This window comes from Vidua macroura, chromosome 1 (genome assembly GCF_024509145.1).
Source record: "Vidua macroura isolate BioBank_ID:100142 chromosome 1, ASM2450914v1, whole genome shotgun sequence".
In the NCBI taxonomy this organism is placed as follows: Eukaryota; Metazoa; Chordata; class Aves; order Passeriformes; family Viduidae; genus Vidua; species Vidua macroura.
Genome location: NC_071571.1, coordinates 14,972,703 through 15,081,832, shown reverse-complemented (window position 1 = coordinate 15,081,832; position 109,130 = coordinate 14,972,703). Strand labels below are relative to the sequence as shown.

Sequence of the window (109,130 nt, the reverse complement as noted above, 5' to 3'; positions counted from 1 at the left end):
GGCTCGCGGCAGGGGCGCGAACAGGGAATGCCGGCTGCCACTGCCTTCCCAAGGGGCCCTTCTCCCGTACCAGGTCACGGCTGCGTGCCCTGGGCTCCGTGCCTGGCTCGACCCCAGGCCGGCGGGGTGGCAGAGCAGTGCCAGCCCGACTTTGGCCGCCGTGTGACCCTGGCACTGCACTACGAAATGGCTGCACGGGCCCCTCATCAAAAGTCTTTAGCAGCTGCATTTGCCCCTCTGACATTCCACCGGGGTGTCTGACATACCCTGACCAAACCTTCTTCCCATGAAGGCATATCCCAGCCTGGGGGGGAGAGCTGTGGTTGGCATGAACCACATTCCTTCATGCAGAAGCACATGAAAAAGGCAAAACTGTATTTTGGCTGTGAGAACTGTAGTGGCCCTTTGGGGACCATGGCACAGGGCACAAAGGAGAGGGAAGAGAACTGAATCCAGGCTGACACCAGCGCTTCAGCGGGGGCAGTTTTAGGGACGAGCATTTTTCCTGGCAGCTGATTAAGCAAGCCGGTGCTGAGGTCCTGTTTCATGTGGCAGCTCCAGGAACAACTTCCTGACACACCCAAGGTGTTGTGGTATTCCTTGCTCTGGAGTAATTGTGAAGAGTATAGCTGCTCTTTCCTTCTCCCGGAGGACCCAGTTGTTTGGGCCAGCCAGGCCGTGGCTGGGCACAGAGGCACATCCCAAATGCCAAATGCCAGGTGCTAGGGAATTTGTGATTGCTATGTGTCAGTAAGGAAGATCCACATCGCTCCTCCTCCAGCTCCACCAGCCACAAACCCACACACTTCTTGTGGTTCTTCCCTACTCCAGCAAAATAGTTGGCACACTGACTAGAAAAGCAGCAGCTTGCAGCTGGCACAGATCAGCCATGACTTCCTGGCCTCAGTGGCTTCACTTTGAACTTGCTCACTTGTTGCCTCTTCCTTCCCCCCCCTTTCTCACAGAGCCTCACAAAGAGAGCTGGCAAGGCTGCCCACCACCCCAGCGGGCACCACTCACCTTGCCAAGCAGGCCCCCCTCCATGTCCCCTTCCTGCCACCCCCCAGCTGCTTTGCCCCCATCACCATTGTATTCCCTTGCCTTTGAAACTGGCAGGAGACATCAGCTATGCTCAGACAGGGAGAAGCACCTGCTCATGTTTGAGGCTTGGGTTTAGAGCTGTGCTTGTGCTGAATACATACACCCTTATTTGGGTGCCTACATGCAGAAGAGCTGGAGGGGGGCTTTTCTTCAGCTGCTGAAATATTCAGCTAGATCACAGTGCAGCAGTTTGCAGAGAGACCACCTCTCCCATCTCCACACCGCCACTGTCCCAAAAAAACCCTATTATTTTTAAGCAGTTTATGTGCTGAATGCTCAAGTGTTTTTTTACCTTACAATGGGAATACTGTTAGGGCTAAACAGGCTAACCAACATCAGACTTCTTTACGCACTGCGCAGTGACAGCATGTGTTAGTTACCTGCATACATCGTGTCTCTTGAAAGCATTTTGGGACCACAAAATTTCAACCTGTAAGACACATTTGGATACCTAGGAGGAGTCAGGCAGTCTTTAACATGAAGTGGGAAGGAAAGGAGATTTTTCCAAGGCATGGGAACTAATGGTGAACTACTTATGGTTGTTGGCAATTTCCTTGCTCACTTCCAAAGCATAGATCCAAATGAGTGACCAAAACAAGCTTGAACTTTCCTCCCTCTCACTTTTATGACTTTTTTTGTGGGGAGGGAGGTGGGTCCAGCACATTTGGCCTGAAGCAAGGTACTGTTTATAAGCCCTGCACACCCCAAGCCAGGCAGCAGCCAAGGGCTGCCCATGTGCAGAGAGTTGGTAACAACACAAGGTGCAGCCTGGTGTCACACAGGCTTAGCAGTGGGTCTGATGGCAGTACTGACAGATTTCCCTGGCATTGCACATGAATTAATAAGCCTTGGGTTTGTTAGCTTGGGCACAGCACTGCACTGACATCAGGGGACCTGCACTGGTTCCCAGCCCACCAGCTGGGATGCCTCTGGGCTGTTTTTCCTGATTCTGGTGCTGGGTAAGCACAGACAATTTAAGGGCCAAGACTCTTACATCATTCAAAGTCCCCCTTCCTTACTTTTTGTAATACTTACTAAGGCTGAAGGCCCAGTAGTTCCTCAGCTTTTGCTCCTGTCTCCATCTCAAGAGGAGATGGACAAGAATGAGCAAGCTAAGGGAGGGCATGGGAGCAGCTATAAATGGCTTTGTCACTGTGCCCACTAGAGTGCCCTGCCTGCCCACTCTTCCTTTTATCCATTTTCAGCCATCAGACGTGCAGAGCATCTTGCACCTGAATCCATCCCATGACTCCACACAGTGGATAAGGGAAGGTCTGGGAAATCAATCACCTCTGCTCGGATCTATAGTCAGCAGAACTAACTCTGTTTCAGCTGCTGGATTCCAGGACTGGAGACACCTGATCCAAAAGGCAGCAGGCGTATCGTCAGGTGAATTGTATCCAAAAGGTTTTTCCCTTACACCACTAAATAAGAGCCCATGGCTCCACTAGAGAGTGAGCAGAGGAGAATCCCACCATTGGAATCCACAGGTGTTTTAAGTTTTCTCAGTAACCCAGGGCACTGCACTGGATGTCTACCCTAAGCCCTTGCTATTGCAGCAGGAGTCCTCAGATTCCTGCCTAGAGCTGTGCAGGATGTCCTCCTGCCCTCCCTGAGGGGACCCCAAGGCACAGGGGTCTCCACTAATGTCCTCTGCACAAGTAACATCAGATCTGGCTGTGATTAGGCTGGTAGAGGCAGCACTGCCTTGCCTTTGCCCCTTAACACCGTTATTGTAGCTGAGGAGAGATTTGGGGGTGATGTCTGAACTGACAGGCTACAGAGTTGTTACCTTCCAGGTCATCTTCCTGACCATCTGATGTCAGTCTGCTGGTGCAGGGGGAGAGTAGAGGGAGCCAGGCTCATGCAGGGGAAGTTAGGCAGGTGACTCCCGTGTCACTTACCAGGCACTTCAGTGCTGGGTATTAAGGGTCTGTGGGCGACATCCCATCAGCCACTCCATGGAGCTGACCCTGCTTGCCTAGTGTCAGGCAGCTGGATACCGGGAATGCTGCATGGATGGAGTCTGACTTAGTAAATACTAGTTTTCAGAGTCATCTGTGATCTAGTGAAATGTAAGCAGTTTCCTGCTAAAGAGCCCCTTTTTTAAAAGCTGGGGTGGTGAAGTTAGGAACACTCACTTTGCCCCAGCAGACACAATGCCTCAGTCATTAAGTGCGATCAAGTCCCAAGGAATTTGAGCAGTGCAATGATAAAAGACCATGAACAGCTGCTGAAAGTGTTCATGAACCAGGAGTAACTTTACATAAAGAACTAAAACAGAAATAAAGCCCAGTTTGATTAAATGGTCAGATTCAGGAAAGCAGGTCACCTCCTGGAAAGCAGCTTATGTAGGTGTCAGATGATTCAAGCTATTTCTGAAGAGGGAAAATATGCAACAGCTTCCTGGCTAAAGCACAGGCTACCCCACTCCCAAGTAAGGCCACAGATTTGAGTGACTTGTCATTGCTCCTTCAGGCCCTGTGCTCTCCGGGAATGCTAATGCTCCTCTACGTGATCTCTGCTTCCAAAGCTAAAATACACAACACACATGCACTCACACATGCAAACAATTCCCAAATTGCTAAGATTCATTCACCAGCACAAAAGCAATTTCAAAGGTGAAATTCAAAGGTGGTGAACCTTTCCACTCTTGGTCACATCATGCCCAGAACTTCATTCCTTAGCACAGTGTCAAAAACCCCTAATTGAAACTATAAACACTTGGTATCTGAAAATCAGGACACGTCCATTTTTGTGTCTAACCTCAAATAATTGCTCGGAAATAATACCTGATGATCCCCCCTGAGGACCTAAGGGCACTGTGATGATCTCCCCATAGCAGATGGAAACCTTTGAGCCCCTGTGACTGCATGGGTCAGCTGGCAACTGCTGCTGATCCTGCCCATGTAACCAGGTGAGCTGGAAGAAATGAAGTTATTTGCTAACTCATGGTTTGTCACTATGACTCGTGAGAGGTGAGATCTTGTAGCCTGGGTGATTTCTTTGCAAAATAGCTGGCAGAGAGCCTGGAACACATCCTGGTTCATATCTGCTTTCACTGTAATTTGGCCCAAGCAGTGAAAAGCAAATGAGGGAGGATGTAGCAATAATATGGGGGAAGCTGGAGATGTTAGAAATATGTGCAGGAAATAATCAAGTTAGACTGTGCCTGGGAAAACCAAATTGATATATTTGGGAAAATAGTCTGAAACACTACTGCTCAATAGGACAGAGAAATCTGGAAAGCAGGAACATCAATAGGCAGACACTGCTGCACTATGGCCCAGGACAGGTCCATGTGATTTTGGGCTGCCCACTGAGGTATCTTAGTGCAGAGTGGGGTGTGCTGGGGCTGCAGTAGGGCTGCTGCCATCGTAACTGTACACCCCACGCCAGGGGTGATGCAGACAGGCTGAAGGCTTTCAGAGAGCACCACATCAGATGAAAGGTGGGAGGGAACAGCTGCATGAGGAAAGCCTGAAAGAATTCAGCATAAACAACTTTTCCAAATTGTGACTAAAGGAGGAGGATCTAATAACCCTCTGCAAGTATTTGAAGGCTATAAACACCAAGTGAGGCTCATGTGGGATAAGATTAGATGTAATGGGATAAATGTATGAGCAAGGTAAAATGTGTTTTATGCAAGGACAGAGGTACAAATTAATAGAAGGTGGTTTCCCAAAGGAGGAGTAGAAGTCTGATTGGTGTACACGAAACTGCTCCAGGTAGAAAAAGAAAACAAGGCCATGTGCTGTTGAGACAGTTCAGCAAATAAGAAGTGGATAAGGTAGCCTTTACCATCAGGTCTTTTGCTGTGAGGCTTGTTGTTCTGTAGAAAAGAAAAACTTACATTCATCACATTGCTTAAAATCCCTACCAGAACCAAGCTGAGTACAAAAAATAGGTATCAAGACTCTTTTTATGCAGTGGTGAAGATCATTGCTCATCACAGTCTGGAACTTTCCTTGCTTGCACAACGAAGGAGGTGTTACATCCTGCTTTGTGTGGGTTTTGTGGATGATGGCCCTAAGGACATAAAAAGGGATAGTTAACTGCAGTCAGCTATCACCTATCTCACTGGCAGCATGCTGGCAGTGCTGAGGTGACTTCATCCCACACTGCATTCTTTGTGGAAATTAACATACAACATACTGGGAGTGTTTGTTGGCCAGGTACCAGGTGACCAAGCTGTAATTGCTTCCTGGGGTTGCAATGAAAATCAAACCAGGGAAGGGTCGCTCCTGTTCTACAGTTAATTTTTCTTCACCATAGAAGTGAGGCATAGTTTTTCACCTCATGTTTATTCAGAACCTTTGGAGGCTCTCTCTTGTACAGGCATTTTAAAGGAAAAAATCAGGACTTGGATGCAATCCTATCACCTGCCAGTGCTCTCTCCATTCCAGCCAGGAGAAAGCTAGGCAGAAAAGGGCCTTTTTTCCCACTCTGTCTCTCTCTTCCTCTCCCATTCCTCTAAATCTTTGTAATCTATAGAGGCCAGGGTATTCAGTGTTGTTCAGACCCTGTATTTTGGCTCATTCAAATGTCAACTTACCACTGCACACCCAGGATGCTCATTCCTATTGACATTGATGGACAATGAAATCGGTGGGAGTTGGGGAAGTAGAAAAAGCCCACAACTTTCTTTATGGTGAGATTAGTGATCAAAGTAGCTTTAAATTATGTTAAACTCCTCTAGTGTCATTAAGCAGAGTTGTCAGGCTGTCCAGTCTAACACAAGCACAAAACATTTCAGGAAGTTTTCTTGTGTGACTTGGGAAGAAAACGTGTCTGACACTCACCTGTGCTCTGCTGATGAGCTGTGCCAAGCTTTTATGTTGCTGATGATGGGTAAAACATGAGGAAAATGGATTTTGCTGCTGTGTTTCCAGGTTTTATAATGCATCACACAAACCATTTAATAAATACACAGTAAAGTGGAAAATAAATTGTTCTGAGAGAAGCCTGAGGTAATCTGAAAGCCAAGCACAACAAAGCTGTCACTCAGCTTCTCTGGGATAAAACCCTTCCTTCCCTTATTTTCAGACTGCAGAATTGAGTAAGCAGCTACTACAAACTCAGTTGTCTTTTACCTAGTTGCTTCCAAACCTTATCTAAGGTATTTCTTATATGTAAGACTGGTTACAGAAATAATGCACAGCCTGAAAATAAGGTTTGATAAGAGCTAAATTACAGTTTGGAAAATTGTGCTCTGTCACCTGTCTGTTGTGGTCTGTCACCTTCCTCACATTTAAAAGGATTTTTGTACTTTCACATTTGGAACAATACATAACCTGCCCATAGATGAGACTTCTATGGCCTCAAATATGTCTAATAATGTTTCTAGTTTAATTCTAGAAATTATTTTAATGAGGATTGTCTTTCTTCTAATAAACCAATATAAAAGAAGCTCATGAAATACAATCAAAAGGTTCCTCATGTAATAAATCATTATAATATTTTATTGTGTGTGAAAGAGCAGCTCAGCATTTCTGTGTATCCCAAACATGAACTACTTTTCCAAAATACTAACGAGAAGCTGTGTTTTCCCAGAAGAAAAGCAAAGTGGAAATGTTTCTGCTTCATTTCTCATTTTCTGTTGCATCAGGCATATCTGAGGTTGGGGCTGGTATGGGCAGCAGTGCTGTTCCAGTGCAGGCATGGACACGGGGTCCTTAGAGAGTTCTCAAATAAGTGGTAAAAGGGGCAGTGCACGTGTGACACAAGACATTTAATTAGCATGTTCAATAATTACATGTGTGTTTCAAAGCACTGCCAGCTGAGCAGGAAAGCAGCCTAACACACAGTTTGAAGGAAACACTCATATTTGCAAACTTTTTTTTTCCCCTAAGTTGACTGTTGCTTTTTGGACAGTAGAGGGAAATCTGTTTTTTTCAGAAGCAGGACATACATTAAAGTCCTTTATTAAATCAGCTGGCTGAACTGCAACTGCTGAAGGCTATAGTAAGAACTCGCCAGTTCTCTTTTGAAAAGCACTGTCTTGTTCTGGGCATGGTTTAGGCTATACAAGTTTATTGCAGATACTGAACTCTGTCTGTAGGGTAGGGGCACACACTAGCATTCATCATTGCAGATTCCTGGGACACTGAAAGGCTGCCAGAACAAGTTACCTTGCTCCACCTGGGCTCAAGTGAAATGGAGATTTCTCTCTTTAATTTGTCAGCATCTCAGCTAGATGAACTTGGAAACTCAACTTGCCAAATTCACACAGTTTGAGAAGGTTCACATTAAATCTATGGGACCTGACTGTGCTTTCCAGAGCTTCTCCTGGCATTATTCTTGTAACAATCCCTTCCAGTTCCATTGGCCCAAAAGCCTGACAAAATAAATTCTAAGGAAAGTGCCTCCCTAGTCAGATAAGTTCCAGCCCCTTAGCTGTCACCTGGTGTGAAGCTGGCCCAACACACACCCACTCATTTCTCTCTTTTGGGCCACCTTCACTTGCAGGCCAAGCAGCAGTGTCCTGTGCAGGCAGCAGAGGGCAAGCAGGTATCTACCTCACCTGATATGAGCCAGACACAGGCGTGGTGCCACTGCAGCTTCTGCTGCCCTGCAGACATTTGTATCTGGGACATAAAGGACTCACACTTAAAAAAAAAAAAAAAAAAAAAAAACCATAAGGAAACAAAAAAAAATCCAAACAAACCCATCACCCTACCAAGTCTGGTTTTAGAGACACCAGGAGTTAAGTGTAACCATGGGTGTAGGAATTGTAAAGACCTTCTCCCCCAGCACTCTGTCAGAGCATCACTGATTGGGGGAGCCGGAGTGCATCCTCGTGGGAAGGTCCCAGGGAAGGGAATTAATGCTCCTTTGGACATTTTGTTCCTCCATGATTCTCCTATTGTGGAGTGGCAGCCAAAAACAAAGAGGGACCTGTAGTGACTGCACAAGGGGCAGCAGATTTAAACAGTAAGAGGGAGTGTTTAGGCTGGGCACCAGGATGGAAATTTTTATTATGAGGGTGGAACAGGTTGTCTAGAGAAGTTGTAGATGCCCTGTCCCTGGGAGTGTACAAGGTCTGGTTGGATGAGGCTTTGAGCAACCTGATCTAGAGAAAGATGACCCTGTCCATGGCAGGAGGGTTGGACTAGCTGATCTCCAAAGGTCCTTCCAACCCAAACTGTGCTGTGATTCTTACAGCCACTGCAGCAGAGTGCCAGTGAGAGGGGAGCTGAGGGTGCTGGACACATTGCAGGATTGGACCAGGCATAAAGACCAGACCCCACAAGGCAGTCTTGATCAGGCATGTTTTGGTCATTGAGTGCTGGTCATTTGGATGCAATGCACTCTAGAAACATATTAATGTCAAGGTCCTGGTGGCTGAAAGCTGATGAATATGAGAAGACACCTGGGGAAATCTGAGAGCAGCAGGAAAACAGGAGGCTGGAGACAAAACTGCAATTTTTAAATCCCTTTCTTCTCTAGAGTTTCACAGTCTGCTGGGTTTGGCCTAAGTTGACATGAAAGATCTGCTGTGTTTCCTGTTACACATGAAAAATGACATGCACTCCAGTAACATCAATATTATTATAATTTTTTTAATCTGACTTCACATGTAATTTTTACTAAAAATATGTATTTTGAGATTTATAGTTCATCTTAGCCTGGTTTTTCTCATTGAGCGTGACCAGAGTTTTGGGAAGAGTGATGAGATACTGCACCTCCAGGCAATGCCCATCACTGCCCAAAGTTAGGTCAGTAGTGCCAATGGGCCACCTGCATCTTTAATAATGTCAAGCAGCTTCAAAACACTGACATCTGTTTGTGAAGTTTGAAGTTTTAAGTGGTTTCTCAGATACGCAAGTGAACACTCTCTACCTGGAACCTTGCTTGGAAAATATTTGACATTTCTATAGCAGGCATTTTCTCACTTAGGAAAAAATTATCCAGAGAAAATAAGAGCTTTGCTGCTTAGCCAATTCTTACACACACCACAAGTGAGCTCCCCTACCCTCTCTTTTCTCTACATTGTCACGTTACTGTGAGAGAGGGATACACCACCACCATCAGTCTGCTTGTGGGCTTTTCCCTCCTGCAGGAACTCTGCTCCACTGCTCACACAATGACATATTTTGTTTTATTTTTGCTTGACAACTCACTATCAAAACAGCAAAACTGGGGGATTTTTGGTTATTTAACTAAGGATACTTTTAATTTCTCAATTATGTAACAAATCTTGTAATGGGATCTGAATTTTTGCTCAAATACCAAAATCCCTGGCATAAGTTCAATATTTCTTACATTTTAAGCAGGCCTTTATACAGTGTTTTTACAATATTTTAAAGGGTCTCATCTTTTTTTAATAGCTTTGTGGGGATTGGGCTGTATAATAACATGAAGACTTGGGTAAAATCCAATCCAGATCAGCTGCTATTACAGAAACAAATTAAACAGGGTTGATTTTTAATCTGTTCTCTTTACTCAAAACAAGAAACAGGACTGGAGCTGCATCAGCTGCCAGTGAGTCAGAGGTTAACCCAAACATATCAAATCTGCAACTGGGTTCATCCTTCCCCCCAAGGCCAAGAAGGGCATGCATGTTGCAGTCTTGGAGACTCACCCATGCATGGAGAGAACATGATTGCTGTGTATGGCTATATAACAAAAAAACCAAACCTGCCTTATGTACCAGATCAGGGTGTTTGGTGGTGAGCTGGTTATAAAGCCAGGAATCAGTACTCTGCTCTCTCAGCAGCTCCAGCATTCAGCAGCTTGACAAATCAGACCCTCATGCTTAACTAAATCACAACAGCAGCACCAGCAACCCCAGCACAGGTCTGGCGGGAGCTCCTGTTCCTGCTCTCTCCAGCATGGCTTTCCCAGCTGCAGCCCTGCTTCAGGCCCCCTGCATCAGCACTGGGGAGCAGAGCCTCATACACAGCATGGTTCAAACACATATTTCTTCCTTATAAAAACATAGAACAAGATACTTGGCTTCTGTTACCACAAGCTTGGGGTATAATTAATCCACCCTATCTTGCATTTTTAATTATGTCTGCACTTAAATATCAAAGTCTTTCACAACCCCAATAGTTTTAAGATGCAGGGAAAATATTACAGCCATTTTCACAGGGAGAGAGGCTGTGGCATAGAGCCTCTGAGTAAGTAGGCCAAACTTCAGAGAAAACCTGGAGCATGACTGAGAACAGAACCCAGATGTACCCAGACTCATGCTTCATTTTAATACAGCATTAGGATCCCTCTCACTCATGATGCCAGTATAATGGTATTTCCTCTCCTGGAATGGTGTGTTCAACTTTGGCCAGCACCTCTCTCTCTGAGAAGCTCAGATAGAGAGAAGGAGAAAAAGACCAGAGAAGCGCAGCCAAGGCAGGTTCCCTTGTGCAGAGGATCTCCATACAAGGCAAGGAAGAGGCACAGGAGGCTGTAGAGGACTGTGAGGTGCTCTGTGCCTGGTGGAACAGCAGGCAGAGCAACAGGCTGGCAGCACAGGGCTGGGCTTCACCCAGCCACAGAATAAGAGAGCTTGGTGATAGAATTTGGGGTCAGCTTGGGTCTGCTTCTACTTTCTCTCTGTTCTGCGGTAAGCCATTTAACACTTAAGGGTTTGTCTACCAGACTGGGGGGAACTTTGGCAGGGTGTTTTACAATGCAAGTTTAACATGTGCCAGCTGCCTTGAGCTAACTCCCCAGGTCAGTCCAAACGCAAGGCAGAGCACTCATGAGTGGCTATTCCAAAGGTATATATATATATATATATATTATATATATAATTTTTATATATATATATATATATATATATATATAAAAAATTGTTTGGGTTGTAAGGGACTTTAAAAATCATCTAGTTCCAAACCCCCTGCCATGGGTAGGGATTCTGCTCACTAGATCAGGTTGCTCAGAGCATCAGCCAACCTCGCCTGGAACACTTTCAGGGATGGAGGGATGGGGCATCCATGACCTCTTTGGGATCCTGTTCCAGTGCTTCACCACCCTCTCTGAGTAAGGAATTTCTTCCTTACATCTAATCTAAACATGCCCTCTTTCATTTAAAATTGAATTTTGTCTGTCCCTTGTCCTGGCATTATCTGCCCATATAAAAAGTCCCTCTCCCTCCCTTTTAGAAACCCTCTTTAGGTACTACAAGTTGCATTAGGTCTTCCTGAAGCTTTCCCTTCTTCAGCCTGAAAAGTTCCAACTTTCTTGGCCTACTCTTTGTAGGAGAGATGCTTTGTCATGGTTTAAGCCCAGATGAAATCTAAGCACCACTCAGCCACTCATTCACCCCTCCCTACCCTCTGCATCCTCCCACAGTGGAACAAAGAGGACTGAAGTAAAACTCGTATGTTGAGATAAGAACAGTTCAAGAATTGAAAATTAAATAAAATACAATAATAATGGTAAATAATGGTAATAAAATGGAAATAACAAGTGATGCTCAGTGCAACTGCTTACCACTTGCTGACCAATACCAGATCCCCTTCCTGAACCCAGATTAACCCCACTTCCAGGTAACTCCCAGCAGTTTATGTACTGAGCATGACATTCTGTGGTGTGGAATACCCCTTAGGTCAGTTTGGGTCACCTATCCCAGCTATGCTGCTTCCCAGTTTCTTTTGCACACCTCCTCACTGGCAGAGCATGAGACAAGGAGGAAAAAATAGTCTTTGACTTAGCAAAAACCATCAGTGTGTGATCAACACCATCCTCATTCCGAATCCAAAACACACTGCAAACAGCACTGTAAAAGCTACTGAGAAGAAGTTAATTGTACCCTACCTGTAAACAGCATAGTGCTCCAGCCCTCTGACCATCTTTATGACCCTCCTCTGGACCTGCTCCAATAGGTCCACATCTTTCTTCTGCAGAGGACCTGGATCCATCCCCAAACCTGGGTTCAGTGCTCCGTGTGCATATCCAGGTACAAAAGGGCAAAGTAGAGGGGGAGAACACTTCCCTTGATCTGCTGGCCACTCTTCTTTTAATGCAACTAAGGTTTGGCTTTCTGGCCTGCAAGTGCACACTGTTGTCTCATGTCCAGCTTTCCATCCATATGTGTCATGATGAATATGCTGTGAAGTCCCACCTTAGTACTGCATACAATGGTCCTTACAGACATAAGCACTTAGGCAAGAAGAGCAAAGTTCAGCTTTATCAAACCTGAAGACCCTCACATGCACCGTGGTGGTAGAAGTGTGAAGTATTCTTTTTTCAAGCCTTTGTAATTCCAGAATTACCTATATTAAGTACTCTGGCCCTTATGGCAATGGCAAAATGACATTTACTCATAAAAAGATTTTTAAAACTTCGAAGACTTGAAAAATAGATCCCATTCAGTGTGTTAGAGACAAACCACCTGGGAAGATTTGAAAAAAATTAGAAGAGTTTTTGACCCTGTATAATTACTTCACAGAGCTCTTCTAGTTCATGCTTGCAACCAATGGCCAAATGTTAGAGCTGGGAAGAGGCACAGTTTTACTGAGGTCACTGGTTTTTGACTCCAGGCCTGTGTAAGAAGCACTAAAATGCAAGTACGCCGTGCACTGTGCTGTAAGGTAGCTGAGCAGAGCTCACACCCCAGGCTTGGAAAATGACTGTCTCCACAGTGCAGGGAAGGACCTGAGGAGCCCCCTCACCCCAAACAGCTGCAGGGCTGCATCCTCTAGGAGCAGTGAGCCTGTGCAGGAGCAGGCAGCATACCTGATTCAGGAACAGTGGATGTCACACCCTGCTCTTCTTCCTGCCTGCCTTGCAAAGTGTTGTGACTGCCGCCTTCAGCCACACGTGAGGAATTAAATGAAGCCATGCCTGATGTCCCAATGGAAGCCATGGCATGCTCTGTGCAGAGCTGTCAGACGGACCATGGTGTGATGGTGGCATTGTGAAAAGCTGCCTTCATCTGGCAGACACAGACAGGCACCACTGAAGATGTCAACAAGGCAAAGCTCCCCAGGACCATACTCAGCATCCCCAGGTAGCTGCAGGCAGAGGTGACAAACCAGATGCTGTCAATCCATCAGCATTTTTACTCACTTTTATGCCTGGCAGTCCTATCGGGCTCTCAAGCTGTTGGATCACGCCGGACAAAAATTAAGCTCTCCAAGGAATTTGGCCCCCAGATAAGTGTCTTTTCAGGGCATTCTTCATTCCTCCCAAACACAGACTGTGAAATGTAATCTCTCAGCTCCCAGATACTTTTATTAAGCAGCTCTTCATTGTACCTGTGCCACTGCATGAGGGTGTCATGAATTTGGCAATGGGCACAATCACTAGACAGACAGGATGAGTGCCTATCAGACAGAGATGGTTCAGCCCTCCAGCAGCAGAGTAGCCCAGGACTGTCAGCATTTGTCTCTGTTTTAGGAGGTGGGGGAGGCCAGGAGACCTCAGAATTGCATCAGAGCCCAGGTCTGCTTCATCTTTTTGATCCCAAACACCACAAATTCCAAAGACACCCTCTCCTCCACCATAACCAGATTCTTTATTGCCTCTGGAGACTGAGGTGACCTTCCCTGACACCATGTCCTTTGACTTGTATCTTCATCTCCAAGAAGTCCTGCTTTCCATCAGGGCATGCACAGTGGTCTTGGCAATTTTTTCTCTCCTTAAAGCCATAGGCTATCTGTGAGAAAGCATATCTTCCCACATCTGCATGTTTGGTACTCACTTTGAGATATACCTATGGTTCTGCTTCTCTGCTTTGTGCACATATTAATGTGAATGTGGGAATTCCATGCAACTTGAGACAGAGATTTCCTTTGGTAACCACAGCCATGATCTGCCTTAACCCTGTAGCTCAATGATCTCCTGGCAGCCTGTATCACTCATTGTTAGTTTGTACAGATCTTTCCTCTACCACTCACCATCTCGTCCTCCCATAAACATTTGTCTGGTGTGTCTAAAAATCTCTTCTGCCATGTTGCCAAGGAAAAGCCTTCTAAAGACTACTGTTTGCTGTTTATAATGCTAATTCTCTATCAGTTCCCTCAGACCCAGGCCTGCCTGTGCTGTAAACTGCCTGGGCAAGACAAACACTTGTTCTTTCTTTGGCACAAGAAGATGATGGTCCAGAATGAGTGATGTTCTATGAGACAATAATAAAAGAGATAAACAAATAAACAGACTAATGCAGGGGTAAGTCCTTGCTAGAACACTGGTAAGAAAGACCAAGTAATTCCTCTAAAAAGCAAGTTATTCCAAATATCATCATCTTTTACCCAAATCAAGTGATCAGGTCTTGCACTGGTTTGACTGACCACACTTTCTGTCATCACTACCTCTTCAGCTTCTGATTATCTTCACTTTCAGAGCCCACGAACATAATTCAGTTAGAAATAAAATTTAATTTACAACATCAAAAACAGTCACATTTGGAAACAGTCTAATTTCCTAATGCTCAAAAGCACATCACGTTATAATTTATCAACCATCACATTTTTAACTATGTCACATTTTTAACATTTGTCATAAAATCACCATTAAATGGATATCTAATGACTTCTAATAAATGTCAAAATGAACTTGCAGATGCCTATTCAAAATATATTAGGAGCCATTAAACAGCAATTAAAAGGAAGTTTCACAAATAATATTTTATATTAGATATGTTGTAGAGCCAAGCAAGGAAGGGACAGTGACATTTTGAGGACCTTCTGGAAATGCTCCCTTGTGCCACGTATTTCTGCAATAATGGACTGCATTCCTCCCTGGAGAGCATCCCATGCTTCCTGGACATCCCTGCCTGATGAGGCCCTGGGCACTTATGATGTGGATGCTGTAATTCACTGCTTTAAGGTGCAGCATGAACAGTATGTGAGGTAATGGCATCATTCCCACTCTCCCTCATGCCCTTCTGCTCCAGGGGCAGAAAGCTGTCCCAGACCCTCCCCAGCATTGCCCTCCAGGGTGCTGGAAAGTGCTGCAGCAGGCAGGGGTGTGGGGCAGGAGGGGATAGCTGCCAGTGTGTGGAGAGAGAAACAGACACTGACATTTTCTGGAGTTTGGAGGGGATGGGTAGAGGCAGATCTCCAGAGGGGTACAGAAGGTTTGGGGGACAATGAGCAGAGAAGGGGATATGAACAGCCATTCTCCCTCTGGAAGTGTGAGGTGCATGAGAAAGAGGGCTACTAAACTGGGGAGATGGACAGCTTGAGGCCACTTAGCATTGAGGTGTGCATATGCACTAAACCCTAAAGTGTGCACAGCTTCAAGGAGAGAGCTCACACCACTGGACTTCCTGCTCTGACATCTCTCTCTAGTCCACATAGTAACAAAACTCACCTTGTGTGGCTGGTACAATTTGGTATGAGCACATGCTGGGCCCTCTCAGGAGGGCACTGAAGGTCACCTTTGCCTTCTGGCTCAAGGCTCTCCAGAAGCAGCTGTGCACTGTGAGGCACTGTTGGTCCCTGTTTTTCCTGTGCGTCCATGCTGCTTCTGTTCTGGAGCTGTGGTTTAAAAGGTGCATCTTACAGGCATATTGAGTACACATGCACATGTAAATACAATTTATATAAAATATACAGTTCATTACAGGTATGATGGCCTTAGTTTCTCTTGTAACACAAAGATTAATTTCTATAGAATCATTTAGGTTGAAAAAAACCTCTATGATCACTGAGTCCAACTATTAATTCAACACTGCCAAGTAGACCACTAAACCAGGTCCCTATACCTTGAAAATTACTGATGGACATGTAACCTTTAGGAGTAAACATTTAATATTCACATAAATGTTAAACATGAACACTAACAATAGCAATTCGTAACAAGAATTTGTTAGTATTCTAACAAGAAATTGTTAGTATTCACATTCCTATATCACTCCAGCTACAGTTTAGAAACAGTTAAAAAGATGAACTTCATCCCAGCTTGTTCCATTCCAATGCCAGGTTCTCTTTAAAAGAGCAGTTTGCTTTCTCCCTCATTTTTTTTCCCACATTTGCCCTCACAAACAGGAGGGAGTGAAGGATGGGACTATACGTGACCATTAATCCTGCTGGGGTTCAGGCCAGTGCAGTGAGAATTAGGTAGGCAGGAGGCTGTGGAGCCCAGAGGGGACAGCGCGTTCTGGCGGGGTCAGGAGCATGAGCAACAAAGCAGCATCTTACACAAGGAGGTCTCAGGAGCCACTAATAGAGCCATTGTGTCAGTACACAAATATGTTGTTATGCTCCACCTTCTGTCCTGTTTGTTTCTTACAGTACTATGGCTACTTTCCTCTCCCACTGACGTATCTGAGAACTGCTCCTGACACAGAAAAAAAAGAAAAAAATCTCATTCCCCCCCACCCTCCCCATTAGTCACACTATAAAGGACCTGTTTACACAACTGTGGAAGAGGGTGTGTATTTGCATATTAAATGGGTTCAAGAAAATATATAACATATGTTGCAAACAAAACTAATGTCTAAACACACATGCAAACCTGGGCTAACGGGTCCTGCCAAAATATTTTAACCATCTGTTTTTACTTAGCTGTTTTTGAACAAATTATGTTTATTATGTTAATTTATTTTACTGTCAACAACAGCAAATGACAGAGTTGCTGCTAAACAGCATCATTATATATCACATTCTGGCATAATACCAGCAGGCTCTTCTAATGCGACAGGAATAAATGCATATTAAAATGTCAATTTGTTTAAAATCTAGTTCAGGATTGTAAATACATCTGCACAAATTTCTCATGTTCCAACAGACACTGTTTGCATGCAGACTATTTTAAGATAAGGTGCTCTGAAAGGATCTGAAGAGGCTAGAGCACAGAGGTCCTGCCTGTACTCCTGGCTCCAGCTTTCAGGTTGATCCCAAGAGGGGAGGAAGAGAGGACCAAAGTGGGAGCTAATTCATGTTTTAGAATATATTTATTTGCAGCATCCAGGAAATCTCCCTTAGATGAAGAAAAACTGAAATTGAGATAGCCACAAAATAATACTGATCTCCATCCTAGGTCCACGTCCTATTCCGCAGGATGCTGTTCGTGCAGGAGCCTCTGTCCCCAGGCTCTTCACTGGGCTGTTGCAGGCAAGGAATACCCAGTGCTACAGGCAGCTGCTGCTGCAAGCACATGTCCAACAGAAAAGTTCAGTGAGGGGTGCTCTGGAGGCCCCAGCATCTCAAAAATCCCCCAACAGTTAAGTTACATGGTATTTTCTGGGTCAGCTTTTCTCTTTCTTGATCAAATAATTTTCTGCTTGTTGCCCAAAAGCAAATCTTTATTTCAGCAGGATTTTTCTTGCTGACCTCCCTAAGAGGAAAGATCTCTTCTTTGGAAGGGGAAGGTGGGTCTGTCAGTGGCTTCCTTGCCTTCCTGGCTGCCTGCCTTCACCAGTTCAAAATCATTCCTCTCCTGATTACCAAAGTCAGCACCTCTTCTCCTAAATCAGCCTGCTTCCCAAGTCCTGCTCCCATGTAGACAGTTGCTCATAGTTTCTGTGACAAAAACAACCCTTTCTCCAAATAATTGATGCTGAATCCCATCTTCTCCTACATAGGCAGTGTGAGCTCCCCTCTGGCCACATTTCCCTTCCAGTACAATTCATGGGATAGTGTAGACTGCATTTTGCCTCATCTTCCCTCAGGACCACATTTGCTGGGCTGACCTTCCTTCACACAGTGAGAGAATCCTGCTTGTCCCAGTTCTGGGCTGTGCATGCTTTTACACCACTTCACAGGCAGGTCAGGAAAGTGATCAGAAAACTCCAACCTGCTTCACTTCATCCTTTGCAGTCATGGGAAAATAGCTTATGGCTCCATACAGCTGGAAGCTGTATTTTTATTTGCTCCAGAAGACAACTAGAAAAATTGGAGCACTGGGGAGTCCTCTGGGTTTTCAACCAACAACCATAAAGAAGACAGGCTGACTTTCCTGCCTAAATATTCTTTCTTTCTTTCTCTCTTCTGCCCACATCTGAAGCACTGAATCATGGAATCAGTAAGGTTGGAAAAGAACTTATAAGACCATCACATCCAACCATCAACCTGGCACCACCACCAGGCTCACCATTGAACCACATCCTTAAGTGCCACATCCGCATGTTGTTTGAACACTGCCTTGGATGTGTTCCACCACTTCTCTAAGCAGTCTGTTCCAATGTGTTACAACACTTCCTGTGAAAAAAAAATTCCTAATATTTAATATAAACCTTCTCTGGGACAACTTGGGGACATTTCTTCTCATTCTGTCACTTCTTACCTGGGAGAAGAGACTGACCCCACCTCACTAGGACCTCCCACACACTGCCCTGGCCTCCATGTTGTGCAGACCTCTAGGGCTGTCTGATGATGGCAGCTGTAAACACAGCAACTGGGACAATGTACAACAGGCTATGGAATTCTCCCTGGTGCTTTTATACAGATCTCGAAAAGGAGAGCAAAATGAGCCTGAAGCCTTCAGAAATACTGAAAAATCAGAATACAGCAAGATTAAAGAGGAATGAGTAGAAAAGTTCAAAATTAGACCATGAGCACAAGTAATGCTTTCTGGCCATCACAAACCATCCTGTTCGCTCCAGGAGCTGAAGAAAAGTGTGACATGCAAGCCAGTGACAATGTAATACGTTACAGGATATGTCACAACATAAAATACAATCAGACCACAGTCCTGCAAAGACCAATGCATATACAAAACTATGCACGCGGATGGTCCTGCTGAGGCCTGAGGAATTACTCTGGTGCAGATGGCTGAACACATGCACAAAACCTTGCAAAGCCAGAGCCCAGGAGAGGTATGGTCAAGGAGGAGCTTTCCTGCCCTGAGCAGTCCTAACACAGTGTAACAACGCCTCTGATGTTGAATTGGCTGAGAAGCCATCAGTAAAGAAATACAATATTCCTTTCTGGGGATTAAGGAGCAGACATCTTGGCATAAGATATGGCTTAAGACAAGGAACAGGTTCCTTTTGATTAACCTCAGCCTTTTGAGAAGTGTAGCAAAGAAATACTGTCCACATGAATATTTTGATATCTCACTAACAAATATTGTAAGCCATTTCACCTTTGTTTAAATGCCTTTCTTTGTCATGACAAGGGCTGTTCATGCAAGATGGTAAAGGAATCCTTGTTTATAGCATCCACAATAGCACTAGACTTTGTCAAGTGCAACGACATGTAAGAGGCAGTGCCATGCAGTGCACAGCTTAGGGGAATTCCCCCTCCCCTCTCTAAATTCTGGTTTTATGAAGAGAAAGGTTACGTAGTGTATAATTCAGGAGTTGAAGTCCTGAGAAAATAAACTTCAGTCCAAGTACTTGTCCAGCATACAACAGATATTCCATAAAATGTATGGGCTGATTTCACGCATATGGCTGCTCGTTTTACAAGGGGATGATTAAGATGGTCATGGTTATGTTGGCTTTTAGTCCACAAATGCCTCAGCTGTTCTGGATTCATTTAAAATCATAATGTACCTCTGTGTGCTAAAAGCAAGCAGCCAGCACTGCTCTGCTCTCGCTGTCCTGCAAATCCAGCCCTTTGCTTGTGACGGTGTTTCCAACATGGTTCATTAGTCACTACTGACTTATATGGTCCATCTCTTTCTTCTCACAGACTGCCCTCTCCCTGTGCTCTGGCACCAAAGGGACCCATGGAGCAGACAGGGCTGCCTTTGGGAAGAGATGAATTTTTTATTGCAGTTTGCTGGCTTCCACCCCCCTTCCTGACGCCTTTCTTATGCTTTGATATCTCCCAGTTGGCATTTTGCAGCCTGCCTCCTGAGGGATGTCAGCCCACCCTGTCCTGGCCTTCTAGCCAGAGCACATCAAGCTGCTCTGTTGGCACTTTCAGAGGAGTAGTTTGTTGAGAAGAAGTGTTACCAGTGGAAATGCAGTTCAAAAGGGATTTTTCCCTTCCTACACTGAAAATTCAGCATTTGCACCTCAGTCCAAAAGAGAAGCATGTCCAGCACCATTGGGAGAACCAGTTTTTCACACCCAGGAGTGGAGAAGGCTTTTGTGGCATGGTCTGGGTGGTGCAGCTTCATGCAGTGTTATTCCACATGCCCTCCTCAGGAGTCACACAGACAGTGATTGAATGGGCAGGCTGTGACTCACGAAACAGAACCACCTTTTCCCATTTTAATCTGTGTGGGTCATCTTGGGCTTTTCAAGCACATTCTATTTGATACTTCCTGCTTCAAAGGTTTCTCTTGCTGCAGCTGCCTAGCATCCTTTTCACTCACCCTCCTCCATATCTTGTCCTGCATTTGGTTTATCTCTTCACTCTATAAAGGAAAGGCATTTATTGCTCCATTCACATTAAGTGATCATCATGTAACAGAAATAAACTGCTTGTTCCTATATAATCATAGATTGCTTTGCAGAACACAGGCTTCAAACAGCAGAGGTAGAAGTCCACAATGTTTTCTTCTGAAGCAATCTTCGTTCCTTAGAAAGACCAACAAAACAAACCCTAAAACCCCTAAGTCAGTATCTTCCCACAACTGCAGCTGATTTCCTGTGTAAACTAAAACCATGTGATATTCCATAAATGCTTCCAGCTCTAAATTACAGGAAATTAAAACCATCATGGAAAAGGAAAGCTTTGGACGAAATTCCCAGATCAGATATCGTTGTAACTCTATTTCAGTCTGATTACAGTTTGGATGCTTTCTAAAATACCTGTTAGTAATTAAAGGAGCTGATAACAGCTGTTGGAGTGCAACATCCCCCAGGGCCTTGTGGTGGGACAGAGACATCTTCCACACCCAGGGCAGTGCCCCAGAGGTGCCACAGATGAAATCATGAGCTGAATTTGATCAAGGGAAGCATTTTAATGTGGCCATTCTGAAGGTCAGGCTCTGAACTTCCAACTGTGTTACATTGCATGTGCTGCACACAGTAATACTTTGCAGTCAGCTGGCCACACACCCATACCCACATGTAGGTGCTGTTTCACCCTCAAGGGCTTCATGGCTGTGCAGCTCTTCATTGCTTAGAAACACTTTTTGCAATAAGAATGAGCTGTGCAAGGGAATATGAGCCAGTGCTGATACAGACCTTATACATGGCAAGAACATAAGAAAAGAGAGGAACTGTTCTCACCCCATCCCACCTGAATTTGGAATATGTGCATGGTCCTTTGGGAGTGGTGCTGTCTACTGCTCCTCAAAGCTTTCTCAGAGCTGCTCTAATCCTATGGAAAGCTGACAGTCCACGTCATCCATTGTGACATGCACCATGCAGTGTGAATGTGCAGATGTGCATTTTTCCCCAGACAGGGCACCCACAGCCCCTCAGAGCTGCAATGAATGCACTGCAGAGTTAACAGACTGAGGCCTTCAGGTGGCTCTCTGTAGCTCTCACTTGCTGATAAGTCAAGTGGCCAAGCTGAGATTTATGGACACTTGTCTCAGTGTTCTCATCTCATAAATGACTGCAGAAAGGGGATTTCCATTCCAGTGACCAGCACATTCTCCTCATTTCTGAGGAGTGTCTGTGTCCTTCAAGGCACTAAATCAGCCTGCCACTGCTAAGAAATAGGGGCTTCAATTAAACAAATTAATTGCAATGTTCTACAATCTCTTAATTGATTCACCAGGAGATTTTTTTAGTTTGTTCAGCCAAGATCATGATAATTTTCCTATTGAACTGATGCAGTGAAAATAATTATCAGACTGAAAAGAAGTTGAGGCAAAGTACTAATTTTAAGGAGAGTTTTGGGTACACTGTCATTCATTTCTTATTTCAAATGTCACAGGAGCAAAGCTTTACTTTTACTGGGGAAGGGAGTCTTGCTGGGTGCCAGACCAATGCCTGTACACCACAGTCACCCTTTTAGATATTTTAACCATTGCTATCACTTCTTCACACATAAAACATTTGGGGTAGTCCCTAGCACCTCTGGGTGTAAATTATAGCTGTCCTGTTCCTGGTACTATGAAAGCATTTCTATAAACCAGAGTATCTCAGCAGCCATCAATATATCATTCACATTTAGGCTTGCATTGATTTCTATCTTGTTACCAAAATGAGACAGATGCTTCAGCAGGGCAGAGGGTCACATATCCAATGCCAAAGGCACCAGGACAATTTGCACAAATTGAGGACTTCAGCCAATACTTTTCATAAGCTGTTCCTGCTGAATGTCCCAAATTAGGGGTTTCAGTGCCAGAAAAATCATTTAAGTGAACAGGTTTGCCTTGTTCCCTACCCAGCAGACAGTACCTTAGGGTAGGTCATTAGTTATTCCTGAGGTCATTAGGTTATCGCATTGAATCTTAATCCATCTAATTCATCCCAGTGCACTCCCATTTGTTTCTAGTGCTTGCCTTTTAAAATACCATTAAATCATGTCACAGGCCACCTCTGCACCTGCCAAGAAAGCTGCATGCCTTCTCCGATTTTCTTTTGCCGATTTTCTATTTAGTATATTCCTGGAGAAGACAGCTCATTGCAAATCCTCTTTCTCCTGTTTCTCCTTCCCAAATACACTTGCTCACTCACTCTGGGGATTTTAACTTTTACATACCCAGCTTAGCCCTGGCTCAAGTCAATCAGTGTTGTCCTGAGCAGATGCCAGTGGGTTTCCATTGCCTCAAGCTAGTCTGGGTGTCCCACTTTCTCTTGCTGAGGTAAGTTATTAGGGCAAAGAAAGAAGAAACTGTTTGCCTTTGATAGTGTAATGCAAAAATAAAGAGATCCCAGTAAAACCTTCCCTTCTTGTTCATAAAACTCTTTGGTAAAAAATTCTTAGAAGGATACTATAAATAGAGAAAATCCAGTGAGATTGGTGAACAGCTTTAAACCAAACATAAATTAGTAAAGAAATAGCATTGTCAGTTGTAGATAGCTTGTAGTGAATTAGACCAGGGCTTTTACAGAACAAAGGAACCTAAAAAAACCCCTAATCTCACTTTGACGGGAAAAAAGTCTCTGATCACTCCACCTGCCACTTCTTTCTGTGCCAAGAAAAACTCAAGTATACACCAAAAACACTGAAGGAGAGTTGAGTGTTGCACTAAATTTATGGACCACTAGAGACTAGGGTTGAATGTGCTGACTGAACTTATTCTAATAACTTAGATGGGAAAAATCCATACTGCAAATCACCTTACTTAGGTTGACTTAACCAGAACTATTTACCCAAGAAAGAAAAAAAATCATGAGTGCTGATTGCTTTCTCTGTCACCCAAGAAATACACACAGCCAGACCCTGATCATTTTTTCTAGCTGCAAAATAACACAGAGTGGGAAGGGGAGTAGTTTGTTAGACGAGGTAAAGGATTTTTCACAGAAAACAAGGAGGATTTGCAGAGAGCTGTGTTTGTGCATGTGACAAATGTTTACCATTGGTACAAGGTTTGAAGGCACACAGGGAATCAGGACATCCTGGGGGTGTGCTAATGTTGTCTAAGTCATCTGGTTAACTTTAGGGAGTGCACTGGCCCTTGTGTTTCTGAGCCTACACCACTTGGCCAGACCTCTGTGCTCTTGGGCCATTCCGTGTGTCCTATTTTGGACCATAACCTTAATGTTATTCAATGCCAACTCACATCCTTACCAGGGCCAAGGGAAAGGAACTCTGGCTTCCCAAAAAGAAGGTGGCTTCTGGTCATAAAAACATGGCAGCATTGTCCACCATTGTTGGTTTTCTTATCTCATTGCTGTTTACAGTAAATTGTTCTCAACCTGTGATCACTGCCTTTTAGACTTCCCATTGGGGTGGGGGGCAAAGGGAGTGGCTCATGGTCTTTTTAGTGAGAGGACTAAATTGGGGAATACCATTCCTAAGGCATGATACCATGCCTATGGCAAACACTTGTTTGCAGTTGCTCACCTCATGTACACATGCTGTGGATCTTGGTTTGGGACAGTGGGCAAGGGGCACGGTCTGGAGGTGGATCAGCTACACAAAGGCAGGGGGTGGATGGGTTCATTGCCAATGACTCTAGGGCAAAAGTCACCTACGCCCTAAATTATATTAGCTGAAGAGAGCAGACCCTAATTTAACAGGGCCAGGCCTTGTCCTCAGACTTAGTCCAGTAAGACACACACATGTAAGTCTGGTCTTCCCTATGGTGAGGGAATGAGGAGTTAGGAAGTACCCTTGGGAGGACCTGGGGAATGTTAGGAAGGAAAGGGGTGAAGGGGCTAAAGCTAGAGCAGGTCCTGGGAAGACTCTACACAAAAGATGGGCAAAGCTACTTTAATTAAAAGTTCAGGTATTCAATGTCTTGCTGGTGAAGTCAGAGTGTCTAAGGGTAGCCTCTGCTGCAGCCATGGTCTGTAGCAGCTTGTTCAGTGCCTTAAGCCCACAGGAAGGGAAGTCCCTGCTGAAATTGCAAGGGAGGTTTCCAATTAGCACCAATTGAGGCAAGTTATTGGGGGGTTTTCTTTGTGCAGACACACCTCCCCTGGGGCACAGCATGAGACCACCCACTCGCATTGCATAAACCACCAAAACACCATTAAACTCATAGGAACCATTCTCAATCACTACCAACCCATACTAGATTTGAACCATCCACCGAAAGGTGAAATGTTAATGCGAGCTAATTTTTCAAATCATTGCTGTAACATTAGGAAGAAGCTCTGGTAACCTTTTGGGGGCTGCTGACTTACTGCCTAGTGTTCATTTGGCTGATCCTACGGGCTACAGTCATGATAGGATAGTGTCCCAAGAGAGCAAATAAAATCCAAGAGGTACATTTTTCTTCTCAGCACTTGCCTGCTATAACACTGAACCCTTCATTAAAAATGTGATAAGCCATGCAATATATTTTCCTGTAAATTATAGCCTTTAATCTTTAATGTTAATGACAGAAATTTTACCATTAGCAGGACTGTATTTTGCTCCACACTTTAAACATTCTTTAGTAACCATGTTTTCCTGCCCTCTTTCAGACAGATGGTAACTATTTCAGCTTGAATTCCTTTTTATATTAGCATAAAGAGAATTTGAAAAAACAAACTAAGGTATAATATAACTAAAATAGAAGAACTTACAGCACTGAAATGTGAAACGCTTTTTTCCTAGCTGTGACCACCCTTTGACTTTGCTGTTACTAGGTGTGTGCCTTGAAACCAAAGTCAGTTTTGTAAATACTGCTGACAAGGAGGAATCAATCCACTTCAATCCCCAAGTCACACTCCTAAACTTGGGCTCATGTCTTAGAGGACAAATTATTGGCTTATCAGTTGAAAAATTTGTGTATTTAAGAAGAATGTGTGAAAGCCATTTTGGAGAGTAGTGCTTGATCCAACAATTAATATTAAGGCTGGTAAAGAAGGAATTCCTGAAGTTTAATCCCAGCTACATGTTTCTCCATGCCCTTCACACGTGCCCTTCCAGCTTCCCTTGCAGCTTTGACCCCTGTAGCTGTTAAATGCAGATTATAGCACTGACACCTACATGTTGCACCAGTTTTGCAAGGAGTCATTACCTGTGGCGCATCTACTTACAAAGATAGCATCACATTTCACACAGAGCTACAGCCAACATCCAGAAAATGCTGTAGGATTGGCCACAACCCTTTCAAAGGTAGGAGAGGAATCTTGAAGAAATACTTCAAATCTGAGATGGGGACCAGGAACTGAGGTAACATATTTATTTTTATGTGCCAAGCATAACGGGGTCCAGTCTGCTGGCACATGATTGCTGTGCCCATAATGAATGGGAGGAATGGTGAAAGATTTCAGTCCTTGATCCAGATACACTTTCCTTTAAAAACAATATTTGAAGCACAAGGCTTGGGGGTTTGTGTCCTAGTGTCCTCCTACTGTTGCCCACCCTTCCTATAGGCTGTTCCTTGGTCCTTGGCAGTGGCGAGAGTACCTGAGGTGCCAGGGTGTGAGCTGGCCAGAAGCCACCTGTGGATTCAAACAGCCAGTATGGGAGATGGCCAGGGAAAAGTGACCTGCATGGCTGGCAGTGGTCTTCACGGCTCATGAGCTTTCTGGAGGTGGACAGTTTTTAAGGAAGGAAAAGGACATTTGTGTACCTTGGCCTCTGGTGACTTTTGTTCCTTCGTTAAGGGTATGAAGGGGGATAGAGCTCCATGCAATGACAGACATCAGTGATACTATGTGATCTGGCAAAAACACGTAAAGGCATCTGCACTGTTAGATTAATTTTTCCCCCAGTTTTTTCACGCTAAATTTAGTCCTAAACACCACACATTTTAGACATGAATGGACCTTCTATGCCTCTTATCTGTAATTTTTACTAATAATTTTAAGACCACAAAACTAATATTTGAAGATCAGCAGTGTCATATCATTTTTGGAGGAAAACTAAACTTTTCAAAATTCCATTTAAAAATCTAGCAGTGGCAATATGCAAGGGCTGTAACTACTGAAGGTCCTGCAGTACTGGAACAGTATTGTTCCAAGTAGCCATTCAACGAGGAAGATGCTCTCATTAAAGCCTTCATGAGCCTTCCCCAATAAATCACTATTGTTTCAATCTTTGATTTTCAGTAACAGGTCTATATTATAAGGTTGACATCATAAATTTTAACTGCCACTGAGTCTGTGTTGTGATTGATAGCATCAATGTTTTTCTGTTACTCAAATTTGCAGCTATTGTCAGTGTAATTTGCTACTGCTACTGCTACAACCAGAGAATGTTGTATATTACACCTAATATTGGCATCTTTTTCTCAGTTTAAGGAGATTATTTTTTGCAGCTGTAATGCAGTAGCATTAAAATGTAGCTGATGATCCATATCTAGCAGAGCAAACACTAAATCACCAATAGGCTTAATTAGCACAAGATAAGAAAATTTTGCCCTCCATGAAGTTGCAAGGCTTGTGCTTGGGAAGTGAGGTAGACATGTGGACCCTCCTTGTCATCATCAGCTTTGTCACAATTAATTTTGTTACATAAGTTTCCTGTCTGGAGAGTTCTATCTGTGTATTTTCCTGTAAATCAGTATGCACTTTAGCATGGTCAGTAAATAATAATAAGTATTAATTTTAGGCAGTTCTGATTTTATCACACTGTACCTGTCAAAAGCCAAAACCTTACCTCATCCTTTATTATAATATTATAAAATAATGATTCATATTTCCAATCTTTTACCGGACATCTGAATATAAATAATCTCCCATTTTTTGTCTCTTGGACTCTCAACAGCTTTATCTCTGCTACTAATGGCTTCTTATGTCTCCAGAAAGAACAAAGCATAAAAAAAAGAAGATAATGATTTAATCAAAGACAACTCAAATGGCAGTTTTGCTGTGCGGACATAAACAGAGTTAATGGTTCTCTCAGGACTCCTTTTTGAGAACCATAAAATCCCAACACTTAAGAAATAAGAGTTAATACACACTTTAAGAAGTGTTTTTCCAGTTGAGGAAAAGACTGAAGTCTAATACATTATTGGCTGAATCTTAAAACATTTATGATGGTGGGAAGACAGGGTTTTATTATACATTTCATCTTCACTTCTTCATTTATTCTTACAATAAAATCAAATCATCAGTAACAGGCTGATATTTTGGTGTCAAATGGAACCTAAACCACACACGAAAATGGAAAATCATTCAAGCAATATGTGAACCTTTAGTGATTGAACCTTAACTAAGTAATGGTCTACAGGAGGTGCCACTTGGGTATTTTATCTTACTCCAAGGACTCCTTCTCTCATTTTAATAAGTGCTAGCTACTGGCATTAACAATTATGCCAGTATATAAACAATTATGGGGAAGTCTTCATGCCATTGGCATTGCTGGACAGTAGCATTTTCAAAATGAGCTTCTCACAGTTCTTCCTTTCTACCTGGGAGAAAACAGTACAATTAAAGCTATCATACAAAGGAGATGCTCAGGTGTCTGCTTACTATCCAGCTGCAAAAACATGTGCATTGCTGAGACAATTTACTTCAAGACTCCTTTCTCACTTTTTAATGGTGTTAACTGGAAATGATTAGGAAATTTGCAAGTGCAAATTCGGTCTGGATTTCTTGAGACTAACCAAATGAAAGGTGAATTTAGACTAAAAATAGTATAAGCAGCTTACAGGCTTATAACTATAGATGAAAGATTATATTTTGTGTGGGAGTTTTGCAGGGAACTCAGGCAAAAGTGTTCAATGTCACTAACCAGTTTGTCTCTTTCTATTACAAAAATATTTTAGGACACAAAACCTCAGCAAAGAAAGCTGGAAATTCTAACATCTACTGGAGTACCTAATTTTCTTTTAACCCTGTACTGTTTTGCAAGCACTTTCCTAGTTTCTATTCCAAAAAATAAATAAATGCTACTTAATAGCATTAAGAGCATCAGTCTGCTCCACTGGCTGGATCTGGATCAAACAGTAGAGATCAAAAAGAATATAAATGTACTTGATGTTCCATCATATCCAGAAATAAACTGCATGCAATAGAAGGACTAAAGTGAGGAAGCATATATGTTGAGTATTTTTATTTCCAGTGTTCCTTCACAGTTACTGGATTAACTCACCCTTCATTCCCTCTTTACTCATTCAGATCTTGACTCTTTTATCCTCTGCTGGCAAATTGAAGGTCTGCCTTGTGGTCAGAGGTCACTGAATTAATCACTTTAAACAAGAGATTTGCTGAGGTTTCAGAATTTCTAGTGTGACCTATTTCTCCTTTCTGTTTTCCACAGCTTTCCCCCTGTTGTTTGTAAAGGAAAAATCTGTGGAACAAGATCAAGAGTCAGAAAGTGCCAGGAAATTAGTGGTCTTGTGGCCCAGCTTACAGGAAAGTGAGTGGCTCATATTCCCAAGCTGGGATAGCTGCTTTGGTTGCTGACATCTTTCTAGTGCAGGATCTGGCTGCTGCAGTAGAAGGAGGTAGAGATGTGGGCTCTGTGGCAAAGCACTGGATGAAAAGTTTCCTCCTAATGTTAAAATTGACATCCACCCCTCAGTCCCATAGGTGCAGAGAGAAGAGTTCTACCCAGTTACATGGTTCAACCAACTGGAAATGCAACCTTCTTAATCTTACACCCAATATAGGTTCCAAATTATCATTGTACAAGCATTGGAGTCCTTAGGATATGGTGTTTTTTTCTGTTTGGTACCAATAATCAACTCTGCAGGGAGCAAATCACCAAAATAAAATAAACTCTTGACCCAAACTATTTTGGAGACTTTTGGAAACTTTTTGGAACTGTGACCAGACAAGATGAATCAAGAGGAATTTGTGCCTGGTCTGCTACAGAAATTAAGCCATGACACCTCACTAGTACAGCAGTGCTGTTGGGAGAGGGGTCTGGTCCCTTCGGTGGGGACACTGCAGCAGCAGTGTCTGGGCACAGGGATATGTGTGAGCTAAACTTTCACCAGGCTCTTCTGGACAGTGTGATGGGCCCTCTTTTGTGCACTGGATGTGTCATTTCCTTAGCTAAGTAGCAACTCTGGGGACAAAACTGCCTTCCTGCATGCGTAAACAGCATGCTGAATATTTAAGTCTGCACCTTATCTAGAGAACAGGCAAAAAGAAAAGTATAGTATATTTTGGCAGCAATTTATGCCTCATGGGCAAGAATATGCCAGTTGTAGGAAAGCCATCCTATTGTTTTTTTCCACTTTCCACTCCATCTGAATCCAGGTCACCGGTGCAACTGCCAATAGATGTATGCTTGGGCAATGTGGAAGGAGAGTGTTAGCAAGGGTCCTGGGGTGTTGTGGGCAAGAACTGTCCTTGGATGTCAGACAGCTCCTAGTACCTCATTTTTTGACTTGTTCAGTCCAGAGGCTTCCCCTTTTGCAGCCATCTTCTCTCTTCTAACATAGAGAGGGCCAATTTCCATATGCATTAACATTCCTGGGGCATCACAGGAGCAGCAAATCCTTTGAAGGGTAGAGAAGTTCTTTCTAGCTATTTCCCCTTGGAGTCGATTCCAATGCAAATCTGCATCTGAACAACTGTTCAGTGACTAATGCAAGAATTGTACCTTGACCAGTTGCAATATTGCACACAAGATTTTTTTATATTCTGTTTCCACTGAACCAAATAGGATTTAAAGAAGTGCTGTAAGATTTAGTGAAATGAGGGTTGTGTTTGGAGCCAGGGTTCAAGCGTTTTCCTTTCTTTTATGGTCTAGTCAGATATAGGGAACACACTTTAAAAAATAGAATTTCTCACTCCCATGCACAGGGGAGCCAGTGTAGGTGGGAAGAAAAGGTCACTGCCTGCTCAGCCTTGCCCCATTGCACCATTTCACCTGCTGGCATTGCTCTCAGCCTTTCCACAAGCATTAACAGCCTTTTACTGGATTACTCTACTTTCTATCCTGCTACACCTTTGATCTCAACTACACCTTGAAATATTGCATTTAAAATGTAAAATAAAAAAAAAGAACTAATTCCATTAACTCAAAATAGGTCTCTAATTGACCTCTTAATATGGTGTATTTAACATGACACCGTACCATTTTCATATGTAAATGGGATGATTCTTAATAATTCAGTGCTTCCATTTTCATTCTATAGAATACATCTTCAAGGGAGTTGGGAGAACATTGTGAATTTCTGTCATTTATCACTCTGCCACAAAATTAAACTGTGGCTGCCAACATGAAACAGTACATTTTACATCTGCCTTCCTATGCTTTGTTCTTGCGGTGCACAACTCCAAAACCTATGTACTTTTCTTATAATAAACATATTGGAAACTTGAATGTGAACATACTTTTTCCTAATCTTTTCAGTAGTAGGAGGAAGGTGCTGACAAACAGCATTTCCCATCGCAGGATTCAGCTCAGACTCACAGCTATTCTGAGGAATAAAATGTACACAGAGCACAATTTGTTAATTTGATTCCATGTTGGGCTCGTATGCAGCATCCCTCTGTGCCACCTCCCTCTCCCCAGCCAGCCCATCCTCTCCACCCCCCAGATGACACTTCACATTTAATCTAAACCTTCTCAGATTATGCAAACGTGTAATTTGCTCCCCCACTGAGGTCCATTGCAGTTGCTTGGACCTCAAATGAGAGTTTGTTTAAACAAAGTTAAGCCTGCAAACCTACATGAAAAAACCTGGCCTAGGCTGTCAGCAAAGCCTTTAATGTGCATTCAGTCTTGCATTCATCTGGGATCTGTGTATGGTATTGATTGATGTTTTATTACTGTTTGGTAGATAAAAATATTTAACTTAAGAACAACTCAATTGCGGGAAGAGCTTTATATAGTCATCACAACATGCTTTTTCTGCTGCTGTGAGTGTAGGAGGCAGGGTAGTTTTCTACCACTTAACATGTAAAGTCTAACATATTTTAAGTACGTGATCAAACTGCAGCTTTAGAAATCACTTTAAACATAAAAAACCAAAGAAATAAATCCATAGTCTTTTGACAATTTCCCTCAGCTAAACTATTCCAATATGCTACTTTTACTTTTATTATTTCTTTCTGCCTTTGGCAGCACAGGTCTTTTCAACCAGATAGGGTATAATGGACCATGAAAGCAGGATACATCCTCAGAACCCAAATGTCAGCAGCAGTTAAGGTGAACTGCTTCATTCTAAGGTGCAGCGAGTTACCTTGTGCTTCACTGGAAACCTCAGCACAAGTGTGAGAGAGGAGCTGGGAAAGGAGGTGGTTCTTCACCGAGATGGATTGTGACAGCCCTCAGGCCACTGGTGCCTCCTCGTTCTATGAAACAACAGCTTTGTTAGAGAAACACAAGGGAAGGTATCATTGCAAGATTTGCACTATTTCCCCCTCTCACAGACTGTGTATTTTACACAGCTGACAGTGCATTTGAGTTCAGATGTGTGCCAGCAGGACATACTGGAAATTGTGCATCCAGACCAGAGGATTTCTTAACCATAGGCCTCTGACATCTGCTGCACACTTGTTACACGGCTGGAACATGAACAGAGCTTTTAATTTTGCTCTTTGCTATTTGCATTCCTGTTTTTAAATGCTGTTTGTGTAATTTATGCCTTGCAAGCCTACAGAAGTTTGGTGGAAAGGAACTTCTTTATTTGAACTCTCTGAAGTGCAATATTTCTCTTGGCTTAATTTTTCCCTCCTTCTAAGCTTATGAATTATCATCTGACAAATTGGATCTGTTCTTTTCCAGCAAGTTATTTGAACACATACTTGTAGCTTTTTTTAAGAACAGTACAGCTTTCAGATAACTTCATTGTTATTTTATGTGCCAGATGTGGTTTGTTTTCCACAGTTGGAGAATTAGAAAAATGTTGCATAACCACAAACATCCATCTATTCTTTTACAAATAGAAATTAAAATCTACAGATAAAAGGTAAGTGGATCATGCAGAACCCAACACTGCCTTATTTCACTTGTCTCTTTATGCTGAAATGAGTTCAGGCTTGCAGTCACCTTCCTGCCAAAATACAAGCTCGTTGCTCATCTTCCCTCTGCCTGGGCTTCCCCAGCCACCCTGCTTCTCTGCACTCCAGTGACCGCATTTGACTTAGCATGCCCATTGACCAGAAGCATCGAAAGAAATCCTTCTTTATTCAAACCTTCAAAGCAAGTTCAGTAAGCCTTTTGGTTACTCTCCACTGACTACGTCACCCACATTAGCAGATTTACTTTTGATATTTAGAGTTTCAGTAAAAGCTAGGATGTGCCCTGAATTTTATCCATATTCTGTGCAGCCTCTTTTTATTTCTTTCTTTTGGGAGTTGTCACACAGAGGAATAGCTGGTGTCTCTAACTGTTTATTAAGTGCCCTGAATACCACTTCTGGGGGCTGAGGGATGAACCCATGCAAGGGTTCCCCTGGCTCCACAGTGAGACTGTACACTGTGAGACTTTCTCTCTCTTCAAAGTAGGTTAAATGCAAACAAACACATTTAACTCAGCAGGGATCCAACAGGGCAGCCAACATGTGCATCCAGCTGCGAGCTCTGTGAGGTCTGGGTGACACTGACTTTCTTCAAAGGAAAAGACAGAAACAAAATGATTTTACAAATTCCATGAAAGCTGCCTTTGCAAATGATGACTGGAGAAACAGAGGTACCAGTTTGGCAGAAAGCGCCACCAAATTTACTCCCAAGCTCCACGATAACAGCAACTCATCTTTCTTTGGGAATTACTTGTCTGTGTGTATCTCTGTGTGCAGCACTTGCCACTGTGTGTTCCCTTTGCAGAGCGTCCTGTCTCACCAGGGTAGGAAAAGCTGTCATGGTCCATGCTTCAGCTGAGGACAAGGGGAGGTAGCCCAGTGCAACATGCAAAGCCAGACAGTGCATAAATTACAATTACTGATGAGCCAAATCTGCAGAAACCTTCAAAGCAGCATGCTCAAAACGTTGCTCATATTTTAACATTTTAATTAAGTAGATGTTTTATGTGTTCATGCTGTAAGTACTTTATGACCACTGACTCTGCAGTCTTCTGGATTTCAAACCTCAAGGAGGTAGAAAAGAGAACACCCCACATACAGGAGAAGAAGAGTCTTCTTCAGATGACAGGACTCAATATTTTTCTGGTTTATTTTTAATTTTATAAATAGAATTGATCAGGCATTGACAGACCAAGTCATTATGGCTTCAAAAAGTTTAAATGTAAGCCATTTTGGCATTAGAAAAATACTTAGGTACACATGCAGCATTTTCTGTTTTCAAGGTGTCACAAATGTTAATTAACAAATGAATTTTGCTTGCCTTAGCTAGAAATGTCCCCTGTCAGTCTTGGACTTTCCCCCAAAGCCAACAGCAAAGGCCTTTATCATAACTGCTGCAGCAGCACTGGGCACAGATCATGTCTTGACTAAGGGGATATGATGCAATAAAAAGCTTTATAGATAATGAAACCGTCTCCCTAAAGCAGTACATTGAGAGGAGACTGACACTGTTACAGGAAGTTATGCATTACCCAGCCCATGTTTCCAGCAGGCAGGACCTTGCAGGCAGCTCTCTGCCCACCCCAGCACAAACCCAAGCAGCTTCCATGCTGCCCACTGAAAAAATCCCAAAGGGATTTCACCACGTGGGCACCTGCCCCTCAGAGGGTCCCTAGCATGGGCCTGCAGGGTGGGAGTGGAAAGCCTTGCATGCTGCTGATTTCCATACCCTGAATCTGCTTGCCCAGGGATATAAAGGCTTGAAGTGCTTCACAGCCAAGTGCCATAGGTGGTCTTTCCTTGGGGAATATAGAGCCTGGAAAATTCATAGGATGGAGCTGCTGTAAAGATGGGTTCTCAAACAAACATGTATTTTAGCTTGTCTGTGCAATGTTTGAATGTAACAGCTCCCAGTTCCTTGGTTTCTAAACTATGTTTCATCAGTAATTCTGAGGTATCCTCTGGGGACAGCAAAGTACAGGAATCGTGTCTTGAAAAGGAACGAGAGCTTCAAATCCCTTTATTTATCAAAGATATTCTTGGTGACAATGCAATGAAAGACTAGAAGGAATCAAAATCACAGAATAAGCTGAGCTGGAAGATACCCAGAAGGCTCATCAAAGTGCAACTCCTGGCCTTGCACAGAACAGCCCCAAGAATGACACAATGCGCCTGAGAGCATTGTCCAAAAGCTTCTTGAGAACTTCTTGAGCTCTCAGAGGCTTGGTGCTGTGACAACTTCCCTGGGGAGCTGTTCCAATGCCTGACCACCATCTGGGTAAAGGACTTTTTTTATAATATCCAAACTAAACCTCCTGTGAAATCTTCAGGCCATTCCCTTGGATCCTGTCGCTGATCACCAGAGAGGAGAGAACAGTGTCTGTTCCTTCTCTTCTCCTCACGAGGAAGTTGTAAATGCAATGAGGTCTTCCCTCAGTCTCCTCTCCCCCAGGCTGAACAGACCAAGTGATTTCAGCTGCTCCTCACACAGCTTCCCCTCAAGGCCCTTCACCATCTTTGTTGCCTTCCTTTGGATGCTTTCTCACAGCTTTATATCCTTCTTACACTGGGCACCCAGAGCTGCCCCCAGCACTCGAGGTGAGGCTGCCCCAGTGCAGAGCAGAGCAGGACAATCCCCTCCCTTGCCCAGCTGGCCATGCTGTGCCTGATGCCCCCCAGGACAGGGTTGGCCCTCCTGGCTGCCAGGGCACTGCTGGCTCAGGTTCAACTTTCTGCCAACTAGGACCCCCAGGTCCCTTTCCATGGCACAGCTGCTTTCCATCCTCTCATTGCCCAGTCTCTATATCCAGGGTTGCCCCATCTCAGGTGCAGAATCCAGCACTTTGCCTTGTTGAGCTTCATGTGGTTCGTGAGTGCCCAGACCTCTGATCTGTGGAGCTCTCTCTGCAGGGCCTCCCTGCCTTAAAGGGAGTCAACAGCTCCTCCCAGTTTTGTGCCAACTGCAAACTTCCAGTCCCGTGTCCAAGTCATTTATGAAGATCTTGAAGAGCACTACAAGGATGGAGACCTGTGGAGCTCCACTAGTGACAGGTCACTGGTCTGATGTCACCCCATCCACTGTAATCCCTTCTGCCCCACCCATGAGCCAGTTGCTCACCCACTGCATGATGTGGGGAGCACAAGGACATGCACATCATATACAAACAAGAGAGGTCTGCCAAGATCGAGGGAAGGCAGAGTCCGTGGCTGTACAAAACTCAAGAGTGAGGCTGGGAGCCACAGAGGTGCATCCATAGGAAGGTGCATGACAGTCAGAGTAGAGGAGAAGTATTTCAGTGGAATCAGTTTTCGTAAGAGGATTGTCAGACTCAAGGTAAGGCAGAGAAGAAAGAAGATGGAGAAACAGGTTGTACTAAACTGAATCACAAGGTATCATTCTACAAGAAATTATTCTGCTTGTGCATTTCTTTATGTCTCTTTTGTAATTCTATGCCAGCATACCATATAGGTAAATCTTATTTTCCCAATTATTCCTATTGGCTCTGCATCACTGTAATTGAAGGATTCTGCTCTTCTCTCAGCATGAGCTCACTGAGAACAAATTGCTCTTACAGAGGAACCGATGTGTGAGCACATGCTGGGAGAACCTGACAGTGCAAGGGGCAGCTCAGCCACTGGCACAGAACCAGCTCTCAGCGAGCAGGGAGCATGCATGCCACTTCTAATTACATGACTTCTTAATGTCAATATCTCTGGAGAAAAAAAAAAAAAAGTGCTTTCAACAGGACATTTCTTCCCCTGGTCTCAAAACGCTCTCCAGAGGTGGTGGTATCTAGTCACAGTTAGAACTGGATACTGAGAAATTCAGCAATGTCTGTCCATCCAGATCTGAATCACTGCAATCTTTTCAGGAATGTTAGATGGGAAGAGGAGGGAATCATAAGATTGTTGCCCATAGCATCTGCCAACAAACCTGCTTCTTATTTTTACCATCTCACATTTGGAAAAAACATTAACACATCACAATATCTCATTGTGGAAGGCATTTCTAAGATTCAATTTCATTGTTCTGATTCATATCACTACTGCAATCATGCTGGTCAATGAGTTCTTTGATTCTGATGTTAACTTCCAGTGTCCCACTAATTGACTCAATAGAGAGAATTACAGTTACTGGTAAGTGTAGTGGAACACTGAATAACCACAACTGTTTCAATCTTAAAAAAAAAAAAAAAAAAGGCTTTAAGGAGCTGAGATAAAGCACAGGATTAAAGGAACATGCTAATAAAATTATTATAGACATGATCTGCATTTTCATTCTGACCAGCACTTTGAAGTCAAACACAACACCTTGTGTGTGGTATATGACAACACTTAATTTTAAAGAAAAGTTCCACTGGGCAGGTAAGCACTACATTGAATTAAAAGGTACCTCTCATTTCCTATAAGATTTAAAATTAATAACCTCAGGAAAATAATTGCCTGACTGCTGAGAAATTATACATAAAGCAAAGTCATAAAGGCATTATATACTCTGTGTATGTATTTAAATGTTCCCTTGTTACCCTTGATTACAGCTTGCCACATCAACAAAACACCCGGTCTGATATTTTCCTTACATTGAAACCTCTTGGCCAGTTGGAATTTTTATCTCAAAAGCAGCTGAAACCTTTGTTTACCATCTCACAGGACATGTTGTTACAGTCTCGTGCTGAAGATCTTTCTTAATGACATGCTTGGCGGGACTGAACGGTGCATGTTCACCAGCTTTCACCTTCACTATTAATAACAGCGCAGCTCCTACCTGAAATGTCTTCTATAATTGTGTAATTACACAGCTCATTTATCCAATTGTTAAGCCAGAAGTCTGATTAAATATTAACAACAGCTTGGTTCTCCTAGTGTCATTAGTTGGAAAGCAACCCTGTAATCTCAGGTAACCCATATGGTAATTATCCTTCACAGTTCCCCTCAGCTGAAAATCCAGCACAATCAGAGCAGATGAGATTGCCCAGCAGAAAACACATCACCCCTCTGTTCCTCCTCACCTCAACACTACCTGAGCCCTGTGCTGTGTTTGTGGACTTCCCATGATTGAAAAACTGGTACAGAGCACTCCAGAGGGTGGCACTGGCTGGATTTGCTTCTTTAATCCCATGCTGCATGTTGAGAAATTGCAGCCTGACTTTCAATGTCATTTGTTACTTTAAATCAAAGAAGGGGAAGTTTGGTTTGGCCCAAACATTCCTTCCCATGGAAAACAAAGGGAAAAGCATAGCATCCCAGCTTGTGACAAGCTGTGAGTGATGCTCTTGCATGTGGCCTTGCATCAGAGGGGCACATGCCCAGGGAATGTCCCAAATTATAGATGACCTAAGATGAAATGCATAAACCAGGAGCAAGCTGCACTTTCAATGCACTCTGCATGGGAGTATCACAAGGCCCTTTAAAATAAAATGTTGCAGAAGAGAGCATCAAAATGCTATAAACAACCCAAAGCAATGGCAAACAGATGTTTAGCTGAGCCCTCTGAGGAGGAGCCCTACGTGCTGCTGCCCACAGCCCTCACCAAACACCTGGGGACCCACCTGAGCTGGGTGGGAGGACACGAGCTCTGCCTCTGGGAGGGGGACCACATCGTGGGGACATCTGAAAGGCCCTAAGCAATGGGCATGGGGGATGCATGGGTGTGGGCATTGCTGAATCCAGAAGATCCAGATTTTCCCAGCTGCTGCGGCAGCGTTAACAGACGACTGCCTGGAGCAGCAGGGCTTTCCCCCATTAACATCTTATTACGATGAAAGGCGCAGTTTATACCTCCCAGAGTTATTGTTTCCAGGCTGTCTGCAGACTCAGGTGAAGCCGTGCATCTGGTTCAGGTTTTCAGCCTTTCCGTTGCAGCGGGGAGGATGGGATCATAATTTGTGTGTGAGGAGAGCAGGGCTGGAGGTGGGCTGGGACGGGGGGGGGGGGGCTTGCCACCTATCAAGCTGGCCCACCAACACACTGCCTGGCTTGTGCTGTGCGCAGCCCCTCGTGGCTCCCCTTCCCCGGGCACTGAGGCACAGCACGGCCAGTCCGGCACCCCGGGCTGTGAGGCACAGCCACAGGAGGGGAAGGGCCGGGGTTTGCTCTCGGGTTGCTCTGGGACCTCTCCGAGCATAGGGCGGGGCTGCTCGGAGCGGGGCACGCAGAGGCGCCTTGCAGCAGCTGGCACTGGAAAACTCCCTGATCCATAAGGCGCTGCTGCTCCGCTCAGGCTCCCAGCACGGCTCTGGCAGGGGATGAATTTGAAATAAGATTTGCAGGATCATAGTCAGAAATCAATAAACTCCATCAGCTAGGATCTAGCAGCTGTCTGAAACAACAGGTTACAGTAGCTGATAAATACTTTAAGGCGGAGGAAATGAATTAAAAATAAGACCAAAATATGATCATAAATCATGCTCTCCAGCTGCTAACACTATATGGGGAACAAAACCCAAGAAATAACCACGATCTGGTATATCCCTTAAAACACAGGTAGCACAATCTCTCCAAGGATGGATACCTTTTTAGGGAGGGCAGGTTATGCTACAAGTGACCAAATAGCTCCTTGTTTAAGTTTTAGCTGCCAAGTTTTTGTGATTCAGAAAGCTGAATTATCAATTCCTATATTCTTTCTGAAATCTACTGCTGAAAATCCTCATCCACCTCTCTGCAGTAATCTTTCCCTTATACTTGCACCAATTGTGTACATAAAGGATTCAGTGAAATACTATAGATCCTCATGACTCTCAGCCTCAGCAGGGATTTTTTGGATGCACAGAAAATGTTTGGGCTCACCTCACCAGCAGGCATCTTGCAGGTGGGACACGCATTAGGAAATGCTCTTGTCTGAGAAGCATTGGGGAGCCCTCCATGACCTGTAGCATATCAGCTGAGGTTTCCCTCCCATCATTTTGTTTTACAGCCAAAGCTATTAAAAATGTGTTTTAAGGTAACACATATTAAATATAGACAAGACAGAAGACCAACGTGTCTGAGAGGCAGGGGTGGCCAATGAGGCAAGCCTGGAGATACCAGAGCAACCTCCATCCTCTAGGGCCAGAGTGGAATTTCCCACCTTCTCCAGCCTGGGCTGGGACAAAGCACTGGGACCTGGTGCTGCCAAGGCAGGCTGAGGGAGACACCAGGAGCTTCAGTCTCCCTGGAAGTGTTGCCTCCAATCCTGTGAGAGGGAGACCCAGCAGTCTGTGAGAAGAACTGAATCGTCATTAATTTGTTACAGCAGCCAGGTACCTGCGTGGCTGCATTTTCTCCTGTGTGGCACAGGTCACACACAGGGGGAAACTCTGCAGTCAACTGTGGACAGCAAATGTGGAGCTGCAGGCTCACGTGCTGGTTTCCCTCTGGAATCACAGGGAGAGTCAGGGCAGATGGGCAAATGTAGCCTTTGTGGGCAATGGACGAAAAGCACACAAAATATTGGCAAGGTCACTTGTTTGCAGCTGTGCTCAATAGCTTTAGCAAGCTCCTAAGGACTGCAAAGGTCATCTCAGGAAAGGAGGCTCTGACATGGACACCATTCCTGCAGATGTTTCTGGCTTATTACAATCTTTGTGCCTTATGCTAAATAAACCACTTAAAAATATGTTGTTGGTATTTAAACATTTGTAACTACTGATCATCAGAAAACATCCAATAGGCCTCTGATGAAGAGCCAAAGAGATCACAAATGAAACTTGATTTTTGCAGCACATCACTCACTGCCTTCTGTAGTGCTGCAAGTAGCTCTACTGAAAAATAAAACCACCTGGAGGAATAAATTTGTTCAGTTAAAGCTGAGCAGAATAAAAGGGGGTTTTTTTTCCCTTCCGGCCTTGTACAGACATTTTACAAACAGTTGTTTTCCAAAACAGTCTATCGATCTTCAGCAATACTGGTTCTGTGTGCCAGGGGCCTGCCTGTCCTCTGGTGATGCAGAGGATCACAGAACATGGTTGCTGCTCTGCAGCAGAATTGCCCAATTCCCCAGAAAGATGTGAATTGCCATTCAGAGACCCAAAGCAGCACCTGTTCAGCAGCACGTTAGTTCCAGCCAACAGAGGCTGTGTGATCTCGAGGAGCCACCTGCAAAAGCCCACACAAAAGTGCTCCCCAGAAACCTTCCAGCCTCATAAACCTCTCACAGGCCCCTGAAGGCCATAAATTCTGCAGGGTCTCTCACAACTGTTTCAAAACTTCTAATGTTTTCCTTCTGCTCTGTGGTTTCACTGCCCACAGTGGGATCTCTGCACCCACCTGATATTGAGCCTGGAAGAGTTTTGCTCCATATGCCAAAAACCGCTTTGGAATGGAGCTAAATTGTCTTAACTGATGCCTGTCTAGATAAGACATTGAACCCACTTCCTCATAATATGATTTATTTTAAATTAGACAGGGAAAAAAAGCAATTGAGGTAAGTATTTGAATCAGATTTTCAGTTTCTAATGCCAGGCTTTAAGATATCGGTGGAACAGTTTAATGGCATCGGCTCTGAACTGAAGAACTTGAATGTGGGACAAGTATAATATTTCTCTCCATAAACATAAAAATGCTGTTTAAAAACCAGCACCCCAAACAAGGAGAAGCAGCTTGTAAGGAAAATGTTTCACCCTATCACCTTAGCAGGAGTAAACACTGAATGAGTTACTGAAAAGAAAACTGATTGAAAATGCAAAGTTCACCTGTACGGGAAATAAAGTGTAGGAATGTGAACAAACCCAGCTGGACCATGAAAAGAAAACTGAGAAATGGGAATGGCAATGCAAAACTGAAAGTGCCTGAAAAACCACCAGAAAAAGATTTTGTTGCACAGAAACTGGGAAGGACACGCTTGTTTCTGCTGCCAAACATCTATCAAACGAAGAACATTGATATGTGAGCCAGAGCTACATCATACAGAGGGAAACCAAAGCAATCTCAATGATTATAGCTGGTTTGGTCCATTCTCAATATTGAACTATGATTTAGAAGCATTTGTGAAGTCAAAAGAAAAAGAAAGACATGAAGGTTGGTGTATACACCCCAAAGCTGTCAACCCTCAACCTCATCTCCCACCATTCCTCAGTGAGATGAGTGATCTTCTGTGAGTGGGGTGCACTGGGTGTAAACAACCAGGAACTGGGTACTGAACCAGGCACTTCTGTCGTGGGCAGGAGCAGGCCCAGAGGAAAATAACCTTGGGCTGCACTGAGAGAGGAGCCATCAGGAAAGACAAGGTACCACCATTTTTGAAGGATCAGCATTTCAAGTTATTTTATTTAATACCTTTTATTAACAAGGTAGGAGAATCCTAATGAAATCTGTGGATCTGACAGAATTAACTGGTTTAATAAGGGAGGTTGGAATACCATGTGTGAGACCTAGATGACTGTGGGTTCAAATATTAGAAACAGAATAAACCTGACTGCACCAAGTGTTCATCACATACCTGGAGACTCCTAAGTGGAACTGTAGCTTTCACATGGGGACTTATTTGGTTTGACATCAAAAGGGGAGAGCTTTAGCTCACAAGAGGATTATGAGCTACCAGCACAGTGAGGCAGTATAGAACTAGATCAAACTCTAGGACCTGAGAAGTTTATTCCTCTTGCTCCAAGCTTCATGCACAGCCAATCATGCTTTCTTCTACAAGAGGCTGGAAGAGCCTCATAGTTCCCTGCTGCCTGCAGCTCCTGTGGGAGCTGCCATAGCCCTCCCAGCATGGTAGAACTCCCAGGGATGTTTGCAGGGGCAGCCAGTCTCTCCTTGAGCGCCAGCTCAGGGCACTCACACATAATGTGGTGAACAAGAGACAAAAAAAAAAAAAAAAAAAAAGTACTGTCTCCAAAACTTGGCCAAGACTGTAAGTCATCCTTGCAGTTGGGCAGTGAAAGAGATGCTCTGCTCTTCCTAGCTTGCCACCATCTCCAGAATCCTTCCCTCTCTGCTGCAGCTGGCCCAGGGCTCAGTGAGGAGAGATCTGTGTGCTCCTTGCTCCTGCTCCTTAACCACAGCGCTTGAGGGTTGAAGTATCATAATGCACCAAGCTGAACTTCACATCAATTATTTTAACATGAAGCCTGTACCAGATTTCACTAGCAAAGCATTTCATGTGGGACAAAAATATTCTGTTTCCAGCAGTGAGTCATGTTTTTCTTATCTGGGCTCTGATGGAGCCTGTGATGGGAAGAGCTGAAGTAAGAACGAGAGGCTCGGTGCGCTTGTACCTCTCCCCTTCCCTGGACACACATCTCCCCAAAGGAAAAGGGATTCCACTCTATGTCCATGGGTGCACTTCAGTCAACTCTGATGCTCACCACTGGGTTAAAAAATAAAAAAAAAAAGGTTTCTCTTAATTTCTAACACCTTTAGAAAGTTTCTTATACAATGAATGACTAAAAGGGATTCTGCTGGAAAGGACTTCTATATGCAGAGAAGAGGAGGGTACAGAAGGACAACAAAAAATACTGCTTAACACAGCACACCTGAGAGTGCCAAACTGCTGTTACATTGTCATGGCTATTTCTGAAAGTACATGACAATATTACTCTATTTGAAATCCCTGAAAACACCTCCAGTCCTGCTTGTCTTCAGTAATTTTCTTACACTGTCTATAAAACATCAACCAATAACCAACGCTACAGATGAGAAACTCTGTGTGAGGGAGGAAAAAACTAAAGCAAACCATGTGGTCTTTGAGTTTCAAAGAAAGAAATCACTGTGGCCACCCATGGCTAGTCAGTTTTCACTTATTAATTTCTATTTGGCATTAGATGCTGCTGTTCTTTGCAGAGACTGAGATTTTTTTACACAAATGACAATGAGGAAATTTTTCTGCTTTCTGCCTGAGCAGCCAACCCCCACTGCAGTCAACAGGAACCCAGATAGCACAGTGAACCTGCACTTGGTGAGGGTCTTGGTGAGGGGATCGTGCCATGTCTGAAAGAGAACACAGGAAGGGTGGAAAAGCTCCTCACTGACTTTAACCTGAAATGGGGAACCAAATACACTTTCCTTTTAATTTCCTTCTAAAATATTCTTTTCCTTTTAATCCCTTGCAGAGATTTTTAAAATACATTTTAAAAATTGTATGTAAAATACCTTTTTAGTTATCTTGCCTTCACTCTTAATAAATATCCAGCTCTAGAAATATTTTTAAATTTCTTCAGGTCCTCTCATGCTTTTGTTGCCCTGGTTTGGTACCTTATGCAAAATGCAATTTGGTGTGTGAGTTCAGACCAGTCTATTCCAATTTATATTGCAATTGTATACAGCAATTGACATCTTTCTCTATAACTAAGTAAATAAAACTATTCCTTGTATTTTCTCTGTCTCATTTTAGATTTCCTGTCAGACTCACTCTTTGTCCTGTAATTACTTGTAACCTATCAGTGAGGACATTCAATGAAATCCAAGTAAGGTTCTTGTACTGAGATTTCTTGTCTTGTTTTGATTGCTATAATCAGCATGAAGAACAGGACTTTTATTGATACGCACAAAATTTTCTTGTGAATTCATTAGAAGAGATGAGATACGTTGCTCCACAATTCACTTAATTCTCCCTTCTCATCATATCCTCCCATAACCTTGCCCAGTGCTGTGGCTGTTGGCCAGCAAGCAACAACCGGGTGCCAGAAGGGGCTGGTTGTCACATGTCACATCATGAGTGTCCATCTTGCAGAGGCTTGCAGTTAGAATACTATCAGCTGCCAAAGAAATTCCCAAATTATCTGATTTTAAGTGTTTTCAGGATCTGCTGGAACGGCCTCCTGGGCCCCCACTGCAGGGCTCCCCTCCGCAGGCAGCTCTGGCTGGAGGCAGCACCAATCTCTGCCCACGCTGCCACCCCATGCCAGCTGAACAGCAGAGCGAGCCCACCCTGGGCAGCCACAGCAGCCTGCAGCCAGGGAAAGGCAAGGGCTGGACTGTGAGGCACAGGACGGGCTGTGCCTGGCTTACCTGGGAGCTGGCAAGCCCAGAGGCATGGTGACCTTGGCCCCTCCTGAATGAATCTTGCTCTTGAGACACATCTCCCTTTGAGGCTGTGAAAATGTTTCCAATGTATTTCATTAATATTCCACCAGTTGAGTTATGGAGCAGCTCAAAGTTCTCCCACCCAATTACAGTTCTGGCCATTAATGCAGCGGGTTATTAAAGCCAAATTAAGGAAGGAAGGAAGGAAGGGGGCTGCATTTGCCACACTGCTTTATTTCTCAGAAGCTTGGTGTTTAGAAATAAACGAATCACTTCCACCTGACAGCAAGCAAGGCACTATCTGCTCTGTTGTCTGAGTCTTCAGAAGCATTTGAATACATTCAGAGGTTTATTAGAATAGGGTTTGCCTGTTCAGAGCAGGATGCTGGGTGACTGTGCTGAGCTGATACTCATGTATCAAATCTAACACTCATATAACGGGCAGAAAACTTGAAGGGTGAAAAGGTGAATGATGAGAGACTTGGAGTCTTGAAATTATATGTTTCATTATAATGCCTTTTCTTTTACTGAAGACTCCTGTTGCCAAACACTGAAGGTTCAATCGATTTCCAGACTTAGCAGTGATTAAAGTTCTACCATCTATTCTCCATGGAAAAGTACAACTATGGCATTATGGCAAAGAAAGGATGTTGCAATCAGATACTGCACAGAGAACTGAACAATGGTTCCAAGTTAACTTCATACCTGTACCTCTCCCTTGCCTCAGGGAGAACTTCTCAGTTCCCCTCAAAACAAAAAGATCTAATGTTTTCTTCTGGTTCAAAAGTTGTTCTCAATTATATTGCAATTTCATGAGAGTAGCTGAACAGCAAGCTATTCTCTACTAAGAATTTTATCTGAAAGGAGTTACTCGCACTCAGAGATCCTGCATGCATTTTTGTTGAGTTTTTCTCGAAGCTTTGTTTCTCTCTGCCTACACTTTACTTTCTTTTTCCTGTCTTAATTTTTTCAGCCTGGTGTTTTTCAAAATCACCACTGCCACATTTCAGGGACTCTGAAAAGATATTGAGTAACAAACCCCTAAATTTTCTTTTGAATGAGAATGAATCCTAAAAAACTTCATGAGCTGGAAAGCTTTAAAACAAAGAATGATCCCCTATGCCTCATATCAACCATATCGCCTAGAACAAAACCTTATTCAGTGCTGAGTAAACAATAATATACTTCCCCTCTTAAATCTAACCTGTTGATTTATCATCTTGCTTTCCTTGGACACAACTGCAAAAGCAGAATTATTTTTCACAGCTGACAGTGGGAATGCAGAGCCCAGGAGTCAGAGAGCCCCAGAGACCTGACAGTCTTCTTGAACTGTCTGAAAAACACCTGAAAAATGCAATTCATCTGAACAATGCAGAGAGAAGGCAGAATAAAGGATGAGCCTAACTGGTTCTGACTATTAAAGTCAGATCTCAAGTTTTCTCTAGAGATGTGTACTAGAGCAACCACTATTAGTGCACCCAGATCCCTTTTAAAAGGGCTAATTTGATCAAATGCTACAATAATTTAGGACTATGACACTGTTAGGAGATCTGCATATGATTCTTGACAGTAAAAACTATCAAATGTCTGTCATTGACACCCAATGAATCATTTGGAAGATGGTTGGTATCAGCAGGAGCCAAAGGGAGCAGTCTGGCATACAATGAGGCTTCAGGATAGATGGTTTGCTGAGCACTAACTCAAACCCAGATCCTATTTATTATGCACAAAATGAACACAAGACAAAAGCTCAAAAGATGAAGAGTTCCTACCATGGAGGTGTGGGAACAGTTTATTACCAAGTGATGGATGACATGAGTTTGGTGTCAGCAAACCCTCTCGTGCCGCACAGGATGCTCAGTGTTTCCAAACCCAAACCCTTGGCTGCAAGGAGGAGCTTTTGTTGAGCAGCGTTTCCAGACTGGCCAAGCCTCACCCAGGGCTCCCATCACGTGAGAGGAGCAGGTACAGGAACTGCAGCAGACTTTCCCTGCATTCTCTGCCTGCATGTGGAGCTTTCAGATGGATCCTCTAAGGCCTGCACATTTCTCATTTTTTCAATCTCTCACCTTACATAAGCACTTCATTTATCAGAAAGAAAGAGGGAAAAATCCATTCCGTGTTGAAATTGACTGCCACCTGCATTGCTTCCTAATGTAAGCAAATCCCAGTGGAAAGGTTTAGCACCAGACTTTTCTGCTGGACCAGTAAATCACTCTTAGAAATATCATTTCAACCTTACAAGTGGTGTTAACCAGCAGGAGTGGCTGGTTCATTTTTTAAAAATCATTTTTTAAAAAGAGATTCCAACAATGCAACAATTAATCCAATTTCCTGGAAGAGCTTGTGTGACCTCTGTGTATTTCAGGGTTAAGATCAGCCATACATATATTAGCAATACAATAATAACAGTCACTGCATTTTAATAAAAATAATTAGAATGTACTGTCCAGTGTGACATTAACACACAAATTAGAAGTGTTCCAGAGACTTAATCCTTTTATAATTTTGTGTGTGATTGTGTGTGCGTACCTGTATAAAGACACTGGAAACGCTGCTCTTGAAAGACATGAGGCCATTAACCTGTGCAGACATTGCAGTTGTCTCCTGGAGTGCTGTATCCCATCCATTTATCAGCCCAGCTGTCTCACAAGGTAAAAATAAAATGGTGCTTTCAGTTTAACAGGCTGCAATCAACTTAAGCAGCAGGGCTGGGTTCTGCTGTACTGGGTCTGGGAGTCTAAGAGGTGAATTAGGAGAGTTGCACGTAAAACAGCATAAACCCCCTAAATTCTACCCTAGAAAACTTTGTCTCCAAATATTCATAAAAGATATTAAAAATAAGTAAGTTTTCAGTCTGTACCATTTCTCTATTTTATAGTTCACTGCAATTTCTTTTAATTACCTTGCAATTTAAATCAGTTGAATCCTAGAGCCAGTTCCTCTTAAAAATGTCTTCTTGCAAACTTTGATTAGCTCCAAAGAAAAGAGAGCAGATGACTTTAAATGGCACAGAGGTGGATTTATTGGCAAGTGTGTCAGGTCTGCACTTAGCAAGGAATTGGCAGATAGCAGAATATGGCTGGATAGGATTCAAACTCCAAGGACTTGAAGCTGAAAAAGAATTTATTTGAATAGCATATAGGAGTGTATTTACTGCAGTTAAAATTATTAGAAGCTTTTAACTAAAAACATGAAGAAATTAAACTTCCTGTGAAAGGCAAGCAACTGCATTACTGCAAAGGTATTGTCATTTATTTCTTTCCTCCCTCACTGTGTCACTTACTGCTCCTAGCAATAGCAAGGTATATGGATCTCCTTGATCAGGTGATGTTCAAAAGCCAGATTAAACCTGAACCTGCACAAAATTACTGAGCATTCAGGAAATAAAATGCTTTATTTTTATCTTAAATCAACTGTAGCAAAAAAAAGAAGTCTATTCACTGCATGTGAAAAGTAGGAAGCCTGTAGTCCCAGAAAAAGCAGAGTCAAAGCAGCATGAGCTGCTTCATATGGACAGACAAGAGGCTTGGCCACGGTCTGAAGCAACAAAGCCAGGGGATTGTGCTGAGAGAAGTTCACACTACTGAAGGACTGCCAGCTGAAACTAGGAACTTTATTTGGGGCTGTGGGGATTTTTTTTGTCTCAAATGTCACGTTTTCTTCAAAAAAGTAAAAAATTTGCTTGTGACAGTGCTTGAAGTGTCAGCTGACACACTGAAGACTTGTTTACACTCATGACCCTCACACTGGCAATGGACCAGTGGGAACTGCAGCAGAAGTGGCTTCCAAAAAGCAAAATCCACTGCTCTGCTCCTGGGCTGGTGCTAAGCCCTGCTTTGGGCAGGAGGCTGGCCCAGCATCCCCTGCAACCTGTTTTCCTGAAACATTCTGCAAAGGAGTGTTCAGAGCTACTCACTCCCAGGCCTTTGGATGGCGAAAAAGAGGGGCAGGGCAAGGCGAGGCAAGATCTCAGTCACAGTGTCTCTGAACTGCTGCTTTATGCCATCATATCTGTGTGAGACACTTTCATGAACTTCTCTGATTCCATTATTCAATTCTAACCAGGTGACAGGACATTCTAGTCTTTTACAATGACACATAAATACCCCAAGTCACATTCAGCAGCTGCTTTTTCCTATAGCAACACTGCACTTTTTTTACCCTACTTCTTATCAGTGTTGCATCTGCAGGAAACTCAGTGAACCATTTTCCTACTTTTTAAAGCACAGATGCAGCTTTTGATTTCATTTTTATGGACTAAAACTAAAAGATGTTTTCTTCAGAAAGCTGAATGACAACATTGCACATCTGGCAGCAGCTGGTCTCAGCAGCCAGCACGTGGCTCGCGTAACTACCAGCATGTACCTGAGACACCAAAAGAAGAGGACACTGGCAAAGGAATCAATGCCATTTGGAAAAGCTCATGCCTAAGGAACCTGAGGGTACTCCAGACTGAGGTACCTCACACGGAAGCAGTGTCAGGAATGATGTAACAAAGGCGGTGGAATGGAGAAGTTTAAGGCTCCAGGACACTTCCACCAAAGCCAGTCATACAGAAGCTTGAACTTACATTCAAAACATTGTGCCAACCTCCATCATGACTCCTTTCCTCACACATTTCCTCCACTGAAATCTGCTCTAAGGCCCCTAGGAAGTGCTTGAGTATCTTCATGGCTTGGACCACAGTCTGGACTGGCATAACAGCAGAAATATTTAGCAGAAAAATTCTAGTCAAAGAGAAGGCATGGACATTTTTTAATTCTTATTTCCCTTGGCCAAGCTAAGTAACTCTAGATAAGAACAAACTGCTTGTACCCATCAGTAGATCGGTCATCTATAAATATCATCTATAGCAGTGTAAGTATGCAGAGCAATTCTCATATGGAACACTTTGGTCACGTATCTCTTTCCTATAGAACTTGCTTTTTCTGGTTTCATCTGTTATTCTAGATTAAAAGGGAAGTTTCTGCAAAGTAACTTCAGAATGATGTTTCTGGATTTGTCAGCAGCAAAAATCATAATTCATCCCATAATTTCTAATGCTTACACAGAAAAGTCAATAAAATTAAAAAAAATAAAAGGGAGAAAACTTCCTTTGTATTCGACAGCATCAGCAGTATCATATTTTACATCACCTCTGGTACTACCATGTCCAAAAAACTGCCTAATAAAGCACAAATAGAGAAGGATGTTATTGCCATTTTTCAGGATTTCTTGAAGGTTTGTCAATAAGGTATTAGAAATTCACCCAAGTCTGAAAACCAAGTTATTTTTACACTGAAATGTCTAGTTTCTGAGAACTTGAGAACTGCAGAATGGTCAGCCTCATGGAGTCATACACTGAACCCCAAACCTTGCATGTTTCTCCACATTGTGCATACATAGATATGTATATATGTATGTATGTATGTAATGCCACCAAGACTTTTGAGTCCATGGAACATGTCTGCTTGTTTAGAAAAAAGGAGATACATTTTTCACTGAAACTTGCTTGCAGACTCAGGTCTTCTTCAGTACTCCTCACCAAGAAAAATTATGGCAATTTAATAAAAAGTGGAGAAAATCCTGCAATGTGACAGATCAGCTATAAAAGTGCACACTGAAATGAAGACAACCTTTAAGCCATTAGACTTCTCTTCACGAGACCAGATTTTTTCTGTGTCATACTCGGCATGCAGAGATTTTCATTTTTCAGAGCTATATGAAATTTGACAAGTAAACCTACTACAGTTAATAGCATTTTAATCTTTATGCATAACAACCCCAAAGCTACATTGCACAGGTTTGATAATAGTAACTGACGGCTGAATTTGAAGTATACATTTCATTCCAAAATAAGTGCAAGTGTAGGTGGATGTGTTGTAGAAATACAATGTACTACACAGCTGAGCCTAGAAAAGCTGGTGATCCTCAAACATCAGCATCATCTGCACGAAATGGGCAGAAATCTGCTCCTTTAAATACCTGTTCATCCTTCTTATGACACATTCTTTGAAGAGCTCAGTGAATAGTAGATAAAATAAGTATCTCATGAGGTATGACAGAAACTCCAATTGAGCTAAAAAGCAGCAAGCTGAATTCTAATAAATAAATGAAGCAAAACATTTACTGCCAACAACTATGTCAAGTTAGACATAGGAAACTGTAGCTCTGCAGCTGGAGAAGGGCAATATTCTGCAAGCCAGAAAAGTGATGGAACTCCTCCAGCTTTGGTTATTTATGGTGTGATGATGAAGGAACAACTTTCCATGTGAGGAACAGCTTTAAAGTTGAACAGTGAAGCTGAAAGAGAGACTTAATGCAAATTCAGAGGGGAACAAAACTACAGCTACAAAAACAATGACATTCAGTTTAACAATTTAAAAACATAATTTGTGTGCAAAACCAGATGTTAACTTGTCCAGCTTCAAGGTAAACAGCAAACTGTATTTATAACAACCCTTCTGCTGGACAGCAAACACGCAATACTAAATGTTGCAGTATATAAGGCTCACTTCGGACCTCCAAATCTTATCAAAATGAACACAAATGCCAAACAAACACATCTTAAACAAAGGACACATCTGTATTTAATGCAAGCTATTTTCAAAAAATCCCAACCTTTCATAATCTACCATAACTGTAATAGCCTGAAACATAAGAATGCTTTCAGGCTCATAAAAAAGACTTCTAATTTTAAACATTTATGAGGACACTGAGAAGTGGCTTAGAACCATGCTTTAAAACATGTTTTTAGGTTTTAAACCGCTGAAAGCTGAGACCCCTTTACCCATTTGGCCTGGAGAAAGGGAGAGAAGTACAAAAATATGAGAAGACTGCACATGAAAATTTCTACTAAAGAAAACGCAACTGACTCCCTCATTCCAGCTCCTTCCTCCCATCACCACTGCAACTCCCCCCTCCAGGGAAAGTGCATCTCTTGCCTGATGACCACCTCCAAACAAATCATCTGTATCACTGGCTCTGATGCACCACTGTTTTTAACAAATATCTTTTGAAAATAATTTTAAAGGGCCACTCTGCCATGGCTGCTGCTGTTCCTGAACAGAAGGGATTCTGTCTCAGTACTGAATTTATGTCAGCTTATTTTAAACTATACCTTGGGATGGGTGATTTAATGTTCATTCTAAAAAAAGATCATGATCAAAACTTTTAAATGGTTTTTCCCAACTCATAAAATGCATGCTTTATTCTTGGAATGAACTTCCCTTTGACACAGTGTAACTATGGGAAGGAGGGATTTTTCTCACATTTCTGTTTCATGGAAAACACCCTGCTGTTTGATTTTTTAAGTTAAAGGATTAAGTTGCAGGGGCAAAAAATGCTGCTAAATGCAACACACTCCACTAAGTTAAATACAGCCTCAGTCTGATATGAAACACTGACTTTAAAAACAGCTGTTCCTGTCCAAATGTGCCAGTGAAAATAAATATTAATATATTGTAACATTATAAATATAACATTATAAATAATGTATAATATATAATATCATTAAAAGATAAGTATGTCAAGAATAAGAACAAATACTAATTTTAAGGTAAATCAGCATAAAAACCCCATATGAAACCATATGAAAGCAAAGAAACAGCCATAAATCTGAATTTATAGCAACAGATAGTAGGAAGAAAGTTTTGAAAATCCATGTGAAAATACAGTTCTGTGGGCATTTTCTTTTTGTCTTTTGTTATTCTTGATTCCTACCTTACAGTTCCACTTCAGGGCAAAGCATCATACAACAAGAAATTGCATTCAAAACTATTAGGTCACCAAAATTGCCTTTACTGTTTAAAAACAAAACACATACACAAAATATTGCAACAGCTTGTGGAATCCCACTCAGAAAGCTCAACACTTTTAGACCTCTGCTCATGTTTCAGTTTCCATGATTTCTGCAAAACAGTGAGAGGCAACCCAGGCCATTTTAGGAATGACTCTTTTATCATTGCAATCCCTCAACTACAGCTGACCACAAGAAGGAATGAATAGAGTAGTACTGTAGGGACAGTACTGGTGTATTTTTCAGCTTGTCCTCTGGCATGCTCTGACTTCTGTTGGAAAGTGATGTGGTGATTTCTTAGACTTGCCTCCATTATTGCTCCCAAAATCGTTCAGAAGAACATAAGGCTTTAAGCAGTTTAAACATCAATTTCAAATTGCATTCAATAGTTTCAATACCTTTTCATCAAAACCAAGCTCCAGAATTCCACCCTCTTACAGCCTGACAGAACCTGCCCCCTTGGAGATGTGCTGGGCTCCATCTTAATGGGTAGCAACTCATCTTTAACCCAAAAAGCTACAGGCATATAAATACATGTGAAGTTTTTACTTCTCAAATACAAATATATTTGCTGTTACCAGGACAGAACTGAACACCAAAAACACCTGCAAGCAATGAGCATGTTTGAAGACACTGAAATCAGGAAAATAAGAATTAGAAGTTCTTAAAATTATAGACTGCAAAACTCCTGAGTGCCAGCTGCATGTCTGCACATTTACGTGATTGAGAGAACTGCATGGAAATATGCAAAATCTGGGAGCATAGTCAGACCTGACTTCCAGGTCCAGCAATGAGGATTGACTTCCAGTCAGGTCTGTAATTTCATTTAAGACTGAGATTACTTCACATAAATTGATTTATTTCTGTGTATACAGTATAATTTAACTCGCAAATATATTTCATTGAGGTTAATCATTAGTATTGAGTTATTTGCTGTTATAAAGTTCCTTAAGCATGAATTTTAAGTACAGGGATTCATAATCACTTTCCATGTACCCATGTGGAATGATACAGAATAAACACATTTTCTAGTCACCAAAATAAAGGTTAATATGGCTTTAAAATAATCCCCAACAAACCCAACTAACAAACCTTTTAAGTGATACATCTGTTGAGTTAGTTTAGCAAGACAGTGAAAGAACAATTTGGTAAGGTAGCTAAGGTTTTTCATAGCATTGTAGAGTTAAGCTTCAATATTCACCATTATCAGAAAGTTCAATAATTCCTTGTTTTGATACCAAAGTAAAAATTGTCCATAAAGTGGAAGGGTCTTCACAATTATGATGATTCAGCCAATGATTACAAAGATCCTCTTTTCTTCCAAATAACTGTTTGCATAAAATGCAGTTATAGCCTGCTTTAGACCAAAATTCTATTTTTTTCCTTGGTGTGCCAAACCCTACATTTTGCATCTCCTTAGAGGCTTCACTACTTCCTGACTGGGTTGGTTCACTTTTTGGTACAATATTGACATTATTTTGATGGTGGAAGTACATCTGTCTCTTTGGTTTTGGAACATTATACAGCTCCTCCTGACGGGCACTGCACTTTGCTAAATGTCTTCTCTCATTGTGCTGTTTCCACACGTGGGTTGTATGTTTGACCAGTTTCCCCTTTGTTCCTCTGCTTCCTTGAAAAACCCCTTCCTTGACTCTTCCCTGAATCTCTTCTCCGTGACAGCACAGTAAGTGAAACTTCATTTCACCAAAAGACTCTGCAATAAACTGGCATCGACCACATCTGACCTGTAATTTCACTTCTCCTGGGTTATGGAACAGGTCCTCAAAACTGCACTTATTTCCCCTGTTAAAAAAAAGGAAATACAAACTATTTAAGTATTAGCCAGGCAGAGAAGAGGGATGGCAATTTCTGTCCTTACAAGTTCCAAGAAGAGATGACAGTCATGAAACACTTTTAATTAAAACCAGGCATTATTTATACAATATCTAATTCATTTGGAAGAGGAAAAAAAAAAAGAAACTAAATAAATAGTAAGGCTGATTAGGGAAAAAACTGAAACAAAATGAACTTCTGATTTTAAGAATTGCCTCCAAAATTAGCTTTGGTAGAAATAACCTTTTAACAACACCAGCCTTTAATAAAAGGCTGATAACTTTTGTTAAAGGTCCTGATTCAGGGAGGTCAATCTAAATACTTCCAGTGCTGCGCTAGAAAAGTGAAAATTACTATTACCTGTAATGTACAAGTAACAGAAACCTACTTGTTTACAGTGAGTGATCTAGGTCAATTTAAGGCAAAACCACCTCCCTTTCCAAGACGGAAATGATGAAACTTCACAGTTTCTTGCTTTTTTTTCTGCAAGTCAGTAACATGGTTTAGAAAAGTTTAAATACCTAATTGGCAATTGGACAGCCCCTCTCCCTGATTTAGGACAGCTCTGTAGTATAAAGGATACACAGGCAGTCCCTGATTAACACAATCAAATTACATCTCCTCAGACATCTTCTCACAACATCTACAAGAAGGACCTGAAGACACTGTGCATTTATACATATTAGACAGATTACCCAACAGAACAGATAAACTGAATGATTCACTGTATGACAGCTACTAAATGTACTGGTGTTTGTTAGTCTCAAGACCGTAAAAGTTGAAAAGACCATAAAAGATTGATGCTCTAGAAAGGGGAGCTATGAAAAGTAAAACAAAGTGAATGGAACTGCAGTGAGGATCTACATTGAAGCCCCGAGTGTTCTCAAAAAAAAGGCAAACAAAAAAGGTAACATTTATACTGTATCAAGAGATTTCACCTCAAAATCATAATACAGAGGTAAAAGTATGTTCTATCAATCTTAATACAGTGCATGTTAACTTTTCTACTTGGCTGAGTGATTGCAAAAAGCAGCAGTAAACTCAGGACAGATTAGCTCACAGCACCCCCTAAAAGGAAGTGGGATAATGATGTTTAACAAGGAAAACAAATGACAAGCTAATACTGAAATATGATTTTTTTTTTCCTTACTGCAATTGGTTCCCTTATCTTCTAGGGAAAACCCCAAAGCAGGAGGGACAGAAGAAAGAGTACTAGCTACGAGAAACCAATGGGCCCAAATATGGCAGTATATTGGGTGTTACTAGAATATATGCAAAATTATTTTGGATATTCAAGTGTCAATAATGATTTATAGTCAATAAATCAGCTAAAATATACTGGTTGGTCTAATGGATTGACTAGATTCAAATGGAATATTTAAACTATTAGGAATCTTACTTGGTGGAAAAAAGCAACAATTTACAAAGTGGTGAGGTTTATTAATTTCCACTGACAACTTGAAATCCAGTTTTCATTAGGATTTAATTAGTGAAAACTCTCACCTCTCTGCATCTTCTTCTGCCTCTTTTATATTCCTGTCTCTCTTCTTTAAAGAATCTTGCACCTGTTGCTCGCTAGTGTAGGGCTCTGTGCTGATAACAACCCTGTGGACTTCTCTGAGGTGGCCAAAGTACACTTTCGCATGGCCAAAAACTTTAGCACAGAATTCACAGCACACCAGCTTTTTGGATTTGCCTTCATTGTGATGAAGCTTCATATGGGTGCTCAGGCTCCCAGAATGGATATATGCCTTCCTGCAGATCCTGCAGCTGTAGGGCCGCCTGCTCGTGTGCGTGTTCATGTGGTCCTGGAGATGGTGCTTGAACTGGAATGTATGGTTACAAACATGACATCTGTGCAGCGGCTTAGAGGTGGCTGAACACATATCTCTACTTAGATCACTTGATTTAGCTGATGTAGCATCACTGTGCTTGGAACTTAAACATTTATTGGTGAGTGAACCATTTAAAAATAAGTCTTGCTCACGAGACGGCGTCTCTACAATTGCTGCAGGAGTCAGCGGTGCGAATGCCTGCACAACTACCATTGGTTTTGGTCTGATACTGCGGTATTTTTTTACTGCTTCTGCTTTATTGTCTTCAGGTGTCTGAATATCAACCTTTGCCCTCTCTCTTCCTTCTCTAAACTTATTAATGATGCATTTCCTTCGCTTGGCCTGAAAAGCCAATAAATCTTCCGGGGCTCTTTTTTTCCTGCCTCTTCTTTTAGAGGTTGCACTGCTCAATTTTTTAAGATTGTCGACATCATCTACTTTGCTGGATGGAGAGAAGGTATTTTCTTGAATGGATTGTTTGGGGACTTGTGTAAATGATACACCTAATTGCTTATCAAAGGCTTTGGCTTTCATCAAAGATGGTATCTTTTCACATTCAAATTTTAGTGAATGACCAGGTATATCCATAACATTAATATTCTGCTTAGATTTACAGAACACTGAAGTTTTCATTCTGGAGTAAGGCAAAATAGGGAGTTTTCCTTTTGGTGCTGATGGAGTCATCTGAACTGTACTACCAAAAACTGCTGGTGACAAGACAGCAACAGGATTTGCAGAATTTGTGGGTTTTTCCTTTAGTTTCTCAGATGTCAGGAGTAACTCTCTTGTGGTTTCCGATGCTGTCTTCACAGAGTGTAGACTTAGTTTTGTGGGATTAGTTGTACTTGCTGGCTTGGATAGAGAGTCTTCAACTACAGATGGTCCAGAAATAATATTGCTAGCAATTTCAGTCTTCTTCATTAAAAGAGATCTAGATTCCACACAATTGCTTTTATTTACTAATGGGGCAACTCCAATTTCAGCTGATTCACAGTCTGCTATCATCCCTTGCTCAGCTGAATCTGAACTGGAATGAGCTTCAGGACAGTCTTCAGGTAGAGCAGTCATGGGGGAAGTCTGTGATGAGACCAGTGCTTTGGTAGGAATCTTGTCACGTGCACTCAAACCAGAGATTTGTGCTGTTTTTTTGTCACTCAGCAACTTATTTCTTACAGATTGGTACCTGGGGATGGGCAGCTTTAGGTTTTCAGAGGGAGCCACAGTCGACTGCTGAACTTGTTGTGTTAGTGCAGGCGCAACACATGGCACAGCCAACAGGGAAAATGTGCCCTTGTGAGCAGCCACCTGCATGACAGCATAGTTCTGAGCTGGCACCACCAGGGGCTTAGAACCTGAAGCTGAAATTGGTGTCATTGGCTCAGGCAAAGATGACTGAAGGCAAGAAACCACTCCAGATGTTAAAATTTTTGGTACCATTTTTGGAGCAATGGTCCTAAACTGACTTTTCTTCTGAAAACTTTGTATTATATCCGAAGGGGATTTCTGTTTATCTGTAAGAATAACATAACGCAAATGTAATATGATACATAGCATTTTTTAAAAATTAGTCTCTCAAAAATAAAACTGCTTAAAAAGGATACTATTACACACAAGTTTATTAAAAATATTTAGGCATTTAAATGACCACCAAATTAAATCTAGAATTGCAGAAGTTTCATAGACAAAAGCATTGTCCGAAGCAACATGCTTCAACACAGATTTGCAAAAAAAACCTTCTCTTAATCAAGTCTTAATTGGATATTTCATTCTAGGTTAGAAGCTACATGACATTTCAGAACAAATACACCCATAAGCCTCTTCAGCCCGGGAAAAGCTGCGAGAGCATGCTGGCAATATTCAGCTGGAAAAACAGGGACAGGATTTAAGCTCCATGACAGAGAACTTCCCTGAGCACCATCTCTGATCATGTATCTCAAACAGAATGATGCAGAATATCTTTCAGACATTCTCTACTATTTAGAATTTGTGGGTGTTATTAGATACAGACCAAAGTTTGCCTGATGAAGTCTTAGAAAAATTACTGCTACAAAACATGCAAATAATGTATAATAAAATCAAAGAGGACTTGAAAAAATATGTGAATATTAACTACTGTTAAATACCCAATCACAAAAATTATTCAGGTGCCACTAATGCACAACAGAATTACTGCAGTAAATTAAACACTTTCTTGAAAGATGCAATTTATCAAGGTTATATAACAATTTCTTCCTGTTTCTATTTGTGTTCATAAAAGTTGCAACTGTTTCTAGTAAAGCATGTGAGGATAATTCAAACAAACAAAAGGAAAATTATAAAATTCATATGATATAATATGCATTAGGCAGCAAAGACAACTGCTGATCTTTCAGACTCCACAGAAAAGGAGTTGATACATAGTTAATTGTGCCACTACCATTTCATCTATCAGTCTCATTACCCACTCTCAAATTCAATTATTGATGCTTCCAGTTTTCAAAATCTGGAATAGGTTTCCTGGAAAAATGGAAATTGCAACCACTGAAAATTCAGCTACAAAAATTCCAGGCAGAAAGGAAATTTGGACATAAGCAAAAATCATTTGAGAGTGGAATCACATTTGAATTGAATATGTGAAAATAAATGCTGCAACCTTGAAATATTGTAGTACGATAATTCCATAGGAAAGTTTCCATTCCTTGCCATTTTAAAGACTTGTATTACAAATGCATTTATAGGTGATTCTGGACTTAAAAAGGTACCTGTGAATTATTACCAACATTAGAAACTCCAGTAAATTTATCTTAATCCTGGATGTTCTTCTCAGACGTCACACACTTTGCAACAAGCACTGCAAGCTACAGACCTATCATGTTTCATGACCAGAACTCCTGGACAGATATAAATGCATATTCATGGTGTGCACATGTACAGTAAAGCCACTGCCTTCAGGACATGCTGGATTCACTGAGCAATCACATATAAACCATGCAGTTCATATTTAGTAGATCTGATGCTTTTCAAAACTCTTTGATCAGCAGATTCATAGAGCAATAACTATGCAGGGCATAAGCCTTTGATCCTTTTATTGCCATCTACTGCATCAAACCCCAAGTCCATTATGCACTTTCTTTATACTCCAGTTAAGTGAAACTACTGGCACCACCATAACTTTCTTTCTGCTCAGTGTCTATAGAGATGTTCTGAATTTCTAGACATTCTGTGCAGACTGGGTTACTGTACACCTGGAAGTCCTGTATAAATAGAGATCCCTGCACACAGGGATAAATCCAGGCTTGTGCGACTTGGAAAAAGCAGAAACATTATATGTTTAAAATTGTTTCCCCACAGCACTTTTAAGTCTCAATTTTTAATTTTTTTTTTAAATATAGTCACTAAATATATAGAAATCTTTACATTTTCAGCTACTAAGATTTCTGTTAGTCAGGTGATGATTTGTTTCCCACAGATATCTTCCTGTTGCTTTTGAGTAAACAATTTAAGTACCTGTGAGAAGAAGAATAAAATTATGTGAAGTATTGCAATCACTAACCAAACTAGCCCTGAACTTCAAAGGTAGTTACAGGTCAAACCATATAGCTTAAATACAGCAGATGACAGAATAAGAGTACTTTCCTTTTAGGGGACAGAATCAGTTCTTATTTCTCCAGATTATGCTTCGCATATATTGACAATAAAGACCTTCTCCAAATCAGCAGCTATTCAGCTTGCCACAATATTCAACATGAAGCTGTTTCCATTCTCTCTCATTTCTCTTGTTCCTTTCTGTTTTTATTTCAAAATTTCATTCACTGATTTGCATAAAACTTTTAGGAATGCCAGTGTTTCAGCAGACTACTACCCCTGCTACTCCAAGTTACAAGGCATCCACTCTTCAACCACTGGTAACAGGAAAAAGTGGAAGTTTTGCTTCCACTTTGCGTGGTGGACATGTCACCTCTACAAATGGCAGCCATAAAAGCTGCAATTTGAAGTTAGGAGGAAATACTTGTAGAAATAATGGATGGCATTAGCTTTAAAAAGAATCATATGATTCTCAAATGCATTGACTTGCCTAATGCAAAATTAAGCAGTAAAATCACTTTTCTATAAAGAAACTATCTCCACATATTTTCTCAGCACTCCACAGGAGAGTGTTGCTCTAAAAGCCAAGAGCTTCATCAATATCAAACATAAGATGCTCTTTGAAACAAGGTCTGTTTAGATCAATACCCTTCCTACACAGGTAACACAATACTAAGAATTGATATAACTGAGAAGGGATTTTTATATAAACATTTTCCATCTAGTGTAATTTTATCCTAAGTTTCCCAGGCAAGCTATGTTTGGTGCCAAACTTCAGTACCATTTTTTTTTTTTTTTGTCCCCCTCCTTTTTCACAAGTTTACATTAGACATTTTAGTGCACAAATATTCATTACAGTGCTTCTGGTAAGCAAAGGAATATTCGGCTCTGCATTTCCCTCCCCTCCAACACAGCTACTGTTAAGCTGCTTAGCCAGTGCCTAAATATAGCGAAGGGCTAGATGCAGACTAGCTGCCTGATGATGCTCCAGGCACTGTTAATATATTGCCTGCAGACTGGGAAAGCTAATTGGAAGAACTTGTGGAAGACTACTTAGCATCTTGGATCAGGAGAAAGCAGTTAGTCAGTTCACAGGCTGGAGGTTTTACTGACCCCACTTAGAGCATGCAAGTATCATCAGTGACCAAAATTCTGTTTTCCATTTATAGTTGGTGAAAAGTTTCCACAACTTCCTTTGCACACAGCAAGAGCTATAGTAATTCATGTCTTCACCACACTGAAGGACTTGAATAGGCTCTGGCAGGCTGGCTTGTACAAAGGTGGTTTGGAAACCTCATATGCATCTCTCAGAGGCATTCCATTTCTTCCAATTTCTGTCTCTGATTCAAAGGACTCATTTTGACTTGTTATCTGTGACCTAAGGAAAAGCCTTTGTGCCTATGCAATCCCATGAAGTCTTTCACCTAAGAAGGGGAAGTTTCAGTTAAGGGAGGCTCTGCAATGGCATTTATGAGGATGGCCCTTCATTTTAGACAACGTTCTTTCTACAAGTAAATCTGCAAATCCTTCACTGGAAGGCAACAATTTTTATACTTTCTTTAAAATTTTCATTAATAACAAAGGAAATAAACGAAAGCATTAGATTTAATATCTGAAGGATGTGAAGCTCATTTTTAACTGCTGTATCCTCAGTCCTTCAGATGAGTGTGGAGTTGGGGCAACAGGTAGACACTTTTAAATAATTACACACAAGGCTAAACCAAAAGTAATTAAACCTATTTACTTTATCAGTCTCTGTTAAAAGATTAATGGTTACCATGCTAGGACCTGCAAGTATCAAATCCCTCAGATACTGGCAGGATGTTATAAGCTTTCATCCCTTCTAAATAACCTTAAAATTGTGTAGAAGTGGACAGTGACACACCAACACAAAAGGCAATTATGCATTGAATTCTCTGATAGAATCATGCTGGGAAGAGTCCTCTGGAAGAAATGCAGTTTCCATGGGTTGCTGCTTCTTCATGGTTCCCCTGCCTTCCCAAGTCATCCAAGTCTGGTCTACCTCAGCCTAGTCTGCCTTATTTTTGTACTTCCTTTAGTCTGTTTCCTATGTAAAGCACACAACATAGCTGAACTCAGATGCCATAGAAAGTATCAGAAGAAATTTAATTTTCAGTACTATCTAGTCTGTTTTGCAAATAACCACCAAATAGCCACCACAGAAACCACTGAATAATAGTGTTCATTTTTTAAATAATCCTTGTAGGTCCACCTCAGTTGTGCAAGTATGTATTTCAATTATGTATGAATTGACATATGAGAGAAAGTAACACCAAAAAAGAATAATCTTGTTTTGAAGAAAAAAACAGAATAGAGATGAAGATTAATGAGTTTTCAATGAATATTAATACTGTTGAGTCTTTTGCTGACTTTGAAAGGAAGAGTATCTTTTCTGCGTGAAAGAAAAAAAAAGCACAACTCTCTAACACACAACATTAGATCTTTTTCTGCCAATGATAATTAATCCTTCATTTTGCCAAATCTCCATACACACTAAATACCTGTGGATACTGTCTTTCCAGTACAAGTTTCTTGCTTTTGCTGACCCAGCATACTTTGTTGGACACAATGTTTCTCTGCAGGATTAGCATGCAAAAAAACACCACCTGCAAAAGTGCTTCAGTTATAAATAGATCCCAGGAGAAAAAAACCCAAAACAACCAAACCCTCCAAACCAACAAAACCCAGAAAAAGACAATATAAAACAGCAATATAAAACATTAACTTCCAGTTAACGCATTAAGAAAATTATAGTTTTTGCTCTTTGCCATTTTTCTCTCCTCAAAATACACTTTAAAATCTAATACATTATATGCCAAATGCAAGGTGATAGCTTAATAATTGAGTAAAGCTGGTTAATGTGGCAAACAGATGGGATGGTTTAGCTTCAGTGTCATGGCAGACACTCAACAGCAGCAAAACAAAATGCTTCAAAAAATGAAGATTCAGTAGCTTTATTGAGTAGTTTTAACACAGGGGCTAAATTCTAGGCTCATTTACACTTTCCATAATTCCATGTAAATAAACTGCAGATATTATAGAAAACAGAATTTGGACTTCTTTATTCAAAACCAGTTTTGACACACACCTGTACAAAGTAAGATTAGTAATAAAGCCTACAAACCATGAGTTTCCAGTTCTGTACAGCAATTAATCTGCAGTTGTTTCTACCTTTGCTAATAATAACTACCTAGATGGAATGTTCTGTTCTGGGTATTTGCATCAGAAAATCTTCTAAAATTAATTTCAACAGAAAATACCAGCCATTCTCAGTATGTCTGCATAAAAAAATTAAAAATAAATAAAGAAAAAAATCTAGTGACAGCTGTGCATCAGGTGAAGACCATATATGACACAGCAACGTCTCTTTGATCTGTGAAAAGCTACCCAAATTAGGCAAAGCAGTAGACTCTGGGCATGTGTTCAGTAGATACTTCAAGCAGCTAACTTTTCCAATGATTGCATTCTATTGAATATGCTCCTGCTTCAGGCTGGGCCGGATTTTCCCTGAACTATGTCTTTAGGTCCAAGCACCCAAGCTGGAAAAAGGAAATGGCCTCTCCTTATCTCTGAACTTCAGAGCTGACAGTGTGGAAGAGAAACAGGAGAATATACAGGGCAAGCAGAAAAAGGACAAGACTAGAAATGAGACTTGAAAAGTGTCCAGGCCAAAGAGTCATGGATATGGGAATTAAATGCAGACTTAAGACAGGTAACCAATATTATACATGACATGCAAAGGAGAAGCTTTTAAGCCAAAAGAGGAATCTCACATTTCTTACCTTTTTAGTACTTGATTTTTTAAGGAGTATTATAACTATGGTTACATATGAGTGCCTTTGTGCAATTTAAACTGGCTTAGAGAAATAAACAATATAACAAAGTATTTTAATGCAAGATTGGAAAATCTCCGTAGATCATTCACCCAAACACTAAGATAGAGAATGTGCAAATACACTTAGAAAACTTATTCTGGTATTCCACAGGAGGAATGAAATTTGTTAAAACTCTAAAAGCTTTAAACTGTATCTTAGCTATATATAATTAAATCTGATTAGAGCATAAATGTGATTTGCTAGTTGTGCAATCAGCATTTTATAATTTAGAAAGGTCCTCTTTGCAGACTGTGCAAGCTTATTATTTTAAGGGATTAGGATTATAGGGCATTTCAAGAAATTCTGTGAGCAGTGGGATGCTTTCTGGATTCCTTAAATGGTCTCCAAAAGACTCTTCTTAGCAGAAGAGCACATTGAAATAACAAAGGTATACTTTTATTTACATTAATTGGACTCCATTAAAGAGGATGTTCAACATTAAAACTTCTAGTGGCGTTTTTCAGCGTGGGAATAAGCTAAAATTATTTTTAGCATAAACTGTCACCTTGCAGAAGTAAATCATATAGTAATCCAAAATCATGGGTATATAGTTTGCCTTTAAGAAGTCTTCCAGTTTTCTCTCTAATTCAGTCTTTTGGTTTTGCCTGAAACGTCCTTTCTGCACTATTAACCATATATTGATATTTGCCAAAGTTTATACAGATCTAACTTAACTTAAGGAAAAAAAATTAGCTTACACCACTTTCTCAACTTCCAGAATTGCTTTCCTCTGTTGTTTGAAAGTGTACATGGGAGAAGCCCTTCACACGGTCACAGAAAAACACCCTTTTCTCTAAATTGGATAGGTATAGACTCTGTTGATAGATGGACTATTGGATGGATAAGGAATTGGCTGGATGCTCATGGTGAACAGCTCAATGGGTGACACGAGACGTCTGTACTGGGACCAGTAGTGTTACACATCAGTGACACAGACAATGACATTAAGTGCACCCTCAGCAAGTCTGCAGGCAAAACCAAGCTGAAAGGGGCAGCTGACACACCTAGAAGATGGGATGCCTGAGGCACCTGGACTAGATCAAGAAGTGGCCCCATGGGAAGCTCACGAGTTCCTGCACATGGGTCAGGACAGTCCCTAGTATCAATACAGGCAAGGCTAAAGTGATTCAGAGCAGCTCTGCCAAGAACTTGGGGGTACTGGTGGATGAAAAACCAACTGTGAGGGAGGTGATTCTTTCCCTCTGCTCTGATATGGTGAGACCCACTGGAGCACTACATCAGCTTTGCGGCCCTCGGACAGGAAAGACATGGATCTGTTGGAGCAAGTCCAGAGTAGGGCCACAAAAATGATGAGAAGGATGGAACACCTCTTGTATGAGGAAAGGCTGAGAGAGAGATGGGGTTATTTAGTCTGGGGAAGGCTCCAAGAAGACCTAATTGGGGCTTTACAATACCTGAAAGGGGCTGAAAAGAAAGACAATGACACTTTTTTACAGTGCTTGCAGAAACAGGACAAAGCATAATGGTTTTAAACTAAAATAAAGTAGCTTCAGACTAGATACAAGGAAGAATTTTTTTACCTGCCCATCACTCTCACCAGCATCTTGGCATCAGTATCTCTGTCCCCAGAGAAAAGTATAACATAAAAAATGCCCATACTAAAGCAGACTTGTTAAATACAAGTTAACATACTGTGAGAAATTCAGTCACTATATTAACAGCATTGGTAATAGTAATAATTAAGATATAATTCTTGATTTCTCATAGGTTTAGATTTCATAGATCACTGTATTGTCCCACTACAATTAACTTTTAAAATACGTATGAAATACTATTTCTGTAGGGAATAACAAGTGGCCAACAGCCAACAGCTTTGAGGTAACCTTTTTGAGTTGCAACCTGAAACGTATTAGCCACACTATTCAAAAATCACTATAGGTAATCACTATAGATAAATCACTATTCAAAAGCAGCTTCCTATATATAATGTGGGCAATGCATGGCTTAACACAACCTCCTATTATAAAACGCCTTTTTGTGCTTCTGTATAAAGGAAGAAAGTCAAAGTTCTTCCTAAGAGTCAGAACACATATACATAAGGGATTTTTAGACACTTTTGCAGTGAATTTAAAATACATTTATTAGCAGATCTAAATGCTTTTTTAGCACCTCTCATGCAGTGCTAGTGAACGTTAAAAGCTTTCCATTTTTTGGACGGCACAGCCTTTCAAGTTATAAGCTACTCATTTCATATTAAGGTCAACAAAATTAATAGGTATTAAGCAGATCAAAATATTTTCATATCAAGAAATGAAAACTGGCATAAAGAAAGCTAGACATAAAGCATCTGTAATTGTTAATAACCTTTTCCACCTTTCCAGCTGAAGAAACTGCACTTACACGGTGAAGAAACTTTTCTTACTACGGCAGTAGAAGAACTAAGGGCTCAAAATGGTGCCTGGCCTCTGCAACCAAACAAATAAGTGACTGAATTTCATTTCTATTTAAGCACAAAACTTCTTTTTGAGACACACTGTTAGATAATATCATTAAAGACTGTACTTCAGCTTCTTTATGCCTCTACTAGTTTCAGCAACCAACCATGTCAGCCTCAAAGTGGGCATTATCTAGAAACCTTGGTGATCTGACACGATGCAATTGAGTAGAATGGAAATTATTTTGCTATCACTACAAGTCCACTGGATATCTTAGTTGGTTTTGCCCAGTCATTTTGTTCCATAGAGGACACCATCCCTGAAGATTTGCAAAGCAAGGCTGCAGTGATGCAGCCACTTGGGGGAACTAATTGTTCAGATAATAGTTAAAGGGCTTGATGGAAGCATTGATCATAAACTAGTAATTCATAGCCCCCAAACAGCATTGCAAATATAAATTAAGTACCTTAGAAAGTGGGGGTAAACACCTGTAATTGGATTTTTCAAAATTCCTGAGAGAATTGCCAGTGGAAATTTCTTTTAGCAAGCTTCAGGAAAGATATGGACCTAAATAGTAACTCATCCACTGTAAAGTCAATGTAAAGTTATTTTTAAAGGGTCTATCAAGATCAAATCAATATGGACAAAATTTCAATATGCCTAATGTAAGTAGTAATTAATGGACTTATTTTCTCCTAAGTACAGGAAAGAGTAACTATCAAGACTGCTAAAAAATTAAGGCAAAATTCTTCAAAAACTACGCAGCACGAAAAGGTCAAGTGGAGCCATTTAATGAATAAAATAATAAAATAGTTTCTGATTAGATTTTTGCTCTTCTTTCAAAAAAGAGAACATACCTACATCTTACTGAGAGTTCAACCCTCTTTGGGACAGAAAACATGTATGTCTCACTTCAGTAAGGAAATTGGGCCTCTTACTCCCAAAATTTATTTTTTTTTTTAAATACTGACGTGCAGACAAAAGAGAACACAACAAAAAAGCAAAAGTTTTATTCCTGCTAAAGAGTACTTTTTTTTTGGTGAGAATCAGTGCACTTTTTTCTAAAGAAAGACCATATGCAGGAGAAAACAATTAATTTGCCACTTCAGCTCAATACAGCAACCATATTGTATTTGAGGCATTAAAAACATCTGCATGGTGACTTCTGCAGTACAAACCTCAAAAATGTTCCCTCATGAACAGAGGATCAACAGACTGCCAGTCTTGGCCTGGACTATTTTGAGTCTTCTGTTATAAATTATACAGAAATTTATCACTCTCCAAAGAAAGGACCAGAAAAATTGTTGAACTCCAAAGACAGCTGGAGAGTATATTCTGGGGGATTTTTTTAATTGGTAATTTCACTGAAAATTACCTAAGTGGTCTAAGTTTTGAATAGGAAATCCCTATCTAAGGTTTTTGTCTGCTTTAATTGTGCCCCCTTTTCTTTCTTCGTGAGCCAGATTTCTTCAGAAAAACTCTCCAGCTCTGGCTGAGATACACAAAACATTGCTACCTGTAGTTAATTCCGCTGAAGATTAAAACAAAAATAAAGATTAAAGGATTTCCACAGTGCTTCAAATAGGTATGTATATATTTTCAAAGATAGACATGGATCTGCATAGCATAGGAAAACTAAAACATCTTCTGAAATACTGTAGTCCTGGCTAGGCAAACATTAGTTTTCATAACATATAAAATTATCGCTTGCTGCTGAACTTGAACACAGCTAGCCCTTACTGGCAGTAGGATGCAGCAGAAAACAATTTCAATTACAGTATCTGACTGCTTTTCCTCCCCCAGTGCATAATTACAATTATTGCAATGCTTATTGGCATTGCTAACTTGTCTATGCCAGTCACCGTGCTGTTTAAAGGCAGCGCTGGTTCTCAAGAGAAGGGGCTGAATGTGCTGTAAAGGAACTGTGGAATACACTGCTTACAGGTGATAATGGATCAACAAAGCCTGGCAGTGGTGCCAGCAAACGAGGGGATGGAAACAGGAACGCAGCCGCCAGGAATGCAGGCTAGAGGCGACGCCCTTAGCCGGCCGAGAGCCGCAGCCCGGCCCGGTGCTGCCGTGGCCGTGGCGGACAAAGGAGCCCGGAGCGGAGCCAGCAGAGGGAGTCGGTGCCCGTCCCGCCGGCCCGGCAGCCCCCGCTCCGCAGCTGCCAGCCCGGCTCACAGCTGCGGCTCACGGCCACTGCCCCACTGGCAGCTTCAAACAACACGCTGGCCTAATAATTTGCCTAAGAATTTTGCAATGCTAAATACGGCTTGTCCTGAAAAATCCCCCAAGCCGCAGAATCAGGTACAGAACCGCACCCAACCTCCGAACAACTTTGTGAGGAGTTAGCTTAGTATTTCAAAACATTCTACCTCTGCAAACTTTTCAGTCAATTCATTGTTTTGTATAACTTGAAAGCATCCTAAAGCTAATCAGTTGAGCCTTCCCGTTTGAAATAACTACTTCTTCTAGCATCTTCTATAACTGCAGTACAATTATTGTGCCTGAGATTAAAAAAAAAAAAATCCTTTACTGATCTTGTGTTAATCTAGTCAGTGCCCAAAATGGCACGTCCATGCTACTAGAACCACCGGTATTTACACTAGATGTTCTTCTTTCAGTAGACACGTGAAAACAAAGCACTGTTACAAACATATTTTCCTATCCCAAGAAATACCCTGAAATCTTTGTCAAACTTTCTCACTTTCATCACTGCTCTGCTCATCACACAAACCATCTGCATAAATAAAGATGCAAGCATCTGCTGTATGGCAAATGGTCTCAGGGGCAGATGTTTTTATCCTTGCATTCATGTCACTGGCTTGGATACATTATTTGAACAGATGTACACAATCTGAAAGTGTCGTGTCCCACAGTGAAACGTCTCCAACTGCTTTCTATCAAACTACATAAATGCTATTTGCACCTGCATTTATGTTAATGATACAAAGGCAGCAGGGGTTCCAGCAAAGTGAGAGCTGATGCTAAGAAACACATTTACAAGGCTAATGGAAGTTTGAGATCTCCTAGCACCAAACAACCATACTAACATGGATACAAAATGTACAGAACCACACTTGACTTATGATTTTAAAAAAGTTAAAATAAATATACCCAAAGAACAAAACTATTACTTTAGCATGTGATACCCTTTCCCAATGTATATTTTTAAAAGACAAAACCTATTAGATAAATAAACCAGGACAGCCTTTTATTTTGTAAAATATTTGTCTAAGATATTTGTCTAAGATACACAATTCTTTCATGTTAGAGTCATTTAACAAAAATATTTTATAAAATCTAACAATGCCAATGGTATTTCAGTTCACTAAGGCACAGCGGTATTTTATGCCATGTTGGAGCATTATAAAAAATACCAACACTTGCTCAACAATAAATATTTAACATGAGTATGAATAGTCAAACATAGCGCTTCAATGATTATTGTCATGCTATATGTTGCCATATGAATGAAATGATAATTTCATAATCCTGAGGAAAAAATAAAATTTGACAAGTTAGATACTTATTGTTCATAAAAGTGTATCTAATTGAACATAGTGTTACAATTGCTTGCTACTTAAAAGATATCCACTCTTATGAAATATTTTAAAACTGAGAAAAATACAGATGTCTTGAAGGAGTACGGATTAAATTACAGAACACCTGCAATTACATGACAAATGGCAGCAGTGAAGTGTTTAGCTGTCACTCAAAGAACTTGCACTAATCATTACTTCCATACTTAACTGAAAAATAACAAGCACACTCAAAGTACAGAAACACTGACAAATATGCCACATTGAATGAAATTGATGGATAGGTTCTATTTCCAATATAATCTATTTTCGAAAGTTTTATATGTAAGAAATGTACCAACATAAGAGTTGTACATAAATCATCACAAATTAATAATACCCTTCATGTTTTCAAAGTGCTACATTTAAGAAACAAGTGGTATTTGATACAAAGACAAAAAAGTATCATAGTAAAAAAATATATGGAGACTAATATATTTGTAGAGTATCATCATTTCACACTGATATAGCTCCTGGTCATGATCTAGGGAGGCCCTGCAGCAAGATCTTGACAAATTAGAGGTCTGGGCAATCACCAGCCACATGAAGTTCAACAGGCAAAGTGCTGGATTTTGCTCCTGGGATAGGACAACCCTGGATGTAGGGACTGGGCAATGAGAGGCTGGAGAGCTGTGCCATGGAGAGGGACCTGGGGGTCCTGGTCCATGGCAAGTTGAACCTGAGCCAGCAGTGCCCTGGCAGCCAGGAGGGCCAACCCTGTCCTGGGGGGCATCAGGCACAGCATGGCCAACTGGGCAAGGGAGGGGATTGTCCTGCTCTGCTCTGCACTGGGGCAGCCTCACCTCGAGTGCTGGGGGCAGTTCTGGGTGCCACAATAGAAGAAAGATACAAAACTGTTAGAAAGCATAAAAAGGAGAGCCACAAAGCTGGTGAAGGGCCTGGAGGGGAAGCCCTGTGAGGAGCAGCTGAGATCACTTGGTCTGTTCAGCCTGTGGGAGAGGAGACTCAGGGGAGACCTCACTGCAGTCTTGTGAGGGGAAGGGGAGGGACAGGCACTGATCTCTTCTCTGCTGGCCAGTGACAGGACATGAGGGAATGGCCTGAAGTTGTGTCAGGGGAGGTTTAGGTTGGATATCTGGAACGGGTTCTTCACCCAGAGGATGGTTGGTCACTGGTTCCCCAGGGCAGTGGTCACAATACCAAGGCCAATGGAATTCAAGAATGTTTGAACAATGCTCTCAGGGACAGGGTGTGACTCTTGGGGGTGGTGCTGTGCAGGGCCAGGAGTTGGACTCTATGATCCCTATGGGTCCCTTACAACTCAGCTTATTTTGTTATTCTGTGCCTTCTAACATGGAAGCTCACTTCCAAGTTCACCATTCCCTCTGGGTAGAAGTCAGTAACAGGATACCGACTGGAATAGATTTTGATTGAGGGGAAAAAAGAAAAAGCCTTCAAAAAAAAATTCCAAAGCAAATGCTTAATCAATCTGATGTTTGCATACAGCTCCACAGTCTATATTCTCCTACTGCTATTCAAAAATGGCTTTAATGTATGACTCTAACTGGGGTAAAATTCCTGTTACCTAAAGGAAAAATTAAATTAGTGCTTTTAAGTATCAGAATCGAGTATTTCAGTCACAAGCATGGGAATGTAGAACACACTCTGGGGTGGGCAGCTTTACCTAACGGAAGTATTGTCTTCCTTGAAAGAATAGTCCCAAGAGACACAGAACTCATCAACTAAGATCAATCACAATGACATGCTTCTGGAACAGCTTCCTCAGAATAATTACAGCATCATAAAAATACTCAGTCTTCACAAAACAGGTAAAGTATAAACTTACATGACAGTAAAAGCTCAAGGTTTCAAATAAAGTAATAGATAGTGCTCTTCCTAATTAACATAAGTACTAACAATGGAAACTTAACTGACAACCAGCAATGGTTCTGAAAGGTCCATTAGAGCTGATCTCATATCCATCAAACGTTCACTCACATTTAAGTATCATTAAAAATGACATTCATGTTAAAAATCATACTTAAACAGTAGCATTGAGACACAGATCAAAAGGGAAAGGAAACTGAAGTTACAGCTACACATTTAGGGGCTTGAGAACACACAAATACCCTTACTAATAACAGAGGGAAAAAAATCAAGACAACAACCCTAGTGAAAACTAAATAAATGAAAGACAACTTTTGAAGAAACCACAGAGAAGAAAGAACTAAACAAAAAACAATAGTAAGGATGGGAATGCTGAAGAAAAGTCATTTTTAAAAATAATCTAAGTTAATGTTTATTCCTGTTTCTGCTAACTGTGTAACATAATTTGCAGATAGATTTAACCCCATTTAATATGGGGATCAAATATAGCAGGGATTTTCAAATATACGAAGATTTTAAAAAATTTAATAAAACCATAATACTTAATAATGCTGAATCAAAGAAGAAGATTTATGCACTTCAAGTTTCAACTACAGGTGTTAACAGTAATTAGCAATGCCCTAAAGAAGAATATAATTTTAGCTATTGTAATTGTTTAAAGTGATAAATGCTGCAGTATTGTTTTTTTTTTTCAAATCATACTACAGCAGAATACTTGACACAAGTAATACAGTGATTAATAATGATGATATTTCTTCCACATTTTGAATCACAAGCATCTAATTTCTAAATAAAATATAGAAAGCATACTATACCTGCAGAAACTGTTAACGGATTCTGCATTATGCCCTTTAACAGTTACGACAATGTTCCTAGAAAGAAATACAGATACTTAGAAGCTCTGATAATTTCTTACAAACTAAAAAAAAATGAACAGGACAATGGCAATAGTTTCCAGACTTGTATTTCAGAATGGATCCCAATATATCCATACCTCTCAAGAAAACACCACCAGAGATTTAAATCAAGGGTTTCTTTGGACCCCTATATGTGCTCTCCATATTTCAACACTGTGTACTACTAAACTAGGCTTCTTGTGATTAAACAACCTTCTTAAAGCCAGGAAAGAGAACAGTCATGAATCCCAGTGTGGCAATACATTCTGAAGAATCACAGACAATACAGGGTTAAACAATCATTTCCCTTCAAATATGTGGAGCTGCTGGGGAGGATCCAGAGGAGAGCCCCAGTGTTGATCACAGGGCTAAAGCACCTCTCTATGAAGACAGAGCTGGGGCTGATCAGCCTGAAGAAAAGAAGGCTCCAAGGAGATCTTACAGCACCCTCCAGTACCTAAAGGCAGCCAACAGAAAAGCCAGAGTGGACTTTCTACAGGTGCATCTGCAGATAGGACAAGGGGTATTGGCATTAAACTGAAAGAGGATAGGTTTAGATTAGATACTAGGAAGAAATTCTTTATTGTAAGGGTGGTGAGGCACTGAAACAGTTTTCCTAGAGAAGCCATGAATGCCTCACCAAGGGCAAGCTGGATTCAGCTTTGACCAATCTAGTAGATTTAGCAGAAGGTTACCTGCCCAGGCAGGGCTCTTGGGACTAGGTAGGGCCTTTTTGATCCTTCCCAACCCTAACCATTGTGATTCTATGTGACTGCATGGATCCCACATAACTAACCAGCAGAATCTCCCATGGATGCTACAATGAAGATACTACCTTGCTCTTGTGAACCAAACATTACACTGCCACCTGCCCTGAATGTGCTATTGGCATTTACAACAAGATGTGATGCACTGCATTTGACAAAATAGCTTCACATCAAATGGCCACCCAGTAAATTAAGCGTTTTCTACTTCTTTCCAGTGCAGTTGAGTGTGCTGTTCAAGCTCCTGGTGAAGTGGGATTCAACAGTCAGGGATGAAAGACACAGGATAATATAATGACAATATAAAACTGTTGTTATCCACTTAGATTTATTTTTCATAAAATGGCCTAGCTTTTGGAATGGCTGCATAATAGTTTGGTTCAACAGAAGACCACTAACATGTTAGACATCACAAAGGGTATGGAACTCTTGTTCTCCTGATGCAGCCAGAGGCTTTGGGAAGGTAACAGAAAAGTCCATTGACTGACATAGATTGAACTAAAACTTCTTTGGGGTTTACTCAGATCTAGGCTTTCATACCAGTGCACATCTACAACATTCCCATGAACAAAGCCAGTTGCACAGATGTGATTGCTGACTTTCCTGACCAATTTAACAGCTAGGAGAATCTTACATAAAGAAAATGCCAGACATGCACTCAAGACACATCTTTTGAGCACATGATGTCCCAAAGATTAGTTTTGGTTAAATACAGAATACATAGGACAAATAGTGATGTAAATACCAAACAAAATAAGCCTTAAACATATTTCTTTACTATCATGCAATTGACTCTCAAAAAGCAATGGTGAGGTTCTGAAGAAGATGGTTCTGTAGGTAGCAGTAAAGTAAAAAGAAAACCAATTCAATTTTCAGGAAGTTCAACATCAAAGCATGAACACTGAGCGTGGCTCAGTGGGTTTGCTGTGTGACAGGTGACACATTCACCCCTCACACAGCAAACAGGTGAAGCTCCCTGGTACCTGTATCTTCTGTTCTGAGCCATACCTAACATGCAGCTCTGCTACATCATCCAGCACCTCCTGGCAGCAGCTTGCTGACGCCCATCAGCAGATCCCCAACTGCCTCAAAGAGCCTCTGTCCGTGGTACTTAAGCAGGCAAGGCATGAGCTGTCAGGCCCAGCACTCAAACACACATTGGCTCATCTAAATGCAGTTTGATGCCATGGGAACATACAGACAACTCCCTCTGCACATCCACGAATGGAACAGGCCACATCAATGTAATTTCGGGATGGCGAGACACTTCTAGAAATCAGTGTGAAATCTAGAAATCCCTGTCACCCACATTGTATGACATCCTTCTTTAAGGCCATATTGATCAATAACTGCTTTTCAGAGAATCAAAGTCTGAAGTTTTTCTTCCCCCTTAGTATTTACAGCACTTCAAAACACACTGAAACATTTAAAGCAACACATATTCTTGTAAAAAGAATTTGAGAAATTATATTCAAATAAAGCTTCTCAAAATTATTACTTCAAAGTCACATTTTTTTAGGTTTCCATGGTTTTTCCTTGTGTATGGGAGCATTAAATCATGTAAAGACGGTGCCCCATCTATAGTTACTATCCACTTTTAGAATTATAACAAACCAGACTTCAGGATACAGAGCAACAATTCTTAGAATACTATGTGGAAATAGAAGCTCCAGACATTTTTCCAGTGTTCTTCCCAGACACGTTCACAAATCCTAACACTACAACACAAAATTAGATCATATAAATCCAAACATTTTCTAGAGGCATCTCTGATTTAAATTGAACTCTAACTGTAAATGGTTAGTGTAAATGGTTTCTAGGTTAATAGTATTAACCTAGAAAATCCAGTGCTTATTTGACTGTGCTCATTTGACAAAGACATCACCTGCTCTTAATCATAATAATTTTAAAAGAGTATAATTTCTCCAATTAACATTGATAATGTCTTTTAACAATTCATGAATAGTATTTTTATTATTGTTGTTATATGAAAGAACCTTTCACTGCACTTTATATTGGAGATATTTAATCACGTAACTTCCTTTTTTTGAAAAATTGAAGAGCTAAAGATTCTGGAATCAGGACAAATTCTTAGCATCCCTTCAAATTTTTCTGTCCATGCTTGTATGTACAGCTGTGTTAAAGTATGTTTTCTTTGACTACATATAGAGATTACAAAGCAAACCATAAGCATTGTGCATTTGTCCTGTCTGTGTTTTACTATGTTTTCAAATACATCAGTTGTGATCCTGTCTTTTTGATCCTTTCTCTGACAGTTTCTGACACTTTTCTGCTAGGTTATAACACGTTTAACAGATATTTATTATCTACACACATTTTATGCATGTCCTAAACATAAAATACAGTCTCATCAAAAAGTTCTGTACAGTACATTGACTCAAACTTTTAGAACTTCAAGATTATAACATCCACAAAACTACTTATGCCTGCCCTCAGCAGGTTTGGGGATTTTCTTTCCCATTTCACAATAAATCTGGCTTGGTATGACTACTTCCCATTAAAAAAAAAAAAAAAAAAAACAAAAAAAACCAAAACAAAACACAACCATACTGATGTTCAAAGAAAGCTATGCTTAAAACCAAAATTATTAATTTAATTTTGTACCTCTTTTACATTCTTACATCCAGAAAAAAATTTAGGCTGGTTAGCAACTAATAATTCAGTATGTCCTGCTGTTCTCATTGAATACTGAAGAGGCAAATGTTCTTTCACTCTTCCCTGGTTATATTTGAGTCCAATACTGGCTCTTTCCAAATACTGGAGATGATACAGATTATTTCTATCTGCCAATATCATAAATTCTTCTCCACCTGAGAGCTTATCAAAATGATAAAGATTTTTAAAATTTATATAATCTTAAAATTTATTTTGCTCAGTTTGTAACTCTACCACAAGACACTAAATAAAATCATTCAAGTCACAGTATTCCAGAACTCAAATTAGTTTTCTAGAAATCTGCTGCTGACCACTCAGAGATGAAAAGAAATCTATTACAAGAATTTCAAGTGAAGTGGCATTGAAGCTGGACAGAATTAGAAAGTAAAATCTCTCTTAATGCCATAAAATAAGCTCTATCATGCCTGTACTATTCCTTATGTAACCAGAGAATGAAAGGATAAATTTCATTATTCCTAAGGGGCAAAAACAGCAAGCAAACTGGGGAAAAAAATCCCATACTATAACTCAGTCTTTAACAACCAAAGGAAGCAGAGCATATATATGTAATAATTTCAAAGCAATTTTCACAGAAGATACCCACAGGTCTTTTATATGAAACAGGTGTTCTGATAGACACACTGAATATGAATATCAGTTGAACCCAATTAACCTAATTTGATGCTTGTTCCCTACTAAGACATTTATCTTAGATGTTACACAAAATCCTTTAGGACATTACAGAGAAAGCGATAAATAGGCTGTAAAGGTTATGACATTAATTTTACTGTCATCCTCATGCTTTAAGCAGACATCAAAACGAAAAACCTCGTCCTCTGGGAAAGAAGAACTACCTGAAAGTAATTATAGGACTTATTATCATAACAGTATTAAACTAGACCACTATGACCCTAACCAAATTTATTTTTGGCGCCTTTTGTTAAAAGAACAAAGCTTCTCAATGACGACTGTACTTTCTAATACAGTGTACGTTAGTTCAGGCACTGGAAGAAAGCATTAAATCAAATCTTGTAACTTCATATTAAGCCTAATTATGAATTTTAATTTAAAACTAAGCATGTAAAGAAATATTATGCTATTTAATTTCAGAAGGAAAACACCCAGCTAAAAAGGAAAATTAAACACTTAGTACAGTTTAGAAGAGACAGTCTCCTGACAGAAGCTCATGACATGCCCATTTGTATTTCAAAAGCAATTTTATTCACTTCATTTTTCACACCTGTTCTTTCACATACCATGCCATCTTGTAAATAAGTGCCATGCAGTATTTCCCATAATTTAGAAACATTTCAACTGAAACCAAGTTCCCCAAAAAGTCTGAATGTATTGAATCAGCACAGCTTCCAGGAAAGCTGGCAAAATCCACTGTTATATAAAGGCCAAGTTAGACTTGAAATAAAAGATTAAAATATTGAAGCTATGAAAAAATAAAGAGAAATATAAAAATGACAGACATTATGACTGACTACTGTAACACACAAAAGCATTTGTTCAAGCAAGTGTATTTGCCAAAAGCCTGCAGTGCTTGGCTACTTTATAAAAATCAAGCACAAGGCATTAAGCCAATTTGTTTAAAAAATAAAAACCCCAATAACCAAGCAACAGCTGATTTGCATTTCTGAAAACCTGCAAAAATATTCTGCATTTCACTATTCCATCTTCAGTCTCAAATGTCTGATTTACTCCATGTTTTCTATTTTTCATATTTTTACATCAAGAGTTAATCCTGTATCAGATCCTAGTCTTCCTATTCTATATCCAAAGAGATATGCATGTAGTCACAAACAACAGTGTCTGAAATTGCTCACTGCTTGTGTTTCCATACTTAGATAATTCATCACGGAGAAATGCGTGTCCATGGCAGAATTCTTTTGGCTGCGCCCATTAGATGACTTCAGCAGAACCACAAAAAGAAAGAGAACAGCACAAACCCAGCAGAACCTAAAACCCAGGCTATTTTTAAACTTTTGGTCATCCTGTGAGATGGGCCAGTCCGAGCGCATTTCCTGAACTTCAAGCCTTACATGCACTGAATGCCACAGTGGCAATCCTGGACAAAAATGCTTCCCTTCATACTCTGCTGGGTGATGTGGGGAATGGTTGGCTGGCAAGCCTACACTCTGCCCATCTGTCAGAGTGGAACTGTGCCTACACGACAGGTTCTATGCCACTTTCAGTAACATGTTGCTGAGAATAAAAGCTTATTTATGAAACAACATAGGGCAACATCAACGTTTGGCTTAAAATAGCAGGCAAATGAAAAATGATTGCTTTTCTTGAGGAGATAAGTCTCTTGAAATCAGCTTGAAGGTTTTTCACTTGTATGAATAAAGACCAGCATATATACTGCAAGAAATGAGGCTGTTCCACACGCTTTCTACTATTGTGGACAAACTAGCATACAGTCTCACTAATTATTATTTCACAACTGTAACTATCTCCAAAAAAGCAAATTCAAGGACCTGCGAAAAAATGTATAAAAGTGACATTTCTCAAAAAGACACTGGGAGAAGAGAAGGGTAGAGAAGGTACAAAATTGAGTCTTCATTTTATGAAATGTATGTATATTAAAATGAAGTGTACTGGAACAGTTTTTATGACTATAAATAACCCCAACTATTTTCCATTTAAGTAAACAACTCCATTCTGAAAAAAAAAAATTCAGAAGAGTGTGGTCACTATTATGCCTAATATTAGCCAATTCACTGAATGTCAAAAAATAACATATTTTTTTCCAAATTTCCATTTTAAAGAGACAGATTATCATATTATGTTTTCCTTAGTAAATCACTTCTTGGTAGGAGTGCTCTGAATGCCACAAACTGGAGACCCATATAAGTTCCATATCTGGGTTAGACATCTTTGCCATTACTTTGTATTAAAAGGCCAAAGTTTCTGATTTAAAATACAGTCTTGGTTATTACTGGTGTGGAAGTAACTGTGAAATGACAAATCAATACAAATTGATAGATTTTGTTCTTGACTCTTAGGACAGCTAAAAAATAGTTCTGGAAAATACAAATTTCATTTTTATAAGATACTACATGAAATCTATGTGGTCCATTGTTCTTACAATTTAAATTCAAATTAACTTAATATTTAAAACAAAACAGGAAACCAAAACATTCTTAGTGGGTAATGACTAATCTAGAATTCACTTTAAAATTTAAACAGCACAGCTCCTTCTACTCCTGTTCCTCTCCACCACCACGTTATCCTGGTTCTTAATTAAGTACTCATTTATTGCTTGGGTCCAAGCTGCTTAGAAACTTTGCTGGGATTCTCAACAATGCAGTTTCATAAAGCACAATCTGTGTATCTTATGCTTCTGGTAGCAATATGTTACATCATTCATAGTGGAATTGCAGCACACCACTATGGTTTTCAGTTTGTAATACCTAATTAAACTCAGACTTTTTGACTTTTGTTCATAATTAATTACTGGCTTGATCTGATAAGACCAGACTACATATTTTATCTCTCTCTGTGTATCTGCTGCTGTACATTAGCTTTCTTTTCAGATAGACAATATCACAAACAATAAAACAGCAATTTCATTGGAGTTACACTAAAACTTCACAGAACCTGACAAATATCTATGGTTGTGTACACAGCTAGTCACAAAATCATTCAGGTTGGCAGAAACTGCACAAGGTCATCCCATCCAACTTCCCTGCTTAGAACAGGGTCAACGCTGGCATTACAGCTTTGTCTGGATGAGTCTTGAAAACATCAACAACTGCCTTTCAGAAATCAAATTGTATTTACTAACTGAAAGCAAAGGGTAGCCTGAAAATGACAGCAAAATTTGGTCCACGTACATAGGACAGATTATTTAATCAATTCCTATGGCAATGTTCTTACCATACTTCAGAATTACCTAAGCCTCCCATATTTAATATTTAATCCATCAGTTATGCTGATAGATTAAAGAGAACTTCAGTGATTGGCAGAAAATAAAGACATTTTGTAATAAAATGCCATATATACTTTTTATTTACCTAATAATTAACCTATTTTTACACTACAGAAGTCCAGATTATTTCCAAGAGCAGAACGAGGTTAACATACAAAGGTACCAATCAAAATAATTAAAGAGGACTACAGGAAAGACCAAAAAGACCCATTCGTTGTATTTTACTTGGTTTTTTTTGTTTTTTTTTTTTTAATCTTCCTCCACTTTAACATTTGAAGAATAAGCTATTACTAGTAGTGTTACAACTTCCAGTGAAAGCTTTAGGATTCTGTTCATTTTAGACTACAAAGAACAAGGTCTGCAATGCTGAAAGGAGAGCAAGTTCTGTTTAATTTTGACAGTCCTACCATATTTTGGAGCTACTTGATACCTCAAAACATAACCACACATACAAAAAATTTATTTGAATGTGTGAGATAACAGAGCCCTAAAAATTCCACTAATAATCAGAGGATTCCGAGCTATATTCACCTGCACAATTTTGATTGATTTAAGTTTGAAATGTGATGCTGAATTCTTCACAGAATCACAGATGGCCCTGAAGTTTTATAGAGACTAAATAAGAAATAGTCAATCACTTCCTCTATTTTGACTGAAGTGGTTTGGGTTACTTCAACACTAATCTGCATCTCTCTGATAAAACTTCCTATGTCATTCAAGAAGGATTTTCTACAGGGTTTCATTATTTTCATATAGTCTGGGTATGTTGTTAATGTTCTACTTAGAAGAAAAACCAACATCTGACAAAAAGCAAAAAAACACTCCAGGTTTTGCAAGGTGAATTGCTTTTGCAATTCTGACTAAAATAATGGAATTATTTCTGATTTTACAGCTGCAGACTTGAACACAGTACTCCATTTTGCCATGGTACCAAATAAGAGCATCATCTACAGCTGTTTCTAAAAGAATTTCCATTACAAGTTCCTTAAAAGGCCAGGAAAGTTACATTGTGGCATTTATAAAGTTTGTGCAGCAATATCCTCTATACTTCATAAAATGCATGCGTATGTTTTTTAAGTTCAATATATCATATTCACAGACCCAAGGAAAACAAGCATTTAAGAACTAGCAAATAAAAATAAAAAATAAAAAATAAAAATAGCATCCGTTTACTATGACTGTGCCCAATCAAGCAACAAATTACCTAGGCCAAGATGGGATGTACTTCCAAGAAGTTAAAATTCAAACTGCCTACCAATTGATGACCTTCTGTTTAAATTCCCCCTCAAAAGGGCTCACCTTTAACACACATTCAAACTCCTAAGACAGAAGTTAAAGAAACAAAGAACAGGAAAATGGTATCAGCGCCAAAAAAACTAACACTGCCACGTGCTTAAAACTTTAGTTTGCTTTAATGGTCTACAGCCTAACAAACAAAAAAAGCTCTTAATTTGTATTATACACTGAACTATTTAGTGACTTATGTTGAAGGAAGAAGCCTGTTTTCTTCAGCTGAACTCAAAAGCAACTTCTAAGTTCTGCTGAAGAAGTAGAATTCATTTCAGCATGTGTAACTGTTGTAAGGCACAACTGGTCCTTGCAGACAGCCCTGTAGTAAAAAATATTCCAGGTAAGGAATTAGATGTTTTACTAAGAACTGGTTCAACTGTTTTGGTGCTACACTGATCTGCCCCCAAACTCTGCCTCTAATACTGCTAGCCCAGACTCTTCCAGGGCTAAGGATGGGTTTTTTTCTGCATAGCTGAGTGTTCAGTACACTTCAAGAACAGATACGCTTTTATAACTAGACATGCAAATATAATAGTTGGATTTTTTTCAACAATACCCAACATTAAAAACATTGCTCAACTATGAGTTGTATCTTATGTTTCCCAAACATGATCTTACTCACCAGAAAGGAATATGTGTTTAACAGGTCATACCTAAAAATGCTGTAAAAATCTAATGTCTAGCATAAGCAACTTCCATCTTAAGCAGCTTCCACCTTCACTGCCTCCCAAGCATATAATAAACTGTTCTACAATGGAAGAATCATCAAACAGTAAGCTGACAAATTAGAGCATAATCTCACCAAATCACCCTCATAAAACCCAGAGTTCCAAATTTAGTGCAAAAATTAAAAGGTCACATTTTATATAAGTTCTGTCACAGTAGGTGCCTTAAGTGTTAAAGAATACTGCGTAAATTTTATACTTGTAGATAAAAATAATTCTCAACTTGCAACCAATGCACTCAAAATTATCTTGCATAATTAAGGGCAGTTCAACACCCACAGCTGAAGATGTGAACTACAGCTCTGGAACCCTGATGAGAGCTGCAGCCAGGGAAGTGACAGCCCAGCTGAGAGCTGAGCACAGGCAGCAGAGGCAGCATCTGCCCTCCCTGTTGCTGCTGTGCCCAGACTAATTCATACAGACCCCAGCAGAGAGCTTCAGCTGTTCGCCTGCCTTCTTTGCTCAGTCACATCCCTCTCATTTTCTGGGAAAGGACTGTCACCACTTTGATAGATTCTCCTGCATGGAATGTCCCAGTTCCCTGGTTGGGAGCTCTCAGAGCTCTGACCCAACTGAAAAAGCAACTGCTGGGCTGAAGTGACTAATGTGTCATGTACTTTAAGAACAATCAGAACAAAACAGAGTGTATTTTCTAGTCAATCTAGTATACCTACATTTTTTAATACAAATAGTAGAATTTAAACAGACACAGATATTCCAGACATAGCTAGTTTCAGTGACATGCTTTATTGACTAGTATCAAGAAGTACATAAAATATCAGCTGTTGTTCAAACTGGTACACCATTCCTAGAAAATATACAGGACAACATAGTCTGTGATTTATTTAAATTATTCTCTTTCTTGCAGTCTATTATTGTCTGTCAGCACTGTGTTACTGATGAACCATACTTACTAAGAAAACTTTCAAACAGTTAAAAATACAAAAAAGAATAAATCAAAATCCAACCTGTCCTAGTTTACTGCCTTCACTCACTTAGCTTGTGTTGTTCTCATTGTGCAAATAGTCCTTGCCAAAATAATTTTCGTATTTGTATCCACCACCCTGTTTGTTGTCTGAAAAACGTTAAAGGCACAGAGCTTCAAAGGCTATCGGACATTTTTAATGAAGTGTCCTTAAAACATGTTCACAGAGAAAAAATGTGAAATAAACATGTCAAAATTATTCCTGGATGCTATCCAGCAACCAGCTGTGGTGTGCAGCCTATGCTAACCCTGGGAACATTCTTCTCTCTCTATGGGCCTCCAGCTTTGTCTTCTGTTCCTACGGATATTTGTATTCCAAATGCATTCAGTTAAATCTCAAACTAAGCAAGACCAAACTGAATTAGTACATCAAGAGGAAAACAATTAAGCATGACCAAGCTTTTAAAGCAACTAGGGTTTTTTTGTTACACACACAGTACCTTTTCATTAATTTACCATAAAAGCCATGCTGTGGGACACCTATACTTCTTGAGTCATGTCATGCCTTCACATTCTAACACTGAAGTTCTGCTCACTTAGGGCAATTAAATAACCAAACATCTATTTTTTGAATAGCAGCACTAATTCCTACTTTATGTCCAAATCAAAAGTTTGCTAGTCATGCTCAGTGTCTGTAGATTACAGCAGAGTTCTAATTATTTAAGACACTATTCAAGCATGCACACATGCACATAGAGAGTGAAGAAAGGCAAAGGCCACAACAAAAAGGCTAAGGAACAATTGGGCCTAATGCTTAGCAGAGAACGTGATCGAAGCCATGGAAGAGGCTGAGGCATTGATGTAACATTAACACGAGTAGATGAAGATGCAGTCGGACAAATCCACAGGATCAGAAGGATGCATTCAGCAGTGCTGAGAGAGCTGATCAGTGTCACCACAAGGATGCACTCTATCATCTTTTAAAAGTCATGGCATCAAGGGAGATTTCCAAAGACTGGAAAAAGGCACATAGCCATCTTCAAGAAAGGCAAGAGAGGGGATATGGGGAACTACAGGCCAGTCAGTCTAATATCAGTTTACAGAAAGGAGTAACCCCACGCAGCAGTACAATGTAGATCTGACTTGCCCATTCTCATCAGCATTAATTATGCAATTCTCCTTTAAATCTTCACTGACAGCATACTACTATCGGCCTTTTGAAGGTGCACTTATTATACTTTCTAAATTTGGGCACATTAGTTCCCCTTCACCTCCAGCCTTCTAAAATTTCTCCACTGTTCCATGATATGTTGAAACTCAAAATGAATAATTCATACAGCTTCTAAGCTTTTTTTCTTTTTTAGTATCTGTAGGTGTCAGTGCAGCAGATTTAAAAACATTTAACATTAATAGTTGCTGATACAGTGATAATACATTCTTCCCATCACTAATGATGGAGGTGGTGAGATGTAAAAGCATCATCCAGTCTCTTCCTGAATACAGAACAAAATATTTATTGAATATTTATGCCTTTCTCTGCACAGCAGAAATTTATCATCCTTGCCCAGAATTGGACTTCTATCATTACTAAGCTTTTGTACCCTTCAAGAACATCCTCTATATTTAAAGAACTCCATTGTACTCTACTGCCCACAGATTTATATTAATAACTTTACCTCCTTAATCTCCTGTCTCCAAGCCATACAGTGCTTGCCATCATCAGCTCCCCATTCTTTAAAACTGTATTCCTTCACTCCTTTCCTTACCTTGTTTCAACCAAACAAATCATGTTTCCTAAGAGAAGAACTGTTCTGGGTATAACTAAATGAACAAGTAGGTGTCAAGAAAGTCACATTTTTATGTTCAAGTACTCCTCGTTTTTTAAGTCTGCTCTTCTTTTAAAGTCGGAGAGGTATGTGCATGCAGAACTTGTTCTTGGCTCCAAACCTGCAAAATTAGATCACAGCTCCTAACACACCTGCTCTATTTATTCCACATGCCTCAGAAAGAAAAACCTGTACAGAAGACAACAGAGTGGCTTTTATTTGTTTGAAAACTGTCAGATAGATATAAAGAATTCTTTTCAAAGCTTCAAATATTGATTAGTGGCCAAGTGATTTATCAGCACAAGCTCCCAATACCTGCAACAGGCTGAATTCTCATAATTTTTCTTTACTGAATACAGAATGACTTTTAAGAAACTGCTCATCTTTCTAGGATCTGAATTACACTGATAAAACGTCTCCAATATATTTTTTTTCAGATAAAAACCACTGCCACAGTACTACTCTGCTTGTCTTCTGAATGGTGAGAACTGCTCAAGCAGGCAACAGAACATTTAATATACAAGTCCACAGAAAAGTATGTAAGGTTTTGCTGTGACATTTCATTTTTTAGAGTTTCTCTAGGGAACACTCATTAAACATGTTTTAACACACAAATTATTTCAGTCTGCTATAGTTTTCTTTAGACAGCTGTGATTTGGTTTTTTAATCTATTGTTTTGCTTGATCTCAAAAACTTGCACTAAATAGCAAAATATACAAGACTGGACAAAGAACATGGTATCTTTTAAGATTTAGATAAGGGTATTAATATGGAAAGAACATTACCAAATGTATTTCTGTAAAAACAAAAATCAATGCTTCCCTTGCAGCAAAGCCAAAAACCCTGCATATTATTTCTACCCCATTCACTTCTGTTCTTCAAATTAATTCACCTTTCACTAGTAGTGAAATAATATAAGATCTGTGTTACAAACTTTGTAGTTTTGAGATGTGCACTGGGTGCATGCCAACAATCTGCATCATCCTCTGTATCAAACATCGATTCATCCAGCTCAACTACTTATTTTAAGGGCACTGGAAGTGAGATGGGGAGATTAAAAATAATGGTGATAACTGCCAAAGACATTTTGCACTTTTCTTCTAAGCTATTTCTGATCTGTGTGAATTCACTTACTGCATGCAGGCCTCATGGCCCATGCCATGTAAATGTCAATGATCATGCCACAAGTTAGAACTGAATTAACCCTAAAAATGAAACACAAAATTGCAGTGACAAAGAGTTCCCTTCAAACCCATAGTTCTGTGATGAATCTAAAACAATAAGTATTTCCATTGATGACAGTTATCTTCAAAGATAAATAAGTAAATATTTTTTTCAGTATTTCTGGCTATATACATATTTAATTTGCAAGTATTTTTAAAACTGTTGACTGCAATAGCTGTAGCACCTACAGTATTTAAGTATCACGAAAATTCACAGACTGGAAGCCAAATTCATTTTATATACATGGAAGAATTGAGCTTAAGTTTCTGAAATGTGAAGTTTAGCATGGGAATTTTAGGAGAAGCCTTCAGTAATTAACAAATTTAGACAATATATAACATTTAACAGATGACAAGAATTACATTACAGATGATAAAATTACTTAGAGCATTAGAGCAGATGACAAGAACAGAACTCTTTCTATACAGGAGCAACACATGTATAAGGATACAGTGTATTCTGTTTTCAAATATCTTTCAAATTGCTAAATATCTTATAAGGTTCTCTGTTTTCATGACTGTTCATCTAAAACCATGAAATTAAAAAGACTTAAAAATACAGAATCACAGAATATCCTGAGTTGGAAGGGACCCACAAGGATCATAGAGTCCAACTCCTGGCCCTGCACAGCACCACCCCCAAGAGTCACACCCTGTCCCTGAGAGCATTGTTCAAACATTCTTGAATTCCATTGGCCTTGGTATTGTGACCACTGCCCTGGGGAACCAGTGACCAACCATCCTCTGGGTGAAGAACCCGTTCCAGATATCCAACCTAAACCTCCCCTGACACAACTTCAGGCCATTCCCTCATGTCCTGTCACTGGCCAGCAGAGAAGAGATCAGTGCCTGTCCCTCCCCTTCCCCTCACAAGACTGCAGTGAGGTCTCCCCTGAGTCTCCTCTCCCACAGGCTGAACAGACCAAGTGATCTCAGCTGCTCCTCACAGGGCTTCCCCTCCAGGCCCTTCACCAGCTTTGTGGCTCTCCTTTTTATGCTTTCTAACAGTTTTGTATCTTTCTTCTATTGTGGCACCCAGAACTGCCCCCAGCACTCGAGGTGAGGCTGCCCCAGTGCAGAGCAGAGCAGCACAATCCCCTCCCTTGCCCAGTTGGCCATGCTGTGCCTGATGCCCCCCAGGACAGGGTTGGCCCTCCTGGCTGCCAGGGCACTGCTGGCTCAGGTTCAACTTGCCATGGACCAGGACCCCCAGGTCCCTCTCCATGGCACAGCTCTCCAGCCTCTCATTGCCCAGTCCCTACATCCAGGGTTGTCCTATCCCAGGAGCAAAATCCAGCACTTTGCCTGTTGAACTTCATGTGGCTGGTGATTGCCCAGACCTCTAATTTGTCAAGATCTTGCTGCAGGGCCTCCCTGAGGGGCATCAGGCACAGCATGGCCAGCTGGGCAAGGGAGGGGATTGTCCCACTCTACTCTGAACAGGCATAGCCTGTCCTTAAGGCCTGTGTGTAGTTCTGGGCACCACAACGTAAGAAAGACATAAAGCTGTTAGAAAGTGTAAAAAAAGAGAGCCACCAAAATAGTGAAGGGCCTTGAGGGGAAGCTGTGTGAGGAGTGGCTGAGGTCACTTGGTCTGGAGGCGACTGAAGGAAGACTTCATTGCAGTCTACAGCTTCCTCATGAGGTAAGACAAGGGGCTCTTCTCTCTGGTGACCAGTGACAGGACATGAGGGAATAGCCTGAAGTTGTGTCAGGGAAGGTTTAGGCTGAATATTAGGAAAAGGTTCTTCACCCAGAGGGTGGCTGGGCACTGGAACAGGCTCTCCAGGGCAGTGGTCAAAGCACCGAGCCTGACAGAGTTCAAGAAGTGTTTGGCCAATGCTGTCAGGCACAGGGTGTGACTCTTGGGGCTGCCCTGTGAAGGCCCAGGAGCTGGGCTTTGATGATCCCTTGTGGGTCCCTTCCAATTCAGGATATTCTGTGATTCTTTCTGCACACCGATGGCAAACAACATAATTCATCAACATTTTTGCAGCACTTAAGACTCTATCGCATAGAGTTTAAGTCAAGAAAGCCATGGAGATAAAAATTGCCCTTAAAAATCCAGTCAAGAGGTGCTCTGTGACTAAACAGCTTGTGAACACTGAAAGTGAGAAACCACTGCATTTGAAAACAAAGCACCTTCAGTTCTACCAAATGTGCCATTACACCGGATGTGTGTTAAATTTATTTACATGTTACTTTTTATAGCCAGTTTCAAACTGAGGCAATTAATCTATGCTTAGATAAGTAAAATGAATTAATTACTATCAAATCCTAGACACATTTATGCATTTTGTCACAACAGTAATTTACATGTCCTCCCTAAGAGATAACAACTGAATATAAAAATACAGTTGACTACATTGTCTGAAAGGTTAAACGCTCCCCTAATTCAAACAATTCCTTATTTCTATAGCAGCTTGTTAAAAACAGAGTTTCTTTCTCTGCACTAAATACACTTAAGGTTAGGTCCAATTCTTCCCTGCATCACAGCTATATGCATCACCTGCCTCCAGTACATTACAGATATCAAAGTCAAGAGTTTTATGTTAAATCACTAGATCAACGTGCGCACACACACAGAGGATAAACAGAACCAGCTTACATCCTGAAACATAACTGCTATACAAAAAGCAAGATGCAATTCACATAGACTCTGAAAACCACAAATTTTTCATGGAAGAAAGTTCATTACCACTTAGGATACTTTCCACATTGAAGGTGATATTCATAATAGAGTCTGGTTGGTTACATTCTATGTATTTTACAAAATAAATTCAAAACAGGTTACTTTTCTTTACAAAATAGCGAGTAATTCTTCTCCACTTTCATCTAAGCAGAAGCAAAATTAAACAGGTAAAGTGAATGGCAAGATAAACTATACATCCTATTAGATGGGAAACAGGCTTCAGGAGAGTTTGCCTCTCAATTAACTCTAAATTCATCAGTGTTTTCATAATATATAGTCAAAAACGAGTTGTTTTGGAAAAAAAAAAAAAGCTTTAATCCAAGTATTGCCCTGCTGCACAGAAGCCTATCATGCTTGCAGTATGTTTAACACATACCCAAGTGGATATGCAAAGGTAAACCCACTTACTTCATACAAAGTTTCCTAACAAATCTCAAGTATCTGAAGATGACAAGCAGGCCACAATAAAATGACTGTGTAACTAGAAATTACAAGGAGCATCCTCTTCTGACCAGTTATACTCACATAGTGCTTTTTTTTTTTTTTTTTTTTCACATAACTGCTGTATAAATACTTTATGCCAGGACTGGATTTCTCTGTGTTGAATAATACCCCATAAGAACATTGGGTTCAGCAACAAAAATAGACAGATCTGACAGCCATGTTCCAGTTACATGATGGAGTATGCAATTAAGAACTGGGCAGCATACTGACTGCATTCCAATTATAACTAAGGCATCAAATTTAAGACTTCCTGAAAAGATTAAAGACATTTTCATTAAAATATATTCTTCCTATCATTCACCAGCATAGCAGCACAGTCAACAACACACATTCCAACTGTTTTAATGTCTATTTATATAGTAAAGCACAGCCATAGGAGTGCATGAGAATTAAATTAAGAAAAGGGCTCAAACTGATACAATTTATTACCTACAAACCATTTTCTTCCAGGTATAATCATATAATCCCATTGAGCTCACAGTTACACATTCACAAGACTTCAGTCAGTCAGTTACTGGGAAGACTTCTGAGCATCTGTGTTGCAAGTACAATAATACAGCTCAACAAAACAGAATTACTTGCAGCCTGAGAATTTCACAAAGCAGACAATTAGATGCACAAGTTAAGAAGACTAGGATTATGACAGAAAAAGTTACCTATAACAGAATAATAAGATAATGAGATTGCTCTTAACTGAAGTATCAAAATTCAGGCTACTTCTAGAACCAATAGAGCACAGAACTTCCAACTACTTGCTCTGACATTGTCAGTAACAAAAAAAAAAAAAAAACCAAAAAAAAAAACAAACAAAAAAAAAACAAACAAAACAAAACAAAAAAAAAAAAAACAAAAAAAAAAAAAAAAAAAAAAAAAAAAAAAAACCAACCCAACATTCACCAGTGTCAAAGTATAAGCACATTACAACTCCTCACACCCTAAAAAAACCCTGCCATCACAACCTTTCATCTTTCTTGGCACTGTGAGAAAACAGCATAAAGGTCATGGAAAACAAACTTCACTCACATTCTTACAGGTGTCTCCTCCACATTAAAGCTGAAGAGCAGCACAGAAAACCTTTTGGTGCCTTTGCAGAACAGAATGCTTCAGTTCCCACACCTCTGAAATCAACATTTTTCAGTAGTATACAGTCACTTCTATTTAAAAACAAAATAATACCTTGGGTTTACTGTTTATATACTAAAATTGAAAATCAGAAGAAACACAAGATAACTGAACTATGTAAGAAAGACAGAATTGAGTAAAATTCTGGGGTTTTCTTTTTGTTTTTTTTTTTTTTTTAATATGCAGCTACTGCAAAGAATTCAAAAGAAAAAAGATTCCTGAAGGCTCAGCTAAGTAGTTCTACATTCAAACAAGCTTAAAAAGATTTGGCAATTATATGGTCAAAAGTAAGAAGCTACAGTCAAAATCTGTCTTTTTTATATCATAACCTATTTTCCAAATGTATTAAGAAAAAATAATCTTCAATGTGAACTCACAGTCATTCAACAAAGATTCAGCAAATTCTAAACCCACACACTTGATTTGTCATGCATTTTGGCTGCTAAGTCTGACTCTAAAAAGAGTGATGTGCTACCTTATTATTATTTTTTAAAAGATTTCTCTTGGGATTGCACAGCAAAGGAATGAGTATGTAGCCTATCTTACACAGGAAGGAGAGATTTTTATCCTTAAAAACAGGAGGTTCGCCCACATGATCACCTGGGACAAACTTGGCCAGTGCAAGCAGGCTAGAGGGTTATAGGAGCCTGGGAATGTTTAACATCAAGAAAGTAATTACAGCCCAGCAAGATCAGAAGGAATTACACAGGAAATGTGAACAGTAACCCTTTCCTGCCAAAAAAAAGTCATGAAAAAGTGAACTCTCAGCTGCCAGACTATAAGGCTGTACAAACCAATTGCAAAACACAGGAATGGAAAAAACACTATATATTACTAGGCTATAAATTCCCAACGATGTGATAAAGCTACACCTCCATGAAAAGAACAAACCCCCTAGTCTTTCTTCTTGCCATGTATATAATATAATTAAAGCCCAGAAGAAACATGAAAAAGTTGCAAACATCACACAAGAATGGTCAGTTGCCTCTTCTGGAATTTTCTTTTAAATTTACACTGACCAAACAGTGTTCCCTCTAGAAGATGGTTAAATATCTTATTCTTATTTAGTCAAGAAAATCTCTGTCCAAAATACGTAGGGCATTATTCAAGCAAGAATGCTAGCTCTCTCAGTCACCTATTCCATAAAAATTAATCTCCTAAATTCTGATATAAACCCCGTAACTCAAAGTAGTAGAGTGAGTTGTAGAGTAGAGTAGTTGAGCAGAATGGGCTCAAGGTACTCCATGTATTTGCTGGTGAAACAATTTCTATTCTCTAGGGACATGGGGAAATTCGAGTGACCTGACTGTAGTTCAGTCTAGTTAGAAAGCCTTCAAGTGTGATACTGGAAAGTAAACAGTGATCACACGCTTGTCCTTCATACAGAACCAGGATCCATTTTAGTGAGATGAGATTTTTTTCCTAAGCTACTCATTAAGGAAAATAGCATTCCTTCAAATCTACCAAGACCTAATAATGCTATACATAACCCCAGTCAGATAAGAGATAAGCAATAAAGCAACCAAGCACTAGTGTTTTTATTAATTTATTGATTAAAATTACAATATATCCTCATTAAACAAAAAGAAGCTCCCCTAAAATGTGTCCTAGTGTATATCTGCTCTACTGAAAAATGAGATTAAAAGATACTTTTACAATTAAAAAAAGAATCAGTGAATTAACTTATTTAAGCAACACACTCTTTTAGCTGTTCTTAAAATTACAAATCAGAACATCATCATGACACATTGCACTGCCAAAACCAGTGTATCACTTTAGCTTTTCTTTCAACCTTCTGACTCAGGTGTTCCTCTCTACCTTTCTTTACTACCAAAGCTTTTCTTTTCTCATCTCTTCTGTTGGATTCTGTTTTGTTTACTTTTCCTTGCCTTCACATCTAAGGTGGGTGGGATTTTGCCATCACTAAAGCCACATGCACAACCAATTCCTGCACAGCCATAGTCTACTCAGCTACCTGCTCAGTGGAATCTCTAAATAAATAAAATCAAGGGGCAAAAAAAAGAGGAAAATACAAAAGCAGCACATGAGAATTTCAAATATGGGCATGCAAATAGGGCAGAGACAGCACAGTAAAGAAACAACAAGGACAAGAAGTAATTGCTGACATTACAGCCTGCACAAGTAACCGTAACTCCCATTCTTCAGGAGATAAAACTGAAACATGAAACAATTATATTTTCTATTATTTTACTGTGATGGAGGCTGAAAAGACACAAGCACCATGACCTCACTCTGGAGACAAAGGGAAAGTTCCATTTTCTCCTGCACTAAACTTAATCCCACTTCTAAGGATTGGTGATTTGCAAAAACAAACTGAACTAGCTTTCCCAGTCAATACACGTTCTTCAAAGATTAAAGTCACTTCTCCTAAATTTGTCTGTCTCCCCAGCAGATTAAAGATTTGGCAGTACAATATTCATACAAGATGTTAGCCAAAAAAATGAACTAGTGGATGAACCACTAGTTTTTCAATAGCTATAAATGCAACATGAATCTTATAGCAGCATATAACACTGTTCATCGGTCAGAAAAAAATATTTCAATATTGTTGCAAGATATTCTGTTTGCAAAGGACTTGTACGTATAAAGCAAAAATACTCCCAGTGATACTGTATGGTTTTTTTAGTTCAATGTGTTTAAAACCACAGCCTATTTTCAGCCAGGTGAGCTGACTGAAGTCTGTCAGAAGCCAGGAGCTGCCTACTATTATATACAGGGCTATTACTGAGCAAATGCATTGGTGGCAGCAGCCATGGGAAGGGTTCCCTGTACCTCCCAAGCACAGGCAGCACATCAGAAACTGAGCATTCCTCTCAACACATGAATTTACCACTGACTCATCTGCTGCACCCTGAGGCAGCACTGTGGCTCACAACACTGGGCACTGCACAGGATTCCTTTGCAAATGGACATTTTCCACCTGGCCACATCTGCTCTTTGTGAAACCTCTGTAGAATTTGCATCTGAAAACTTGTAGGAGTTGAACCCAGATATCCTTGTAAACCCCTTCCAACTCAGGATATTCCACGATTCTAGTGTGCTACTACAACTAATGCTCTTTAATTGGGAGGTTACTGCCATTCCCCTTATTTCTAGAAAGAAATGTAATCAACTTAATCCTTAAAGTAATCCTTAAAGTAAAAAATGTCGTATTTTGGGCCTGTGAAACCACTTTGTAATGAAAAAGTTAAATCCAAAGAAAATAGCTTTGAAAATTACTATGCTTCTAAATACAGTTATTTGTAACATGACTTGATCTCAAAAGAAATTTAAAACTTCCTCTTTTGGGGACATCTACAATCAGCCAACCTAACACGAATTAGTATTCCCACCCAGTGCCTTCCTTACTGCAAGTATACACGTTAAACATTTTATCCTTCCCAATCTAGAGCAGCTTTCTAAAGATAATTACCAAAAACTGAATTATCAGGTAACTACAGCACCGACACCAAATCTTGGAGAGAGAGAGAGGCCAGTAAAGAAAACCTGAAACTATTCTCTGTAAATATCCTCCACTAGGCAAGCATGGCTATTCTCTCTCAATCATTACTAACATCTATGAATTCTTTACGTTTATCTATTAATTTCGCAATTATCAATAAATATTTTGGAAATGGTCTTTCTAGTGTTTCATGTTTGAAATAATATGAAGAGAATTCAAATAAGTCATTTTCATTATTGAACACTTTAAAACATAATTCCACTTTGATAAAAAAAGGTTCACATGCCCAAGTTAATTACATCTCTCATCACTGAAATCCCTCAGGGTTAAATAAGGCTCGGATACTTAGCCTGTCCTATTCCCCCAATAGGACACTTGCAATAGTCTACAGGTACAGTCCACTTTACAAGTTACTTTTTAACTTTTTGTTTTCTAGGGGAAAGATGCTTTACAAATTCTTAGATACTACCATCAATACATTATTCTTTTTCCTTGACTTGCATTTTTGATGATGGTCAAATTAAAACCCATTATTCCACAACTATGGGAATAACAGTTGTTACGGGTTTTAATTAACTGTATAACTAAGATTTCACAGGTTTTTATTTTTTTGCTTTCCCAAAATGAACAGCTTCCTGGAACAGGAAGAGACTTACCCAGAAGAAACCAGTTGTATATTCAGGAGTTTCCATCAATTTTGTTAGTATTATTATTAACCTAAGGAATTTTTACACTTCTCAAAAGCTGATCAGCTAAATCTTTCAAAAGTATCTACATTTCTGTAAGTGTAGAATAACTTTAAAATTGAAAAAGAAAAGCAAGTTTGGTCCACTTTAATACTGAACATGAACAAAGCTTTCTTTCAAAATTGAACAGAAATTTCACTTTCCAATAAACAGCAATATTTTATACCAAATATTTGAAGATTTTTAGATGCAAAAAACACCTTCAAAAAGGTTTCAAACCTTTTGCAGTGAATTAGATCGATTACACCTTAATAACACCCTAGACCAGCTCTTCTCACAATACCCAGCTATCTTCAAACCATGCTAGTACATAAATGTAGGTTTGACACTTGCATGAAATCATTAAAAGAGAAATAAAACAGGAACAACCTTGATCTAGCCTAAACACTCTACAGTTTCAAAATCTCATCATGTAAAAGAAACCTTACAAATACTTAATTACTTAAATCAGCTAGAACAGTCTTTAAATATAGAATCCACAACATAACCATTTTTCTAATTTTTTTATGTAGTCACAAAGTCCTTCTGACACAAAGAAATTTGACAACCAGGTGAAAAATTGCTGTAAGAAGTGAAGCTCAGGGCAAGCATAAATGATGGTAATCAAATACACCAAAACTGTTAGTTTCAGCAGCTCACCTTGGGCAGTACATGCTCTAAACTGGCCAGAGGTGAAAAATCCTGCACTGGACTAGACTCAGTGTCTGAATAGCTCTCCCAGCAGCTGTTGATCAAACCTGGCTTCCTTATCATTTAGGAAATCCAAAAGGCTTCACTCAAACTTCTTGGAACAGCTCTGACCACAATTATCTCCAGGCCTGTCACTTTCAAGTCACTGAAATTAGCTAACTAACCAAGAAAACCCAACATGTTACAGCCAACAGGCAAGTTAGTCCTGTGTTCTTTTAGCAGTGCACTGACATTTTTCTTCAGCAAAAGACATGGGAAGATTTGCTCTCAAACCTGAACAGCAGCACACTCCACTCAGGACTTTGTAGAGGAGAACAGAGCACTATACATTATATACCTTACATATACGATGCTTCTGTCACATGACCCCACTATATTAATTGCTTTTTAAAATAAAGTCAGACTTCATATTGTTACTAAATGCACAATAACATACATTCCTTTTATTTCAAATCCCATCTCCCCAGCAAATTATAAGAGCTAGACAATAGTTCAGCTTCACCGCCAGAATAGAAGACCCAAAGCAGGAGTCAATGTGGTTTCCTAAAATACTAATGCAAGATCAGTGAGTACCACCTCAAGGAAAAGTAGATTTATTACTGTCCTCTCCTCCAGATCACTGTGTAAATAAACGTTTTCATCACAGAAAAAAAAAAAAAAAATTCCTCCAGAAATTATCAAGTACCTCATTCTACACATACAACAACAGAGAATTGGCACAATTTTCAAATACAGCAACCTGCAACCAAAATTATGTAAATGTAAATATTATGTAAATTACATTGTATTTATGTTTCTATAAACTATACTGTAGCAATATACACTCTTGTAGTGCAAGTAGATGATCAATGAAAAACAAAGATGTGAGAAAGAAAGACAAACAAGCAATCAGGCTGCCAACTAACAAACTTCACCAGTTTTTTTTCAGAAATGGCTCTTAATAAGGTAAAATTTAAAGAAAGAAGAAGCCACCACTGACTTTCAGAGCATTGTGTTAATCTGCAAAAGTGAAAAGAAATAACCCAAAGCAAGAAACTCCTCCAGGATCCCATATACATCTGGGACCCACCTGATTATGTAAAGAATGGCAACATGTAGTGGTGGCTTTTAAATGCATATTTTTCAAATAGTGACAATCCCGAATAGCAAAGTTTACTTTTCAGATGTTCCAACCCTAAATAATGTTTAAAAGTTGACTGTTACTTAAGACTTATCATCCCTGGCAGAGTACCTCTCAGTTACTGAAGTTTTTCTGCCTTGACAAGGGAATTCCATTTCTAGGATTCATGCAGAGAAAATGTTTCAGTATAAATCGTGTCTATTCTAAGCCAGGAAAATGTCCCACGGATTGCTAAGTTACCATCGTTCAGGCAAGTTCCCTGTAATTAAGGTATCAATTATAATTTCACAGGCATGTTTTATTTTATAAATAAACTCTGTTTCCACAATTTGAGCTATGGGAAAGAATGTCTGTGTCAATGCATCAAGCCTTGCAGCACAGCAAGTTTTGAACTGAATGCCAGCTCTAAATGTTATAATACAGATTCTAGCATGGAAAAAATAGGAGGAACACTTTCCCCTCACCCCCAAATTCCCATAAGCCTTCTGAATTTTTTTATTCCTGTCATGGCACCTCCGTGACATCTGCTCTTTGCTGCTCTAGAGCCAAATACATCAAATTTAACTCAATCTGCTGCTAAACACACGAAAAGTAAAAACTGCAGCCTGCACTAAACGGAGAGAAAAGGACATTTAAGTGGGAATGAGAAAAAGGCGATTCTACAGTCTTTTCCTGTAGAACACTGCTTCTGATGCTTTTATCACACAGTTTTATATTTGAGTTTGATAGAGACTGAAAGCAAACAGTTTCTAGGACTCAAACCATGCCAAGAGAAAAGACTGGCAAAGCGACAAGCATGCTCATTTAATTAAGATACCCCCACTGCTATTTTTATGACTTTTTACATACTTGCTGGGAGTTGGCAGGCTGACACAGAAGGCCAACGTTAGCTCATTTCATCCTTCCAAAATATTCCATCACTCTAGGTACAGAACAAACTTGTGTACTGACTCAAATTAAATTACTGCAGGAACATCAACTTAATGCATGAGCCCAGGCAATAGAAAAAGCTGAACAGAACAGTGTTTCAGGAGTAGCAAGTCACAAAAACAACTGGCCTACGTACATTCTTTCCAGTTTCATGAGGACCCTGATGTTAATCCCTAAAACCTCTTCTTCAGTATATGCATCTACAAGAGAAACAAAGTAAATCAGTGCATCCTACCCAGGGAACTAGATATATTACCTAGTGGGTATCTCACCTAGATATAATCCAATACAGGGAAAGAGAACAAATTAGGAGATGCTATAACTCTCCCATAAACAAACTAGGGATAGGCTTAATTCCTTTACTCATACCATCAACACATGGTTTTTAGATGAGCTTTATTAAAAATCATGATAGAAAAAATAATTTTGCAAGTGACAAAAAGATGAGGGATTATATTCTTTCAGGAGAAAAGGTAACCTGAGCCTCTGTAAATATTCTTGCACTCTAACTTATCCAGTTTCTACTAGAATTTTCTAAATTAAAATTATCCCTAGACTGCAGAGCTCAGTCTTACCAGTTTATTAAGAAACAAATCCTCTCAAGTTTCCTTTCTCACTTTGTCACCCTAATTTCACAGAATGTCCCCTTACTCTTATAGCACAAACCAACAAAACAAAAGCTTTTGAGTTACTTCTCTCAAACAATTCATCTTTCTGTGTACTTGTGTTATACTCTCCATATTCACTGCCTTTCAAAGGCTAAAGAATCTCTTCTTTTTTTCCAAATTCTCTTTATAAAAGCAAATTTCCATCCCCAGATTCCTTTTGTAGACTCTTCCCTGATTGCCTTCTTCTCTACATCCCTCTTAGAGGCTTCCAGCACCACATCCACTGTGATGGCATGCTGTATGACAGTAAGATAGTGACTTTTACCATAGCATTTTATACTCCATCACACTTTGTTTAGTTTGATTGCAAGTATGAACACAGGTATCAGAAGTAAAGCAAAGAAACAAGGTTCTTAACACACAATTTTCCCCTACTTTGAGTATGCAGCATTACTAACATGCCAAGACATCATTTGGGGCCAGGTAGTCTTTGCTTTTTTGTCCTTCAGCATAATTTATTCTTTGTATCACACCCATACAGTCTGCAAATCTTTCTCATTTGCCTATCAGGGTACCTTCCCAGAAAGAAAATCACTGGTTTACAGGAGAACACAAACACACACTAAGCAAAGGTAACTGCCCAGGACTTTTTGCTTTTAGGTCTTTAGTGAGGACCCAAGTGTGCTTTGGCACAAAAACAAGTCAGTAAAAATACAGAAGACCCACCCTTTGAAAAATAAAGACTGTAATAAAAAAGATAACTTATACTATATGGAGGACAAGAATATTCTGAATCCTACTTATTCTACCAGAACTATGGAAAATATATAACATCTCTGAATTAACTTACTAAATATCACAAAATATAATGGATACTATATTGGCCCTTACAAGGCACAATCCAGCCAAAACTACAAGAATTTTCCAAAAACACAGTGCATTACATTTACAATTTGAAGATTTGAAATCACAACAGCCTATCACTATTTTTCTCTGGAAGCTAAAAAAAAGAGAATCTAAAAGACTTTTTTTTCCTCAATAATGAACAATATTGTAAAGTTTGCTTAATATTGTTGTTTAGGGAAAAACGTAATAGAGCAATTGACCTGACTCTCTGTTCTTAAACACTCTGCTAAAAGAACAAACTATTTGTGAAAATAACAAAAACCAGCTGAAGGCTTTTGGGTGGTCTCCGTTTCAGTCCTGTAATATAGAACAGTTCCTTTTTTCTAAATCCAATACTGATTTGTTTTCCTGCTTCAGTAAAGCCTCAAAATCTGTTGATGACAAAAGCAACACAACCCCCTGAACATCCATATTATTTTACTGGCAAGCTGCTAACTTCTAAGTGCTTGATTCATCACACACAGAGTACTACGCTTACATTCACAACAGGACTATGCAGGTTTCTATAGACTGACCCTTCTGAATTCCCTAACAGAATTTTGAGGGGTCATATAGTTTTATCTTTAGGACACTGCACACAATTAGCAGAGACCAGCTTTGGGTAGTTCAGCTTTACTGCCCTGCTTCCTAAAAACATGGATCTACCTTGTTTCTTCACCAGTGGTTCTGTTTTGATTGAGCTGAGGAAGAGCAAAAACTGTCAGAACTTAATGTCTTGGTGTATGTAGCACTCTTTGACAGGACAGCCTGATATAAATCTGACATCACACACCCTCACAATCAGCAAACTGTAGTCTCCCTTAGGGAAGCCAACCAGTGATGGCCAAAAAAGTCCACCAGAATTAAGTTCTATGTCATTCAGCAGAAGACTGAAGTAAGCTGAAAACTATAAAAATCAGTAACATTTTTGTAAAATCCCTACTTTCCACAGTAAATCCCAAATAACCACAAACATACATATAAGAGAAGTGAAGTGGCAAAGAAGCACAGGTATTTTTAAAAGTATGTTTAAAAGGTGAGCAATGACAGCAACGGTATCAGTCTAAGCTGTAATTTTTCACCATACACCATTTTCATAGTGTTGGCCCAAGATAAAGATCCTTTGAAGAAGAGACACAGTGCCTTGCAATTGTCCTTAACAGTTGAATAATGCACCAAAAATTAAGACAATGCACCTTTGAGGGATTTTCTTTTAATTTGGTTTCTGCTTTTGGGTCACGTAAAACCATTAAATAATTCCTACAGACATTTCAGCACTCTGGTAACAAAGGGCTTCATGAAAAAGACTTGAGTATGGGAACATAGCTCTGACTGCTCTGCCACCCACACTTGAACAAAAACTTTCCCTGGAACTGTGACTTACAACCAAGCTAATATCTTAAACCAATTTCAGCGATAGATCCTAGTAAGTCTCCCAGAAGTTGTTTCTTTCCCCACAATTTTCCAAGCTGCTTCTCCATCTCTTTAGCACCTGCTTCTCCTGGCAAATACACAAGTGAGGCACAAGAGTACTCCTGTCTCCCCAGTGACTTGCTGTGACAGAGGCTCTTCAGCAGGGCTGAGATAGCCCAGCTCTGAAGCTCACCACATGACCTCTTCTTGGCATTAACCATGACAGTTTTCCTAAACCAACAATCCCGGGTTTAGACTTTCTGAAAAACAATAAACTGCTAAGCCACAGAATGAAACATGATGCATACACAGAAATTAACATCCTACAGCAGCCTCTAAAAGTAAAAGTCACACTTCAAAAAAAAAAAAAGTTTATGATTCAATACTCCATAATTTTACTCTTTATGTGATGCCATGAAAAAAAAAATCTCATTATTTTGCAAAAAATAAAACTCTAACCATAAATGAAGTGGCCACAATGCATTACAATTCTGAAAGATGGACTGAGCTATTGATTACATTCTTTTCTTTCCATTTGTGCAACAATTCAAGGTGTACTAACAGCTAAGTACTAAACTTCTGGTATGAGGACACCAGCCAGTCTCCCTTCAAGCAAGGCTTTCAGTACTGTATAGCCTTCAAAAAGATGCAAGAAAAGAACCAAAGAGAAAAAGAACAGTTCGCAGTTTAGGTGAGGAAAATATTATTTCCTAAAAGACTAAAAGACTGAAGTGACAAAGCAAAGACAGTCTCTCCTTAATTGATGCCCTTTCACATCCTTGTTCAATACACAGTATAGTTCTACCACAGCAAGATTTATGGTGTTTTAATTACGTTCTTGATATTAAGCACAAGAGTTATCAGATTACAACACATTGCTACACAAACCATGCTAACTTTCCTACAACATTCAATTATACTATAAATACCCATGAAATCAGTCCTTTAAAAAAGTAATGCTTGAATACTACTGACACTAGGTTTAATCAGCCAATTAGCGACAAACCAATACCAGCAAATACAGTACTGTAATACAGTAAGTCAAAGACACACTTAATTAGCAAATATCACACTTCAAGATATTTGAATAGGATGGTTTTGACCCAGTTGTTCTGTGGTTTCATGAGGTGACAAGACCAATAGTCATAGAGCAAATACAATACAAAGACAACAGCATTCTCAAAATGCCATTTTAAGCTAGCAGTAAGAATCTCTTTATTACATTAGTACAAGAAAGAATGAAATTAAAAAAAAAACCACAACTTTTTATTTTTGAAATAAAAAAATAAAATAAATAAAAAATGTTTAAAAATAAAAAATTAAAAATTTAAAAATAAAGATCTGTGTCATATAATTTAATGGTGGTTACATTGTGAAGAAGTCTGTAATTCATTTAACTTTGACAACAACATGCAAATACACTCCATGAGAAAGGGCTCAATTATTACTCAAGTAGCACTGTTTCTCTTATTTGCCAGTGTTTGTCTTGTAAAAATATATGGTCATGTTTTAAATTTGTTTTTAAAAAATCTTTTTAACTAAAACACCTTCTGGATCTTTGTGAGTGAATTAAAATGCCAACATGAAATATTAAGTTTTAGTAAATAAGGCCCATGTCTTGTCTTGACTGCAAATAAGGATGAGCATCAAAACATACTTTCCTGCTGCTGAAGCACTAATATATTTTATGGAAATTATGAAAACAATTAGTTTCACTGGAGTACAAGCCCAATGGAGTATACCCTCAATGACCATAAAGACTTTTACATGTGCAAATAAACAGCAACTCAAACACAGAGGCAAAAACTGTCTTTGTGTTCAGATGAACACAGAATCAAAATATAAAACATTCTGCAAAGACCTTAATGGTAATCTTTCAACATACCCACCTTATTCTGCTGCTGCTATGACCAATGAAACATTTCATCCATCTTAATTCCTATTTCAAGGAAATAAAAAACAAACAAACAAAAACAACGGAAAGTTCCAATATCTCAGGAAATACATTTAGCAAAGGACAGAAAATCATATTTAATAGAAGAGATAAACATTTTAGGAAGTGGTAAATAAACAAGAATTCTAATAAAACATGTTCACCCACAATACAACAGCATCTCCTCTGAGGCATACCATACATTAACAGGACTTTTTACTATAGATTACAATAATAAATATCTGAATAAATATTGTTAAAATAACCAATGGAAGTTCATACATTTCTGATTTTTCCATGCACTTTAAAAACACTGAAGTTTCTTTAATTGCAACTGCAGTATTATTTCCAGTCAGCTTCCAATCCAAGTTCTACATTCAACATTAGGCTATTTCACTTTGGCCTGACACCATCTACCTCCTTAGGTGCAAATAAATACATAAAACCATCACCAGTTTCACACGGACATTTAAAACATTAAACCACTTCTATAAATGTTTTACCTGTGCACATAAAAATGCTTGAAACAGTCCAAGTCACTGATGAAGAACACTCCTTCCACCTAGTACAACATAATCCTTGAACCTGTACATCAAAAACATATGTGTGACAATCACTATAAATTTCTAAGCCTTCACATGAGACAGTCAGAAATATCCCATATATGCTCTCCCTGTCATTGCTAGTTCTAATAGTCTCACCCACAAATGAGATGCAGGAAACATAAGAAACTAGTATTTTCTTCATTAAATGCTTTGAAAAACACTTCAACTACAACTTCAGCTACCCCACAATCTATTTCTTTAACGGCCTGCCCAAAAGCTAAAAACATTTGCATAGTGCTGGCTTTCTTCTGATCCTCCAGTTACCATTACCCAAGAATATCTTTAGAATTAAATACTAAGAACATTAGATCATTATGAAAAATATTTTAAATATATGACTTGTCATGCACTTTATTTCTTCCTTTTCCTTTCTGTCTTTTGACAAACTCTAAGTTGGAAAAAATACAATTCTTCTAGCTACTTAAGCAGAAAAAATAAGCACTCATCTTTGATGTATTTTGCTTTACATAAAAGTAACTTTGAAAAACTTAAACTAAGTAACTTAAACTATTACTAAAAATAACTAGCTACAACCAAGTTCTTGAAAAAACAAACAAACAAAAGAACAACAGCTCAGTATTTTGATTGCTGAATAGTTCTGTGGGGAAAAAAACTGCACATAAACTACTGTGATCCAAGGGAACTGTGTTTACCCTATGTTATCCTCCTCTTTCCTTTTTATTAAGGAATAATACCATGAAAGACCACTTTTAATGGCATATTACAGGTTCAAATAAATTAGTACAAGAAAATTCAAGACTATAATTAGCTTAACTATACAGCATTTAAGGGCTAGGCTGTTGACTGAGACTTTAATACACATTAAAAAGCTTCAGCAACAGTTATGTTGGAGAAGGAATTAAGCACAAGACATACCACATTGATTTTAATTTAGGTATAGAACTAGGTAAATCTTTTAATAGAGCATGACTTAGGGGCAAAATAAATTGAAACAAGCCAATCTTTCGTATAGTTTCAAATCTGCCATGCTGTAGACATTTGCACAGTCTTTTGAAAACTCTTTTATGCGGCTTTAAAATGCTTCCCGTCCTTTATTATCTATGCCAGACACATCTGATCACTTGGAACCGGGGATATGCCCCTGATGTCATTATTAAAAGTTCCAATGGATTCATAAGCTGACAGGCCTCAGTAAGTTACACACAAACACTACACCCATTTACTGCATCCATTTCTGCAGCCACAGGACAAAACGCCTTTGGCTGTCAGTTCCTTCCAAACCGTAAGGAGCCCGAGAGGACTGCACATCGTATTTGTACTTTTATGGAAGCAGCAGCAAGGTTATGAAACATCGCTCAGGCCTCGGAGTCAAGAGCTCGGCGCACAGCCCTGACTCACGCTGGCAGGGACCGCGCAGGAGCCAAACGCTGCCACAGAACCTGGAGGCACCCGCTGCCACCACTCACAGAGGTCACGCTCTACGGCCACCACGGAAAAAAGCCTGAGCTGTACAAGCAACCATCGTGACTTGTAGGAACCGGTCATAGTGCGGCCTTTCTGCAGGTCTTTATTATAACATCAGAACCGGCAACAGCAGTCACGCCCTCTCGCAGTCTCTGCACTCGCCGGGCTGATCCCCCGGGCCGGGCTGTGACACCCGCGGGCCGGGGCTCGGCTGGCCGCGCTGGCTCTGAGCTCACACGGCGCCCCCGGCCGAAAGCCGCAGGCCCCGCACCGCCGCTCCCGGGCTCCGGCGGCGGGAGCCGGGCCCCGCACACACCCCGGCGGCCCGGGGAACGCTGCCGAGCCCTCGGCGCCGCCCGGCGCCTCGGCCGAGCCGCGGGACCAGCTGTGCCGTACCGGAGCGAGCCAAAGGCCCCGCAGGCGCGGAGCTCCGGCGGCAGTGCCCGGCGAGGAGTCCCTCGGGCTCACCGAGTGAGGGCCGGAGGAGGCGCCCGCCCCTCCGGGAGCCACCACCCCTCCGCCTCTTGCTTCCCGGCCCCGTGCCGCCAGCCGGCTCCGCAGGCGGGGAGAGAGCGGGACAGCCGCGCCCCGGCGCCGCCCGCCCCCAGCCCGGGCCGCGGCCCCACCGCCGCGGGGGGAAGGAACTTACGAACACCCGCCGTGCCCGGGTCCCGCCTCCGCGGCGCGGGGCGGCGGCGTCACCCCCGCGGGAAGGCGCAGGGGCGGGGCCGCCGGCGGGCGGGGGCTGTCGGAGGGAAAGGGGTGGCGGGGCCGGGGCTTGTTCTGCGACCGCGCTCGGGCGGCGCCGCTCTGGGGATACGGGGCTCCGGCCTCGGGCGCCGCTGTGCTGAGTGCGGCCTTCCCTCCTCGTCCCAGCCAGACACCGGCGGAGGGGGAGCTGCGCTCCCAGCCGGTCCCCAAAACTGATGGCTGTCAGGCAGTGGTATAGGGGTTTTGAGGGGCAAGCCAGCAAAAGGAATCTCTAAAAAGTACAGAAATCGTGCTGGAAAATAAGCGTACGGGGCTTGAAAGCACTGGGTCAGAGAGGGTGCAGATGGCTGAACATGAGACAACTTGAAGGCCAGTGGCCTCCAGGCCTGTATCAGCAATAGTGTGGCCAGCAAGATGAGGACAGTGAGTGTGCTTCAGTACTTGGCAGTGGTGAGGTCATGTCTCAAGTACTGGCCTTGGGTTTGGGGCCCTCATTTTAAAGCAAACATTGAGGTGCTGGAGCGTGTCCAGGGAAAGGCAGCAAAGCTGGTGAAGCATCTGAAGGACAAGTCTAATGGAGGAGCAGCTGAGGGAGCTGAGGGTGTTTAGTCTGGAAAAAAGGAGGAACAAGGAGAACCTAATTGCTCTTCAGAGCTACCTAAAAGGAGGGTGGAGTGAGGTTGGAGCCAGTCTCACAAGTAACAAGTGATGGGACAAAAGGAAACCGCCTCAAAGTTGTGACAGGGAAGGTTTAGTTTGGATATGGAGCAAATTATATTGAGTCTCCTCACAGCCTCACACAGCATGTACAGGTAATCAGGCCCAGCTAACATGGGTTTATTAAAGGCAGGTCCTGATTGACTGACCTGTTCCTCTGTGACAGGGTGACCCACTTAGTGGATGAGGGAAAGGCTGTGGGTATGTCTACCTATGCATCAGTAAAGCCTTTGACATGGTTTCTCACAGCATTCTGGAGAAACTACTGCTCATGGCTTGGACAAGTGTGTTCTTCATTGTGTAAAAAAACTGTCCAGATGGCCAGGCCTAGAGAGAGTTGGTGAATGGAGCTACATCCAGCTGGTCACTGGTTACCAGTGGTGTTCCTCAGAGCTCAGTGTTGGGGTCAGGCACATTGAATATCTTTACTCATGATCTGATTGAGGAGACCAAGAACACCCTCAGTCTGCTTACACAAGTTGAGCAGAAATGTTGATCAACTGGAAAGTTGGAAGGCTCTGCAGAGGGATCTGGCCATGGATCTGCAGAGGGATCTGGCCTCACCATGGGGTGAGTCCAGTGGTACAAGGTTCAAGAAGGCCAAATACCGGACCCTGCACTTGGGTCACAACAACCCCTGCAGTGCTACAGGCTGGGGGGAGAGCGTCTGGAAAACTGCCTGGTGGAAAAGGACCTGAGAGTATTGGTGGACAGCAGCTGAACATGAGCCAGTGAGTGCCCAGGTGGGCATCAGTCTCTTCTGCCCCCTTCAGGGGAGGGGTAGATTGGATATTGGTAAGAATTTCTTCTCCAGAAGGGTTATTAAACACTGGAGCAGGCTGCCAGGGGCAGTGATGGAGTCACCATCCCTGGAGGTACTTAAAAGATGTTTAAAAAGGTGTTTAAAAGACATTGAGCTTAGGAACATGGTATAGTGGTGGACTTCACAGTGCTGTGTTAACAGTTGGACAAGATGATCTTAAAGTCTTTTCCAATCTAAATGGTTCTATAATTCTATGGTTCTCTGAAAGGAAAAATGAAAGTCTGACAGAAATAGGATAATATGGGATTTAAGAGGAGGCTGAAAGGAGAAGTTATTTGGGCAGGAGAGAGGTGGGAAGGCACAGAAGAAAGAAGGGAAGTGTATAATGTGTAGGTGTGAAAAGAGAAACAGCATTCAGAATTAAAAAAAAACAACCTCTTTTCTTGACCTTCTTCTAACCATCTCTTCTACCATGGAGATGTTACTTGTGGGGAAGAAAAGGACTTCTTTCTGTACCACTTCGAAGTTTATTGAGGCCACGTCCTTTTCCAGTCTCATCCTGTGATGCAGGACTGTCTCCATCTTCACGAGCTCCTCTTGCATGTGTTCTGCCAAGACACCCCCATCTCCCATGATCCCGCACCCAGCACAGCTTTCTACCACAGCCCTTTGCTGGAAGAAGGGGTGACAGGGATCCCCTAGCCACAGCTGGAACAAAGAATCTGTGCAAAAGCATTGACACAGCTTCTGGGAAGTGGGAGTAAGGGAAAGGAGGAAGTGGTGTTAAGCTAAGAATTTAATTCTGATGTTTTTTGCTATCATGTACTTAGCATCATGATGCCGTCGTGATAATAAGTCCAAAAGCACCAAAAGTGGAAAAATAAATCAGTGTGGGAGAAGATAGGAGGAATTTGGAATGTCTTCCAAATATTGACATTTCTTTCCATGTACCTAAGGCTGAAATTTGAACTGCATAGGTATAGACAGTATGCTAACAATTAGAAATATATTTTAAATATTTGTGCAGTTTTCTGAAAACCCATTTCTGCAGCTTGCTGCAAAGTGACAGCTAAGGAAGCAGATATCCTGAGTACCTGACACTTTTTTCTAGTGTAGCCAAACAATAAAAAGAAGTTAAAAGATTAGGCTCTTTTTGAACTCAGATTTCCTGAAATTAAATGTGAATTAGGATTAGCGATTCTGAACATAAGCACGGTTTTGTGAATACAGTAAGTGCATCTTGGCAAATTAAATTTGTGGTGATAAAACAGGTGGACTGGCTCAAAGTCACTTCAGAACATTTATGGTATGATACTTTCCTTCAGTCATGTGTTCCACTTGGAAGTTCTGTATCTGAAATAACTGTTCTGGCGCTTCAGAATACTTCCTTTAGAAATCATTGACAATTTTAACAGGAACTGAATTTTAAAAATAAACATACTTATTCTTCACCTTTATGTACCACTAAAGCTGAAGTGGTTTGCAGTTACAGAGCTTATCAAATACAGTGAATTTGAAGGTGAGTCTTCCAAATGGTGTTAAATAATTATATTTCCTTTTGGATTTATACAAGTCCTAACTGTTGCTTAAGCAAAAGTATTACTATATCCATTGTATGTACTGCCTTTCTTAACCACAGATGTGGCATAATGAGCATACCATGGTTCTTGATGTGTTCTGTGCCACTTGGAGCGACACAAAATATGCTTTCCAATGTGCACATGTGTTTGTGCCTTTACCAGCTATTAGTTTTCATTTAAAAATAAAACAAAATGCTACAGTGGATATATCTGTTGCTGGTGAAAAAGAAAAGAGATCTGATGACAATATAAGCTTAATGTATAGACTATTTTTAGTATTCACAGAAAAGATCAGTCATTTCTATTAGAGAGTGTATTAATTTTCCTCAAGCATTACTTCATGATATACTGTAGAAACTTAGTAGCAGTGATAATTAATGTCAATCTGGAATATCAAGTTTTAAAACAATACTGGGAAAAAGAATTCATTGTGACTAGTTGAAGAAAATATTTTTGGTGATGTGGTACCTCAACATCTGAACGTACAATATTCAGTAGTACTGTTTCCTGAATATTTTTCAGAAAAGTGTATCAGTGATCTCAATCTTATTTTACAGGCTTTTGGGAAGGAGTTTTTTCTTAAAAGTGCAGTAATAGAATGAGTTCCTGCTTAGAACTGAAAGTAAGCAGACCTTAGTCACCGATAAATAATACCATAGGAAAAAATGAAAGCTGTGATATCTGATGAAGATAATAGTTTCTCTTTTTACAACCTACAGTAGACAAGGAGCTACTGTTTTAAAGATTACACTGGTATTGATTTAGAAGAGTAGGAGTGTATTATCAGATAGAATAAACTGAAGAGTATACCTACATGATTAAGAATTTTATGATGTACAGTATTAATGTGCACTACTTAGAATTCAGGGTAATAAAAAATACAAAGTTGCAATACTCTTTTTTTTTTTTTTTTTTTTTTTTTTTTTGTATTTAGCAATGTGTCATATTTTCAGAATTAAATCAATAGAGGTGTTTGCACAGCAGTGCTTTTGCCATGTATCAGTGCTAGTGGAAATGCCAAAACATGGTCATAAAGAAAGGAGCCACTGTGTTTGGTGTTACTGTGAACTGGAGCCTTTTTGGGGACAGCAGCAGCAACAAACAACTGTAATACCTCCCACCCTCCCATAATCTGTGAAGTTTTAGGACATGAATTGTTGCCTTACTGTTCTCTCTTGCACTTTAGTCTGCATGGAGGAATTTTACATCGCCTGTAAAGAAAATCCTCCCACATACAGTAAGGTATTACTGCATAGTACAGGTTTGCTTTAGACCAGGCAGAGAATCATTTAGGTTGATGTTGGTTTAGGTAGTTACGTTTGTAGTATTTCCGAACACTGTTTGTTAAAGATGATGAAGGTATTTAAATCCACTGCACTAGAGCACAGACTCAAAGAAGTTGGGAAACTTGGACAATATCAAACACAAGCTTTGAAAAACCTCTTAGTACCAGACTTCTCCTGCTTCCTACAGATTAGGCCTCCTGCTGACTATTTGTACTTTTTAAATGTATAAGAGATTTAAGCTTTAATGTCTGCAGCTCAGTTCACCTACCTTTGAAACAGCAGTGGTAATTCTGACTTAAATATTGTGATGTTACATTAATAAATATGAGCAAAACTCTTTGAAGTTGAAAAATATAATGAGATTTAAGTACATTCCTTTTTGTCATGATTAACCTGTCAGACATTTAAGTGCTGAAACACTGCTTTTGGAATTAAAAAAAAAAAAAAGGAGAAATGCCAACTAAGATAATAAAGAAGCCAAGATCCAGATCAAATAAGCAGAACAAGCAACTAAAATAAATACAGGGGAAAAATCCAAGGGACAGAGAAGATCAAAATTTACAGCTCAGAAAAATGAGAAGAAAATATCTGAAACAAATACTGCTGGAAATCGGAAGGGTGGTTAATATGCTACTAAGAAACACCTTTGCATAAAAGTGACAGTGAATGCGTATTAAGAC

General features: G+C 40.4%; 1 protein-coding gene and 2 long non-coding RNA genes across 17 annotated transcripts; 1 reads left to right on the top strand and 2 right to left on the bottom strand.

The window, feature by feature from the left end:
• Positions 1–42,874: 42,874 nt before the first annotated feature.
• Positions 42,875–48,719, bottom strand: LOC128807644 (uncharacterized). Its single transcript, XR_008437226.1, has 6 exons — positions 48,628–48,719; positions 47,165–47,373; positions 46,792–46,901; positions 45,464–45,603; positions 44,245–44,327; positions 42,875–43,224 (listed from the first exon to the last, which is right to left on the bottom strand). It is a non-coding gene; the product is annotated as an uncharacterized LOC128807644 (long non-coding RNA).
• Positions 48,720–52,851: 4,132 nt separating this feature from the next.
• ZNF438 (zinc finger protein 438) lies at positions 52,852–104,039 on the bottom strand. Of its 15 annotated transcripts, XM_053978123.1 has the most exons (9): positions 103,790–104,039; positions 101,867–101,948; positions 101,320–101,369; positions 96,661–96,724; positions 71,811–71,867; positions 65,529–65,593; positions 61,794–61,898; positions 55,376–57,218; positions 52,852–53,842 (listed from the first exon to the last, which is right to left on the bottom strand). In XM_053978123.1, the coding sequence occupies exons 7-9, from the start codon at positions 61,843–61,845 to the stop codon at positions 53,230–53,232; spliced, it is 2,508 nt and encodes an 835-aa protein (XP_053834098.1). In that variant the 5' UTR covers positions 61,846–61,898; positions 65,529–65,593; positions 71,811–71,867; positions 96,661–96,724; positions 101,320–101,369; positions 101,867–101,948; positions 103,790–104,039; the 3' UTR covers positions 52,852–53,229. The 15 variants fall into 15 exon arrangements, with proteins under 15 accessions (XP_053834098.1, XP_053834027.1, XP_053834046.1 ...); XM_053978052.1 differs by lacking the exon at positions 65,529–65,593; XM_053978071.1 differs by lacking the exon at positions 65,529–65,593 and having other exon boundaries at positions 103,862–104,039.
• Positions 104,040–105,420: 1,381 nt separating this feature from the next.
• Positions 105,421–108,798, top strand: LOC128811715 (uncharacterized). The gene is made up of 3 exons (XR_008438438.1): positions 105,421–107,103; positions 107,722–107,786; positions 108,099–108,798. It is a non-coding gene; the product is annotated as an uncharacterized LOC128811715 (long non-coding RNA).
• The last annotated feature ends 332 nt before the right edge of the window (positions 108,799–109,130 follow it).

Coding starts and splice junctions, on each gene's coding strand:
- ZNF438 (XM_053978052.1), bottom strand. CDS start 71,838: ATGCAGAATCCGTTAACAGTTTCTGCAG. Junction 57,219..61,793: donor TGGAAAGACAGTATCCACAG/GTATTTAGTGTG, acceptor TTATTCTTACAG/ATAAACAGAAATCCCCTTCG. Junction 53,843..55,375: donor GCAGAAGAAGATGCAGAGAG/GTGAGAGTTTTC, acceptor TTTTTTTAACAG/GGGAAATAAGTGCAGTTTTG.